The 127,957-nt window shown below is 40.9% G+C and overlaps 7 protein-coding genes across 20 annotated transcripts in view; 5 read left to right on the plus strand and 2 right to left on the minus strand.

Annotated features, from left to right (window-relative positions):
- Window positions 1–604: 604 nt before the first annotated feature.
- Window positions 605–43,874, minus strand: wtip (WT1 interacting protein). Its single transcript, XM_010896590.4, has 8 exons — window positions 42,093–43,874; window positions 19,188–19,289; window positions 8,081–8,148; window positions 6,685–6,747; window positions 6,385–6,515; window positions 6,186–6,237; window positions 5,999–6,067; window positions 605–3,218 (listed from the first exon to the last, which is right to left on the minus strand). The coding sequence occupies exons 1-8, from the start codon at window positions 43,609–43,611 to the stop codon at window positions 3,066–3,068; spliced, it is 2,157 nt and encodes a 718-aa protein (XP_010894892.1). The 5' UTR covers window positions 43,612–43,874; the 3' UTR covers window positions 605–3,065.
- Window positions 43,875–44,645: 771 nt separating this feature from the next.
- On the minus strand, window positions 44,646–58,073 carry sdr42e1 (short chain dehydrogenase/reductase family 42E, member 1). Of its 2 annotated transcripts, none has more exons than XM_010896589.3 (3): window positions 57,997–58,073; window positions 46,498–46,563; window positions 44,646–46,074 (listed from the first exon to the last, which is right to left on the minus strand). In XM_010896589.3, the coding sequence occupies exons 2-3, from the start codon at window positions 46,557–46,559 to the stop codon at window positions 44,976–44,978; spliced, it is 1,161 nt and encodes a 386-aa protein (XP_010894891.1). In that variant the 5' UTR covers window positions 46,560–46,563; window positions 57,997–58,073; the 3' UTR covers window positions 44,646–44,975. The 2 variants fall into 2 exon arrangements, with proteins under 2 accessions (XP_010894891.1, XP_019895890.1); XM_020040331.3 differs by lacking the exon at window positions 57,997–58,073 and adding an exon at window positions 55,153–55,220.
- Window positions 57,499–61,583, plus strand: LOC105025705 (arylamine N-acetyltransferase, pineal gland isozyme NAT-10). 8 transcript variants are annotated; one of them, XM_020040358.2, is made up of 3 exons: window positions 57,499–57,519; window positions 58,979–59,085; window positions 59,313–61,583. In XM_020040358.2, exon 3 carries the CDS (start codon window positions 59,319–59,321, stop codon window positions 60,189–60,191), a length of 873 nt encoding a protein of 290 aa, XP_019895917.1. In that variant the 5' UTR covers window positions 57,499–57,519; window positions 58,979–59,085; window positions 59,313–59,318; the 3' UTR covers window positions 60,192–61,583. The 8 variants fall into 8 exon arrangements, with proteins under 8 accessions (XP_019895917.1, XP_010894887.1, XP_019895904.1 ...); XM_010896585.4 differs by lacking the exon at window positions 57,499–57,519 and adding an exon at window positions 58,049–58,135; XM_020040345.3 differs by lacking the exon at window positions 57,499–57,519 and adding an exon at window positions 58,057–58,131.
- Window positions 61,584–66,185: 4,602 nt separating this feature from the next.
- Window positions 66,186–71,784, plus strand: cnep1r1 (CTD nuclear envelope phosphatase 1 regulatory subunit 1). Of its 2 annotated transcripts, none has more exons than XM_010896582.4 (6): window positions 66,186–66,462; window positions 68,561–68,632; window positions 68,850–68,923; window positions 70,629–70,738; window positions 71,123–71,177; window positions 71,344–71,784. In XM_010896582.4, exons 1-6 carry the CDS (start codon window positions 66,360–66,362, stop codon window positions 71,383–71,385), a joined length of 456 nt encoding a protein of 151 aa, XP_010894884.1. In that variant the 5' UTR covers window positions 66,186–66,359; the 3' UTR covers window positions 71,386–71,784.
- Window positions 71,785–79,485: 7,701 nt separating this feature from the next.
- heatr3 (HEAT repeat containing 3) lies at window positions 79,486–89,402 on the plus strand. Its single transcript, XM_010896581.4, has 15 exons — window positions 79,486–79,765; window positions 80,145–80,317; window positions 83,751–83,838; window positions 84,208–84,311; window positions 84,454–84,563; window positions 84,673–84,813; window positions 84,967–85,265; window positions 85,938–86,028; window positions 86,227–86,381; window positions 86,529–86,611; window positions 86,860–86,996; window positions 87,096–87,184; window positions 87,313–87,456; window positions 88,470–88,646; window positions 88,754–89,402. Exons 1-15 carry the CDS (start codon window positions 79,622–79,624, stop codon window positions 88,865–88,867), a joined length of 2,049 nt encoding a protein of 682 aa, XP_010894883.1. The 5' UTR covers window positions 79,486–79,621; the 3' UTR covers window positions 88,868–89,402.
- Window positions 89,403–92,916: 3,514 nt separating this feature from the next.
- On the plus strand, window positions 92,917–117,384 carry tent4b (terminal nucleotidyltransferase 4B). 3 transcript variants are annotated; one of them, XM_010896579.5, is made up of 12 exons: window positions 92,917–93,734; window positions 109,018–109,141; window positions 111,192–111,238; window positions 111,683–111,803; window positions 111,888–111,995; window positions 112,280–112,408; window positions 112,521–112,731; window positions 112,976–113,102; window positions 114,619–114,722; window positions 114,811–114,992; window positions 115,126–115,272; window positions 115,901–117,384. In XM_010896579.5, the coding sequence occupies exons 1-12, from the start codon at window positions 93,232–93,234 to the stop codon at window positions 116,054–116,056; spliced, it is 1,959 nt and encodes a 652-aa protein (XP_010894881.1). In that variant the 5' UTR covers window positions 92,917–93,231; the 3' UTR covers window positions 116,057–117,384. The 3 variants fall into 3 exon arrangements, with proteins under 3 accessions (XP_010894881.1, XP_010894882.1, XP_034153520.1); XM_010896580.5 differs by having other exon boundaries at window positions 93,232–93,734; window positions 114,949–114,992; XM_034297629.1 differs by lacking the exon at window positions 92,917–93,734 and adding an exon at window positions 105,478–105,654.
- A 2,842-nt stretch (window positions 117,385–120,226) lies between these two features.
- adcy7 (adenylate cyclase 7) overlaps window positions 120,227–127,957 on the plus strand; it is a 65,914-nt gene continuing 58,183 nt past the window's right edge. For 2 of the 3 annotated variants that reach the window (XM_034288218.1, XM_020053930.3), the window contains exon 1: window positions 120,227–120,377. The gene's annotated coding sequence lies outside the window, so the exon portion shown is untranslated. The remainder of the gene's footprint in view (window positions 120,378–127,957) is intronic. The other variant, XM_020053935.3, reaches the window with a different exon arrangement.

Below are 127,957 nucleotides of genomic sequence, written 5' to 3' on the forward strand. Positions count from 1 at the left end.
CTGATCCTAGATCAGCACTCCAAGTCTCAGATGCTTGATATGTTTCAGTGATGGACTATTTACATCCCAAGACCACAATACTACAGTGATGTCTCTGTCAGGAACACAGCTATCATTCTGAACATCAGGGCACAGCGATTATAGTGGAGTCTGCTCTGAGAGATCCTCAATCACATGACTAGCTGTAGAAACTTGTGTGCAGGGATTTAATTACACACCACAATTACACCAGCTCTGATCGGGGATGAAATCATTCTAGAACAAACATTTCTGAGTACACATCTATATTAGGAAGCCCTCAACAACAAGATATGACTTCCATCCAGAGACCAGTGCTGACATTTTTCTTCCTGTGTGAGCATCCTACCTCTATACGGTAAAATAAGACACCGCCATGAAAAGCATGTGGCCTACTGTATATTACTCCCAAATATAGGATACATAATTTACTGTATGTAATTGTTTTGATGTCCAATGGCAACATTTTACAGCATGGAATACAATGGTAATAACATTGTAAATGTAGATTTTATAGCGCACAACCTAGAATCCCAAATTGGATAAAGAAAATTATCCAATTATCAAATAAAATAAAAACACATTTGGTTTAAGTTAGCTACAAAACCACTTTATTGAAAAAGCAGATTATATCATCTACAGTTAAATGATACGTCCCGATTTTTAATACATTAAATAACTTTAGACTTTTTCATGTTTAGATAAATAATCTAGTTTCCTTTTTTATGAACCATCTAGATAATTAAACACTTAGCGATACAAAAGTGATGCGACAGGTGTCATATGTGCTTATTGAAAACTACTGGTAGGAGAGAAAATGCATCACTTTCAGGGAGATTTCTGAAAGAGGATGAAAAAAGCTAGCCTCTTTATGTACAGACATGGGGAAAGTAACAGGGCTATTCAATAGAAATTACATTTGTTTTTTTTAAAAGAGATTAAGACATCCTTAATAGGGATCAACTCCCTGTTAAGGAGTTAATAAAAAATAATTTGAGATTGATATGAATGAGGAGGTCTTACTGTGCTATTCAAACTACAGTTCAGATAATGCCATTGCCTCATTCCTCAAGTAGATTACACATTCCTTGACTAGGAGTCTCTTCATGCTATGCTGAGATTAAATTGATCTACCATCAAAGGGATTTTCCCAGCAAATATATGTACTCTAGGCATACATAGTCATTTTTGCTTTTGCAAATGCACAACTGGGAGCAGAGAAATTTAATTTGACAAACATACACTAATAATTTCTGTGCATTCAAAAGAATCTCATCAACGATTACAACAGAAAGCACATGATCCCTGTGTTGGCCCCTTCTCTCTGTAATCTCTAATATCAGCACCCTTCTCTGTAAGATTCAGTAGTATGAGAGGTAATCTCTCTGACTGGGCTACCATGAGTAGGTACTGGAAAAGCCAGAGCCCTTCCTTTCTGTTGGAGAGAGAGAAAGTAAGAGTTGTTTTGTGGAGATGGATGGTTGTTGTCCTGCTCACTCAACAAGGTGAATGCAACATGGCCCGGCTACTGGAGCACAAGCATTCTCACACACACCTCTACACACACACATTTCTACATATAAGTATATACTGTGTGTGTGAGTGTGTGTGTACATTTATAACACACAGCTGCACAGCCAATGAGGAATAATAGGGGGGTTGGATTCCCTTAAGACACGGGTAGAACCAGCAACTCCGGGTTATCAGGGATCTCCTCCCATAACCAACCAGACAATCTGATTGACCAGCATGACACACTAACCTGGCATAATGAGGTCATGTGGCGCTCGAGGGTCACACACTCATTCACTCAGTGCTAACAAATGTGACAAATACCCAGTGTGTGAAACTGTACATGTTAATTAAGACCAAGTGTCACCAATAGGTATGTGGATCGTATGACCCAGCATACAGACAACATAGAGGCCTGTAAGAACTGTGTCCTTGAGGAGAAATGAAACAGCGGACCAATACCCCTCAGAGGATCATTAAGACGGTCACAGCTTGACTAGCCTCCGATTCCATTTGATAACGATAATGCAGCAACAACAAAAAAAAAAAGAGACTACACTTCTAGAATCTTATGTGGAAAATGTCTGCAAAATATATACTCATACAATGTATAAAAGACAACCTATGTGCTTCTAACTTTTCTTCTTGTTATATAATAATGAAGACACTGCTTGAGAATCTCTCCCAAGGTTCTAGAACTAAGTGGAATGAGTGTTAGCCCAGGCTAGTGCTGTGGCTACTGACGTCGTAGGTGGTGCCACTGTACCAAGAAGCACTGAAGCAAAGGAATGGTACAGGGAAGTGTGTGTATGTGTCACATAGGGCACTCGGTCGCTGTCAACACAGCCGAAAGGAGCCGTAGGTAGCTGGACCGTGGCCCTTTCAATGGCAGCGTGTGGAGAGGTTCCTCTGTGGCAGGTCACTCTGAAGGCACAGCATGTCTCGTCCTCGCACACCAGCAGACATTCTGGAATGTTACGACCAGCCTTCTGGAATACATGATGTGCAGCTCTCCCTCTCTGACAGGGGAGCAGTAAATCCATCATGGCCCACGGCTTTCTGCATAAAGAAATGACAGAAAGACGGAGAGAAGGATAGCCAGTCCCGGCCAATCCAGGCCCCACTCTGTGATGAATGTGCAGGGGTCACGGGGCTGACGTCAGCCAGGGCCTCTGGGTGGGCTGGGGCCTTGGCCCGCTTTACTGTTCACAGACCAAAGGGAAGAAAAAGGGAGAAAAAAAATGATGGAAGGGATGTGGACTTTTTCCCAGAACAGTCCTGGGACTTATAATGGGCTTGTGGTTGGGAGCTGTCATGTATGAAGTCCACCGCCTTGTTTCAATCTCATCTCCCCAGGGCAGGGCAAGCCAGCAGAGGTCTCCCAAGGTCTCCCTGTTCTGTTGTGCAAACATAGATTCTGGATTCCATGGGTGGGGATTCCTTCGCTCTTCTGCTGTGTTGTCTCAGGTCACCTGGGTGGCAGGTCATTGGTGGGTTGGGTTTGGTCGGGGCTGGTTCTTCGCCTGCCCTCCCTCTCACAGCTCGGTGACGTGTAGAGGGTAGCTGGGAGGTGGGTGGGTGGCCACTGGGACCTGGAGCCTGCGGATGTGGCAGCCATGACAGAGCAAGTGGCCCTCTAGGGGGTAACAGCGGTGACCCTCCTCATCATTCAGCTGGAGACCACAGTCCTAAAACACAGAGGACCAGAAATAGACTCAGTGAGACGGCATAGAGACTGAACATTGGTTGAGAAAAAAAGACTCATTTTGAATGTCTTTGTGCAGGTGGCTGATGTCACAACTTGGCATACTTATCTATTCCAACAAGGACCTTTCAATACACACCAGCAATTAAGACATTTCCTATACTTCTACCATTCATACCTTAAAGCCCTTAATGTAATGCATTTTCATCCCCTGCCATCTACCCCAAAGACCATGCTGAATGATTACCTATAGTTGAGCTACCATCTTAATCCCTCTGTGGAATATGAGCTATATTTTGGAATGTGTGTTAAAATAAGTCAACCAGCTTATCAACATTAAACATGAAAAAAAGTGTCTACCTTAAACATACCCACATCTTTAAGCCCTGGTTGAAATGACTCACGTTTGGCCCTGCAATCATTTAAATGTTTTGCATGGTCAGAAATTCAAATTTGGCTGACTGATTACAGTGTGGATCAGAGGATGTGGTGTGATTTCCTCAGTCCCTAAGTAAGTGGTCTTAGTGGTATACCAGAGAGCCTGATGTCCAGCTGGCTCCAGGGCTCTCAGCCCAGCCCTCTGTTCTCATACCTCCCAGAGCTCAAAATTGGAATGTAGCTAGTCAGTGAGTCACCACATCAGGTTACCCCTCACCAAGGTTTAGTTTGGGTTTGTCATGAACACATAAATGAAGGTACAGACACACACATCCACATTGCCACAGCATTCACAATTACATTGCTGAATTACCAAAATAAATGTGCTGGCAAGATTTAGTAAATTCAGTAGTTAATGAAATCTACACACACCTCGCACAATATTCAAATTTTTCTGGCTTGAAGTAAATGCCCAGTTCTTTAGTTTCCTACAAAATAAAATATATTTTGTGATATACTTATGATTTTCTACATTTGAGTTAAAAGCTTCACTTCCTGTGAAATCTAAAATATATGTACTTTAAACTAAAAGCTTGGGAGTGTTAGAATGGACCATGCATACCCCAAGAGAATGGTATGGGTGTATACCAATCATTACATATATGAATACAAGTAAAATGCTGATTTGGCATCTTGCCTCCCTATATACCTATGATTAGCTTTTCAAGAAGCACATTTGAATACGCTTTTATGTTTAACTGGTGTATCCACCACAAATGTGCTCCACCACATGCAAACGTATACCTCATCTACATGATACATTTAAATCTGTCAACCCACCCGCAACAGATGCCAGTCTGTTGGGGGATGGCAAAATGGGAGGAGGAGATGGGCACTGAAATATACACTGCTCCAGTGATATCAATCTGTCCAGTTAGGAAACATAAGCGATTGTGAATCAATGTCACCTGTTATGATGCAAATGAAATTGACAAAAGGGGCACCGGAGAGGCATCAGCTAAACAACCCCCAAAAAGGGAAAGGTTTTGCATGTGGTGGCCAGAGACAATTCCTGTCATAATTGTCCTTGTCACTACAGGTAGCATGAGGCAGTACCTGCTCATTCAGGTTGCACAGGGAGTCCACCTCCTCCAGGATTGCACATCCATATGGTTTGCTGTGACTCCCAGTACAGTTTCAAGAGTATGGAAGAGATACCAGAAGACATTTCATGAGGAGAGCTCGACAGGGCAGTAGAAGGGCATTAACCCAGCAGCAGGACCAGTGTCTGCTCCTTTGTGTGAGGAGGAACAGGAGGAGCACTGCCAGAGACTTACAAAATGACCTCCAGCAGGCAACTGTGTGCCTGTTTCTAACCAAACTGTCAAAAACAGACTCCATGAGGGTGGCAAGAGGGCCTGACGTCCTCTAGTGGGACCTGTGCTCACAGCCCAGCACCATGCAGCTCCATTGGCATGCCTCCCCAGACCATCATTGACCCCACGCCAAACCGGTCATGCTGGATGATGCAGGCAGCATAATGTTCACCACGCCGTCTCCACAGTCATTCACATCTGTCACATGTGCTCAGCGTGAATCTGCTCTCATCTGTGAAGAGAAATGGGCGCCAATGGTGGACCTGCCAATTCTGGCCTTCTCTGGCGATGCCAATCGAGCTGCATGGTGCTGAGCGGACAGCACTGGTCCCACTAGTGGACACTAGCAAAACTAGAGAAGAATCAGTCAGGAAGCATAAGGAGAGAGCAATTGCCTGTGGCCACCACCTGCAAAACCATTCCCTTTTTGGGGATTGTCTTGTTGTTGCCTCTCCATTGCACCTGTTGTCACGTTCATTTGCACCAAAACAGGTGACACTGATTAACAATCGCTTATGCTTCCTAAATGGACAGATTGATATCCCAGAATTTTGATTAACTTGGTGTTATAATGTGATGATTACATGGTCCCTTCATTATTTTCAGCAGTGTACATATGAGATTGAGAGGATAGCTTGGAGTACTGTACATACACAACTGTACAATAAATCATCAGAAATATCGAACAGGTTGCCAAACAACCATCAAAACATCATTTCTTAAAATGTTGTTCTTAGTTTTTTTTTGGTCATGATTGTTATTTATTTCCTCTGTTTATATTGTAATTTATAAATAAACACACAGTTAGAATATCCTTAGATTTCTTGCATTGTTCTTGAACCATATAAAATGGTGAGCAGACGGGTACAGACTAAGAAAACATATATTTGAATCCCTCTTTAGATTAAATATTAAGACTACGCTACGTGAAGCCTGTGAAAGATGTGTAGACCGTAATCAAACAAGACACAGACCCCCCCCCCCCCTCCCCCCGGTGGAACAGTCCCACCTCGCAGTGATAACACTCCACATGGTAGTCCTTGTCCATGGACACCACCCGGATGGTTTCCTCAGAACCCTGCCAAGAGACACACACAGTCGGTCACACTCTGCAGCCTCCACTGCTCCCACTGGCTAACAACCACATTAGTGCCGGGAGATAAGAGGATAACAAGCACTGAGGGTCTGACCATTACCTGGGCAGGGAGGATAGGCTGGTTACACGAGGCACATTTTGGGGCAAAGACCCTGCGGGGAAAACACAGTTACACCTTGGCACATGCTGTATAATTAACGCCCGTTTCAGCAAACAACACGATCGAAATGGTTCTGTGGATTTACGAATCTCTGGCATGTTGTAATATGTTGACCTATTGGATAGACCCATGTACTTACGTGTGATAGTCCTTGACACAGTAGATGTTGTTATCCACATCCACAGTGAAAGGCACTCCATCTAGACCCTCTTTACAGACAACACAGCGGAAGCAACCAGGGTGGTAAGACTTGCCCAGGGCCTGCAGAATCTACACACACACACACACAGTAATGAGAGTGAATTACACTACTCAGGAGTTTATCACACCAGCGCATTGGCATCCAGATACAGAAAAACAACAGTAAAGATTTTCTTGAGCCTGTGTGCTCATCGACAAAACATCTGATCTCAATACCATCTGTTCCCAAAAGTATTACCATTTCCATGATGAGGTGACCACACACAAAGCACTTCTCTGCCGTCTGCTGAAAGCCAGAGTACTGTAGGAGATACATAAGAGATTTATCACAGAGTTTATGTTTCTCACAAGGAGTATTCAACTATTTCCAACATTCACATCTACAGTATTTATAGGAGAGCACTTTTGGTAGTGTAAATAATAATAGTAAACACTATGGCCCAGATGTATAGAGACAGATTACATTAATGACATGGCTGACATTTCAATAGTCTCCCCAAGCACTGTCTATAGAGGGTGCTGCTGCTCTCTTTTTGTTGATGTGAAATGAGACAGTAGCTTTTCCTTTGTCTCCTTTTGGCTGAGATTTATGAGCAACCTGTGTCATCTAATGTGACAATTCCTGTCATAAAACTCTTTTATCAGAGTACTCTGATAGTAGAAGGAATACACAAAACAACCTCAGTTCTCTACTCATTGAGGTCTCTTAAACTCTAGACCTGGGTCATATTAACAAAAGATGAGGTACCCCAACTTGAGGTAAGGCATGTCTAACATCACATTGAAGTAATTGATGGATTTAAATTTGAGTTACGCATGCATTATTTCTTTGTCAATAGTGACCATTTGCAAAGCATGCTGCTAAAGGGTCATGACCTGATGAGAGGTGGGTAATGGATGGAGCTGGGGCAGAGTGGAGCACTGCAGGACAGGGTGAGTCCAGGCTTCCCCTTTAACCCCCCAGACAGACCATCTGGCAATCTTCCCTTCCCCCTTTTCCCTGATGACAGGGCATGGCTTGTGGTCAATACACAGAGGAAGCTAGCTTTGTCAGATCCAGTATGAGGAAACTCATTTCACTCCTCTGAGTCAAATACATTTTGGGGGTCAATGTCATAGTGTCTATGTATATGCATTAAGTTATTAACATTGAGAAAGTAAATGGCAATTGGTTACTTTATTAACTGAATCTAGCTGTAAGAAAAAATATGAATGTCTATAACAACTTCTATAAAACACCTGCTTCCAATCTGTTTTTCATTGGATTTACTGAGATTGACTGGAGATCAATACATGGTACTGGTGTCGGTTTTCCATTGCGTCCAACCTGGGCAGATGCACACATTATACAGGGGCCGGCAGCTGCCCAAAGACACCCTTCCCTCTCTAATAATAAGGGCTTGAAAGTAATTGGACGGGTGTCGTGGGGAAATTGTTTTCCTTGGGGAAATTTGGAGGGAAATGGGGTGCTGCTTTACTTTAATTGCAGCACCAGAACGTCTGTTTTCTCTGGAGGGTTTTTCAGCGTGCAACCCCTTAACCTCTGAACGTACACATCAAAGAGCATTTACACATTTAACCTCAACATCACTTGCATCAGGACGTTTGAAGAAACAACTGATCTTGGAACTCACAAGGAAATCTTCTTCGCAGTAAACCTTCCCGTTGACATTGTAGAAAGCTTTTCCTCTTAGTCTCCTCCCTGAAAGAGAATAAAATAGGTGTGAGGTGGAAATGAATTCCTTATGGCATTTCAAAAATGACTCGAATTTAATAATAATAGTAATGGCTTTTATATGGAGCATTTCATTAAAAGTGTAATTTCAAAGTGGCTACAAAAAATTATTTAAAAAGAATGGAAGAGATCTGGCAGATCTTATGCGCGGGTCTTCCACAGCTTCAAACAAAGTTCTAAAAAATTATAGTGGAGGGAGCACTGACGGTACAGCCAGGGAGGGAGATCAGACATACAGGCCACAGAGTTCTTCTGGAGGCACCCTGTCATCTTCAACATTCACATCTCTTCCACAGGTAGGCTGGATGTTCTTCTACCAAACGCATACCGGCCACCTGAGTGATACTGCTATGACGATCAAAGCGGCAGTAACACCACCGCCCTTCGGCTGTAGTCTGGGCTACCTGACGAGCTCTGGTGATCGCTCACACTGCTAATGGGGGCAGGCCAAAAAGCTGCCAAATTAGCTACGCATGCAAAATATAAACTGACTCGCAATTACGTAGGTTACGACCAGATGTTTTTGTTGTAAAGAACAAGTTGATTTAAACATTTCAAAACAGAAATTGTATGCCCGAAGGATTCTACTGATAATATTATGCATTGGACACAAATATTTTGCTATTCTGTTGAGGATAAACAAGTACCATGGGACTTCATTGCCCACACCCATTTTTTTCATGGCCCTCTATTCCATTAATGCCATACCAACAACAGACATCAACAGGAAATACCAGTGACAGGAGCAGATGGTAGGACGCAGCAGAATGTAGGTTTCACATTTTATGGCCATAGCACTGTTTAAATACTGGCCACTTATTGTTCCACACAAGACTCATTACACTCACAACAAGTTAACAACTTGCCTGTCAACTCATACAGAGGTCTTCCACTGCTCTATCATTCACTACAAATCTCTCATAACTGAAAGTTGGTTGTGGTGAAAAAGACGAAATTGCCGCTTCACCCAACCCATTGGTTTCGGGTACAAATCTGAAAATCTGAATGTTTTCACAGGGAATTTTGTTGGGAAATAGTAAGAAGAAACAAGCATTTCTGGGCGTGGCATTTGGCCAAAGCAATGCGTCTGGGTAACCAGGCAAGCAAACAATCAATACAGCCCTATCATCCAGTCCAAGCCCACAGTGCTTTACAAAGTCCCCCTCCTCTCACCCCTGTGGGCTCCCCTGCCATTGTGTACAGCTCACACTCACTCACACACAACCCAACAATAAGAGCCTGAGCAGAGGATGTTCGTATATCTGGTAACGCTGCAGCCATGCTAACAGGACCTTTGTCCCCAAGGTTACCATTTTGGGGAACACAGGACAACTACATTCCACAGATTCTCTCATTGGTCAGGGAGTCTTGAGTACTATTTCAGAATGGACCGCACTCCATTCCTCCAACCCCTGGCCTTTGCACCCCCCGTGATGCTTTCCTTAATGTGTGCCCATTGAAATTCACTTAATGGCAGCAGTAGTTTGTTCTCTCTCTGGCAGTGCAGTGACTTCACCCCAGCCCAACCAAGCCTGGCAGACGGAGCACATGGAGCTCATAAATCTGTAGGATTAGTCAGATTTAATTGCCATCCTGAGTTGCCACTGATTTTATCGGTGTCCAGGCATGGGAAAAGCATGTCCCCCCTTTTCCCCAAAATTGATGGAATCACTGTATTTCACACAGTACGTGCCACAATGCTGGCAGATAGCATTACATTAACGGCCACATAAATGGCTGCAGCAACCAAAGAATCTTCTCAGACGTTTAAGACTTAGAACATGAAACAAATAACATCTAGACATGCATGTGTTACTTCAACTCCTGAGCCTTCTTCGGGGAAGCTCTTAGCACGAGACGTTCCCATCTCAAATGTGAACAGGAAAGTGTATCTACATATCACTTACACTTTAGAACCGTTGTGTTGATAATTCTCGTTAATGTGAATAGGCCCTTAGTTAGAGGGAGAGAGAGAGAAACGACTTCCTGTTGACTGGGGACTAGGGTATGAGACCCTCCTAATTCAGAGTGACTAAACTTGTAAAACCATTACATTCAAATCAACAACACAAGAGTGAGCTAGGGCTGGGGCATGTTGCTGTGTGTTTGTCTGGCGGCCTTTGCTCTGGCGAGTGGGTCTGGAAGGTGAAACACAAAGCCCTCTGCGCTCACTGACTGTGGTGCGCTGCTAAGGGAGCGGGCCGCCTGAGCAAACGGGGACATTCTTTCTGCCTGAGGTCACTAGCTGGTCCCATTCACCCCCCCCACCCCCCCACCACACACACACACACACACACACACTCCCCTCATTCCCTCATAGTGAGGGGAGAGTTCCCCTCCTCCTTCTCCAGTCTTTGTCACAGGAGAGGAGGGCGCTGGGTCAGTTGCAGTGGGCTAGGGCTCGGGACTCCTCTCCTCCTAAACTTCCTGCCCATGAGCATGGTGGGAGGTGGCATTTTTCATGGTGTTCATTACCAAATGGCTCCCAGATTAGGATTTTACAATCAATAAACCACTAATCAGTTTTTAAAGCACAAACATGTGTTTCCTATGCCTTAGTGTTTTTATAGACACTGATTACACAGATACACACATGAAGGGATCTGCTTCTTCAATCCCTCAGCTGGATATTCAAACGTTCAGAAATCACAATAAACTGCAGAGCCGAGGTCACATATAAAAATTATTTGAGGAAAAATATAACTTTTAGTGAGTCATTCTGCAACAATCAACATCTGGGGATCAGTGTGTGTTTGACTACAGACCAGCCATGGATGCTGGGTAGAGGTATCATAGCATGGCTAATGGTCCTCCTGTTGCCAACCAGCCCCAGTATGAGGGCATGCCATTGGATCGGTGTCATCTCCCCAACCCCTTTGAAATACAAACCTCCCAAGACAATGGCCTGACGTTACAGACAGTTAGTGATTACATCCTTCACTGATCTTACATTACTTCAGCAGCAACAATGTGATGCAGACTGGGTTTAGTTTGGTCTCAGATAAGGGGCTCCGATTCTTATGGGTCGCTCTTCCATTTAAACGATATGTCATTGTGCCCTATGAGGTGCAGAGTCTGCAGACGGACACAGGTCATGTTATCAAATCAGAGTTTTATTAGTCTTGAACAGTTTACAGCAGCAGCATGGTGACACTTCTGAGACTCTCTGCCTTAAGAACCAGCTGCTAGATTGAGAGCGGTTAAAGTAAAGCCAGCCACTGTAGTGCAATATAAGGTAATTAGCTGACAAGCTTATAATAAACCCCTACGATGACTTTCAGTCACCTGGTTTTAAGATCACATTAGGAACTAGAAAAACATTCTATATATAAACAATCTCCCTCTCTAAATATTCAGTGTCCACATATTTCTCCAGTAGAGGGGACACATCAAGCATGTTGCATTCTCAGGTTCCACCCCACCCACTCTCCCCTCCAAACCACTCTCCTCCCAACACCACACATCGCAAAACAAGTGGGTCTTTATCACCTGCAGGCAGGCAGTCTGGTGGGAATCTGAGGGGGAGCTAAAGAGAGATAGAGGCAGAGTGGGGGAGGCAGAGAGGGGGAGGGACTGGGCATTGCTGTGGGGTGGGACTCAGAGGGGGAGGCGGATGGATGGCCTGACCACAATTAGGGAAGGATGGTGACTATAAACACTTAGACATTGTCTTTGTGGGATTAGTCTGAAGAAGGCCATTTTAGGCCAAAATGTTACATTGAATACAAAAACTGAATTAGAATGTGCTCAGATAAGTTCAATGGCAGTAAAGACAGCAGAGACACATGTAAGCAAACTTAAGACACATGCAAGCAGACCTGCATACACACATCTGAGACATGTGCATGCCTGCATACAGAGACAAACAGCAGCAGCCGGCACACTCCCAACCAACAACCCAACCACTAAAAGGTGGAGAACAAAAGTACAAATAGAGCTGGGTGACAACATGCCCTTACTCACAAGTGGGAAGGAACAGGGACATATTGTGAAATCATGGAGCGAGAATGTTCACAGACCTGCAGACAACAGACAGACAGACAGCGTTCGAGGTTCCCAGTTTCCACTCATTCACGAATGCGCATAAAGAGCAAACAGGCACAACAATAAGTACAGAGAGGAAAACTCTGCAGTTGCAGGAAATAAGACAAGTAATATGCAAGGAAAAGCACTGAAAGGCCAAGTTGGGACTCATGAGAAAGCAATTAGAATCTGAGGCAGGTAGGTGATTGGCCAATCATCGGCCAGGCAACCGTATGAATAGAGCATCATCGTCATCAACCAACAATCAAGTCAAATTGAAACACAAACAGGCTTAACAGCATACCAGTTGACAATAAACTGCACGCTACATACTGTGGGTTTGGTGGGCACTATCCATTTGACAATACTCACCGCCAGGCAGGGAAGAAAATATTTGGACGTAGTATCTGGCGTAGTATTAATGTCACAGCTTTTTATTAATCTGTGACATCATAGTATTGGTGCACAGTATAGCAGTTCAACTTTTAAACTGAGTTTGTTAAAAATTGTTATGCCACCAATGTTGAAAAGTCAACACTGTTCTTGTCACCCAAAATATTGTGCAATATCTACAACCCTGGTACGCTAGAGTACAATGTACTGTGACAAAGGGCAAAACTCAATTTACCCACTGGAATGTGCTGTGCAGATCTCTCGCTACCCAGAACAGCTCCATCAGCATGACATGGTGCAATGTGTGTGTCCAGTTTACACATCTGGAAATCCATTTTTATTATCCTTTTTTTGCATGTACTTTGACTGATTAATTCATCTTAGCTACCCAAACATCAAACACATAAATTTGTCCAAAGTAATACAATTATGTAGTAAAACAAAGATTTTGCACCCACTACTGAAATTGTTGTAACAATGACATAAAATCTTCCTGTCAACATTTTTGCTGGATTCCCATGGGAACTGTGCATTCCTTTTTACAAGCCAATGCCTTGTGGGTGGCCTGGCAAAAGAAGTTCTGGAGAAGTTCCTAGGTTTCCCCGAAATCTCAGCAAAGCAGTGAGTTCATTTTTGGAAATATGGGAATTTCCTGAAAGTTAATAACAGTTCGGCTTTGAGGCAATTTTTCTCCTGTATTTTTATGTACAGTAAACTTGAAATAAACTTGAAACTATCAAGTTCCAATAAAATTTAATTTTTAAGTAATTACTTACTTAAGAAAATGAAGTTAGTTGACTTAAATATTTTGATGTAATCAGTTTCCACAAAGGTTTTGAGTATTCTGAACTTATTGGGTTTTACAGTGCACCCGCTACATAACTGGATAGGTATACATTTGGGACGGACATGGTTAGCCGAATAACCAAAATTTTGTATTGGAGTAATTGTGTGTATTCATTTTTGCCCCCTTTAAAAACTATCTTGCATTGATGTATTTTTGTTGAAATAAATTAATAAAAATAAAAAATCTTAGCAAACTAGTTTCTCTAGACCAGGGGTGTCCAAACCATTCCACGGAGGGCCGAGTGTCTGCAGGTTTTTGGTTTTTCCTATAAATTGGTTCCCAGTTCACACCTAAACAACCAGCTGAGGGTAGAAACTAACCTAATTAGTCAATCAAGTACAAGGAGAGAGCGAAAACCTGCAGACATACGGCCCTCCATGGAATAGTTTGGACACCCCTGCTCTAGACTTACCCATCCAATAAACTAAATATTAGGTGTTAATAAACTCTGGCTTCAGGTCTGTAGCCGAGTTTTGCGAGTGTACAACACTGCTTCCTCTACACGTGAGCTCTCTCATTTCATACAAAACCAGCCACTGAGCCGATGACAGATGAGAACGACATCCACTTCACGCATTACGTAAATATTCGAGTATATCTTTTCATGTGACAACACTGAAGAAATGACACTTTGTAAAGTAGTGAGTGTACAGCTTGTATTACAGTGTAAATTTGCTGTCCCCTCATAATAACTCAACACTTAGAGTACTGCCCTAAGTGAAAATGTCCAAATTGGGTCCAATTAGCAATTTTTTCCTCCCCGGGGTCATGTGACTCGTTAGTGTTACAAGGTCTCAGGTGTGAATGGGGAGGAGGTGTGTTAAATTTGGTGTTATCGCTGTCACACTCCCTCATACTGGTCACTGCAAGTTCAACATGGCACCTCATGGCAAAGAACTCTCTGAGGATCTGAAAAAAAGAATTGTTGCTCTACATAAATATGGCATAGGCTATTATGCACCTTTCCCAGATGCTTTCTAGCAAACTCAAGCTGTGATTTAATATGAGTAATTTTCTTTTGGACAATCTCCCATAAAGCCAGTTTTGAGGGGCAACCGCTATTGTTGCAGATTTGCTTTAAATGTTCCTTTGTCTTCATTATGTCGTTTTGGAAGGAATTGTACAAACCATTTGTGGATCCTTCCAGAAACAGAAGTACTTAACCCAAAACAGGTAGATTCCATTCAACTAATTACGTGACTTCAAAAACAATTGATTGCACCACAGGTGACTTAGCAAAGGGGGTGAATATATGTGTAGTCAATTATTTGTGGTTTTGTATTAGTAATTAATTTAGAACAATATGCAGATGTTAGTTTTCACTTTGACATTATGGATGTTTTTATGTTGATCAGTAGTAAAAACTCCCAATTAAATACATTTTGTTTTCATTTTGTAACACAACAATCTCTTCTAAAGTCCAAGGCGGGATTTTCCTCCAAGGACCTGATACAAACAGCTGTTTGCCTATATACTGAGACGGAACACCATGTATGAATCCTAGCAGGCATTCTGTTGTAGAACATATTACAGACAGTCATTCAAACATATTATTCAATTGGACAGATCACTCAATAAATTTGGAGTTTAGTTAGGCTGTGATTATTTTAAGCAGCAATAAACAATTAATTGCATTCAATATTGAACGATGCATCAAATTATACAAGGTTGTGTAAACAAATACCTTATGGAAACCTCGCAATGAAAGCTCATTATAACAAACAGGGCTGGATTTATTAATTCTATGTACATATTTTTGTTGATAAATCAGTGGAATAAAGGCCAATAGACAATAATTCTGTTAAACACTCAGGAGATTTAGTGCTTTTAATACTCATTCATTTTGTCAGGCTTACAGAACTTGCAGCGTTTTAAAAAGTAACTAATATTGGTAGAGCAAACAATACTAATTTTTCTGTAGTAGTAGCTAGAGCTTTCTAGCTTGGCAGGAATATGAGACAACCTGTGAGCACACCACATGGAAACTAGGTTGCCTAGCAACCCCAAATGTCTGTAAAGTGTATGTCTTATGACTGTATTTCTGGGACCAGTAAAGTAATTCTGTTTGTGTCTGTATTGTTCTTTATTTGACAGCATTGTACACTGATCAGCCAAAACTTTATGACCATCTGCCTAATATTGTGTAGATTACCCCTTTTGCCACCAAAACAGCCCTGACCCGTCGAGGCATGGACTCCACTAGACCTTTGAAGGTGTGCTGTGGTATCTGGCACCAAGACGTTAGCAGCAGATCCTTTAAGTCCTGTAAGTTGCGAGGTGGGTCCTCCATGGATGGGACCTGTTTGTCCAGCATATCCCACAGAGGCTCGATTGGATTGAGATCTGGGGAATTTGGAGGCCAGGGCAACACCTTGAACTCGTTGTGTTCCTCAAACCATTCCTGAACCATTTTTGCTTTGTGGCAGGGTGCATTATCCTGCTGAAAGAGGCCAATGTCATCAGGGAATACCATTGCCATGAAAGGGTGCACATGGTTTGCAACAATGTTTAGGTAGGTGGTACGTGTCAAAGTAAGTTGACATGAATGGCAGGACCCAAGGTTTCCCAGCAGAACATTACCCAAAGCATCACACTTCCTCCACCGGCTTGCCTTCTTCCCATAGTGCATCCTGATGCCATGTGTTCTCCAGGTAAGCAATGCATACGCACCCAGCCATCCACATGATGTAAAAGGAAACGTGATTCATCAGACCAGGCCACCTTCTTCCATTGTTCCGTGGTCCCGTTCTGATGCTCACATGCCCATTGTAGACACCTTCAGCAGTGGACAGGAGTCAGCATGGACATCCTGACTGGTCTGTGTCCTGACACCTTTCTATCAGTACCAGCATTCACTTTTTAAGGACAGCTTTTTCTTCCTTGGACCACTTTTGATAGGTACTGACCACTGCAGACCGGGAACACCCCACAAGGGCTACAGTTTTGGAGATGACCCAGTCGTCTAGCCATCACAATTTGGCCCTTGTCAAAGTCGCTCAGATCCTTATGCTTGCCCATCTTTCCTTCTTAACACATCAATTTGAGGACAGAATGCTCACTTGCTGCCTAATATATCCCACCCACTGACAGGTACCATGATAACGAGATTATCAGTGTTATTCACTTCACTTGTCAGTAGTCATAATGTTATGGCTGATCGGTGAACAACCCTGTTTCCAAAAAAGTTGGGATGCTTTATCAAATGTAAAGAAAAACAATGCAATGAAGTAAAAATCATTATAAACCCTATATTCAATAGAAAACAGTACAAAAACAACATATCCAATTTTGAAATTGAGAAATGTTGTCCACTTTAAATTTGATGGCAGCAACACATAAAAAAAAAAAAAAAGCTGGGACACGGCCAATAAAAGACTGCTAGAAAAATACCTGGTGGAACATCTCAGAACTCATTTTTTTTTATTTGCATTTGCTGCAGCATTTTGGAAGCGAGATCGTAGATGGTACATTGGAATGTGTGGGCTGTAATGGACGTTGAATCTGCAATCAACCTGTGAAGTGTATTGTGACAGTTCCACCACAGGGCGGAACGTAAGACCCAGCAGCAGCCCCGTCTGATGTGCGAGTGAGAGGCTTTCAGACTTGACCAGGGAACACCTATGGTGGTAATCAGTTATCCCCGTCCCCTAAACAACAGGAGCCAAACTCCATTTCGGGGAGGACGACCAAACACAAGTGCATACCTGACACGTTACAAAACCGCAGTGAACGAGGTAGGACATTACGCGCGAGCTGCAGCAAAAGTCCCTTAGCAGTCTTTGGTCAGCTGGACGGGAGTGTTTGTCTTCTCCTACCTGATAGGCTTGTCTATGCTATTCTTGTGTTCTGATCCTCCCACAGAGTATCCACTGTCATAAATCCAAAAGACAGTGTTGTCTCTGTCATTGTGACACAAGTGAAATAATTTTTGGAGATGGTTATCTGTTTTCTATTTTGTGTGAATTATGGATGAAATGTGACTGTTTTAAGTTACATGTGTTAAAAAAATTTTATACCAGATATAGACTACAAACCTTTGACATTTTCCTCAGACTTTTCTTTTTCCACCTCTTCCACAAAAAGGTTGAGCAGTAAACTGAACCTTTCAGTGTGTGTGTAAGTATTGTGTGTGTGTGTGTGTGTGTGTTTGTGTGAAATATTCCTTAACATCTTGGAGTCAGAGGAGTCTGGTTTGATGTTGACGATAATGTTTTCTTCTTCTTTCTTCCTAATAAGCCCAATGTTGTTCTAAGTGGAGACCAGACGGGAGTGCTGATTTTGGAAAAAGATGCCCTTTCGACTGTTAGAGCAGACTTCATGACAAGTTCCTTAAATACCAGAGACTTACATGACACCTGCAGACTTACTGTATGTGGCCTTGTATTTGCAGACCTACCCAAGACCACAGCCAGACTGATGGCTAGGTATTGGTCTTTCCTGTATCTGTGTGCTTGTCTGTTTTTTGTTGTGTTGTGTTGTGTGTGTGTGTGCGCGTTCGCTCGCTCGCTCGCTCAGAGCCCACGCGAGGCCTGCCCCCTCTGATAAGCAGGCCTGGTACACTTTGTGACTGTCTGATTGAGGTCCTCATGGGAAGGCTGGCTGAAGTGGAGGGGGGTAGGTTGCATTCCTGGCCATTTCATGAAAAAAGGGTGCAACCATGGGAGTAAGCCAAGAGGAGGGCTCAATTATGCATGGTTAAACAAAGCCCAAGGCTACCAGCGAGCAATGTCTCAGTGAACTGAACTCTATTTTGCTCTCTCTCTGCTATGGAACTCCTGACTCTCACCGAATAATGGTAAATTTGGCGCATTTTAGTCCAAACGTTTAAAAGACAAAACAAACAGTTTTGCTGGCAACCAGTAACCTAGTCTTAAAAAAAGAATTGGTTGTGTTATGACATTTGCAGGCACTTTCAAAGTAAACTCCTCAATGGGTTAGAAAACACTCAGCTTCTAAAAGCAAACATTCTTATTCATTAGAAACTAACAATTCATCATAGACTTTACATTAGAAAGAAAGCCTTTAATAGCCAATATGGTCTTACCAACCCAAAAAGACTGAAGAACAGGCAAGGGAACTTAGATTTGACCAAATGTTAAGATTTTACCAGAGGGGAATAACGTTTAGAGCGAATGAAATGTAATTTTCCAGCTACTTAAGTAAAGTTTGTAATGTCTGACCAATAGAATCAGACTTACAGAACACTTCTCAGGTCTGCTTTTCAAAGCATGTCCAAGGAAATCGGTACAGAAACTTCAGGATTAGGGACACTGCCCCTCATTCTTCAACCAAACAATGCAGCTGAAATTATGTGTCTTCAATTACACATAAATTCTATACATTTCCTCCGCAGCTAAGGGATCAGTAACCATGTACATCACAAACATGAATGAATGCAACCTTGCTCCAACCTCTCTCACTTCAACCTCTTGTCTCCACTTGAAACAAGAGAGCAGAATTGGAGACAGCACTGCCCCCACAAACACCCACACAAGCGCACACAAACACAAGGTGGTTTATCACAGTTTCAAAATATTTATAACCCAGTCTTTTAATGTATTATTCACAGCCCTGTCTTGTCAAACAGAGACGAACGGAGAACTCTGCAGACAACTACAGGACACTCCGGCAACCAGCATCAATGTTTGGTTTCAGACATCTGAGATGTTGTGTTGTAGGCCATGCTCCAGACGAGCATGACTGAGTAGGAGTAGTGGACTGAGGGCTATATATACACACTTACCACAGGAGCAGCAGGTGAAACAGTTGGTGTGGTACAGGTTCCCCATGGCCTGACAGGCTTGGCTGGCTCCATACACACCCTTCCCACACTTGATGCAGATACCTGGAGAAGGTGACACTAGATTAAGACACAATAATAATTGGCGTCATCATTACTGACATCATCATCATCATTAGCCCTAGTTTAAGTTTCATGATGTACATCAGAAAGCACAAGTGTCATTAACCGCACTACAGTCCACAGTTTTAAAGTGAGTAAGGTCATGCTGTTTGGGAGGAAAAAGCAGGCGTTCTGGAAATGTGTTTATTGGATATGGTGGGATCTTTTTATGCCTTTAAAATAATATTACGTTGTTCTTCCATTCCCCTTTGAAAAGCAAGAAGGTAATTAAAGGGGTAATCCACCCCAACCACATGATCTACAATGAACAAAATTATAAACGCAACACTTTTGTTTTGCCCCTATTTATCATGAGCTGAACTCAAAGATCTAAGACTTTCTCTATGTACACAAAAGGCCCATTTCTCTCAAATATTGTTCACAAATCTGTCTAAATCTGTGTTAGTGAGCACTTCTCCTTTGCCGAGATAATCCACCCACCTCACAGGTGTAGCATATCAAGATGCTGATTAGATGGCATGATTATTGCACAGGTGTGCCTTATGATGGCCACAATAAAAGGCCACTCTAAAATGTGCAGTTTCACTGTATTGGGGGGTCCGGGGGTGTCCGTGGGGGTCCAAAAACCAGTCAGTATCTGGTGTGACCACCATTTGCCTCATGCAGTGCAACACTCTCCTTCACATAGAGTTGATCAGGTTGTTGATTGTGGCCTGTGGAATAGCCAGATTGTGACGTTCTTTAGCTAGCAGCATTGTCAAAACACACTGTGGATGTCAGCTTGGTGCTACAAAAGAGTGTCTTATTTCGAGTTGCTACTTGGGAAGCCCACCCCATGGAATGTCTTGCTATAATATAGTATTTCTAGTCATTTCAGCTCAAAGTCAATAAAAAGTAATTACTACAAAAATATTTACATGGTTTAAGTCACATAAAAAATTTTTTTTTTTACTTATTTTGATTATTTGATTGTTGCATGCACATTGGATGATTGATCGATTAATTCATCTTATGCTACACAAAGATAAATAAAACATTTTCTAAAATAATCCAATAATTTACTTTAGAAACGGTTCATGTTTTGTTAAGCAGAGCTGACCCAGAAGAGCGAATGTCTCTTACTGAGTGAGTGAGTGGCTGACTGAGTGACTGCCCCCTTAAATAGCGTAGTGGTTAGAGACGGGGACTGCCATGGCAAGGGATCTGTGCTTGAGCCTCGTCACAGTCAAAACAATTATGCATTAGGATTTCAGGATAGACAAAAACTTTGCTGGCTACCATCTTCACTAGCTTAGTAAAAGTAAGCCTAAAATAAAACTATTTACAGTTATATTGTGAAGATTTCAGGTGGATTTTTTAAGTATGCATCTGTGCATGCTTTTTGGGGTAATACAGCCCCTTGGACAGTAAATAAGGAGGAGTTTACACGATTCTCATCTTTTCACCTGATGAAAAAGTCAGTTATCGTCATCTATATTGATAATTATTGTATCAATGTCATTCATGAATGAAAGAAAAATGAGCGTTGTTGTGCCATGAAATGAAATAGCTTTGGCAGTGTTCATCTTCAGTCTCGCTAGCAATTGCTCAATTCTTATGACTATTCCAAGTAGAAAGAGATCTAAAACAAGTAGAGATCTAAAACAAGTAGAGATCTAAAACATGTAGGGCATGGGGGCGTCCAGGAGCAGGGTTGAGAAACACTGGTATAGAGTAATAGCAGCACATAAGGTTTAAAGCATTGGTATTCAAATTTGGCCCTCCAAGCCAGTTACACATAATTTATGATGAGGTAAAACAGAAGGCTAAGCTTATTTGTACAATAAAACAGACGACTAAATAGTGCTTGATATTGCCTGTTCTGCCAGTGACACTCTCCGCTTGTCTCTCGGTACTTACCAATGTAAATAGAAATGTTATGACTAGGTTAAATAAGGCACATTTCTTTCATGTTTACACCCTCACTCATCGTCTAAAAAGTCCTTGAGGCTAGACTTATTTTACTTCTTCAATTAACTTTCCTGCACTCAACTCGACTGTATTGTTCTGTGCTGCTCAAACAAGTAAATTTTCAATGTCTGAAAAATATGTATTCTAGGTGTCTTTTCAACAGCATTTAGCTTAGTGGGTATATCATTGACATGGGGATGATTGTCAGATTAAACCGAACACAAATGTCACAATGATACCCATCCACCTCAATTTCAATTTATAGTTAGCACATGGCATTAACTACAATACCTACAATATTGACAAATATATTGACAAATATGCTTCAAATACAGCTCTCCCTTTTTATTGTTCAAAGTATGTTAATGGATACTCACATAAATAATAGTATGATTTTTTACAAACTTGCAGAACCAGAGTACATGGATGACCTCTACAATAAGATGCACATTTCTATCCTGAAATGAAATACAGCTGCCAAGAGATATTGAATAATAAGCAGAGCGACAAACAGGCCCTGAGACAATAACCACTGGTGTCCCTATATGTGCAAGTGAGGGGCATTCAATAAAAAAAAAAATATATTGGTCTCTCTAAAATAAAATCAGTGTCATCTTGTCATGAAAAATATAAAGCTCCTTCCAAATGTCTTGACAGTTCCCTTTACCATTCATTTGTTATTTAACACAACAGTTGTAGTTTATCCAGACAGTTTAAACTGCAAATCAAACTAAAAAGTTCGATGAAAAAGTATGTAAAGAAGTACTTTTTATGTGCACTGTCATCTCTCACTTGTTTTCTTAAAAAACGGATGTTTGGTTGAAGCACACTATTGGTCTAAATGAATAATTGGCTGCATCGGTAATGATAACAAATAAGCTATAAAAATCTTTGTTGTTTAATCAGATTGATCTGACACTGAATATAAGAGTGTAACCTTAAGATGAGGGGGGAAAAAAATTGTTAAAAAAATATTCAATATCAACAAATGCATGTCACAATTATGGTTGTAATCTAATAGAAGTATCTTCCATCTTATATATATATACAGTGGGGAGAACAAGTATTTGATACACTGCCGATTCTTTTGGTTTTCCTACTTACAAGGTCTGTATTTTTATCATAGGTACACTTGAACTGTGAGAGACGGAACAAAAAAAAAATCCAGAAAATCACATTCTACGATTTTTTTATTATTAATTTGCATTTTATTGCATGTCATAAGTATTTGATCACCTACCAACCAGTATTCCGGCTCTCACAGACCTGTTAGTTTTTCTTTAAGAAGCCCTCCTGTTCTCCACTCATTACTTGTATTAACTGCCCCTGTTTGAACTCGTTACCTGTATAAAAGACACCTGTCCACACACTCAATCAAACAGACTCCAACCTCTCCACAATGGCCAAGACCAGAGAGCTGTGTAAGGACATCAGGGATAAAATTGTAGACCTGCACAAGGCTAGGATGGGCTACAGGACAATAGGCAAGCAGCTTGGTGAGAAGGCAACAACTGTTGGCGCAATTATTAGAAAATGGAAAAAGTTCAAGATGACGGTCAATCTCCCTCGGTCTGGGGCAACATGCAAGATCTCACCTCGTGGGGCATCAATGATCATGAGGAAGGCTAGGGATCAGCCCAGAACTACATGGCAGGACCTGGTCAATGACCTGAAGAGAGCTGGGACCACAGTCTCAAAGAAAACCATTAGTAACACACTATGCCGTCATGGATAAAAATCCTGCAGCGCACGCAAAGTCCCCCTGCTCAAGCCAGCGCATGTCCTGGCCCATCTGAAGTTTGCCAATGACCATCTGGATGATCCAGAGGAGGAATGGGAGAAGGTCATGTGGTCTGATGAGACAAAAATAGAGCTTTTTGGTCTAAACCCCACTTGTCGTGTTTGGAGGAAGTAGAAGGATGAGTACATCCCCAAGAACACCATCCCAACCGTGAAGCATGGAGGTGGAAACATCATTCTTTGGGGATGCTTTTCTGCAAAGGGGACAGGACGACTGCACCGTATTGAGGGGAGGTTGGATGGGGGGAGGATGGATGATTACAGACTTCTACATGCTTGGTAAGTGGGAAAACCTGCAAAATCAGCGGTGAATCAAATACATGTTCTCCCCACTGTATTAGGGCAACAACTGCAACAACTAATCACAAAAAATCAATAACGTTGATTGTAGTAAAAATTGTTGGCAATGAATGTCACTGTCAATAAGTTGTGTCTACACTAGGGATGGGGGAAAAATAGATACAGTGTAGTATAGAAATATTATTTTTGACAATCTTGAAATCGATTCTCTGACTTGGAGAATACATTTTTGGTTTAGATTTTCAACCACTCAAAGTGGCTATATGATTTTTATTTGGATAAAATAACAATGCTATAATTACTCCAATCCTATAAATGGTGCAATGGTCTTTTTGGCAGAATAAATGCAGAATTTTAGAAAGCTATATCAGTTTTAGAAAGTTATTTCAGTTACAAAACACTGTCAATGCCAACGCCATTCGAGCTTCGCACTATTCAATCAAAGGTATGGGATCACTTTGGATTCAACTGCAGGGAGGAAAGATCTAGCTATGTCTCATGCTGCATGTAAATCATGCAACACCAAAATCAAGTAGGCCTACTTGGATAATACCATCAACTTGAGGGCTCGTCTCACCTGACATCATTCGGAGTTGAACGTTGCGACAGCAGAGAAAACAAAACGACGAACCCTGGGTAGTCTTCAAACACATTTATATAATTGCTTTTTTTCAACTGGGGTATGAATATGAGGTGACAAACAGCTAGGTGAATGTTGTTCTTCATAAATTAGGCAATGACTACATGCATGACAATTTCCATGGGATTGGGTTAACCACTATTATAGCAATAATTAAGAACTTAAATCAACTGAGGCTGTGATGAACCTGCCTAGAGTAAGACCCAAGTGTAATTTACCCCCATGTACATTGAAGAGGATGGTTGGATAGGTAAAACATAAAATCGCAGAAGAAGAATTCAAGAAGTTTGTTGAATTCTGTGTCACCCAAAACTACAATTAAACTTTGCCTTACTGCCAATAAGATAGTCGGAAGTCTCCACTTGAAACATGTTATCTAATTAGAGAACCTGGTTCCAAAGTTCTAATCAGGCAAAACACATTCTCTTCAGCAAAAGTCATAGGTCTATGCAACATTCACAGATGAAATAATTTCTTCCTGCAGATAACCACAGGAGGGTTTGAGAGGAAATTTTAAATTGAAAAATTGCAACACCATGGTTGTTGGTTCCATTCCCACAGGAGACCAGGATGAAAAAAGTTTGAAAATGTATGCACCCACTACTGTATGTAGCTCTGGATAACAGTGTTTGCAAAAACAGAAACATTATTTTTGGTTCATTTTAGTTCAATATTAAGCCTTACTAAGGACAGTGAAGGAAAGAACCCAGTCACTGAAAATTATCTGGACATAGCATTGGACTAATGATTTCCCTGTTATCCTCTCACGCACAAGATGGCCTCCGCCAGGGTCACATTCCAGAGCGAGTGCAGGGTCAAAGCCTGGGTGGGGTGAGCCCAGGGTCACCACGCCTACAGGACAACATCCCAAGTGGGACCGACTTACCCTACCACCCCCATAATGATAGTAATCTGAAAGACTGTCATCTCTTTGGACAGAGGACCTAGTCATATTCCTAACAATATATTTTGATAGTATTTCTAGGCAATGATCCTAGGTTTTGCAAGCCAGACCAATTTACAATTTATAAGTGCTAAACATTTTGCACATGCAGTTTTCATACATTAGGTAAATAATTCTTATTGACAGTTATTAACTGACGTGTGACAATGTAAAGCAAATATTTTTCCTTTCATCAACAGTTATTCGTAAATTAAGTCTAGCTAAACCAAAGTCAAAATTAAGCAAAATTAGGAATAATGTTAATTACCTTTACTAGGCCAAAATAAATTCCTTTCAAATATAGCTTTCACCAAGAAAAGTATAAATAAATGAGAGCCCAGTTGACTAGATTCCCAATTCCTGTGTTACCTTTACATTATCTCATTTGAAGGAGAGGCTCTGTAAAACATCTTAATGTTTTGAAATTACGCCTTAAGAGATTAGAATCAGAGTAGAATCTCAATATACATCAGAGGGTGTTGCAGACTGCACCTCAACAATATTTCCACCAAATAAAACAAACTACAGCAGGCGTTCCTAAAATTGGGGAATGCGTCCCCAAAATGAGGCCCCTGAGCTTCCTAGATTGGCCCTGGGCTACCTGATTTAAGGGGTATAATAAGGATATACACTCACCTAAAGGATTATTAGGAACACCTGTTCAATTTCTCATTAATGCAATTATCTAATCAACCAATCACGTGGCAGTTGCTTCAATGCATTTAGGGGTGTGGTCCTGGTCATCTCCTGAACTCCAAACTGAATGTCAGAATGGGAAAGAAAGGTGATTTAAGCAATTTTGAGCGTGGCATGGTTGTTGGTGCCAGACGGGCCGGTCTCAGTATTTCACAATCTGCTCAGTTACTGGGATTTTCACACACAACCCTTTCTAGGGTTTACAAAGAATGGTGTGAAAAGGGAAAAACATCCAGTATGCGGCAGTCCTGTGGGAGAAAATGCCTTGTTGATGCTAGAGGTCAGAGGAGAATGGGCCGACTGATTCAAGCTGATAGAAGAGCAACTTGGACTGAAATAACCACTCGTTACAACCGAGGTATGCAGCAAAGCATTTGTGAAGCCACAACACGCACAACCTTGAGGCAGATGGGCTACAACAGCAGAAGACCCCACCGGGTACCACTCATCTCCACTACAAATAGGAAAAAGAGGCTACAATTTGCACAAGCTCACCAAAATTGGACAGTTGAAGACTGGAACAATGTTGCCTGGTCTGATGAGTCTCGATTGAGACATTCAGATGGTAGAGTCATAATTTGGCATAAACAGAAAGAGAACATGGATCAATCATGCCTTGTTACCACTGTGTAGGCTGGTGGTGGTGGTGTAATGGTGTGGGGGATGTTTTCTTGGCACACTTTAGGCCCCTTAGTGTCAATTGGGCATCGTTTAAATGCCACAGCCTACCTGAGCATTGTTTCTGACCATGTCCATCCCTTTATGACCACCATGTACCCATCCTCTGATGGCTACTTCCAGCAGGATAATGCACCATGTCACAAAGCTTGAATCATTTCAAATTGGTTTCTTGAACATGACAATGAGTTCACTGTACTGAAATGGCCCCAGATCTCAACCCAATAGAGAATCTTTGGGATGTGGTGGAACGGGAGCTTTGTGCCCTGGATGTGCATCCCACAAATCTCCATCAACTGCAAGATGCTATCCTATCAATATGGGCCAACATTTCTAAAGAATGCTTTCAGCACCTTGTTGAATCAATGCCACATAGAATTAAGGCAGTTCTAAAGGCGAAAGGGGGTCAAACACAATATTTGTATGGTGTTCCTAATAATCTTTTAGGTGAGTGTGTGTATATATATATATATATATATATATATATATATATATACATACATACACATATATACATACATACATACATACATACATATATATACATACAGGCATTTACTAAAATGAATTTACACATATATTATGTATACTTGATGGAGTCCAGGGCCTGTGGAAGAAAAACACCCCCACAACAAAAAGATCCACCACCACATTCACAGTGGGAATTAGGTACTTTTCTGGATGGCTATCTTTCGGTCTATGCCAAACCCATAATAACCATCATGATAGTGGAAACCGTTGAGCTATTTTCATTTTGTCAATTCCTGATTTGTGCAGCTCAACTGGAGTTGGTGAGGTTACCCTATTAGATCAGGAAACCAAGTAGAAGTAGGTTCCTCCTACGAAACAGGGTTGCACAATTTGGATAACATTTTGAATCTTAATATTTTGGCCAACTACTGCAATCACATTTATGTATTGTGATTTTCAAACCCTTTGGGGTAAACAGCATACATAACCCCACTCCAAAAATAAGATAATAGAAATCAAAGTCTACCTAATGTGCTAATGGAATAAAATAAAAAAAATATAGAAGACTTTGTGATTTCAAGGTACTAAGGTTTGGTGTCAAGGTGTCTAAGGATTGTAGTCATAAATAGTAATTCAATGCAATGGTGTTTGCGCCTTTGTCTGTAGTTAGGGAAATGTAATAATAACTGTTAATAATTACACTGTTGTGTATGTGTAACAATATCTTGATGGCACTCACTAGCTTAAAACAGTTGCAGTTTGAACTCAAACTAACATTGAAAAACAATCAGGCACTTGTACAAAACAATGTAAATAGCCAAGAAACAAAGACTAAGTTCCACTTAAGGAAATATACAGGATTTAATACTGAGAAGAATCCTACATAAGCCCATTTTCCAGTGTCCTATCTTGTGCGGTTTGTGGCAGCTGGTTCTGTGCATTGTTGTGTACAAGATAGATCTGTTTACATTGCTTTGTTTCAAGGGGGGGCATAATTGTGTAAGTATCATCCACTAACTCTGTAAGTTAGTGAGTGAGACATAGTTTAAAAGCTAACAATAAATTAAAGGGTGTATCTTAGGGTAACCTCCCGAAAACAAATAAATCATATATTGTAGTGTAAATAGGCCCTAGAGCTGGGAGAGGTGAAGAGAGACTGTTACAGTAAGCTGGGAGTAGTGCCCTCCACAAATCAAACAGTAATTTCCACCGCTTTCATGTTGTAAACATATACAATTTTCCATAAAATGTATAAGTTTTCAGTGGGGCTTTCTAGTGAAAGCAATCACTATTACATGTGAATCCGACTCATTACTCCACATACTAAATATGTCAACTTCGCTTCTGGTCTATGAAAAGGGCACCTAGCTCATGCCTGGAAGGCAACCCGGCTCATAAGGTAATGTAGTCAACTTTCACCTAGTGCAAAACACTTCTATAAAAAGCCCCCAGGTCAGATCAAATAACAACAATTGCAGTCATTCATATTCAAACTTTGTTCACAAAATTATTATTACAAAAAACTAGGTGGTGTTTCAACTTATATACAACTGTACTTGTTGTGTGGGAGGGAAATTAGAATATACTTTTTGTGAGGGTTTTTTAACATAGTAACAAGACAATATACAATGTCAGATTTTCTTTATATGAAAATAATGTTATTAACTGGCAAATGTCTTAAGTTTTCCAGTCACTGAGGTAGTCAACAACTCCACAGTGGCAAAGCTCTGGGGATTGACGAGATCCGTCCAGAAATGTTGAAAGCTTTGGGTGTGGAGGGGATGTCTTGGATGACACGCCTCTTCAACATTGCGTGGGAGTCAGGGACAGTGACAAAGGAGTGGCGGACCGGGGTGGTGGTTCCCCTGTTCAAAAAGGGGGACCAGAGGGTGTGTGCCAATTACAGGAGTATCACACTTCTCAGCCTCCCTGGGAAAGTCTACTCAAAGGTACTGGAAAGGAGGGTTCGGCAGATAGTCGAACCTCAGATTGAAGAGGAACAATGCAGATTCCGTCCTGGTCGCGGAACAACCGACCATCTCTTTACTCTTGCAAGGATCCTGGAGGGGGCCTGGGAATATGCCCATCCAGTCTACATGTGTTTTGTGGATTTGGAGAAGGCGTATGACCGGGTCCCCCGGGAGATACTGTGGGAAGTGCTGCGGGAGTATGGGGTGAGGAGGTCCCTTCTGAGGGCTATCCAATCTCTGTACGTGAGAGCTTTGTTCGGGTTCTCTGTAGTAAGTCGGACTCGTTCCAGGTGGGGGTTGGCCTCCGCCAGGGCTGCGCTTTGTCACCAATCCTGTTTGTAACTTTCATGGACAGGATTTCGAGGCGTAGACAGGGTGGGGAGGGGTTGCAGTTCGGTGGGCTGGGGATCTCATCGCTGCTTTTTGCGGATGATGTGGTCCTGATGGCATCATCGGTCTGTGACCTTCAGCACTCACTGGACCGGTTTGCAGCCGAATGTGAAGCGGTTGGGATGTGGATTAGCACCTCTAAATCTGAGGCCATGGTTCTCAGCAGGAAACTGATGGAGTGCCTCCTCCGGGTAAGGAATGAGGCGTCACCCCAAGTAAAGGAGTTCAAGTATCTCGGGGTCTTGTTTGCGAGTGAGGGGACAATGGAACGGGAGATTGGCCGGAGAATCGGAGCAGCGGGGGCGGTACTGCATTTGCTTTACCGCACCGTTGTGACGAAAAGAGAACTGAACCGGAAGGCAAAGCTCTCGATATACTGGTCAATTTTCATTCCTACCCTCACCTATGGTCATGAAGGCTGGGTCATGAAAGAACTAGATCGCGAGTACAAGCGGCTGAAATGGGTTTTCTCAGAAGGGTGGCTGGCTTCTCTCTTAGAGATAGGGTGAGAAGCTCAGTCATCTGTGAGGAACTCGGAGTAGAGCCACTGCTCCTTTGCATCAAAAGGTGCCAGTTGAGGTGGTTCGGGCATCTGGTTGCCTCCGGGACGTCTCCCTAGGGAGGTGTTCCAGGCACGTCCAGCTGGGAGGAGACCTCGGGTAGGCCCAGGTCTAGGTGGAGAAATTATATTTCGACACTGGCCTGGGAACACCTCGGGATCCCCCAGTCAGAGCTGGCAAATGTGGCTCAGGAAAGGGAAGTTTGGGGTCCCCTGCTGGAGCTGTTGCCCCCGCGACCCGATACCGGATAAGCGGATGAAGATGAGATGTCTTAAGTTTTATGTTAGCTGTTTTGTTTTTATGTTTCTAATGCGTTTCAGGGAATATCCGGCAATGGTTCTTTTCATAAGAAAAATGTTCCAGCTTCCTAAAGTCCTAGATTACCTGAGAATTTGTTTTAAGCTATTCATTTGTACATTACAAGTTTATTTGCTTGTGAAAACCCTATTTAACGAAAGGAAACAATAAATATGAATATAATAAAAAGTAAAGGGTATGTTTTTATGGGAAAGTAATTGATATTTTAAGAATCTTAAAATAATCTTATAATCTTGTTTTAAAAACTAGGCAAGATACCAAACACAGAAGAAGCCCCGAAAACCTGTCTCCATCTAATGAACAGTACATATAAATCAAATTTTATATAAGGAAACCAGGTAAGTGCTTGTTCAGCTGATGGCATAGTCATCCAGAATCAAGGTAAAATGCTTCGACCATGGTAAGAAGTCTTACGATTGTAGACCTTGCTACCACTTGGCACTCGTCCAACATCCGATCACTTACTCACCTCATGCTTTTGTTGACTACCCACGCCTAGCATCTCACGCTTAGTGGTTCATCTTGTTAAATCACTGGTCGCTAGACACAAGCTCTGAGCCAATCAGAAAATAGAGAGAATAAATCACTATTAAAAGTCAACGAGAGAAACAACAGGATATTTCTTGAGCATGCGCAAAACTGAATGTATACACAACGTTCCCTGCTGAGATGAAATCAGTGTGAATGAGACAATCGTTTATTGGAATGTGCTGCTAATTATAAATATAATAATAAATATTTGAGCGCAAACCAAGCGTCTATAAGTGCCTGACCTTTTAGATCCCAGACCTCAACATAATTGAAGCCTTGTTGGATCACTTGGTTAAAGAAAATAACTAAAAGTTGACAAAGTCAAAACACATGTTATTGAAAATCATGAAAGAAGCTTAGATGAATTTACCAGTCTACTTGCAAAAATTATCCAACAGCCCACCAAAGCCGCATTCGGTTTTGCATTCTAAGGGACCCCACACATCTTGTTTTAAAATCACAAGATGTTTCTGTTACTTTTCACTGTATTACTGTATTTGTGTATTTCAATGTTATATTGTAACAATATGATGTCATTGAAAATGATAAATATTGTAAAAATTGACAACTTAATTGTTCTTATAGCAAAAACAAATATAAACGCTGTGCTTTCATTTGACACAAAATATTGTGCTCCAATGAACATCACAATTTGGAGGTCACAGGACCGTTATTATCGGCAATGATCTTCAAATGTTACTTCACTGTTGCTAAACTTCCAGGATGAGCGGATCCGCTTATCCGGATATCCCAATACCGGATAAGCGGATGAAGATGAGATGTTTCATTTCTTCATGAATAGTTTGTGGACAAACTGTTGCCTGCCATACAATTTTAAATACATTACTCAACACTGATAATGGAATGTCCTGAAAATGCTATGACATGTTGATTAGCCTATATGGTACCATCAGTGCTACATTTGCACTGCTTTGAAAAGGCGACTGTTCCTTGTAAATGAAGGCTTGAGAAATGTGAAGCTACTGATAGCCTCCAGAGGGCTTGCAAGGCAAAGGGTTGCTACTGAGTAGAGAATCGGTGTGTGTTATAGCTGGGTGAGGATGGGGCTGGCTCGGAGTCTACCCTCCAGGGCGGTTGATATTTTGATGGATGTAGACTCCCACCACTTGAAGATATATCTGCAAAGCAGGTCATTATCATGACCTCCACCCCCTCACAAGAAGTATATTGTGCATTCTTCAGACAAATGTCTCCTCCAGCTATCTCCATTACATTCTGCTGCATTCCAGACATACGCACTTGCCTGAAGTTTTCCCTGTCTACTACGTTATCTGACTTCAAGACAGATAGCGGTGCTAAGATGTTTGTCGAAGAGTATGCTGACAATGACAAGTGGTAGAGCAGCATTCTTTAGTATTGTTGAAGATATATATATACATATATATATACACAGTACAAGTGAATGTGTCCAAACTATTGGTACTGTGTGTGTATGTATATATGTATGTATATATATATTAGTGCTGTCAAACGATTAAAATAATTTGTGATTAATCGCATAATCCTTTGTAATGAATCAAGATTAATTACAAAATAATTCAAATTTTGCCTTTCATACAAATGTTTCTGTTTAAAAAGCAGTGCATTATGATAAAGACATACTATGTTTTATTGCAAACTAAGAAATTGCTTGACTTGGAATTAAATAAATGCAAGTTGTCACAGCCCTTATGTAAGTCCATATTTTACTACATTAACTGGCCCCAACTAAATGTAGCCCATGTAAATCTAAATGGAAGGTAGGTGGTTTATGATACCATAGTTGTACCTCTCATATTGTTCTCTTGATTACTGCAACAACGACAATAACTTACATTTGGCTACTGTATAAAACACATATCAGCCCCTCTTTTCTGGAGAGCTGCAGGCATTTAACCCACTGAATCACACATAAACATGTCAAGGTAATGTCCTTTAATGTTTAGGCTGAGAAATTGATAGAATGGAGTTCAGGTGGGGCCTGTAAACATTCGATATCCTGAAACAAGGTTAGCCACAACCAAATAGTTACATCTCTATTAAATGCTTCCCAAAATTACCGAAATGCATATACGCTAGGCTGAATAGGCAATGGCGTAAGGTAGTCATGGTGGCTAGAGATGTTATCTACAAACATTAATCAGGGGACATCGGTAATTCACACAGAGCACAGATGTTGTTTGTTAATGCCACTATTAGAATATGCTTTGGTGGAAACATTAATGCTTAGCTTAGGAAAAATATTCAATAGTGACAATTTACCATGTTACAAGTAAAGTTTTAGCAAGTGGATACAGTTACCAGTAAACTAAGTGTGTGTGTGAGTAGCGCGATCCTGACAGCTCCCGCTAAAGTGAATATTGAGCTTGTCAGTGTCTCTATAGGATGGCAAGGAAAGGTCATATAAAAGGGGAAACCCCACGACCGCTATACTTAGCTTTTCCTCCATTTGGTAGCAGAAAGTTTCACATGGAACAAATATTTCCCAGGTGCTGTTGCTGTACAATGAAAGACTCACAAGGAAAACTCGCCCTTGTTTATGAACTACTCCACTTCCATTGGATAAACGCCTCACGTCTGCTGGATTCATCTGCATAATATTGACCAACTGTTCCCAACTTCTTGACCGTTCTTTACGCACCGGAACAGCTCATACATCCGTGCCGCCTTCCTGAGATGCTTCACATCTTTCTGAGATGCCTTGACGCTATCCATAGCAAGTGAATTGTATCTGTCTGAGGCGGCAGGCGGGCTGGAACACTGGACATGCAGCATTGTGGTGGATGTCCACTGGTCCAGGCCGCCCGCCGCCTAGGATGGATACAATAAATTTTCTATGAACAGCGTCAAGGCGTTGTTGACGGTTGCGCAAAGAGTCTCTGGAAGGCAGCGCGGCCGTTTGAGCTCTCTGTAAGCAGCCACCTGGGGCAAGGCGGCGCGTTTGCAGGGGAATTTGGGCCGGAACAGTGGACGTGCACCGTTAGCATTATAAAATAATCACACAGGTTAACTTTGACAATCCTAATTGATATATATTTTTTATTATAACTAAATGTGCAAAAGTCTTAGGCACCTGTATGTATGTATGTATGTATATACATACACACAGATCTGGAAACAAGAAACCAGGCAAGCCTAGTTCAGCCGGCCCGCAATAGCAAGTTCTGCCATCTCAAGATTCGAACCCGGGTCGCCCATGTGAAAGGCTGTTTTATTAACCACTACACCACGGAGCTGCACATTTGCAGGGTGTCTGTATAGCCTCTTTTGCCACTGGCCGTTTTAATAGTTTATTGGTCATTTGTGAATTACATTGATACAGTTAAACTGACTAATGTTTCTTACTAAGATTACCTCCACCACAAATAGCGTCTACGTATGGCGAACTGTACTGCTTTTGCCACTGGCTGTTTTAACAGCTTATTAGCAAGGAATAGGCTTACTAGTATCTAATAACATCCTAGGAATAACCATAAAAATTTTGCAATTGCTAGCGAGACTGAAGACTTTATAACCGTATACAGTTTGCTAGCGAGAAACAGCAAAATGTGTTTGTCCATCCTGACCCAAAACGCATGCATGGATGCATACTTCGAAAATCCACCAGAAACAGTCGCAATATAACAGAAAACTGTTTTATTTCAGGCTTACTATAATGTAGATACTAACAGTTTTAGCCAGCAAAGTTTTAATCTATACGGAATAATTCATAATGCGTACTTCGCTTCGCCTGCAAAGAGATACGAACATGGGACCTATAGTTCACAAGTCCACTTCTCTAACCACTACGCTATTTAACAAGGGGCAGACAGTCAGTGACTCACTCACTCAGTAAGAGACATTCACTCTTCTTGGCTGGCTCCGCTTAAGCGGTCGGGAAAAATGTATATTCATTCATTTGCAGTAGTCTCTTAATTTTAAACCTTCTGCTCCTCACTCAAAACGTTCCTTTTGACTTTTTTGGAAAGGAAAGAAAAAGGTGCAGTGGTCTCAATTTGTTCCAAAGCTGTATATATCTAAATCAAATAAAAATGTCCTGGCTATTTATGCCCCAATGTTGTTCTCTCTCTTTGTTGTTGTTCATATTTTACAATAGTTAATTTACACTCTGATCAAGATGATGGTTACTGCCTTTCGTATAGAAGTCTAGTTGGAGCTTCAATCAGAACTGTTAACAAAACACCTGGCCATGTCCATGTGCCCACCAACACGACGTGCACGTTAACGTCTAAGTGGAGGCCATACCCAAGGAAGGAAAGTTTGACAGGAAAAACTGAACAGAACATTCGAAAACTAGTTGATTACATCTCAAGATAGTTTACTTAACTGAATGCAGGGATTCTAAATGTGATTTACTGCTGCTCATTACAAAAAAAACAAGATTTCTATCTAGGAGGCATGGTTTGATTGGGACGTTTCTGATCTCTCTCCCCTGTGAGACAAAATAGGGAGTCCGCATCACTTTCTTAAAAAAGACAGGAAGTAATCCAAGACAACTTTTCAATACAGTTACATGTTATGAAGATTTTGGAAAATGTTGGTGCAATCCTAAAAGTTCCTCTCACACGGATGTGGTCAGTGTTTTATATAACTGAAGTGACTAGGGAGAGAAGGTTAGGAGTGGGAAAGGGGTTGAGCAAGAATTTATTTTCCTAATTTAAACAAGTCCCTGTTGCCTCCATTATAAGTTCATCATGTCCAGTATGATTGACGCAGGACCAAACCACTGAACACATGCTGGAGAAGAAAATAAGGCCCTTCATCAGTAGCACACTCATTGATGCTACCCATGACTCAGTGCGGTCTATACCCCTGGGATATCACTCTGTCTATATGTGAACTACAGAATAACAAGCCATTAGGCTAAATGAGCAGGCACGGAATAAAAAAGAAAGTGATAATCAAATCCTTGTTGTGTTTTAAATCATTAGGTGAATGTATAGCTCAACACTGCTTACAATGTTTGCCCAAACCCTGGCTGTTTAAGAAATTCCAAGAAACACAAACTGAGCCAGACAATCACTCTCACAATATGTAGAAGATTATGTCGTTCCATTGTTCATTCAGGCATGGCAAGAGACAGTGTGTTTACTCTAGTCAGAGTTTATTCTTGCAAGGGTAATAGCAGCACTTAAAATATTTCCTGTTTGTGATAAGACGCATTAAAGAGACTCATACTTGACAAATGAGAGTGGGTTTGTGACTAAGCTAACGCATCATCAACTTGTATCATTGATCTGTTTGTGTATGAAGTTACACATTTCATACACATGAGTGCAACAGCTGGCAATCTCAAGCATTTTGATGGCGGCCTGTGTCTTGTGTACTTAAGTGTATTTTTCTCACATCTAGCGCATTGGACTCTCAACAGAGGCTGCACTCGGAGTTGAGTGTTCTGGCATCTGGCAGCAACCAAAACAGAACTTACAAACCAAACCTAAAGTCTCTCTGTGTCAACCAAGCAGCATTACTATACTGTCATTATTATTCCAAGCAGGTGATCAGACTTGACCCCCACCAGCCATGTCTGGCCCGCGAGCCAAAATCGTGTGCCAAGTGTCTGGTGCTGCCCGACTCCCCACTGGCTGGTTAATGAAGGGCTTTGCGGGGGGATCTGGCGGGGGTGGGGCGGGTCCACTCCCGAAGCTTCAATGCTGCCCTGTCCCAGGCCAGCTGTTGATTCACAGCTCCTTTGCCACCACAACAAACAGAGGCCACACAGGGGCTTGCAGTGAGGCAGAGCAGAGCAATGCTGTGTGATAGCACAGGCGTTCAATTTCTCCACTGTCGCCAAGGAAACAGCGCTGTGTGTATATGTCTGTCTCTCAGCCCAACTCAATTTGAGGGGCTTCTGTCTGCTGCATTTTACATCTCCAATCTCACCTGCTTCTCTGTCACAAATTAACTAGCATCTCAGTGTCACTCTGAAACTGCCAGCGCACTGGGGAAAAACTAAATCAAACCAGGATTTGTCTTTCAGACCACAGCCATTTGTCCATTTGCACATTCCTGAAGGTGGATACAATCTCCCTTTTCCTCAGGGAGGAAGAGTTTGCCCACTTCATAAGCAATGATTACAACTCTCAGGGAGGGAACATTTTGAAAAAAAAAATCCAACTCAAAGCACACATGGAGAAAAAAGCCTAGAAAGAAAACTTTCTAGTTCAGCATAGCTAATAGCGTCAGAGATAAGTCTTCCAGAGGTTGCCTGTTGCAGTGGCCGACTGGCCGGGCTTTTCACAAAGCGGCAAGACCACTGAAGGGTATCTGCTCCCTGAGATAGAACAGAAGGTTCCATTCAGCCCACTCAGCGCTGGGTAAACGTTAGCTCTGCCAAAACAGAAATTAGTATTTCCATCCAAAAGCCACTCTTATCTGCCACAGAGGGAGTTGTTGTTGGCATTATAGAATACACATGTTAGTTGTTAAGGTTGCAACCAGCATCTAGATGAGACGACAAAGCTCACGGACTGAAGCTTGGCTCTAGTCCTGATTAAGCCTGAAAGTACTCCAGTATATTTTGTATACATATTTTGTGAGGGGCTTTTATTTGATAAGACATTCACTGACAATTCAAAGGTCATTACTAAAAACTTGTCGTCCTACACACTGAGGGACCTTTTTAAATACAACTGTCTGAAAATACTTTTTTTAAGACTTTGGGCACAATTTCAAATTACCAGAAGCAATAAAAAAAAAAGATCTTAGAAGCAGTAGTGCTATAGGTTTCAAAAGGTGTCCAAATGTCAACTTTTGTCAAGGAGAATTAAATAAATGATGGCCTAAAGACAGTGAACAATTCTAAATGAAATAAAACAACTTGTTTCAAATAGGCTATTTTAATACCATTACATTGCACTGTGTTAATGCACATCCAGTGTTTACTGCACTGGCTGTCCCCAACTAAACAAATCATTGTTGACCGATAGTCGACAATTCTTTTGACTAATTGATTGGGGAAAATATATAAAAAGGACCCATAAAATCGTGCAGGTGGTTGTTGTTTTGAGAAATATATGTCCACAGTGAGTCCCTGAATGGCCCAATAGTAAAGTCACTGCCTAGCAGTGATGTCAGTTAGATATCACCACAAGACCATGGTTTAAATGCTACCCATGGATTATCCCAGGGGTCCCGCAGAGTGTGGTGCAATTGACCACCACCATCCAGGGGGTTTAGTAATTGAATAGTTAGTATTCAATTAGTTAGTATTCAAAAGTGTTTTGAACACTAAGCATTGAATTACTATTTAACCCCCCAAACTGCAGGGAGGTGGTTAATTGCACTGCCTTCGTTGCACTATAGACACTCCCTTAGGCACACCTGTGAGCCCCAGAGAAAGGTCAGAGAGTGTGTTCCTTCTGGTGTGTGATAAGAACCAGAACAATGTGCTTCAGAAGACGTATCTCAAAACCAATCCCATTGCCTTTAATCACAAATTGGATATCACAAAAGCAGGGAGAAATACAGGTTGAAAGTAAAAAATAATAATAACATTTGTAGATTCTAAACCTGTATTTTAAAGGTCTATTATAAAGACCTAATGGTCCTTTTCAGCCAACACTGGTAACATATGATACAAATGCATTGTGGTATAGATGTGCACCTGTTTTTGCAGGCCAAAACTGATGCCTGGTCAAGATTAGGGGTGTAGCAATGCATCAATACGTATTGATGCACTGATTCACAAGACAATGATTCATTTGTATCAATGCAAAGTTAACAAATCAATTAATATTCTGGGTTTGTTGTGAAAGTAGAGAGTGAAATAAGAATGGGACTAGGGAACGCACAAGTTAGGTTTGAATGAAAATGTGCATACCATTTCTTATGAACAAGGGTTGAGAATAGGTAATCAAATTAAAACCTGCCACCTGTATGGTGAGTAAATTTAACTACCTTACCTAATCTTACCCACCACTTTGGTGGGTTGCCAACCAGCATACAGGAACACTTTTTGATCCATAAAAAACACTGACAAATCTATTGAGAGACACCAACGTCAACGAACAACTCATATTTTGACACTTGTCCTCTAATCTCACCCCTCAACCAGGCTTGATTTGAACATGTAAGATTTAAAAGAATAAAACCACAAGCTGAAGTAGAGTACATTTTAAGGTAGAACACTTAGCATTAGATTCAACCACAGTGGAAGAACAACACATCTTCACTCAATCCACTGGGCCAGTAACACCTAACATTGGGCCAGAAGACAAAGACAATCACTGACCGATATGGGCCAGTGCTCAATTTCTCCATTTAAATTCATAGCATCATATTAAAATGTTTGCAGGTCATCTTTGTCACTCTCCCACTTCAATTTTCACTTGTTCTTGCATTAAAATGTGTCCGCCATATATATACCATAAATATATTTACTCAACTACTTTATTTTCATGCTTTTATGTCACATCAATAATATTTATGTAAACAGCAATTGCTTGTATCAGCCCTCATATCTCACACCACATGTAAATCTGTGGTATAAATCAATATTCTGATTATATGATATTTCATACTATATATCTGTACAGTACAGTACCAAATCACAGGTAGGTCTTTGGATAAACTCTTTATAACAGCGTGAAGTTAAATCCCATGTATAATAATGAATAGAGGGGTATCAGGGACAGTTATTATGTTTCTTCTTTGGTGGGGTAAAGTTGAACAGAAAATTCCTTAATTATCACTCTTGTGTAGCATACTGTACTGTATCGCAGCAACATTAAGGAAAAAGCAATACGTTGAATCGCTGCCCAAAGTATCAATACGGTATTGTGTGGCTGTCATGCCTAAGGCTTACACCCATATTCAAGGCGCACAACTTCTTGGTTCTATAAGAACACATAGACCAAATATATAAGTAGCCTATATAAAGCTATATTCAGTATAACATTTGTAATCACTGCTCAAAACTGTCACTCGGCTCTTCCACTGTCACCAGCCAAGAGTGATAAGATAGACTTACAGACCCGTGGCTTCCACAATGGGTAAGTCCACTGAGACATGCGAGAATCTGACAGGTGTCTTGGACCAGCATATATAATTATGACTGCTTATATTAAAGAAACCTCAGTGTACCAAGAGCAAAAAAACACAACCAGTTGACTAAGCTATATTGCTACTATATTGCTCCCAAATATGTTACTAACATTTTGGAACTACACAGATTGTATTCACACTTCACTCTCAGTGAATAATTCCAATACAGTTGCAATGAAATTAGACAGAAACAAATAAAGAGTCATGTATAATGTAGGCCTGATTTTTTACTTTAACCATATGCCAAAGTTGAAACAAAACAGACTGCCATCAAGAAGACTACAGCTTTCCATAATCTTCCCATAACTACTACTAGACAATCTCCGCCAATTGAATACGTTCAGCTCCATCTTTTAGTGGATCACTGATGATTTGACAAACAGGATACAACACTTCAAGATGGATATTAACCTTTCTGCCTTTTCAACCATTAGCAAAGGAGCACCGCAAGGATACTCATTCTACACCAACCCACAATACATCTGCCAAGTTACTCAAGTTCACAGATGTCACCATCCTGGTGGTCTTATCGCCAACAGAGATGAGTCCATGTATCATGGAGAGGTCGATTGGCTGGTGGTCTTGTGAAATCAAAATAACCTGGAATGTAACAGTCGAGGTGGTGGTTGACTTCCGGAAATGGCGCAACTCAACTGTTTCTCTGGCTGAATCATAGAAATTCCTAGGGATCCATTCCTAGGTATTTCCCTTATGTGAGATGACAACATCACAGCAATACATCAAATGCACCCCTTGCAGCAGCTAATGTAGTAGATTGTATTGTGTGAACACTCACCAAAAGGATTATTAGGAACACCATACTAATACTGTGTTTGACCCCCTTTCGCTTTCAGAACTGCCTTAATTCTACGTGGCATTGATTCAACAAGGTGCTGAAAGCATTCTTTAGAAATGTTGGCCCATATTGATAGGATAGCATCTTGCAGTTGATGGAGATTTGTGGGATGCACATCCAGGACATGAAGCTCCCGTTCAACCACATCCCAAAGATGCTCTATTGGGTTGAGATCTGGTGACTGTGGGGGCCATTTCAGTACAGTGAACTCATTGTCATGTTCAAGAAACCAATTTGAAATGATTTGAGCTTTGTGACATGGTGCATTATCCTGCTGGAAGTAGCCATCAGAGGATGGGTACATGGTGGTCATAAAGGGATGGACATGGTCAGAAACAATGCTCAGGTAGGCCGTGGCATTTAAACGATGCCCAATTGGCACTAAGGGGCCTAAAGTGTGCCAAGAAAACATCCCCCACACCATTGCACCACCACCACCAGCCTGCACAGTGGTAACAAGGCATGATGGATCCATGTTCTCATTCTGTTTACGCCAAATTCTGACTCTACCATCTGAATGTCTCAACAGAAATCGAGACTAATCAGACCAGGCAACATTCTTCCAGTCTTCAACTGTCCAATTTTGGTGAGCTTCTGCAAATTGTAGCCTCTTTTTCCTATTTGTAGTGGAGATGAGTGGTACCCGGTGCTGTTGTAGCCCATCCACCTCAAGGTTGTGCGTGTTGTGGCTTCACAAATGCTTTGCTGCATACCTCGGTTGTAACGAGTGGTTATTTCAGTCAAAGTTGCTCTTCTATCAGCTTGAATCAGTCAGCCCATTCTCCTCTGACCTCTAGCATCAACAAGGCATTTTCGCCCACAGGACTGCCGCATACTGGATGTTTTTCCCTTTTCACACCATTCTTTGTAAACCCCCGTCTGGCACCAACAACCATGCCACGCTCATAATTGCTTAAATCACCTTTCCTTCCCATTCTGACATTCAGTTTGGAGTTCAGGAGATTGTCTTGACCAGGACCACACCCCTAAATGCATTGAAGCAACTGCCATGTGATTGGTTGATTAGATAATTGCATTAATGAGAAATTGAACAGGTGTTCCTAATAATCCTTTAGGTGAGTGTATATGTGTGTGTGTGTGTGTGTCTGCGCAAGCATATCCCATATTGTCAATACTAAAGGGTACCTGCCAAAAAGTGGACCAATGCAAATAGTCTGGTGGCTATTTGATAACAATCTGTCTTTAACAGTCTTAGAAAATCAATGTCTGATTTGTTATTAACCATTTACCAATGACCATCCTTTATAAGGTGTTCAATCTGCTCTCTGGCTTATGTAACTGAATATGACCTTTAAATTCAATACACAACTACATAAACTTACAGATTACCTTATTTATTAATTTGTTAACATAAAATATATATGTATATTCATGTTGACATTATAGAATATTTTGTAGAACTCAAAAACACAATGAGGTTATTTTCATGTCAATTTGTCAAGATTTCTTTGTTATATGGCATGAGCAAAGAAGCATTGAAATGCATGGTATCATGTCTTTTTCTACACTCACGTCTTTCTTTATTCCCATAATGCTTCATTACTTACACATTATTTAATAAGGTAGTATATTGACTGACAGTTCTAGAACAAATATTTTGTAAGAATAACACTTACCAAAGTATTCTTTTTTCATGTGCATCTCTAACTCCTTCTCAAGCTCCAAGGTTAGTGCCTCCAGTCTCTTTTCAGCTTGGCTTGGGCCACTTTCCCGGCATGGGGTCACCTGGTAAGGAAGCTTAAACCTCTGTCCAGAAGCTGACGTTTTCGTGGGGAGCCCATAACATACAGATGGTGGTGATCCAGCAGTCATCTCTGCATTTACACCTGGCTGGGATGACTGTAGTTGCGCATGCTGTGGCTGGGGCTCTGGCATTCCCGAGAGCGCCTGGAGATGAATACGGTTTTGGACACCATTGGTATCTCCAAAGTCTTGATTTAGTATGTCCTCTTGTAAACCAGTCCCCAGCATTGAGGACCTGGGTGAAGGCAGTTGAAGATCCGGGTAAGTGCTCATCGATCCCCTGGAGCTTCGGGAACTTCTGGAGCTGTGGCTGGAGATGCTGGACCGGGGACTAACAACGCAGTTAGCCGTCGTCCCGGCTCTTGCGCACCCGTCCTGGCTGCAGATGCTTGACCGGGGACTTGCCACCGGCATGCCATGCAAAACTGCCCCGTCCAGATCATGGGTTCCCATCGGCATGTAACGCGAATCCGAGTAGCTAGAGCGTGGGCTGGTGGTACAAGAATTCTGGCTCGCTGTGCTGGACCTGGGGCTGATATGCCTTTGATCATATCCCATACTGATGCCGCTGGTACGGTTACTGCTTGGCTTACTACAACAGTCATAGCTGTTCAGACTGGCCCGTGGGCTGGAATGTTTGCTGGTGTCGCTGGTTGTGCTTGCATAGCTGGACCGAGGGCTAAGGACACTGCTCCCTTCACAGTGAACCAGACTAGACCTGGGACTTGTGTACTTGTCTTGGCCAGGTACCACTAGACTAGTACGCGGGCTACTGATGCTCGACCTCGGGCTTGCGTGTTTGCTCTGCTCCTGGGAGGAGAGCGAGAATGCTGAACTGGACCGCGGACTGGTTGCATTGTATCTACCGTCGTGGTTGGTAGTAACACATATACTGTTGCATCTGTTACCAGGTGAGGGTATTGGCTTGTTCAAAACCACTCCATCGTACGCGCTACCAGTGCTGTACCTGTACCCCTGAACCTCCAAGGAGTACCTCCTGTGCCGCTCGGAAGCGCCGCTATAACAAGGCAAAGCAACTTCGGATTTGGTGCAATAGCTATCTTCATTAGGATAAACTATGTCTCTTTGCGGAGTGCAATAATCCACAGGAACTGCTCTATTACCATTCACGGGTCGCACGGGAGCTGCAGTGTACACTTTATTCCCAGACATGTAATTCTCAACCGTGTGTAGCTGTTGATGAGGCGCTGAGTTGCCATTCATTGTCTTACTTTTCTGCTCCGGTATCGTTGGAGCCGAAAAATCCAAATCAGGGTTGATAACCATGTCCCTCCTTGAACTGTACATCCCATCTTTGTAAGCTTCATATAAGGAAAGATCCTCCATTAATTGACTCGCTCGGAGTCCCAAATCTTCTTCATAGTGATCCATGGCTTGCTCCAGAGGTGTGGAACAAGTTCAGAGAGAGAGCCAGCCGACTACCGAGTGAGATAGCAGTAATTGCATTTCACATGGAAATCATAACAAAACGCAGGCACAATCCAGACAGCCTGTTTGCTGAACGCGCAGTGTCCACGCAATTCTCTGCGCAGTGCATGATCATCTTAAAAAATATAGCGAACTCCCCACAAAGTTTCAACGACAGGATACGTTTGTCAACTTCAGTTTTTGTTAAGTCGAAAGGTCTTTTTTACAGTCAATGGCGCGCTGCGCGGAGGAATTTTCCCTTGTTAGTTTCTATCCAGTTTTCCAAAATTGTCTAAAATTCGAATTTTTTGTCGACAAAAATGTTGAATGCAACATTAACACCTATATCTCACATATGAAAATACACACTCACGACAAAACAAGTGTAAACCACAATTTAGCGCAAGGGACTCGTTTGTGGCGAAGGAATGCGAGGAAGTAGACGGGGTGCGCTCCGCCTCTGGAATGTGGTTAATGTTGGAACGAAACAATGATTGCTACCAACTCAGCAAGGGGGTGCCGGAGTTTGAAAAAGAATAGTCCAGCGAGGGTACGTCTGCATTCATCTTAGCCTTCAAATATTACACAAAGGACGTGTCTCACCTGGCCCAACTTGCCTTAGTATGTTTCAGGACAGACACTATTTCAATTAATTAATTTAGAATGGATTGTTTCAAGAGCATTCCTAACGCGAAGTATAAACGTTTATATTATGAATACAATGTAACACGCACGCACACACTGAAGGCTACTTTCCTTTTTATCACAGGAGGCATATAAAAGACATCATTGCCAAAATACCATAGTACACATTAATCTAGACAGTTTTTAATCCACTAAAACTTTTAGTTACTGGTAAGATATAATTTTGTACATCACAAACAACATGATCATTAATCATTCATGTAATTTTCATGTATTTTTTATTCCAAAACCTTACACACAAAAAGTAATTCAAATATTCCAACAATACATAAACACTTAAATTATGATTTGGTCACAAAACAACCAGAATGTTTAGGAAAGCCAAAAATATGGATATCATCGGTCATGATAACGTTTTTTTATAGATTATCTTTTAAATATAAAGTAATTCACATAACACCATCTTCATTTAAGATGCAAACATTAATTCTGGCTTTCAACACCTGCCAAAATCCTAAATATGTTGTGTAAAACAGATTCATAATATTATGTTATTACATCATATTATGTGTTATTAAAAATGACCGACTGTGTAATCAATGAAAGGAAAAAAAATCCATAACTACAAGTACACTACAAGTTTCAACATTTAAATGTGCTATCACATTACTTCTCCCTGCAGATTAACTGCCAACCACAGGGAGGTATGAGAGGACAAGAGCAGCTAGAGCTGCTAGTATAAGAACATCAATCATCCATCGCTGTAGACACAAACCATTAGCTTTTCTTCCATGACCTCTACTCTTGAACCACTCCACAACCTCCTCTAAGTTGTACTCCTGGGGCTCATAACCAAGTTCTGCCTTGGCTTTTGCCATGCTGAAGTAATGTGTCACACCGGTCTTATACACCTCTGTGCGTGTGAGCAGAGGCTGGAAGTTATACACTGGGCCGATGAGATGGTGAATCATCTCAGTGATGAATGCCACAAAATAAATGAGAGAGACAGGCAGACGTAGTTTGGGGAAAGAGTAACCCAAACCCTCCACCAGAGGTCTAAAGAACTCAAAGTTGTTGACAGGTCTTCCATCTGAGATGAAGTATGCCTGTCCAGCAGAGCGGTGCTGATGCTCTGACATCAGAGCATCAGCAGCCAGTTCATGTGCCAAGACCAGGTTATCTACATGTACAAACTCCACTAAACTTCTTGGATCTCCATACACAAACCTGAAATACCCCTTCTCTATGTACCCAACTATCCTAGGCAGGTGCCTCTTCTCACCAGGTCCATAAATACCCGCTGGACGGAGAGCACAGGTCTTTAACCCACCTGTCCCATTCATCAGCTCTGTACCACTTGCTTCAATCACAGCCATCTCAGCTATCGACTTGGTCCTGGAGTAGTGATCAGGGTGGAGATGCAGTGGTAGGTAGGGTAGGCTTTCGTCACCACCCTCAATAACTTGGCCTCCAAACACTACATTAAAGGTGCTGGTGTAGACAAGCCTGGAGACACCAGCCTCGACACAGGCCCTGACGACATGCTTTGTGCCCTGGATATTCACCTCTTCAATAATCTTCCTGTTCAGCTGCTCCCTGCCAGACATGCCAAAGGAGGCACTGTGGAAAACACAGTCTACGCCTGTGACTGCCTTTACCACCTGAGCATATTCACAAATATCTCCCTTTATGAACACAATGCCCTCTGGAACAACTAGGCTGGGATGTCTCATGTCAAACAGGATGACTTTAGCTCCTTTTTTATGTAGGGAGCAGGCAAGGCTGTGAGAAAGGAAGAATACAGTTATTCCGTAAATCTGGAATCGGCAAAAGGGAAACGTTGCACATGCACTGAGTGATAATTAAGGAATTTTCTGTTCAACTTTACCCCACCAAAGAAGAAACATAATAATATTTTTAATGAGGCTACATACAATGCTAGAATTAGTAGTCAAAGTGACAAAAAAAAAGGTTGTAGGCAGGCAGCAGGCATTATATTTAAGGGGTGGTAAGGATCCACCACTTCAGCATAGAACAGAATGAATAGCATCACCTCATTACAAAATCTGGTATAATAACTCCCCCTAGTGGACCTTAGAACTTCAGCTAGGCCACCTAATCATGTTGTACTTTTACTGTAACCTACAAAATGATGAGATTACAGTGTGTATAGTTAGGTAATACTGTGAAATGTTTTTGTCTTACCGGAAACCGAAGTATCCACTGCCACCAGTAATCAGAAATGTGCATACTCGAACATTTTCCATTTTACTGAAAAGAAAACGTGAATGTCAATGTGCTTAAACATACCAGGATGACTAAACAGTTGTAGAGAAGTAATTAGTTAATACATTGAACATATAAAATACACACATACTGAAAGAAAAGAAAAAAAGTGTTATGAATTAATTTATAATTTAGATGACCTACAGCATAGCTAAGAAAGTAGGGATGCACCGATAAGACAATGATTGTTCGATACCGATTGCCGATGTTCATATAACATATTTGGCCAATTTCAAGACCGATGTTAACACTTCTGTAATTTCTTTCTGCCCTGTTATAGATTAAATTCAAATGTTTCCTCTAATTTCAGCTCATTTTAAGTTATTTTTCCATATATTTTAATAAGAATAGACTAATATCCCATTCAGACATAGGATAAAAGGCCACCGATTTGACATATGGTGTATTTTCTTTAGAAATGAAAGGTACGCAGAGGGAAACCCGTCAACAAGGCTGATTAAACTCACGTTAGCTACGTGCATTGAGTGCCTTTCAGATGGTAGACATGAACACAGTCACCTTGCCAGCTAAGGAACACTACAATACACTCCACTGCAAGCTTCTCTCATTGACTCAAATTCAGCTGCAAAAGCTGGTTGATGTTACTGTAGCTTGCTAGCAAACCTCAGATAACCACTAGCTAACTTAAAGAGTGACCTGCAAATCATAGTTTTCCCCAGGATGGAGGGTGTCATGTGTCCCCCAGGATTTCCACCTATGCTGGAGTCCGGTTGGTGGGAGGAGCAGCAGCATTAGCTGCAAATTGTTGTTTGTAGAAACTTGTCAGGCTTCTTTGTGTCTTGCTTTTAGATGCTGTATTGATTTCAAAAAAAAAAATTTGTGCAAATGTATTGACTGTGAGATAGCTCTCACCTTATATACTGTGCAACTAAGCTGCCTGGCACTATATAACCGGTCATTAACACTTGACTGGATAAACATTAGTCTATTATAGAATTAAGTAAGCATGATGCCTTTTCAGACACCACAATCGGTCGCAGGTAATCGGCCATTTTAAAGCAGTCGGCCAATACCGATTATTAAAAATCGTCGGTTGGTGAGTGCTGGCCGATTAATCAGTGCATCCCTATAAGAAAGTTAATGTTTCCAACATTTTCAGAATACTTAACTACTAATTTAAAATGATCATCAGAAATGAAACAAGGTTAATGAAGTGTCATTTTAACAATTAATTTGCATATTCTTCCACCTATTCTTCCGCCACAACAACTAAAGATACCCAAAACTATTTGGTCAAATCAACGTAATGGTTAGCTTATGTGGGTGCCCAAAGTACTCATGTGTGTGTGAACCTAAACTGCTACCAAAGTTAGGACCTGTTTGATTTTTACAAATTTAAGTGAATAAATCTTGGGAAAGTGAGAACTGCTTATGCCGGTCCTCACTAAAAAATTTAATTTTCTAAGCTGAGGGGTTGAGGTAGAGTTAGGATTAGAATTAGACTTATGGTTAAATTTAGACATTAAGGGCTGGTTGTCACAGACACAAAATAAGCCTAGCGAAGAATCATCATTAAGCTACATTTCTTTCGTCCAGGACTAAATTCAATCTGGGTCTAGGTTTAGGGATTAGGTTAAATTTAGGAATCTCACTACTTCTTTTTTCTTTTCCCATTTGTTTTGGTTTTTATCTTCACTCCCCACTCATAACGGAGATAAAAACAAAGGCAACTACCCAACTATTCATAGACACATACAGTTGACAGAATACACTGACAGGTAGACATTGCGCAGTAAATGCAGTGAACAGGTTACATTTATACACAACCTTCTTTGACAAATGTAGCTGTCCAAAATGTTTAACCAAAGCCCCCTGCTGTCCAAAGACCAAGCCTTCTTTTCATACATTTTTCAAAAGTATGATTTTCTTTTGAAATCAAACTCTCCTTTTTCTTGGCCATCTGTAACCTTTACTCTGATATTACCTTAAAAAAATACTTGACATGGTATAATAATATTTCCTTTCGACTGACTATGAGTTCTCAAGTCTGCCAATATAACAGATATCAAATCAATCTGAAAACCAAAATTATGTCAAAGCAATCATTCCGGCACCTGACACCATAATCTAATGTGCAATACCAGAAGAGGTGAGCTATTGTTTCAGTGTATTGGTGGAAGTACCTGCACAAGTCAGACACTTCCATGCCCTTTGTATAATAATTTCATATAACTTAAATTGTAATGTCAGTATTGATGTGTCAATTGCTGTTTTATATTTTACATCACAGACTTGTGATGCCATGGTATTGGAGTTTCAAATATCTGTTCCCAGATTATGCAACAGAGCACACCATTCCCATACACTCACCTAAAGGATTATTAGGAACACCTGTTCAATTTCTCATTAATGCAATTATCTAATCAACCAATCACATGGCAGTTGCGTCAAAGCATTTAGGGGTTTGGTCCTGGTCAAGACAATCTCCTGAACTCCAAACTGAATGTCAGAATGGGAAGGAAAGGTAATTTAAGCAATTTTGAGCGTGGCATGGTTGTTGGTGCCAGACGGGCTGGTCTGAGTATTTCACAATCTGCTCAGTTACTGGGATTTTCACGCACAACCATTTCTAGGGTTTACAAAGAATGGTGTGAAAAGGGAAAAACATCCAGTATGCGGCAGTCCTGTGGGCGAAAATGCCTTGTTGATGCTAGAGGTCAGAGGAGAATGGGCCGACTGATTCAAGCTGATAGAAGAGCAACTTTGACTGAAATAACCACTCGTTACAACCGAGGTATGCAGCAAAGCATTTGTGAAGCCACAACACGCACAACCTTGAGGTGGATGGGCTACAACAGCACCGGGTACCACTCATCTCCACTACAAATAGGAAAAAAAAAAGAGGCTACAATTTGCACAAGCTCACCAAAATTGGACAGTTGAAGACTGGAAGAATGTTGCCTGGTCTGCATCCCACAAATCTCCATCAACTGCAATATGCTATCCTATCAATATGGGCCAACATTTCTAAAGAATGCTTTCAGCACCTTGTTGAATCAATGCCACGTAGAATTAAGGCAGTTCTGAAGGCGAAAGGGGGTCAAACACAGTATTAGTATGGTGTTCCTAATAATCCTTTAGGTGAGTGTATACGTTTGTGAGTTACTCTGAGTGACACATTTTTCATCATTACTTACAATGTCCTTTAGAAATGTAATATAACTTTCATACATTTACTCCCTAAATATTTTTTCCCCCTCTATTGGTACAAGGAGTGAACTTTTCTTAATCTACTGGAAAACAAGTCTGAATGTTACTAGAACATTATATAAGTGAGGCTCTTTTAGAGAAATGTATGGTGCCAATATTTAATAATTTCTGTCCCCCAAACTTATATTCATGATACAAAAAGGAACTTTCGCCTTTATTCAGTTTATAATTCCAGGTGAAAGCAAATATCTTTGCTCATATTTATTAAAAACCAAGTAATCTGGTTAGGCAGCGCAATACATGTTACCTGTGATACAATGAATGTGTTAATCAAGCTAAGCGTTTTAGTTAGTGTTACTTTTTAGATATAGGGACTAAGAAATAAGAACACATTGAAGTGTGCAACATTTCCAGTCCTAACTGACAGCAATTCTGGGTATGCGTGATTCAGGTCTATGTATGTATGTGAGCAGATGTCCCCACGTAGATAGTAAAACCTGACAAATCAGTAGCCACATGATTGTTTGGCTTGTTTCCTGTAAAACATACAATTTGGCGTTATAATTGACCAGTTATAATTGACCATACGTTTAGGTTTAGGCATTACGGGTTACGACTGTGTTTAGAGTTAGTGGATAGGAAACAAATATTTCTGGGTTTCCAGGTCTCACAAGGTGTGCACACATGCACAGTGAAAATAAAGATATACATCACCCTAACGTTACTTAGGAAATACCCTCTTCCTCACACACTTTTGGGTTTTGTTGTCCGAACTGAGGATAACATTAAAGGGATATTTAACCGTTTTTTTCTGAAAGACAACAGGGATGGAAACTCTAACCTATTGAAGCCTATAATTAGTTTGTTGTCATATTTTCCACTAGAGCTGTTTGTTTGTTTCCTGTGCATAATAAAAGTTGCTAATGTTAGCTATAGCAACATAACTAATTTCTGTAGGGCTAGCTAAGCTACATTTCCATGTTCATGTTCTTATGTTCTTTCTCAACTACGCACAAGAATATTCCAAGGCATCCACAAGTCCTTGCACAAGGTAGTTAACCTGCTTTAATTATTTTTGGTCATTCCCAGGTCAGAGCTTGTCGTCCTACCCTAACCCTACATTCCAATCGCAAGGTAGATGGCCCCTGAACCTGCAGCCTTTAAATGTTTTACATCATCACATCTGAGTGTACTTGCAAATGCACTTGCTCAAGCAAGAGAAAGCTGGAATCCCAATCCAACCCAATCCAACACTTGCACCTATATAGGACCTGTGAGAGAAGAGATAGAATCAAGGCAAAGCATGAGATTCCCTTGCAAAATTCAGAGATCTCGGGCAGCTGCACCGAGAACCGAATGAACAAGGGATGAAGGAGACATGTCCAGTAAATAGAAACGCACGAACACCAAGGCGACAACCACGACGCCGCAGCGCAAATGTCATCCTCCCTGACCGGTAGAAAAGGGCAGAGGAGGCAGAAACACCCTGCGTGGAGTTTGCACAGAGACCCTCCGGAACGAGTGAGCCAGATGCCCCCTAGGGGCAAAGTGATGCAGTCACAAAAGCCAGTGGGAGAGAAGCTGTTTAGAAAGCGGACGACCCACCCGGGAATCCGAATAGCAAATAAACAGCTTGAACAGTCAGTCTGATAGACCTGGTGTGCTCTACATAAAGGGCGGGCGCCACCAGGACGACCCAATGCCCTTCCACCTTGATCCGAGCCAGCAGACGCGCTATTCAGCGCTGCGGGGAAACGCGTAAAGGAGGCCCCGAGGCCAAGGGTGGTGCGCGAAAGCGTCCACCCCCAGATGGGGGCGATCCGTCTGGGACAGGATGAACCACAGGCGACAGTGTGTGTTCTGTCTGGACGCAAATAGGTCCACCTTGGCTTCCCCAAACCTAACCAGATGAGGGAGAAGATGTCTGGGTGGAGACGCCACACCGAGACATCAGGTCTGCGCCCACATTCAGACGGCCCTGAATGTGAGTCACAGTCAGGGAGCGGAGGTGGGCATGCACCCATAGCTAAAGATGTGTCACCAACCGGTGGAGAGCAGGAGACCTGATCCCCCCTTGGCGATTGATGTAAGCGACCGTGGCCCTGTTGTCTGAGCGAGTCCGGACATTGCGGCCCATGACTAGGTCAGAGAAGTGCGTCAGCACCAATAAGACTGTGTCCAGTTCCAGCATGTGGAGAGGGCCGGGACATAATGGCCCGAATCGGGCGCCTGCAGGGCTGTCGGCACAGGTTGAGGGCAGATAGCAGATTGAGAGCCTGCGTGTCTGAAATGGGCGCTCTCATTGCGCTCGTGTCCATGACCAGACCCAGGTATGAAACCAGCTGGGCTGGCCTCTGCAAGCTCTTCTTCCAATTCACAGCAAGTGCTAATCACGTGAGAAGGGACCCCACTTGGAAAGTGTGTATCCTGGTCAATTCCAGGGACGATGCTAGAATCAGGTGGTCGTCCAGATAGGCTAAAATCCAGATGCCTTCCATGCGTAGGGGCTCCAGTGCCGCCTCCAGACATTTGGAGAAGCGTAGAAGAACGGAATCCACCTATACCATGAAAGGCAAACCAGAAAATCTTCCTGTATCTGTGAACGATTGGGACATGGAAGTAAGCATCCTTGAGGTCTCTGCTCGAACAGAATCTCCCAGAAGGAAGGCTAGCAGGCGACTGGTGGTGAGCATACAGAACGGTCGTTTGGCTACGTGCACATTCAGATTGCGCAAATCCAAGATAGGCCTCACTCCTCCCGTTCTCTTGGGAACCAGGAAGTAACAGGAGTAAAAAACGTCCTCCGGGACCTTGGAGATCACTCCTTTGCTCAACAATTTTGTCACCTCTGACAGCAGAGCAGACGCTCTGTCGGGTGATAACATCATAGTCTCCAATTCCAGGGACGATGCTAGAATCAGGTGGTCGTCCAGATAGGCTAAAATCCAGATGCCTTCCATGCGTAGGGGCTCCAGTGCCGCCTCCAGACATTTGGAGAAGCGTAGAAGAACGGAATCCACCTATACCATGAAAGGCAAACCAGAAAATCTTCCTGTATCTGTGAACGATTGGGACATGGAAGTAAGCATCCTTGAGGTCTCTGCTCGAACAGAATCTCCCAGAAGGAAGGCTAGCAGGCGACTGGTGGTGAGCATACAGAACGGTCGTTTGGCTACGTGCACATTCAGATTGCGCAAATCCAAGATAGGCCTCACTCCTCCCGTTCTCTTGGGAACCAGGAAGTAACAGGAGTAAAAAACGTCCTCCGGGACCTTGGAGATCACTCCTTTGCTCAACAATTTTGTCACCTCTGACAGCAGAGCAGACGCTCTGTCGGGTGATAACATCATAGTCTCCACTATCCCGGAGAAGGGGGTGGAGCTGAGCGAAACTGAATTAGATAACCCAGTCTGATCGTTCGATCGAGCCAGGCTGACATGGTACAGTGATGACGCCACTCCCAGTAACGCTCTGAGAGAGTAACGCTCTGAGAGAGGAAGAGCATGAAGTTGGAGGGTGTTGGTCAGGAAACGTTCAAATTCCCTCTCTGCCCTTACCGCGGCCAAACTCGACCAGAGAGGAAGAGACACGGCCCAAGGAGGGCAGGAAGAGAAAGAGATGAGAAAAAATTGAAGCCGCACCGAGAGGCGAAACCAGGTTTAAATAACGAGAACCAAGCGCACTAACCACTGAGCCATTACACTGTACAACAGCAATCGCGCTCTCACTGTTAGGAACCTGAGTGAGGGGCTGCTTATCAATTCCAAGTACGCTAAGAACGTACTTGTATCATTGAGAAGAACGTTCTTGCCAAGCGTCCTTGAGAGTATGGTCTTGCAAGAACGCGAGGACAGAGAACGCGTCTATCTGGATTGAGATGGATGTGTACTTGGCTATTGCGCAATACTCTGAGGGCTGTAACTTCCTCAGTAGTCGCTGAAAAAAATATTAATGTGAAGATGAAGGACAGAAGGTTGTATGGAGACTATAGCCACAATCATATGATATATGAAATTTTTTTGAAAGTGAAAATAAACTGCAAAAGCTGTCCCTCTCAACCGGTACTGTAATTACTTAACTCAGCTAACGTTAACTAGCCTCTCCACTGCACTGAATAACGTGAGCTTGCTGATCGAAAAGTCGGAGCAAATTTATAAATTAGCCGTTTCTTAAATAAAATAATCAAATATTCAGCGACTACAATGTCCATTTCTCGTCTCATTTTTTGTCAGATGCTGATTTACAGGTACCGTTACCTGAAATAAGAAAAGTTAAAACTTATTATATAGTTGTGGAGTTTTTCTCCTGACATCTTGCAATGACTTCTGTGATATCAGATGCGTTCTCTGTGAACAAGTCACCAACCCATGAATCCTCAATAAAAGGGCCGGATCAAGTACACATCCAGGTATTTTAGGCGTACTTGGTAAATTGCGTTCTTTGGATTGGAACGGTACTTGGCCATGAAAGATGACGTCAAACGACGGAACGGGTAGCGAGACGGAGGCGTTACCTGGCGTCATAGCGAGGGGGTTGAGAATCCACCACGGTTAAGTCTGTAACACCAAGTGAACTCTCTGGACGCTCGGTAGCCCACAAACGGCGGGAGAGAGGAGCCCGGCATTTGCATAAGCGAACGTTTCACTGAAGGCTAGTGAATGTAAACACGGTCGTGCCGGTCAGAACTCTGAGAACGAACACGCTCAGGACTGGCAGGCAGCGGAATAAGAGACGCATCTGAACCCGCTAGCCGGCGCTTATGTCTTTTGGAGGTGGCGGGTAGAGAGAGTAGTTATACGTATAACTCCCTGAGATCACTGCTCTGAACATAGCTAACATAGCTCTTACTATTACACTGAATAGGGAAAGGAATAGAGTGTGCACAAGCAAAAACATTAGGAGACCTGCAGGTTGCAGGGCGAGAATGAGGGAAAAGCCGTTCATTCGCGCCACTGCTCATATCCAACGGGGCAGACGTAGAGACAGAGAGCATTCGCTGAGTCTCTAAGGCAAACTAAGGCATGCAAAAGGTACAAGTGACTTAACAGGCTCAGACACCGCCTGAATCTGCACAAAAGCACAACTTACACCCAAACAACGTTTAGCTTGTTTATTGAAAGGAAAAGAGACTCGGCCCTTACAATGCATACACACTATTCGCGAAATGTCGGATAGCCAACACTAGCATTGCCCAGTGTGCTTCGCATGTAGCATAATTGTGGGTGTGTCTGTGGGCGAACTAGCGTCATAACACTAGGTAAACTGTGTATTAAGGTTTGAGAATAGCACGTTTGTATGAAGGTACGTCGGATTATTACAATGGTTAAAATTGGAATAGATACGTATTTTAATTCATTGAAATGAATTGAGACATCGCTCCCATCGTGAATTGTGTGAATGTACCGTCATTCTGCTGATGGAGGAAGGGGCAGGGGCCGTGAGGGCAACGTTGCCACTCGCAGCCCGCTCCACGCCTAGTCAGGACGGTCTGGGTTTCTAAGACGGCCACGGAGTATCCAGTCTGGAGGCGGGCTGCCAGCGTCGCACGGGAGGAAGAGCAGGAGCCGCGGAAGTAGGAGGATGAGGCGCCGAGGCAGCAGCAGAGACTTGGCGGCGCTGGCGTCGTTTAGCAGAGGAGCCCGGGCGATGAGCAGAGGATCGTGAGGCCAAATGGGTAGAGCGGCTAGCCAGGGGGATGAAACGAGATAACTCGTTCTGTCCCTCGTATGTCTTCTTGAAGGAAGCTATGGCAGTGTGAACGGAGTCACCGAATAAGCCCTCCTGGGATAAAGGTGCGTTCAGGAGGGGTGTGCGATCGGCATCGCGTAAGGAGGACAGAGACAGCCACAGGTGACGGTGTCCAACCACGGAAGAAGCCACTGTGCGTCCGGCGCAAACCGTCTGAGCTTGGTTAAGGTGGAGGATAGCCTTTAGATTACCCGCTACCTCTTCAATGTCACGTGACGACGGAGTAGGTGAACGGTCTAAAATATGGGAGGCCGCCGACGCTAGGAGAGCAACGTTGTTCGCAGCGGCCAGGGCCTGTGATCCCAGGACGTACACTTTATCCCATAGCTGTCCCGTGTAGCGGTCTTGGGTGGATGGCAAGGCAGGCTTCTTCCCCGACCAGCCCAAGGAAGGCAGGAAATGCGCGGCCAACTCGGACTCTAAAGGAGGGATGGCCGAGCTGATGGGAGTCTGCCTACCGTTGACATTGGTGAAGGTGGCGTAGGGTTTCACGGGAGCTCTGGCGGAAGCTGGGGCGGACCAGGAATCCTCGGCGAAGGCTTTAAAACCACGGACCTCAGGCGCAGGGGAGTCCACTGGTTTGACACGTTCCGCCCAGGAGCCGAAGGACATGTCGGAAGGTTCCTTCGGCATCGGCAGGGGAGGCAGTGGCAGCTGAATGCGTAGTGCAGCTCTCCCAATCATTCCGGAAAACACCACACGGAGAGGGGGCGAGCGGAGAGAAGCAGCAGAAGAGAGGTCGTCATCTAGTTCTCCCCGGAGAGAGGGAGAAGCGCGAGACCCGCCACCACAACCCACTTGGGAAGGGAGCGGGTCTGTCTGAGTCAGGGGAGTCGGGTCATGCGTAGGAGAGTCCTCCTCAGACATCTCATTGTCGTCGCTGCTGGAATCCAACACGGCGGAGACATCCACTTCCTGTTCGAAAAAGTTTGCCCTCTCTACACGTGTACAGAGGGACAAAGCAGCACAGGAGGAGCAAGCCGGGGGGTCGATGAGACCCTCGCGAGCGTGAGCCGGTCCCAGGCAGGAAACACACGAACGGTGAGGATCCTGAACCGGTGACAAGTCGGCACAACGGCATACGGCGGTGAAAAATCTCTTCATAATGAGACGTCAAACTAAAGAATGCCGACGACAAAAAACCTCAGGCTGAAGCAAAAGAAACAAGTAATCAGTAGGACTCAGCAAGCGGTTGCTGAATAAAACGGGAGTGCGTTCTCTGGGCTCACGGATCCTATATAGGGGAAAGCGTGCCCTGATTGGCTGTCGCATATTGCATAATGAGTTTTCAGTATGACTGCGGACTCGACCAGGGTAAACCACTAGGAGTTAAAGCCCCTCTAGGGGGCAGCGCTCCATGACATAACTGTGAGGATGATTTCCACTCAGTGGGTAGGGGTTTAATAAACACATCAACTTCATAACACACTTATGACTTCTTGGTCTACTTTTAATTAAGATAAAATATGAATGTACAAATTATTCCACGCATTGAATATTCCGCACAGGTCATGTTCTATTTTGCATAAGTGTCAAGTTTTGAAATCAGTCATGAACAAATGCATATCCTATAATTAAACAAATCCTTTCTTTTGTGTGAAATTGCAGATGCTAACAAATTACACGGTGGCTTATATGATTCCACTTTGCTAGCAGAGGCTGTATGTTTCACGCTTGCTGGAAGGGACCACTGAAGGGTCAACATTATCTATAAAGAGAATCATCACACCTTAGTTTGCCATTAAATTCGAAGTTTGTACAGCAAATATGACATTGTACACAATGTTTAGGGTCCTTTTTACTTCGACAGAGCAACTTTTATATCCAGTGGGTAAAAATGACTGAATTACTTTTTATGGCAATCAAAACCGCATCAGTCGCCCTAGCCCAGGGAAAAGGGCTAGGGCGAGTGATTAGGAGCTGTCTATCTCGCGAATGGAGTCCAGCCTAAACAGACAAGTAGCAACCTTGTGCACCCATTTTACATATCAAGATTTGCAGAACAGTCGTCAGTAGACACCGGTAATTCTCAGTCCTGTCCTTTTTATTTATTTCACTGGTTACGGACGGAGGAATAGAGAGACTTATGCTATGTTATCTCTCCATCGCCCTTAAAAATAAATCACAATTCTTTTTTTACTAGCGTTATGTTGCTGTTGCTAGTTTGACACGAGTAGTGAGACGGAATAAATGAGCTAAGAATGTTTTGTAAAGATCACTGAACTGACAGAATTAATCCAATCTTCACTCACTCCCTTTGCGACATACGTCATCAAGTTGTTGTCCGTACAACCTCACCCACGTTGAGTCGACCGTGGGCTCTCCAGCGACGTAACGAACACGCCATTAGAAAACTTGCAAGTTTGGATGGAAACGAGCTAAATTACTAATGTGTAAATGTAGTAGACTTATGTATAATAAACTATTTGATATGTTCTATTGTTCTGCTCTGTATCGAGGCAAATAGTTACATTTTAAACAGTTTAATTTTAAACTTACCCGGAATAATCAAGCTGCTTCGGCGTGATAGGTTCTGTATTTTATAAACGATTCATTGGACGGAACTAGAGCAATTCTTGAAAGGAACTACGTACTGTTTCATACGCAAACTTCCTACATTATACTTTTGACGTGGTAGGTAAGTATTCCTCTTGATTGACAAGGTTGGCTAGAGGATCCAAACAGTATTGTATAGTGGGTACATGCCTGATATATAATAACGAGTATTCAGTAAGTCGTCAGTAGCCTCCGGTCGTTTTGATTCTCTTGGGTACGCCGCTTTAATTGTCATTTAAGCGTCTCCTAGACTCCAAAGGTGCACGAGACTGCACTTGTGCCTAGGTTAAGTATTATGCGTTCATGTGATTAAGCAACTTTGTCTGAGTATTATTATCACCGTTATCTACATTACGCTGGCTACAGCAAGGCGTTTAGCTCAGTGAAATAATACCGTCTTGATTCAAACGGACTGGATTTCAAACTCTCCCTTTATTGTTCGTCATGCAATGGCAAAAATACGGTTTGTCATGGCTATATATATATATATTGTCTTACATGGGAAAGGTGCCGTGCACCTGAATATCTACTGAACTAAACAGATGTGCCTGTATACACCACAAGACTACAGTGTTTTACATGGAAGATCCCTTATGCAAGGCTAGTTTCTGCTTTCCAGTTCATGAGTCAAAGTCTAAGGAATGAAGGGTCAATCTGCAGATACTTCATCCATTTTGGGCGGTAGAACTGAAGATGTACCCATTGTTTTTTTTTTTAATGAATGTACTATATAGTTTTTCTCCAATGTTACTAAACAAAATGGAGTTATAGCCTGTCTAGCCTCAAAACCAGATTGAAACAACACTTTTGATAAAACTGATGTGCATACCTTTCATACAGCGTTGTCTGTGAATTGTATACTTGAGGAAGCTTTATAGTTTCAGTTAAAGATTGTCCCTTTAAATTGTTTCTTTTTTGTTAACAGGAGCTTCCCTTTTTAATGCTTAACTTTACTGATTTCCCTTTGACACACTAACGACTCTGAACACCAACCTTTATTTTGAGGAGCTGGGGTTTTCACAGATTTTGAAAGTAAGTATCTTAAAGGAAAATAAAAACATGTTGAGTAGTTGTTTGGTGCCTATTTGTATTTAATATTTGTATCACAGTTGTTTTTAAAATCAACTATTTAACCCTATTTCCTTTCAAAAAGGAAAAAGCTTACATGTGAAAAAGCAAATTTTAAATGAGACATTAGCAGATTTCAGTTTTCTATTTTGTCTGAAGTTTATGTAATTTCTTGTATGTTTCTGACTTAGGAAAAAATGAATCTGGAAGAGTATTTCAAGAGGATTGGTTTCCTTGGAGAATTTTCTAAACCAGACCTTGAAACACTAAACCAGGTCCATAAACACCATGTGATGTCAGTTCCATTTGAAAACCTCAGCATTCACTGTGGTGAGAAGATCACTATGGATCTTGAAGTCATTTTCAATAAGATTGTGAGGAGCAACCGTGGAGGTTGGTGTTGTGAGAATAATCTCCTCTTTTCCTGGGTGCTAAAAGAGATGGGTTATAGTCCAGTGATGTTGGGTTCAAGAGTCTACAACAACACCACAAACCAGTTTAATCCCATGGACTCTCACCTCATCAACAAGGTAATCATTAATGGGACAGCTTACATTGCAGATGTGAGCTTTGGCGTATCCTCCCAAATATGGTACCCTCTTGAGCTTGTCTCGGGGAAGGACCAGCCACAATCCCCGGGTGTCTTCCGTCTGATACAAGATGGAGAACTGTGGACTTTGGAGAAGACAGCTCGAAAGCCTCTGGTTCTCAATAATGCTTTTGCCAACTCACCTCTGGTAAACAAGTGCCTAAAGAAGAAGATCTATGGCTTCACCTTACATCCACGTGGGGTTGATCATTTCCTAGAGACTTCCCATTGCCTTCAGACAGATCCAAATTCTCTGTTCACCAACAAGTCCATCTGCTCATTGCAGACGGCTATAGGATTCAGAGCCCTAATTGGCTGGACCTTCATTGAGGCCACCTACAACGACCAGGATGGTGTTGATGTTCTGGATCTGAAAAACATACCTGATGACGATGTGGATAAAGTGCTGAAAGAAATCTTTAACTTGTCGTTGGCAAACAAGCTGGTTACTAAAAACAACAAAGCTGATTACACTGTTTAAGAACTTGTAACGTTTCTTATTTTACTTAATTGTAGTGTAGCCTCTGAAGTGTTTTTTCTTAATGCAAACTGCAGAGCATACAATATTTCCTGATTTCAAGATTGTGTCAAAAAAGGCAATCAAAATGTGTCAAAAAAGGCAGTGTCAAAAAAGGCAATCAAAATGATTTAAAGATTGCTTTACGAGTGAGACAATAAAATGCTACATAGACTAATCTTAATAATAATAATAACTATTTGTATAGCACTTCTAGTACAGTTACACAAAGTGCTTTACACACAATAATAGAAATGCATCAAAATAACAATTTATATAAAACATATTTTTAAAAAGTAAAAGAAAAAAGATGTATAAAATCACAATGATAAAATGTTTGTAAAAGCCATCTTATAAAAAATTGTTTTTAGTTAAGATTTAAAAGAATGCACTGATGTAGAATCTCTGACATTCTGTGGTAGGCTGTTCCAGAGTCTAGGGGCCCTTATGGCAAAGGCCCGGTTCCCTTTAGTTTTAGTTTTCAGTCTAGACTGGGCGAGATGAAATGAGAGCATGTATAATTTTCTCAGTGTCCTCATATTGTAAAACCAATCTTATTTTGGCAATGTTTCTATGTGGATAAAAGTATGTCTGTACCAGTTTTTGTGTTATTCAAATTGTAAGTCTGGATAAAAGAACACCCAAATGTCTGGCCATAGGCACAATATTTTTTGCTAGCGATCCTAGAGCCAACTGAACTTCATCTGAAATAGATGGGGGGCCAATAATTAAAACTTTGGTTTCATCAGAAAATTATTGTCAATCCAGTTTGTAACATCTTCCAGGCAATTATGCAGAACACAACTTGCTTACGTCATTTGGCTTAACCGACAAATACAACTGTATATCATCTGCATAATAATGAAAATATATGTAATGCTGCCGAATTATACTACATAATGGATCATTAATCATACTAATCATACATACTAATCATTAATCATAATCAATCATAGTCATACTATCTAATGGATCTTAGTTTGCATAATCATTATCATGGCGTTTGACTGTACACCGTCATGTTTGAGACCGGGGGGGGGCTTGATTGACAGTATGGCGTATGCTAGCTCAAAAAGTGGCATCTCGAGCTATCATATCTGCAAGTTTACACAGAAATATCTGCAAGTTTAAAACAAAATAATCTAGTCTAAATTCTCATGTCTTTTTGGATATGCCTCAGAAAATGTCACGTAATGTAAATAAGCCCTTGGTTTCTGGACAACAAATATTATAGTGCCTATAAGACAATTATTGATTGATTGAAATTGAATTTCTGTGGATGTGTGTATTACATATGTTGATTGTGTTTTTAATGTTGTGATACAGCGGTCAGCTTTGAATAAAACTTGGATCTCAGTTGATTTCTTTGTATAAATATAGGTGAAGTGAAGTATACAGTGCCTTGCTAAAGTATTCAGACCCTTTGGATATCTTTACAGTTTATTGTATCACAAAGTGACATTACAATGTTTTGAATTATAAATTATGTCAACAATATGCAATAAATTATCTTTGATTTCAAAGTCCAGTATGCTTTTTTAAGATCAATATATATTAAATAACTAAAATATAGTTACATAAGTATTTATATCCTTCATTTTCACATGATGTTTTATGTAAGACCTAATTAAAAACATGGGGAGCATTTCACAGACACAGACCCGTTGTTTGGAGACGCTTCAATTAAATGGAAAGTAAAACAACAATAATTTTTTTCACAGGTGTAAAGAAATATATATCAAGCTGTACACAGCATTAGAGAAGGAAATAACGTTTGTAATCAATGATTGGATACGTGGTGCTAAAATCATTGACTGAATTGCAATTCCTTTAATTGTAATTGTATGTTATCTAGAATTAAATCATACTCTGGCCTCTGATCGGAAAACTCAAGGATACATTGTGTGGTGGTGCTGCTGTATATTGTATGTGCTAACTATGTGCTCATCACTCTTGCATCAATTAAACAAACACAGTTCACAATCTTAGTCAAGAGATTCAGCAACTTGGCTTTTAATATCTTGTAGGCAGTCTGTAACCAGGCGGACTAAAGGACTCAGCGGGAGCTCCACCAAGGAGAATATGGCTAATTAACTGCTTATAAAAGTTTTACAGGTGCAAAAAGTTTCGACACAGAATACTAGTGATGGCCATACGAGGCTTCATTACCGTTCTTCTAGCAGCAGGGTATTATGCTAGCAGCGCTAACTGAGAATTTATTTTTCTAATTAAGCAATCATTGAAATATATAAGACAAATATAGTTAGAAATCTAGTCTGTACATTTTATGTTTAATGTCAAACTAACACCTGTTGGACAGAGAGTAGGCTACTGAGCTGGAAGCCAGCGGTCGGGGTAGAACTCCGCTGGCAGCCGTTCAAATGAATGAAACAACCATTCAATTGAACGATAAAACTGACAATAATTTTTTTAATTAGGCAAAGTTTATTATTATTGGGGTCCTCGGTGACCCCAGTCAAAAGCACCCAACTCCGCCAATGCAGATTTTATAAATGGAACTATTTATTCAGTTCATGTTTCCCATAGGTCAATGTTTAAAGTATCACACTATTATGGGGGTAAGGACACTGATGCCAGTCATTTTGAAGGAGACACATAGATGCAGCAGACAGATTTCCTACCATCAGGCAGGCAGTACAGGTTTCTCTGTTTCCGCATCAGCAGGCTCAGGAACAGTTTCTTTCTAGCTACTGTAACCCTGTTGAACTCTGAGACCCAGCACTAACCATACCCACCTGCACACTGCTTAGTACTGCCTCTCAGGGACCTTGTTGCACTATTCTCTTTGTACTACTGGACTGACATTGCTTTGCCAAGTCTGATTAGGACGTTTTCCGTTGGTGCATGTACATGTCTACCTTGGGAACCTCATTGCTGCTATCCCTGTATTTCAGTTGCACATACAACCTTGCACCTTCAGTTTGCCTTCATTGCACATTTAGAATTGCCATTTGTACTTGCATTTGCCTTCATTGCACATTTATACATCCCACTTATAAAATACATTGGTCTTAATTGTTTCACTTGTAAATATTTTGCACTTCTTTTTGCACTTCTGGTTAGATGCTAACTGCATTTTGTTGTGCTGTACTTGTACATGTTCACTGACAAAGTTGAATCTAATCTAGATTCAGTGTGTGCAAGCCTGATCAAAAACTACAGGAAACATATTATCTCTGTAATTGCAAACAAAGGTTTCTGTACCAAATATTAAGTTCTGCATTTCTGATGTATCAAATACTTATGTCATGCAATAAAATGCAAATTAATTATTTAAAAATCATACAATGTGATTTTCTGGATTTTTGTTTTAGATTCCATCTCTCACAGCTGAAGTGTACCTATGATAAAAATTACAGACCTCTAAATGTTTTGTAAGTAGGAAACACTGCCAGTTTTGCAGGTTATCAAATACTTGTTCTCCCCACTGTAAATGTAATACAAATAATATCTTCTTGAAATTATTGAAAACGAAATGATACCAGAATCAAAGGATGGTAAATAAGATTTTAAGTACTAATATGGATTGTACTATGTACAAAAGCTGCAATTTGTATTAAAGAAAAGTATATATTTTCGTTTTACACTATATGCAAATTAACTAACTTTCCTAAAATAATAATAATACGTTTTTTTTTCAGATAACATTTATTACATAATTAATAATGTTTTAAGACAAAATAAGTTTACATTTTGCTTTGATGGTTGTTTATTACAGTAGTTTATTCTTGGGGTCCCCAAGGACCCCAATTGGTAGTTATTGTATGTTAAATATGTTGAAACAAACTATTTTGAAGAAAAAAATTAATCTATGCACATTACAATAAAATTACAATATTATGTATTACAGAATTACTCCTGGATTCTTATCGGTTCTGAATAAATATCTCTGACAGTTGCATACTACAACAATTCACTGGAAATAGTAGACAATCCTGGCACTTTTGGTGCACTATTTATAACACATATTAAGCTATTTCCAACACATTCTGACACTATTTCGGACATATTAAGCTGACACACTACATTTTTTATCCTTTCCAGTTACTGGTTTACAGCAGAGATTTTTATGGCTATATCTGGGATTTGTTTTAAATTAAAGGTGCACTCTTGTCACATGATCACCCCATTGAAAGTACCAAGCTCCTTCAAGAACACTGTTCTAAAAAGTGGTCTCATCAAATCACGACCATTCATATTCACAATCCAAATGAGGTTCAGGCAGTGATGGCAATACGAGGCTTCATTACCGTTCTTCTAGCAGCAGGATATTATGCTAGAAGCCTAACTCAAATTTTCTTTTTCAAAATAAAAGCCATCACTGAAATATATAAGGCAATATAGATCCATTGCCCTATATACAGTATTATATACAGATACAATACATTTTATGTTTAATATCCTTTCCAATACTGTTCTTGTTTGTTCTTTTTATAGACTAGATTATTTACTATATTGCCTTATAAAGTTCAATGATGGCTTTTATTATGATAAAAAAAATCTGAGTGCTGCCAACATGATATCTTGCTGCTAAAATAACGCTAATGAGGCCTCGTTTGGCCATCACAGGTGTGCAGCAGTTGTTTGGGGAGTGGGGTGCACTGCTCTCTGTTTTAATAGACAAAGTCGTTAACAGTCTTATTTTATCTTCTTAACCAATGATTGGTTTGCATGGTGATACTTTTTAAGTGAAAAGTATGGAGTTAAATATCTGCCAAAAGGTTAAACGTATGTATTGTTGGTATTGTAAGAAAATCCATCCATAAATTGGTATGATCGTAAAAAGTAATACGCAAAACATGAAACATACGTGTGAAATTAGATCTGTGAACGTACAAACACCCTGTTGTGATGACAGACATTTTTTGCGAATCTAGTTTTATAATTCTAAAATACAGCATCACAATCTGGAGTTTTGGCAGTTTCATCTCATCCTCCTAAAAAACGTAACCGAAATTTCCGGGATGAGTGCTAATATAAAAAGCAGAGGCAGTATGACCAACATGAAATCAGGGAAACTGCAAAATGGGTACCCTGCAAGATTTCAATTTAAAAGTCTCTTCTGTCTTCATGCATGCATAGTGAATGCATAACTTCTCTTTGTATATAGGTTTCATGTGTAATAAAATCACTCAAACTTATAGAAATGTTATTATTGTGTAGGCCTACACACTTGTTGTGGCCCCAAATAATCAAACAGCGTTGCTTTATGGGTCTTCGTTTTTCCCCCCTGGGTTGTTGCTGTAAAATGAGAATTTGTTAAAATACTGAATAACTAAAACAAAATGTTAAGCAATTACTACAGAAGTTCCAGGCCACATACAGACATCATAAATAGTATGACCAGAACAATTAAATAGCACTAATATTTAAAGAATATCTTGACCTAAATCACTTCATTATATTTTGCAGCTCAGAAAGATATTGTGTGCAATGGTATACTGTGTCCTTGTCATGTTCACACAAGTATTTTTACCTAACGCCTGAATGCTTGATAGCCTACTGGTGTAATGTTGTTAAGCAGCCTTAAAAAACAGCTATGGACTTTTATTTTGAACATGATATCCGGAATGGCAACGCAATGGTTGAACATTGGGCTAGCTGTCCAATTTATTGTTGCTAGCTTTACAGTTTCGAAGAGCTACGTTTGGGTCTTATCTTTGCAGATGTAAAAGGGTGTTTGTACGTTCACAGATTGTTTACGTCTGTCATTTTTTATGATCGTAGCAATTCACGAATGTATTTTTTTACGATCCTAACAATACGTACACTTAACTTTTTGGCAGATATCTAACCCCTTAGAAAAGAGGCACCAGATGAATGATCATGTAATGGGAGTGCATCTTAAACCTATCCATCTCTGCCTACACGCCAGTGCAGTAGGTGGCGGTAATTAACTTTCAAAGTTGGATATCAATAGCCAATAAATCCTACCAAAGAAGTTGTCTCATCCGGGGTGTTTGGGGATTCCCCCGAGTGAATTTCGTGAGAGAAGTAGCTAGCTGCAATTCACTTGGACTATTGTAATTGAGCAGAATGTTGAACTAATGATAGTTGTCTGTTTAAATCAATCACGGTACAGTTTTCGAAATCGGCTAATTGTCGACGTTGATGTTTTCGCCCGGTACCGATGGCCAACAAGGCGTACTAGGGCAACCAACAGTAACAGCCAGAGCAATGAATTCCTTGGAACAGGCCGAAGGTAGTCAACATGGCAAGCAAATTTATTTATTATAACCTAATTGTGTAATGCATGTTATTCTAAATGACTTTTCATTATGAAAACGCATGATGACCAACGTGCCTTTGCAACTAATCGTTTACTAGACACGTTTGATTAGCCAGCCATGGTGACGTAGCTAGCTAGATCATGTACTGATCTTTTTATTCGACCACATTATTCATTGGTAAAACATTTTTCTTGCTAAACTCAACCTAATTACCCATGTTTGCCGATGTCCCTCATCTGCAGTTCCACATTAAATTGTGCACAAAGTTTTCGATTTTGTTTTGTTAACCACTTCTTACTGTTAGAGAACACTATCATATTACCGTGTTGATGTTAGTGTTATGAACGACAAACAGATTCTACCCCCAAGTACAATATTCTGAAAACAAGGTTTCGTGTCCTAATTACACGTCACTACACTTTGGGGCGTTTGAAATGAACGAGTACTTTAAAAGTTTCTTGCTAGGAATACGAACTAGCCCTTCCACAGCATCTGAATTCAAGGCTGCTGTTGTGACAGGTGACAATGTTAGCATCTGTGATGAAAGCTGAGACCCCCGTTTCACTGCTTAATGACTACATGTCTTTCGCGGGGGAAAAACGCATTAATCATGCCTCTATGCTTTGGCATGTCTCCTTATAAAAGTATAAAAGTCAAGGAGCAACACCTGTGTTATGGATCGGTTTGGGTTTTGCTTGTGAAAACGAACCCGTACGTATCCAAGTAACACTGTTGGACATGTTGGACACTAACAAACACTGATTGTAGAACCAGGTTGAAAAGAATGACCAGAAACCGCTGTGGTTATCAATTTTCTGAGAACTGATGTGACTAATCTATACATGTGACTTCAGTGCACAAAAATCTCTTCATAAATAAACGAACTATAGGCAAGCCAGCTAGCTACATGCATCATAAGATGGCATGTAAGAGGATCATGTGCGTTGCTTGAACAGACAAGGTCCAAACACAACAATCAACGAAAGCGGTGTATACATTAGACTTAGGAGGGGGATTGTTGCTTTAATCCATCAGTTACATGTCTTTTTTTCGGTGCAGATATCCCAGAGATTGAGAGAGTGATGCCTGGCCAGCCTACATGTACAGGAGGCAGAAGGGTCGGCAACATATGTAGCTTACCTTAATTATGATACATAATGCATCTGTTACATATTATTGTTACTACTGTTAACAAGTATATCCTGTAAAATTTTGAAATGCAGTGATATTGAAGTTGTGACCCAAATGGCATTACATAGTTGTTGGATGTTGCCTAACCGTGTAGTTTATAGTCTGACGTTTCAAATGTAATTATAATTTTTCATGAAGGAGTAAGGATGCAGTAAACGATTTAATTAACTTTAGTTAACTAATGTTTTTCTAAAGGTAGCTTTATTTGCACTTCTGCAAGTGTGAAGTAATAGTTGACTTGGTGAACTCTTTAAAAGGAAGGGAAAGGGAATTCCTTTTTTGCACTCAAGGTTGAACTGTGGTTTGTCTTTTGTTTAAGTCAGTCCCCCTTAAGTGGATGGGGGTGCACCCGTGGAGGCATGTAGGTTTACCTAACTGCCTTGCTCAGGGAACTAGTGTAACCATGGATTTATTTTCACCTTGATATTCAGGGGTTCAATCTAGCAAACTTCCTGGTTACTGCTCTGCCACCAATTTCCCAAACAATGTTTTAAGAGGTCACTTAACTTTGCGGTTTGGTTTGGAATCATCTAGAGCGACAAAACAGTTTAATGAATTTGCCACTTTTATAGGGTTTGCAGCTGTGTGATTTACCCTGGCATTGCGGATTTGGCACTTTATTGATTCGAAACAGATCACACACGCATTATCTGTTTCTCTACACCAGTGTTTCTCAAACATGCCCCTGGATGCCCCCCCCTGCCCTGCATGTTTTGGATCTCTCCCTGCCCTAAAATACCTGATGTAGCTCATGAAGGACTTGATTATGAGCCAGTCATTTGAATCAGGTGTGATGGAGCAGGGAGAGATCTAAAACATGCAAGACAGAGGGTGCCCAGGAGCATATTTGCCAAAGTGTTAAATGCCCTGACATGCTCCTTGTTTTTGCAGACCTAAAAGCCTTTGAGAGAAGGTTGACAGAATATGTCTCCTGTTTGCAGCCTGCAACTGGGAGGTGGCGAAGTAAGTATCTGCAGATGGGACACTGCCTCACAGTAATTTTAAACCAGTATTGAAACATTCAATGGCTAAAATACAAACGTGAAACCATAATAAATAACATTTAAGGAATGAATGGACTCCCAGCAGGAGTATTTTATATTTTAGGAACTGATTTAAGCAGTTATTTTTCTGCCATATGATTTGGAGTATATAATTAGTTTTCTCACATTCTGTTCAGTGATTCTAATAGTGGTGTCTGTCTGCACGGCGACTGGGGCCTGGAACTGGTTGATAGACCCGGACACACAGAAGGTCAGTATTTTTCTGGTTGCAGTGTGGTTGAGTCTAAAATGGAGGAAGGTATGTCTGAAATCTGCTGTTGTAACATAATGTGTACTAATCATATGACTACTTACACTCACCTAAAGGATTATTAGGAACTCCTGTTCAATTTCTGATTAATGCAATTATCTAATCAACCAATCACATGGCAGTTGCTTCAATGCATTTAGGGGTGTGGTCCTGGTCAAGACAATCTCCTGAACTCCAAACTGAATGTCAGAATGGGAAAGAAAGGTGATTTAAGCAATTTTGAGCGTGGCATGGTTGTTGGTGCCAGACGGGCTGGTCTGAGTATTTCACAATCTGCTCAGTTACTGGGATTTTCACGCACAACCATTTCTAGGGTTTACAAAGAATGGCGTGAAAAGGGAAAAACATCCAGTATGCGGCAGTCCTGTGGGCGAAAATGCCTTGTTGATGCTAGAGGTCAGAGGAGAATGGGCCGACTGATTCAAGCTGATAGAAGAGCAACTTAGACTGAAATAACCACTTGTTTCAACCGAGGTATGCAGCAAAGCATTTGTGAAGCCACAACACGCACAACCTTGAAGCGGATGGGCTACAACAGCAGAAAACCCCACCGGGTACCACTCATCTCCACTACAAATAGGAAAAAGAGGCTACAATTTGCACGAGCTCACCAAAATTGGACAGTTGAAGACTGGAAGAATGTTGCCTGGTCTGATTAGTCTCGATTTCTGTTGAGACATTCAGATGGTAGTCAGAATTTGGTGTAAACAGAATGAGAACATGGATCCATCATGCCTTGTTACCACTGTGGAGGCTGGTGGTGGTGGTGCAATGGTGTGGGGGATGTTGTCTTGGCACACTTTAGGCCCCTTAGTGCCAATTGGGCATCGTTTAAATGCCACGGCCTACCTGAACATTGTTTCTGACCATGTCCATCCCTTTATGACCACCATGTACCCATCCTCTGATGGCTACTTCCAGCAGGATAATGCCCCATGTCACAAAGCTCGAATCATTTCAAATTGGTTTCTTGAACATGACAATGAGTTCACTGTACTGAAATGGCCCCCACAGTCACCAGATCTCAACCCAATAGAGCATCTTTGGGATGTGGTGGAACGGGAGCTTGGTACCCTGGATGTGCATCCCACAAATCTCCATCAACTGCAAGATGCTATCCTGTCAATATGGGCCAACATTTCTAAAGAATGCTTTCAGCACCTTGTTAAATCAATGCCATGTAGAATTAAGGCAGTTCTGAAGGCGAAAGGGGGTCAAACACAGTATTACTATGGTGTTCCTAATAATCCTTTAGGTGAGTGTACAATGTAATTTTTAGTACGCATGCTGTAAGCAACAAAGTGTCAGCATACCTATCCATACTGAGAATGTCTTTTGATCCTATGCAGTCATGCCTGTCCCCTGCCATTTAAGTACTATTTTCACTTTTTTGCATTTTGGATTCAGCTGCTGTCTAATACCTATGGTGGATTATTTTCCTCAATAGTGTGCTGAGAATTCAGCTAGAAGAAAATATGAAATGACTATGACATCTGAACATTTTAAGTATAGCTGAAATGTTGTGTAATACAAACAAAAAATTGCATACCCAACAGCCTACTCTACTATAAACAAACGTATTGGTGCCACAGCCTGTGTGTTATTGGTTTTAGCCTGGTTACAATCTGGTCATTTTCTTTCTCAGGTGTCTTTCTTCTCATCATTGTGGAACCATCCATTCTTCACCATCAGCTGCATCACTTTGATTGCTCTGTTCTTTGCTGGTATTCACAAACGAGTAGTTGCACCGTCAATGTATCCTTCTTGCTTGAAGATCCACATTTCGGTGGTCTCGTTATCTGGACGCTGCTTCTGATGCATTGTGGGCTTGGTCCTTTCCCCCTCTTTCTTTCCTCTACAAGTAAAGTGTTATTGGCTGGTTTGTGGACAATGATTAAGTCAAGTCCCTTGATTTACAAAAAGAAAGATCAATGCACAATCTCCATTGAGCTTCATTATTATTTTTTTGACAAGGGCTAATCTTACTCTGTTTCTGTGGAACCACCCTAAAATCTTCTAAAAGATGTGTCTAAGTTATTTGTAATTTGCTCAGTAATTGTCTTTATGCAGTCAGATTACAAAGTATATATATTTGTCATGTACAATCCAGTGTCTCACAACCTTAACTTGGTCTTTCAGTATTGCAGCTCGCTGCCGGACAGTTTTAGCAGAATACAACATGTCTTGTGATGATGTAAGAAGCCTACATTTCTTTACACAAATCTTTTGTGATGTTTAGTTACTTAAATCCCTAATCAATTCAGTCATGTTTTTTTTTGTAAATTAATTATTTCAAAAGTATATTATTTGGAGTTTACTTCAGTGTGTATTGTTACATAAAAATTTTTTCTTGTTTACAGACTGGGAAATTAATTCTCAAACCACGGCCACACATCCAATAACCGCAAACCTATTTGAAGAGAATCGGGGTGAAGCAAAAAGTGTTCTTTATAATTATGTTGCTTGCCGCTGAATGAACAACAGATACAAGGACCCAACTCTTGTTTGTGGGATTTGAAATACCCTAACAGAGGTTTTGGATGACAGAGGGGAAACACTGAGGTGGCAATCATTTTGTTGGGATCCATTACGTATGTATGAAGAACTGTAAGGGAAGAGGACAGCAAGCAACTTTTTAACAGCATCTCAGTGTTAGTCTCCATTAAAGCTGCTTTTGGGCTCACAAACCCTTTGTTTTACTCATTTGTCATGAGAACAGATGTTTATTTCTATGACTCTATGATGTATTTGTTTTAGATAAAGGTCCTTTTTTAAATAAATTGTTATACACCTAAGAAATACTTTAGTGTGAAGACATCTTTCTTTTGATTTTCTGTAGTGTTTGATTACAACATATAGACTGGGCAATGCTGTCACTATAGATAAGGTTTTGCATATACATGTTTTAAACTTTCTGGACTTAAATCTCGTTAGATTGATGCTTTGCTTGGTTGTCCCCTTATCGGCAGACCTAGCATTTTCCTTTGTTGTATTCTTGTTATTGTTGACAAAGCTGCTAGAATGAGAAAATGTATGCCTAGGTGTTTCTGCAGCAAAATTGAATTGTTGATGCCCTAGGTAAAAGTATACAGAAAAGGCTGTGAAAAATGTTAGATTATAGGGTCAGAGACCCATTTTTGTGTGGTTTTGGAGGTATACTTAGGATTATTGTTTTACAGGAAGCTCCAGCTGTGACTCCGTTTTAGCCTCCTGGCAGAGGCAGAGGTTTTCTAAAATTTGGTACTTGTTGCCATGTATCTTAAGATGGTTCCCAGGGCCATTGGAAGTAAAACAGCCCCATGGAAGGCTTCATTTTTGTCTCATCAGCTAATAGAATCTTTTTTCCATCAAAGGTCCAATGGCAAACTCAAGGTGCTTATGTTAGTGGTTTGGTGACAACAGATTCTCAAACTAGTAAAGGAGCTTGTAACAGCAGAGATGGGGCTGATGTATGAATTATTACAATAATGTTTTAAAATCTTGATTGGCTGTCTAATGATGACAAAGTAATAGTATGCTTATTTTAAAACTTTAAAAATAAGATATGACAACACTTGTCAGCGGACAATCAAATCAAGATGAAAAATGCTGCGCAACATTGCGGGTCATACAGTGAGGTCCATGGGTTTTTATACAGTGACAGACGTTTTTTTGCTTTGTCTCTGTACTCCGGTATAAAATAAGGTACAGACTGGCCGCTTTAATTTGGGGGTATTTTTATCCATATCAGATGAACCATTTTGGAATAACATGTTTTGTGCATATGTAATGGTCCTACTCAGACTTGGGTCCTTGGGTGTAGGAGGTGCAGTAGCAAGGAGGCTGAAACCCATAGGTCCTAGCGTCTTTCGCTAGTGTGCTTAAGGTGTCAAGCAGTGAGTTTATACACTCATTGCAAAGCATTGTACTCACTGGCCTCTACAAGATGTAAAAATACTAAATTTAGTAAGGATTCAAAAGATGTCCTAACATATTCAGAAAAGATCAGAGTTCTGGAAAAAGTTTCTGTGGATAGATGAGAGAAATACATTGCTTACATTTTTTTATTAATCACGCAATCATCACACCAAGTCGACCTTCAGGGATATTAATCTGTTCAGTTAGGAAGCATAAGCGATTGTGAATCAACGTCACCAGTTTTGATGCAAATGAAAGTGACAGGTGCACTGGAGAGGCAACAGCAAGACAACCCCCAAAAAGGGAATGGTTTTGCAAGTGGTGGCCACTGACAATTGCTCTCTCCTTGAGGGTGGCATTAGGGCCCGATGTACTCTAGTGGAACATGTGCTCACATCCCACCATTGGGCAGCTTGATTGGCATTCGCCAGAGAACACCAGAATTGGCAGGTCTGCCCTTGGCACCTCATGCTCTCCACAGATTAGAGCAGGTTCACACGTGACAGCACATGTGACAGACTTGAAAGTCTGGAGATGCCGTGGTGAACGTTATGCTGTCTGTAACATCATCCAGCCTGACTGGTTTAGCGGTGGGTCAGTGATGGTCTGGGGAGGCATATCCTTGGTGGGTCACACAGACCACCACATGCTAGCCAACGGTACCCTGACTGCTGTTAGGTACCGGGATGAAATCCTCAGACCCATCATCAGACCTTACACTAGTGCAATTGGCACTGGGTTCCTCCTGGTGCAGGACAACGCCCGGCCTCATGTGGCCAGAGTGTGTAGGCAGTTCCTGGATGACAAAGGCATTGATGCCACTGACTGGCCCTCACGTTCCCCAGACCTGATTCCAATTGAGCACCTCAGGGACATTACGTATCGGTGCATACGAAACCGCCAAGTAGAACCCCAGGCTGTCCAGGAGCTCACTGATACCCTGATCCTGGTCTGGGCGGAGATCCCCCAGGACACCATCCACCATCTCATCAGGCGCATACCCAGACGTTGTCAGGAGTGCATACGTGAGGGCCATACGCACTACTGAGTCACATTATGAGTTGCCGTGATGAAATACACATAAGATGGAACCGCCTGTGATTTAACTTGTTTACTTTGATATTCGGTGTGAGTTTGAAACCAGCCCTCAATTGGATGGTGACTTTGGGTTTCATTTCCAGCGACCGTTATTACGTCATTTTGTTCTCAACGAATTACACAATGAACAGTAAAGATTTTGATCTTTAATATATTTCCTTCGTTGAGATCCAATGTGATTTAAGTGTTCCCTTAATTCCCTTAATTCCAGATACATCTTGTCTGTTCAGGTCCAACCAACTGTCTGAAAAAGTTATTGGACAGCACTTCATCTTGCATTAGAACATACTACTAAAGTAAAGTTTTTCAGGATGAAAGGCTGAATGTGCTTGTCAATGAACTAACTTGAATTAAATTAAGTAGGAGTTTCACTTCATGCTGAAGACATGGCTATAGACAAAATCCCCCCAAACAAACTGAAGATGGCTGCAGTACAGGCCTGGCAGGGCATCGCCATGGAATATACCCAGTGTCTGGTGATGTCTATGGGTTGCAGACTTCTGGCAGTCATTGAATTCAACCAAGAACTAAAAATGACAAATTTTTTAAAGATTGTCTTAATTTTTTAATTTCCTTTGAGAGACTGGACTGGGAAGTAACTGAATGAGTCTTTCACTAGTGATTCAGTTCTGACAATTATTCTTAGATTTTTATGCTTAGGTGTGGCTCTTGATCCAAAGTCTTTTACTTGTCAGTATCCTATCTTGTTGTTTCTCACCGGCTCAGCAGATTTCTTCTCCAATGTCAATCAATCAAAATTTATTTATAAAGCGCTTTTTACAACAGCAGTTGTCACAAAGTGCTTTACAGAGACACCCGGCCTTAAACCCCAAGGAGCAAACAACAGTAGTGTTGAATTTCAGTGGCTAGGAAAAACTCCCTAAGAAGGTCGAATTTTAGGAAGAAACCTAGAGAGGACCCAGGCTCAGAGGGGTGACCAGTCCTCTTCTGGCTGTGCCGGGTGAGATATTAAGAGTACAATTGGAATAATAAATAAATTTCTCTTGGCTAAATCCAGAGTATATTTGATTTTAGACTAGGTCAGAAGTATGACCAGGTGGACAAGGACAGGAACAGCAACGGTCCCCCCAAACCAGGTAATCCGCAGGTGTGGACCAGGACCTCATCTCCTTCTAAAATTTAAAATTGGAGGAAACTGAGAAAAGTTAGTAGTACATCCCTCATGTCCCCCAGCACAATAATATAGCAGCGTAACACCTTGGAAACTGAGACGGGGGGGTCCGGTGACACTGTGGCCCTACCCGGGGGAGGCCCCGGACAGGGCCCAACAGGCAGGAAATCAATCCAACCACATTGCCAGGCATCAACCAAAGGGACACCCACCAACCGCAACCCCCCTGAATGAGGGCCGAGTATTGCTAGTAGCGTACAGCCCAACTGCACAAGTGCGCAATAGAGAATCAACAACAAGCCAGTGACTCTTCCCCCGAAGGGCATTGGAGGGAGGGCATCCCAGTGGCGACGAGAGCCCACCTGGCAAGACAGCAAGGGTGGACAGTATCAAGCCTACTGGTCACCTTCACGCCCCCGGGCCAGGCTACACCTAATTATAAACCGTGCTGTAGAGATGAGTTTTTAGTAGACACTTGAAAGTTTGCACTGAGTTTGCATTTCTAACCTTAATTGGCAGATCATTCCACAGGAGTGGAGCTCTATGAGAAAAGGCCCTGCCGCCAATTGTTTGTTTAGAAATTCTAGGTACAATTAAAAGGCCTGCGTCTTGCGATCTAAGGTTACGTGTAGGTATATATGGCTGGATCATTTCAGCAAGGTAAGTAGGAGCAAGTCCATGTATTGATTTATAGGTTAAGAGTAAAACCTTAAAATCAGCCCTAACCCTAACAGGCAGCCAATGTAAGCATGCCAGGACAGGAGTAATGTGTTCAAATTTTTTTGTTCTAGTTAGGATTCTAGCAGCTGTGTGCAGCACTAATTGAAGTTTATTTATTAATTTGTCTGGATAACCAGAGATAAGAGCATTGCAGTAATCTAATCTAGAAGTAACGAAAGCATGGATTAATTTTTCTGCATCAGTTTTTGATAGGAAGTTTCTAATTTTTGCGATGTTTCGAAGATGAAAATAAGCAACTCTTGAGACATATTTTATATGTTCTTCAAAGGAGAGGTCAGGGTCAAGGGTAACGCCAAGGTTTTTTACAGTTTTTTGGGATACGACCATGCAGCCGTCGAGGTTCACAGTGAGATCTGCTAACAACGCTATTTGTTTTTTGGGTCCTAAAAGGAGCATTTCTGTTTTATTTGAGTTTAAGAGCAAGAAATTCTCTGTCATCCACTTCCTAATATCTGAAACGCATGCTTCCAAAATAGCTAATTTAGGGGCTTCTCCATGCTTCATTGAAATATATAACTGTGTGTCATCAGCATAACAGTGAAAGTTAATATTGTGATTTCGGATTACATCGCCCAGAGGGAGCATGTATAGTGAGAAAAGTAATGGGCCCAGAACCGAGCCTTGAGGAACTCCAAAGCATACCTTTGACTTGTCAGAGGATATGCCATCCACACTAACGAACTGATATCTTTCAGATAAATAAGATTTAAACCAGGCTAGAACATGTCCACGTAGCCCAATATTGGTTTCCAGTCTCTCTAAGAGAAGGGAGTGATCAATAGTGTCAAAAGCAGCACTAAGATCAAGAAGCAACAGGACGGATGCGGAACCTTTGTCTGAGGCCATTAGAAGGTCATTTGTTACCTTCACGAGTGCAGTCTCAGTACTATGATGGGATCTAAAACCAGACTGGAATATTTCATAAATGTTTTTTGTCTTTAGGAAGGCATTCAGTTGTTGGGAAACACATTTTTCTAAGATTTTTGAGAGGAACGGGAGGTTCGATATTGGCCTATAATTGTTTAATATGTCGGGATCTAGATTAGATTTTTTTAGAAGAGGCTTAATTTCCGCAATTTTTAGTGAGTTTGGTACGCATCCGGAGGAAAGGGAGCAATTTATTATGTTCAGCATTGGCTGACCTAGCACAGGAAATAACTCCTTAAGTAATTTTGTAGGAATCGGGTCTAGCTGAGAGTTTGTGGGTTTAGAACTCATTACAAATTTTGTAAATGTGTCGAGCGATACGGTATCAAAAAACTCAAGTGTCCCCATTGACACCTGATCAGGGAGGCTCCGGAAATTTTCCGGACAACCGAGATTTTTAGGACCATAACTATTTAGGGATTCAGTTATTTGTTTTCTAATGGTGACGATCTTTTCATCAAAGTAGTTCATGTATTCATTACAACTAAAGTGAAGACCCACTTCACATGCTAAGCTTTGCTTTTTTGTTAACTTTGCAACTGTATCAAAGAGAAATTTTGGATTGTTTTTGTTCGCCTCAATCAGGTTGGAGAAATAAGCTGATCGAGCAGACGTGAGTGATTTTCGGTATTGTAGTGTACTGTCTATCCAGGCTAGTCTGAATACTTCCAACTTGGTGGAGCGCCACTTTCGCTCCAATTTTCTGGAGGCTTGCTTAAGTGCTCTAGTATTGTCGGTGTACCAAGGAGCAAGTTTCTTGTTGCGTATTTCTTTAGTTTTTAGTGGTGCAACTATGTCTAATGTATTTCGCAGTATTGAGTTTAGATCCTCGATTTGATCGTTTACAGATTTATTTACTCTGTCATTTAAGAGCGAACTAGTAAGAATATCAAGGAATTTATTTGTAATCCGAGAATTTATAGTACGGCTTTTGAAACTCATTGTTTGGGGGGCAAGTGAATTTCTTGTTTTAACGGTAAATGTAATAAGACAGTGATCCGATAATCCAGGATTTTGGGGGTAAATTATTAGATCTACAATATCTATTTCTCGTGACAGGACTAAATCTAAGGTATGATTGTGGCAATGTGTTGGACCTGAGACATGTTGGATGAAACCCATTGAGTCGATTATGGCTTGAAAGGCTTTTTGAAGAGGATCATGGGGGTTTTCCATATGGATATTGAAATCGCCCAAAATTAGAATACTATCTGCCATGACTACAAGGTTAGACAAGAATTCTGGAAACTCATTGAGGAACAATGTGTATGGCCCGGGGGGCCTATAAATAGTAGCTATGTAAAATGATTTATCGGCCTGGTTAACTTTCATGAGTAAAACTTCGAAAGAATGAAACTCTGTGATATGTTTGAGAGTAAGTTTATATTTACTGTCATAAATATTTGCGACACCCCCTCCTTTTCGGGATGCACGAGGGATATGATCACTAGTATAGCCAGGAGGAGAGGCCTCATTTAAGGCAGTGAATTCTTTAGGCTTTAGCCACGTTTCACATAAACCAATAGCATCTAGTTTATGATCAGAGATTAATTCATTTACCGCAACTGCCTTTGGAGCAAGAGATCTAATATTTAGGAGTCCCATTTTGAGATGCGAAGTGATACAATTATTTTTATTTTTGACCGAGGTGGAGGAAGGCTTTATCTTAATAAGGTTGTTTTTGTTAGCACTACCTTGTTTAACTTTTCTCAGCCTGGAACGAGTCACAGTGGCAATAGGTAAAGCTGTACTAACTACTCTGGCTATGCTATTGACAGACTCCACTATGCTAGCAGGCATGTGTGACTTAAAGTGTATTCATTGTTCCTTCAAAGTCTGATATACAGAGGTTAATATAACAATAGCCGTCTTAAAGTCCACTGCGTGTGTGATGCACAATTTCAGCTGACCCACATGGTCACTGTGGTTTAGGGTTTCGACCTCTAGCACAGAAGAATATGGAACACCTATTGAGTGGTGGGGAGAGGATTAAGTAACTGACAGTAGGTCAGAAGGCAAGACAATTGTGATTTAACTGAGCGTCAGTTTAAAACACGAGCCTACAGCAAAAGGTTGCATTAGCCTATACATTAACATTTATGATGTATAGACTTCATGATAATAACCATTCCACTTAGATGATTAACGCCTATTTACTGCTTGTGTATTCCATTCTGATCTGTATACGTGCCAGCATTCTCTCGGTAGTCACCAACAACACCAACAAAAGCATTGCAGTTATTTTTTCAGAGTGGTTGGGATACCTGTCCTACATAAATCAGTAAATTCAGAAGTGAAATATTATGAAACTTCTATTCCTTTAAATAAGCCTCAAGTAGCAAATTAATCCTATATTTGTAGCGCACATACAATTTAACTTTTTGACCTTAAAAGCGTTTTCTCAATACATTAACTGGGCTTGAAAAAATATTTTGTTTTCTTATCAAATCCCATTGGACAAGAAAACCAGAGGTACGTCTCCTTTTGAGGAGGCGAGGGAAGGAGAGGAGGAGAGAGGAGCAAGGAGAAAAGGCAAAAGTGTATCATACTTTTAAATAGTTTGACAGGAGTATTCACACATACTCGAATATGTGCTTTCCATGTGTGTTAGGTCACTCCGTATTATTTTCAAGGTAGGATATCACATTGAAAGTGAAACTTTCTCTTTGCGACATAATACGACACAGTTTCTTCTTTCCGAGGGTAAACCCCTTTTACGGCACATGACGATTCTCCACCGTTCTCCACATGAGTTCATTTGAAACGTGAGCTAGTGTGAAAACATTAACTACATGATAGATCAATATCATATCTCTCTGATTCGCACTAACTCTATATAAATTATGGGTAAAAGTAAGAATAACCGATTTAGACGTCCACAGTTCAACGCAGAGGGACTGTCTGTGAATGCTGTAAAGGAAGTCGAAGTGGACCACGATGAAGTCTGTGATGGAATCGACTCTCCAGCTGGGGAGTTACTGGAGAAAGTAAGAACCCCAGGTTCTGCCTACTGTAGTGTCAAAAAATTATCATCAATCATAGCTTGCTGTGATTTCTGCTATTTATCGGCTCGTCAATCAATTTTGTTTACCAATGTTTCCATTCTAGCAAGGACCTTGCGCCAGATGTATTGTGGTAGCTACGTATAGTTGTAAAGTAACAGGCAGTTTTTTCCCTACATATTTCTATAATAGTGTACAAATGTATACCACACCGCCATGTTTACATACAAATTATAGAAATCCGTGGTTAAGTGTATTTAAGTGCCACACATTTCCCCCCACACATATAGCTACAACATAAAGATTAAAAATAGGTAGCGTGAAAAGGTAATCCAATGAATCCTTTGTGTATGTATGCGTTTAGTTGCAGAATCCCAGTGCAGATATGCGGGAGTTTGCGTGTGCCAGCATATCACGCGTGGTGCAACAGAGCCAGACCATCCCAGCCTTCCTCCAGCGAGATGCGGTGAGGCGCCTGGGGCCCTTACTGCTGGATCGCAGTCTGGCTGTTAGGGAGACTGCCACAGGGGCACTTAGGTGAGCCAAGAATGTCCTTTGCCCTGGGCTGGCCGACCAACAGCCACCCTGAGAGATTTGAGGGATAGTGTGAAGCCTAGACCGAGGATCAAGCATTTAAGATTGTATGTGTCGAATGTTGGTTGGAGTGCAGCTCATTACGTGCTGCAAGTCTGAGGTAAATGATTGGGTCCTGAAGAGGCTCTGTGGTCCGAGCCACTGCATTGAAGAAAAGCTGCAGATTGGCTCAGCACTGTCTAGAGATGTTTGATGTTGGACAGGATTGGATGGTCTTGTCATGCTCAAGGTCAGCGGTATTCCACTAGTCCTAGAGGGGCGAAAACACATCTGTTATTTGCTTTTACCTCACCTGGGGCTCATTTATCAAGCATACAGATGCAGAAATCTGTGTGTGTATACCTTGCATGCTTTTATTTTTACTGAAAGTGTGAGATTTATCGACTGAAACGTTTGCGTGAGAATGTTCGTAAATGTAAGCACAGCCATGACCAGGTGTACACACAGTGAAAAGTGCTGAAATAAGGGAACAGCTTATGAAGCGTGGACTAACTTTAGTGTGGAATTTTATTTTGTTGAAATAATTACATATATATTTTTAGAAATAATGTTTAATAATTAAACAAATGTAATAATTTGATTGTTTTTCCATTGCACTTGTAATGCAACTTTTAACATGCTACGATATTTAATATGATTGGGCCACGTCAGTTAGTTTGCAATGATTATACATATAAATTAGCCATTTGTGAAAGTATAGTAGCCTCATATAAATCCATTGTTGAATTATTATTACAGAATGATATTGTTTTGACATCAAAATAAGATAATAAATGCCATTCCAGTGTGTATCCAACTGCCATCTTGGGTTTTGTGCAACAGACAATTTCCATTAAATCCTGGTCAGTCTGGCATCTCACCCAGAATGAGTCACTGATAAAAGCAGACAAAACAGAACAGTTTCATACCATTGCTCAGCATCTCAGAGTCAATAGTTTTCATTTTATTTCCCAAAACAATCTGAGAAATAGACACAGTCAGATTGACAAATAAAGCATCATCCCAAAAATAGTATGTGAAAACAACATCCTTCCACTTAATTTGCAGTCAATATGTGTACAGATTATGCTAAATGTAAAGGTGGCAGTTAGAAGGCATCACTGGTTCATTCTGCAGAATAACAATGATGACATTTGTATAGTCTGCATGAAGGAGCTGTTGAGGATGGTAGGCCTATTGGTGATTGTGGAACACTCATTTAAAGAACAGCATTTCCCAATGCTTAAGATGCTTACATTGTCCTAACTGTCCTCTTTTTTAAAAATGTGTATTACTGGTCAAGTCAACAAGAATAAAGCGAGCTGAAATAATCATAGCAAGCATTCAACTTGTTTCATAATAGCACCTAAATTATCCTTTAATCAAAAATTGTTTCTTTGGGGTTTGTTGTTGCATTTTATACTTTGGAATTGTGTTTCCCACAGGCTTAAAGGAATGATTTGACCATGTAGAATGGATATAAAAAGTCTACACACCCCTGTTAAAATGCCAGGTTTTTGTGATGTAAAGAATGAGACAAAGTTAAATCATGTCAGACCTTTTTCCACTTTTAATGTGACCTATAATGTGAACAATTCAGTTGAAAAACTAACTGAAATCTTTGAGGGGGAAAAATGAAAAATAAGAACCTTACAATAACCTGGTTGCATAAGTGTGCACACCCTCTTATAACTGGGGATGTGGCTGTGTTCAGAATTAACCAATCACATTCAAACTCTTGGGAAATTTTTTAAATAGAAGTCATTACACACCTGCCATCATTTAAATTGACTCTGATTAATCACAAATAAATATTTGCTGTTCTAGTAGGATTTTTCTTAGTTGCATCTCAGAGCAAAAGCCATGGTCCGCTGAGAGCTTCCAAAGCATCAGAGGGATCTTATTGTTGAAAGATATCAGTCAGGAGAAGGGTACAAAATAATTTCCAAAGCATTAGATATACCATGGAACACAGTGAAGACAGTCATCATCAAGTGGAGAAAATATGGCACAACAGAGACGTTACCAAGAACTGGGCATCCCTCCAAAATTGATGAAAAGACAAGAAGAAAACTGGTCAGGGAGGATTCCAAGAGGCCTACAGCAACATTAAAGGAACTGCAGGAATTTCTGGCAATTACTGGCGGTGTGTTACGTGACAACAATCTCCCTTATTTTTCATATGAATGGGCTATGGGGTAGGGTGGCAAGATGGAAGCCTTTTCTTACAAAGAAAAACATCCAAGCCCAGCTGATGTTTGCAAAAACAAACATCAAATCCCCCAAAAGCATGTGGGAAAATGTGTTATGGTCTGATGAAACCAAGGTTGAACCGTTTGGCCATAATTCCAAAAGGTATGTTTGGTGCAAAAACAACACTGCACATCACCCAAAGAACACCATACCCACAGTGAAGCATGGTGGTGGCAGCATCATGCTTTGGGGCTGTTTTTCTTCAGCTGGAACCAGGGTCTTAGTCAGGGTGGAGAAAAGTATTTACACTTCCAAATACCAGGCAATTTTGGCACAAAACCTTCAGGCGTCTGTTAGAAAGCTGAAGATGAAGAGGAAGTTCCCCTTTCAGCACGACAATGACCCAAAACACACATCCAGATCCACAAAAGCATGGCTTCACCAAAAGAAAATTAACGTTTTGGAATGGCCCAGACCTGAATCCAATTGAACATCTGTGGGGTGATCAGAAGAGGGCTGTGCACAGATGATGATGTCAAGATGTGCCATGCTAATAGACTCCTACCCAAAAAGACAGAGTGCTGTAATCAAATCTAAAGGTGCTTCAACAAAGTATAAGTCTAAGGGTGTGCACACTTATGCAACCAGGTTATTGTGAGTTTTTAATTTTCCCCCTCAAAGATTTCAGCTTGTTTTTCAATTTAATTGTTCACGTTATAGTTCATATTAAAGGTGGAAGAAGTTCTGACCTGATTTATCTTTTTCTCATTCTTTTACATCACAAGAACCTGGCGTTTTAACAGGGGTGTGTAGACTTTTTATATCCATTGTATTGTAATAACCAGTGTTTTGAATTGCAAACAGACATGGTTGGGCACTGAGTCTGAGATCAAGGGATATTTATCAAGGATAACTTCCTACCGCCGTGGAACTTATGATAAATGGGGCCCCGGATGTCTCTGGTTTGAAGAAGCCCTTTATTAGAATATGCATCGCACCTTTCCAAACCTGCCTGGTACAGTAGTTCATGCCTTGAGGCAAGGACTTAGTTGTGAGTTGGAAATCATGAGATTGGGAGGGGAGTAAAACATATTTTATAAATCGACTGATGCCTTGATTTGCAAACACAACAGAGTCCTCTGGACTTAGATCTGATGTAAAAGTTATCATCTAAAGAATGATTGATGTGTTCTTCTCATGTCAGGAACTTAAGTGCTTGTGGAGGTCATGAGGTGTGTGAGGATATGGTGAAACAGGATGTCATGACTCCTCTGACTGCTCTTCTTCGAGAGGTGAGACCTTCCCTTGTAAATCATTTCCATTATAAGCAGTTTGCTACCTTTTGCTTTATTTGAACTGAAATAAGTCTGGTACTCATTTTATTTGTCAATAGTATTCATGTTTAGCTGCTGAAACAGACAATAAATAGAAGATACCATTACACACTGATTTTCTCCTGCCCAAGTCAAGCCCTGGTGCTACCTGAAAGTTTATTTCTGGTTGTGGTCCCCCTCCATAAAACATGTACACACTTATTAATACTGTTATAATTATTATTATAGTATGCATGTCGGTAAAGGGAAGTTCCTATATACTTCCATTCCTTGATGATTAGTCATAAAAATAGGGTTGTGTATTCATAGTGTCTGAATTCTCCGCAGTGCTGTGCTGGGTTTGAGACCAATCCTACCCTATCATTAAAAGAGCAGAAAAACCCAGTGGAGGATGTAGCCAATGAAGCAGTTAACTTGCTGTGGAATCTCTGGTAAGAAAAAATTATGTGAAATGTTAGCAGTAACACCAATGTCAGGTGTTCAACCTGTGTCTCAGTAGCTTCCCCATAGAGATCCTTTACTTAAGTGTTTCTGTGGTCAGATACTATCCTATTGTATCCCCCTTTCTGTCAGTGAGAGCAGTAGCCAGGCACTTTGTGTGTTCAACAAAGCAGGCCTTCTGGATGTGATTCTCCAGTGTCTGGAGCGACATACTAACAACATCCAGCTGGCTCTGTCTGCAGGTTAGTCTTATTATCAAACTCTTGAATTAGCTTTTTCATCAATTATTATGTTAACTGCATACTTGACTATGTATTTGGTACTAAGTCTCTGCTCGTACTTTCTTTTAAGCCCACTGTTTGCATACAGTGACTGAGGACAACGCAGAGTTGTTATGCAGTATGAACAACGCTGTTTTAGGAAGTCTGGAGAGTGTGCTGCTGTCCTCAGAGACTGCCATGGCACACATACTGCTCAAGACGCTGGCTGCAGGTATGGCTACGCCATGTTTGTTGTCCCACTATTTTCAGATAATGTGTGGATTTATATAATGTATGGTCATCTGAGGCACAACTGACACTCTGCATTAATTCTCAGAAATGAGTTGAGCGTTGCTGAAACGTCATCTGTGCTTTGTACTTACAGGGTCACTGTGGAACCTGAAGAGTAGCCTGCCCACGGCCCGCCAGGCCCAGACCCTGAACGCCTTAGTAGCCACCCTGTCCCAGTGCTTGGAGCTGGACGCAGGCACGTTGATCCCACAACTCCACCAGGCTGAGGTGTCCTGCAGTGCCCCTTCCTCAGAGGCTGGAGAGATGGACGACCACCAGGCAGTTGCAGAGGATATGGGTGTCGAGGAGATGGAGGACGAGGAAGGGGGGGGTCAGGCAAGGAGAGATGAAAAGGCAACCAAGATGGATAAAGATTTCTCGGACCTGCTGCCTGTAAGTCCTGTCCCTTTTTCAGTCGAAAGGAAACCTATCAAGCCTTTTTGATTGTGATTGGTGATCTCTCTGACACAGGGTGAGGTCACTTTTAGACAAGGTGTGCAGTCTCTGCCCTACACGCCGTCTCCGTCCTACCCTGAGCCCCTAAATTACATTTAACATTTTGTCTTCCATGTGTACTTGCCCAAACGAGTGATGATTGGGACTTGGGTAGCGTCAAAGCAAATCTTTTGAAAAATGTGATGAGATTGATTACACCTGACACTTTGCCACTGACTTTACACATGTTTTTACAGTTTGCATTGAATTGTAGGTGATATCAATCCAGCGAGTGAACCAAGTTGTTCAGTCCTCCATTTAAGCTAAATTTTCAGGGAGGCCGGACCAGCGCAGATGGCAATAAAAATGCATCTGGTGTCCACAGGGTTTCCCTAAAGGGAAAGTGGCTAGGGCGAGGGCTTAAGGGGTGACAACTTAGTAATTGGACAGCAGCCAAGGTGAGAACTTTTTTAAAAATGGTGTGTTTCGGGACAGAGTATTAGAGAATGTATTCACAGCTGGAGTGACCAGCAGGGAAAGAGGAAGGGAGGGAGTGAGGAGCGCAGCAGCAGGGTTCACTCAGGGTTGTGTCCCTACTGCTGTGTTATTAGTCTGCTTATTTTTCTCCAGAGAGGCAAGGAGGAGCTGAGGGAGGCAACAGCTTTGCTGACAGCCCAGCAGACGTCCTTGGAGATCATTGTCAACATGTGTTGCTCTGATGGTGAGTGCTAAGGGCAGCAGAGTGTGGGCAGCAGAGCCGTGCTGACCCGGGGGTGGCTCTGCCTAGGACATGTTCATAGATGAGATGACAGCATTTTCTTCCAAAGAGTAGTGCTCATTGAATATTTCAAATGGGCTTTTGTTCTTTTAAGGAAAGTGTTTTTCAGCTGTCTGGCTATCTGTCTGGCTGTCTGTGTAGATCCTTCAGACGATGAGTGGGAGGAGGCTTCGAGCAGTGATGAGAGTGAGATGTGTCCTGACGGCCTCTCTGAGGGGAACACCAGTCTACTGTCCCCACTGTGTCTGTCTGCCGAGGTCCATGGGGCCTTGATCAACCACAACATCCCGGAGAAGGTGTGGGAGGTTTTCCTCTCCGTGTGTAATTGTGTCACTATTCTTTTGTTTCTGTTGGTTTTATGATAAATATACAAGTTGTTAGGTTCCTACAGACTGTTATACACACTAGTGCATGTGGTGTAACTATGTTTCCTTATATTCAAGGTTCTCCGGAAGACCCAGTTCCCCAGCACTGAAGCCATGGATGTATGTCGTCAAAATCCCACTTGGAAAATCTTAATGAAAAAGTAATTATTGCAGTAATTATAAGCATGATGGAATCTTTTAGAATTAAACAATGGATTTATTTAGCAGTTAAACTGAGTTGTTCATTGTCCTAGCAACAGAAATCCAATTGGTGTCAATATACCATTTCATTGAGTTGTTTTGCATTTCTGGCTTATGCTAGTGTTACTGGTGTATTCTGTTTACCACACTGTGACCTGCAATTTGAATACATGCCTCTAGGAGTTGACCAAACTTAATTTCCCCCCAGGATGCATCGGGTACAATATCGGGCCCTGACATGCCTTCATAACATGCTTTCTACCATGGATGCGGAGTCCCTGGGAGGGGCAGCAGCGCTACAGGCTGTTGCCCAACACCTGTCCACACTGGTCTTCAGTGCCTCAGGTTAGATTCATGTGCCATACCAATTCTATATTAATTGGATGAAGGTTACTGTCCATCATGGAATTAGCTGAAGTTTGGTAAATGTTATTGCTACATTAGATATCCCTAAGGAGGAGGAATTCCTAGAGGCCGTCACCAGTGCCATGCGATCCCTTTTACAGATCATAGCCTCCATGAAAATTCCCCAGGTAAGATGGCTGACTCAAGCAAATAAAAGGCAGAGGACAATGTACCTATCCTTGTCACGTTAGTTAATATAATACCTCAGCATTTTCTTTTTTTGTCCGTCTTGAATGACTTGTGTATGTGCTTGCAGTGTTTTACTCCCCAGCAGCTGATAACCTTAAGTGAGGCAGCGACCCGTTGTGACGTGGTCAGTGTGCGGGTGAATGCTGTTGCCATACTAGGTATCACCGGCAGCACACTGGCCAAAGAAAAGGGGACTTCTGAAACCCTGCAGGTACTATGAGTTATCATCCCTTATTTCACACCCTTTAATGTGTGGTGCTAAATGTTGTGAAATTTGATCCCCATGATGTGGACACTCTAATTTTGTCTCTAGATACTGCAGTTTGTCCGACGAAGCTCAGTTGTTTTAGATGCTGTACTGACTCTGGGCATAACAAGGCAGTTTTTACTTCAATACATTTTTTATTGAAAATGGGTTTTAGGCTATTGGCTAGTTGGCGCCAGCTTTGTTTTATGAATTGACTGACTTAGGCTAGACTGGGTGTAATCGAAGTGTGGCTGGTGAAGCCTCCGAAATACTGCTTAATTTTTTTGCCACACTTAAAGATTTCATTAAAAGAAATCAAAAGCTGTCATCGGATGATACAGTCACTCTTTAAAGGCCAACTTGGAATGATTATTGTTCATAGTTAATACAATATAATCATAGTTAATTAAAAAAATGTAGTACAGTGCCGTAAAACCAAAACCTACCCTTGGATAAACGGACCCTGAGTGAAAGGATTGCAATATATTAATACAAATGTGTTTTTTTGTTTTGTTATTTGACCACTGTTACAGCTAACTTTCTTAGACGCAACAACTGGTGAGACCATGGTAGGGATTTTTTAGGTTTAATTGCAGAAGAGAGATTAAAGCCAACATGGCATATCTGAAAGACAGTGAGATAAAATTGCAACAGACTTGCTTCTGTAAAACCAGCAAACTGTGCTTCCCGTAAAGTATTAGTTCTGTGCACTGTTATTTAACCAAGGCATTGACTGGATTTTCAATAAGGGAATATAGGCTTTTGATTTCCCCTGTATCTGAAAGGCAACATCAATCAGATTTATATAATATATATTGTTATTAACACTTAAACTAATATCGGCATAGGTTAAAACCAAATCATGTAAACATACTGTTATGAACACCTGTAGATTTTTTAAAATAAACTGACAAAACAGGACAATGTGCTTTGTTGACCCTATCTCTTCCAGTAATACAATTGACATCTCATTGCAGATGATTGGCAATGCCTTACTTCAGGTTGCCACAAAGGATGCCAACCTTGTGGTATGTGGAGAGGCTCTGGATGCTCTTTTTGATGTTTTTGCTGATGGAGATGAAGCAGAGAAAGCTGCTAAAAACATCAGCTTACTGTCTGCACTAAAGGCACTTCAACCTGTCTTCAAGGCAAAGGTACCCCAGCTGTAGCTTCTCAAAATATAATTCCCAACCAAATAACATTGACGTTCACAGTGATATTGCAATTTGTTTAATTACTGCTTATGTCATTTTTCAAACAGATTCGCAAAGAAGGGAAAGGAAAGTACAGCCCTGAGCAGATGTGTGTGCTGGACAACATTAAAGTCAACCTAAGGCGGTTTATTGGCTACCTGGAGATTGTGGTTAAAAAATGATAAATTGATTGCCCAACACTATAGTACAAACTCTGACTGGCTGATATGAAATGTCTCAAAATACGCATTTCAATTGACACGACATTGTCCAGAATCCTGGGACGGAAGAAGGAATGAGATTAAGTGGGAACTCTTCATTAAAGGGACAGTTGACTCAAATTTGTTTATTTAGAGTTGAAATGTCCCTTATGAAATATGGCAGATGTTGATGTTTTCTTTCTTTATTTTTAACCATGAAATCCTTTACAATTTACTTTTTTTCCACTGAGGGTTTAAATGGTTTGTGCAAAAAATGTATCTGTTCCATACAAAAGTTTAAATCAACAAAATATTGATATAAACTTTGGTTTATTTTATATATATTTATCAACCAACTCACAAAATACACTTTTCATTGCTTTTCAATGTTAGTATGGACCGTTATTAATGGTTTACTTCTAACCCAATCTGTTTACTGACCAGATCTAGTTTAATTATGCTCATGTGGAATAAAACTTCTGTTGGACAGGCCCTGTTGGACAGTCCCCAATTCCAATTGCTTTGGTAGTTCCATAATGTCCACATTTTATGGAAATCTGATGCATCTCTGTTGATAACATGAACGATGCAAATTACTGTCAAATTTCACATGGGTGCTCCCTGCTTTGGCACAATGAAGACGGACCATAGCCATGTGTACCCTGGACCAGATGGCTTTTTTCATATGGCTATAGTCAGGGGTTAATTTGGGATTTGGGAAGTGGGGGAGCCCTACTTTCTACTTTCCAGTTCAATCTAAAATGTAAAACTGCTGGCCAGAGGAAGTGTAGGAGCTCAGCTCCCGCCCAATTTAACCCCTGGCAGTACAACCAAGGACAGGCTTTCAACATAGAAAATTTTTTGTAGGGATATTTCTATTTTTTCCCAGTTGTCAACTTATTGAATCAGGATGCATACTCCTGGCGAATACGCAGTTGGAATGTGTCCAATAATGTATGCTGGAATACATTTATTCAAAAGTGTAATGCCAGATTCATATCATTGCACAGTCCACTTCATCTGGCCTTATATTAGGCTACACAACCATCCACCAAAACTGACAGGCTGTTATGAATCTCTGATAAACAAAATGATGCCATCCACTTAATACTACCTAACGCTAATACTGGAGATACAGTGGGGAGAATAAGTACCTGATACACTGCCGATTTTGCAGGTTTTCCTAATTACAAAGCATGTTGAGGTCTGTAATTTTTATCATGGGTACACTTCAACTGTGAGAAACGGAATCGGAAGAATCCAGAAAATCACATTGTATGATTTTTAAATAATTAATTAGCATTTTATTGCATGACATAAGTATTTGATCACCTAGGAAGAATTCCGGCTCTCACAGACCTGTTCGTTTTTCTTTAAAAAGCCCTCTTGTTCTCCACTCATTACATGTATTAACTGCACCTGTTTGAACTTGTTACCTGTATAAAAGACACCTGTCCACACACTCAATCAAACAAACTCCAAACTCTCCACAATGGCCAAGACCAGAGACATCAGTGATAAAATTGTAGACCTGCACAAGGCTGGGATGGGCTACAGGACAATAGGCAAGCAGCTTGGTGAGAAGGCAACAACTGTTAGACAATTATTGGAAGAAGTTCAAGATGATGGTCAATCTCCTTCGGTCTGGGGCTCCGTGTAAGATCTCACCTTGTGGGGCATCAATGATCATGAGGAAGTTGAGGGATCAGCCCAGAACTACCCGGCACGACCTGGTCAATGACCTGAAGAGAGCTGGGACCACAGTCTCAAAGAAAACCATTAGTAACACTACACCGTCATGGATTTAAATCCTGCAGCGCACGCAAGGTCTCTCTGCTCAAGCCAGCGCATGTCCTGGCCTGTCTAAAGTTTGCCAATGACCATCTGGATGATCCAGAGGAGGAATGGGAGAAGGTCATGTGGTCTGATGAGACAAAAATAGAGCTTTTTGGTCTAAACCCCACTCGCAGTGTTTGGAGGAAGAAGAAGGTTGAGTACAACCCCAAGAACACCATCCCAACCGTGAAGCATGGAGGTGGAAACATCATATTATTTGAGGATGCTTTTCTGCAAAAGGGACAGGACGACTGCACTGTATTGAGGGGAGGATGGATGGGGCCATGTATCACCAGATCTTTGCCAACAACCTCTTTCCCTCAGTAAGAGCATTGAAGATGGGTCGTGGCTGGGTCTTCCAGCATGACAACGACCCGGAACACACAGCCAGGGCAACTAAGGAGTGGCTCCGTCAGAAGCATCTCAAGGTCCTGGAGTGGCCTAGCCAGTCTCCAGACCTGAACCCAATAGAAAATCTTTGGAGGGTGCTGAAAGTCTGTATTGCCCAGCGACAGCCCCGAAACCTGAAGGATCTGGAGAAGGTCTGTATAGAGGAGTGGGCCAAAATCCCGGCTGGAGTGTGTGCAAACCTGGTCAGGAACTACAGGAAACATGATTTCTGTAATTGCAAACAAAGGTTTCTGTACCAAATATTAAGTTCTGCTTTTCTGATGTATCAAATACTTATGTCATGCAATAAAATGCAAATTAATTACTTAAAAATCATACAATGAAATTTTCTGGATTTTTGTTTGAGATTCCCTCTCTCACTGTCGAAAAATGATAAAAATGACAGACTTCTACATGCTTTGTAGGTGGGAAAACTTGCGAAATCGGCAGTGTATCAAATACTTGTTCTCCCCACTGTACTTCAGATTCACTGCCATTTCAGACATTGACATTTATTATTTAAGTAGTAAGGCACGAGAGGAATTGTGGCATGCGGCTAATATCCCAGAGTTTATATCGGTTCTTAAGCGAGGCGCATCGCGGAGTGCCTGGACTCTCTCTTGTATTTCATGGCTGTCGAACAATCAGGATTCAAACCGTCCGGTTTTGTAGTAAACCATACACTATGTACTGTACTATTTTAGGATACATTTGTCTCAACCCAGGCTGAAGTCACGCAGCGCGAAAGCAACTTGTTTATTTTATTGACAGGTTTTGTCACCTATAGACGTTCTTGAAATCAAGGAAATGCCAGTTATAGAATTATTTGAAAATCATGTCCTTGGCCGTTTTTCAAATTGTACTTAATTCTTTGTGCCTTATCTTTTGGAAGCAAGTTGAAAGGTGTGTAAACATCGAAAACATGCACTCAGGACATTTGGCCGCTCATCACTTACAGAAGGAGCTTTTTCTGACATGGGCGGGATTACATTTAGGGTTAGAAATAGACTGAGATAAAAGGTTAGGCAAAAAAAATTGCATTAAGGGTAAGGTTAAGAATGTTTGGTTAGGTTTGACGTTAAGTTTAGTTTTAGGTTTTAAATAGTTATTTTAATGGTATTAAATTGCCGGTCCCTGTCTTGATAAAAATAAACTGTGTGTGGGAGAGAGGGGATGTGCATGCGAGGCACGGGTGTGTCACGTTATCTGAAAACAGGTTAGCTGAAATTAAATTGTAAACCTGGTTTTGAATATTTTTCTTTGGGGGGAGGGGGGGTTCTACTGCCTTAGTGTTGTTCTAAGGCAGAACACCTAACTATGCACGGTGCCTGGATGTTATATATGAAACTATATACCACAGGTATGACAAAAATGTTTGCTGCTCTAATTGTGTTTAGATGGTTTATAAAAGCAATAAGGCATCTCTGGGATTTGTGATGTATTGCCAATATAACATGGTTAAGCGCTGAGTCCAGGCACTCGCGATGCAGAGGGCCTAACAGCTCTTAGCAATAGTAAATTGGCCATATGCCACACCCCCTTGCGTTATTACTTATATATACCGTTGCTCTCAGCCAATACCCTTTCGAACCACCGTACTTATAGGTATAGACTTCGAAATCAGGGACCCTAAAAAGATTCAGTCCTGTTATTTATTTTAGTGTATGTGTAGCCTATATATTGTATCTTTATCCGAAAGTTATTTAATCGGTTACTGTTACGTAACAAAAAATCATGCTGTGCTATTGCGTAATAACTATCTCCGCCCTTTTCGTATCCCCTTTCAAGCTGTGCGAATCTACGACTGCGCAGTGTCCGCCATTCAGGACCCACAATCTGGAGGAAAGGGAGTCGCTGTACATCTATAGGAAACGGTTGCACGTTTCCTTCATTCTTGAATCCAAACTTTGCAAACACCCTATTTTTAAACACTTTCTGGATGTTTTTAATTTTAATTGGTAGACGTAAGATTAAAATATTGTATCGCAATTTGAAGTAACCTTGCTAGAAGGTAGTCCGAAGCTACGCTTACGAGTGTGGTTAGCTTGCTAGGTACCTGGCTAGCTTTAGCTACACGAACTGAGCCTTGCTCGGGGGCAGAGTGCCTGCAGTGTCGTTTGATGGATCCACGAATTGCTTGGTTTCAACCAGAACAACGTGGACCAGCTAACAGCCTGTGGATGCGGATTTGGGAAACCACTCAAGGACTGGGGAATCTGTATTTTAATAACAACTGTAGTACTAGTACATCAAGCTTCAGTCTGAAATCTAACGTAAACGTTGCATTAGAGAACGCAATCTCTAGTAAGAACGGAGGTATCTACAACCACGAGCCCAGGATTCAGGGAATGTCTAACTCAACTAAAGACAGAGATGTAGTCGAACAGCGAGACTTTATACCTTTGGAAGCTAATAACAACCACAACCACCGTTCATCGTTGGGGAGAGGCGGCGGGGGGTTTCAAGCGTGTACCCGGGTTTCTGGGATCGCAGGGCACCCCAACAAGAGGAAGAGAGACAACAAGGCTAGTACTTATGGATTCAATAGTAGTAGCCTCGATGTCAGCGGCTGTGATTACAAGGGAACACCATGGAAAGTCAAGAACTATGAAGGAATTCTGGGGTAAGGAATAAACGATTTTTTTATTATATAACTTTATAACCTATATTTTATTACCCGATAATGAGCAGCTAAGAGTGCGAACAAATGCTGTAGATTATCTGCTGCACAGTGAATATAGCTATTTAACATTGCGTCGTCCTGTTTTAGATTTAATTTGTATATTTACAGTAGGTTTATAGTGTTGGACGACACTATGTTAGCAGTGCCACACAAACTAAGCTGGTCAAGTTATATTAGATTCATAACTAACGTCAAAGTTGACTGTCACATTCCTTGTGACTGACGTTAGCGCGTTGAAGGAACGTCACGGTAAAATTACCCAAAAGTATGACCGTATATTGGCACGCCAAATATGGCGATGATGATGCCTAACCATTTATTGCTTGCTACCTATATTAGTTTAAGGTTTATGACCTTGATAACCAGCTAGCTATCTCGTGGTTACTCACATCTGCATGTGTTCGCTGTAAACACATTAGTTCAGAGTTGAGCAGAAATTCCAAGTATCTGCTATTGACATTACAGCACGAGCTACGTGAGCAGTGAATAGGACAGTAGCTAATTCTGGAATTTATTTTAAGTTTTAGAAGGTGGATCTGTATATATATGATATTTCTTCCTAAGCTACATGACATCAGAGCAAGTTTGGTTGTCAATATAAGGCACATTTGGTTTTGTAAAACCCAAGGTCGAAATACTTAACAAACCTGTCAGGATTTTTGTTTTCAGATCTTTCCCAGTTTGTTTTCGTTTGATTTTAAGATGTACACAGTAGTTGCAAATTTAAAGGGAAACTGCTGTGTGAATGATTCAAAAGTAAATAACAGCTACTTAAAATTACTATACAAAAATATAAACCCAACATAAAACAATTGATACTATTTCATGTAATGTAATCAGTCAATTTAAATAAATTAATTAGTCTGTAATCTGTGTAACAAATAGGAATTAGCTGTCTATGCATATGAAACATTTCTGTGATTTCAGCGCATGAAACATGGGACCATTGTGTTAATAGTTTTCTTCAGTTACATGCTTAGTTTACCACAGGTCAAATGCTAAGTTACATGCTCTTTTCCCAAAATGCCAAACCCTAAATAAAAATGACGCACAAGCGCACACTCACACACAGTGTGATATGAATAATGAGCAATAAATACAAAATATATACATTTCTAGATGTCTGTTTACAGAGTTTACCAGTATGTCAGTGAGTGCATGGTATAAAGTGATTTAGGTTTGTGTACATTTAGATAGGGCTAACAGCTGATGGATAAGATACAGTAGCAGCAGCAACATAGCTGGGTAGCCATTTGATAATTTGGCAGTCTTTTTAACAGTTTTGTAGCTTGCACATGGAAGCTGTGTAATGTCTTGCCGGGTAAAGACTTGAGGCACCGGTAGAGCATGCTTTACATTCAGGTAGTATAGAGAAATGTCTGGCTTGGGTGGCTGGGGTCATTGACTCTTTTTATGGCCTTCCTCTGACACAGCCTGGTGTAGAGATTTTGGATGGTGCTGAACTTGGCTGTTTGCACCAACATCTTGCAATCCAGAGCAATGCAGTCACCATGCCAAGTGGGGATGCAGCATGTCACTATGCTCTTGGTGGTGCAGCTGTAGAATTTCGTGAGCCTCCTGAGGGGAAAGAGGCGCTGACATGCTTTCTTCACAACTTTCTGGGTGTGTGTGGACAAGACATGTATTCGAGTCACTGAATATTGAGTTCCAAGTTCCCTTTGCTGGAGTCTAGTCACATGTCTCTGTTGCCAAATTCTTATGACAGAGTCAGAAGGCTCTATGGCCAAAGTCTGATTTCTGTTGTTGAAGTCCTGGTTCTCAAATCCTGGTCCTGGTGCTCAAGTGTGAGAGTCAAATATAGTTTCATTTGATGGTACATTTACAATTTAAAATGGTTTGCTATGCATTTGACTTTTTCTGTACCCCTTAATACTTGTGTATGTGTGTGTGTGTGTGTGTGTGTATATGTGTGTGTACTAGTAGCTACCACATTCTGTGCTATAGAGTTATAAATTTAGGTTGGCTATGAAAACAATGGATACACTATGCTCTTTTAGTTGTTGAATTTCAATGGAGAATTTTCACGAGTTGGCCCCCTAAGGTGCACTGCGACCTTGGTGCATCTTCTAGCCACTAGGTGTAAATAGGATCTATGACCAGGTGTAGTCATTTAAGTGCTTGCACCTAGCTAGTGCAACTGGTATGAATGTATCATCCAGCGTTGAGCGCATTTGATGTTAGATGCAGAGTTATGACCTACAGTACCTGTCAGATGGTTTGGACACCTACTAATTCAATTATATTTGTTTATTTAAAAAAATGGTAGAATGGTAGACATCAAAACTATGAAATAACATGGTTGCTACCTCATGAATCTGTTTGAGAGAATGCCAAGAGTATGCAAAGCTGTCATCAAGACAAAGGGTGGCTACATTTGAAAATGTAAAATATAAATGCATTATGATCTGTTTAATACTTTTTTGGTTTCAATCTGATGTGTTATAGTTTTGATGCCTTCAGTATTTTACATTCTGTAAAATAGTAAAAATAAACAAATGCCCTTTAATAACCATCCTTTTGACTGGTACTGTATAATGTTTCCCCTACCTTTTTCCCTCAACAGTGGGGATGGGGATACCACCGATATGCTGGTATCAACGACACAAAAGGCTTCATGCGTGAAATGCTAAAATGTCCTCCCTGTTGCTTGTCAACTTTTTCTTAAAATTATTTTACAATACTGGCTTAACATCATTCTCTAATATTAACCTAAGTACTCACTCTCAATGAAGCATTCTCCAAAACTGTTCATGAATCGCCTTCCAGACGTTTAATAAAAGCCACTAGCTACTTACTAATGAGGCAATATGAATTACATGTACAGTGTAGTGTTGCATTGGGGGTTAAAGAGGGGGTAGAATATATGATTTTGCTGGATGTAACATACAGTGCCCCTGATTCACATTATATTTGTAACTTTATAAACTCCTGAGTAGGGCTGCCCGATAAATCGTATCAGCATCGACATTGCGATGTACGAATTCCCAATAGTCACATAGCACAATGTGCAATTTAGTAAGGTAAACATACCAGTCTGCAATATATATTTCTTTCAAATGGAAAACTAGCGTTATATCTGTCTGATATAACGTAATATACTCTGATTTGTGGGTTATTGGATACACAGCGTTTATTACTATTATTATTTTAAACACTGACTTCGTTGCTGCACGTGGTTGACATGCAGGCTCTGCTGGCGCGTGACGAAATGATGAGCGAGGAACAGGCAAAAAAGACCGAAATGGAGAATGTGGTTGCAAAAAGAAATGCATCGTCAATTATATGGAAATATTTCTGCTACAGACTGGATGATGTTGACCAAAAACATGCACATTGTCGAGAGTACCGTGCAATTGTTGCCGCAATATGAGGCAACATGACCAATTTGTTTGATCATTTAAGGCGGGACCACAAATCTGTGTATGACGAGTGCAAAGCATCTCAATGCTGTCTAAAGTAAAAATCTATTTTGGATGCCTTTGCCAGTATTACACCATACGAGAACGGTTCCAAACGGCAGAGAGAAATCACAGATTCAATAACATTTCACGTCGCCAAAGACATGGAACCAATTAATACGGTTACCAAAGAGGGTTTTAAAAACATGATCCGGCCGCTTGCCATCCCTGAGCTGTACGAGAAATGCAAGGCACAAGTTGAAACAGAGCTGTCACAAGTGGAATATCATACAGCAACAACAGACTTGTGGGCCAGCTGGACAATGGAGCCCAATTGGGGCCTAGATGAGAGTCGTCTAGGCTGTATAACAACAGACAATGAACATGGTGAAGGCTGCCACCCCTGAACAAGTGGACCAGATCGCAGTGCTTTGGCCAAAGACTGCATCTATGCAGTTGGTAAGTCTATTTTACTACTATTGCTAAACTATTACTGTTACAGATTATGACCTAGCAACCTGTTCTGAAATATAACAATTTTCACAAGTTTCATAAATTTTTATTGTAGAGGATGGGGCTGGGTAGAATGACTGGTACAGACTGTCAGGTTGATAGTCAAAGCTCTGAATGCCAGGGCTGATAACCTATGGCATTAATGTTTCATATTTATACATCTCTTATCTTTTTTATGTTTAAATGTTGCATTTGTTTACAAAAACAAACAATGGAAGTAAATGCACCTATATTTTGGGTTATCATTAAGTGAAATAGTTTGTGCTAAACTCATGAGGTATAAGTTATATTGGAATTCATGTGTTTTATTATAGGTCTTTAAAACAAAGAAAGCATGCAGAAACTATAAATTGCATCATTTGCAAAACAGTTTTATGAGCAACTTATTTTTAAAATCATTTATTAATGTAAATGTATTAAATGGGTATAATAAGTATTTAGAAAATGCAGTGAGAAAATATGGACGCATTGTCTGCAAGAAGCTGGTGGGTCACTTCTCTCACAGCCGGAAGGCCAGAAGTGCTCTTGAAAGAGCCCAGAAGGAACTCAATCTACCTTCACATTCCCTCATATCAGAATGCTTAACAAGATGGGGTTCCAGACAGAAGATGATCAGCAGGATACTAGAGCAGCAGATGGCTTTAACTCAGGTCCTGTCTGAGGACAGGAAGACACGGCATCTAATTCCAATCTGACAAGATATGGATGTCCTGGAATCTGTCAGTAAGTCACTGGGCCCACTACTGGACTTCACAGATGCACTCTCAGGAGAAGACTACTTCAGTGTCTCATATGTGAAGCCAGTTCTTCAACACTTCAATGCTGCTAAGAGGGAGACAGACTTGACCAAGACCTTGAAAACTGAGAAATATAAAGATGAAGCTACTCAAAAGCTGCTAGATGCGGCATCTTGTTTGGACCCCCGGTTCAAGATGGACTTCATCAGTGAAGACAACAAGCCCCAAGTCAAGGCCAGAGTGGCATCAGAAATGATGGAATGCCAGGAGGAGATGTCAAACAGCGTCACTGAAGTGGAACCTGAAGTTGCTGATACGTCCCAGGCAAAGAAAGCCAAGAAGTCCTTGGGAAGTTTCTTTAAACAGAGTGGAGCTACAGCAAAAGGGTGATTCCTCTCTGACCCACAAGGAGGCTGTGGAAGCAGAATTAAACGACTACCTACTAACTCCTTCCATAGACAAAGAGGAAGATCCACTTACATTGTGGAAAACAGAGTAAGCTTTCCACATCTCGCCAAGCTTGCCCGCAAGTATCTATCCATTCCCGCTACAAGTTCCCCCTCAGAGAGGCTTTTCGGTACAAGTGGCAACGTTGTCACTTGCCAACGGTCATGTCTCAAGCCTGTAGTGGTGAATAGGCTAGTATTCTTGGCCAAAAACCTTCAAGTTTGAGTGAGCAATGTATACATGCTTATGGTCAAGTTATAATATTTGAATATTTAGATTTACTATATTTACTATATTATACTCTTCAAACCAGGACCTTCAGCATGCGCTGGGACGGTTTGCAGCCGAGTGTGAAGCGGTGGGGATGAGAATCAGTACCTCCAAATCTGAGGCCATGGTCCTCAGTCGGAAAAGGGTGGCTTGCTCACTTCAGGTTGGTGGAGAGTGCCTGCCTCAAGTGGAGGAGTTTAAGTATCTAGGGGTCTTGTTCACGAGTGAGGGAAGGATGGAACGGGAGATTGACAGACGGATCGGTGCAGCTTCTGCAGTAATGCGGTCGATGTATCGGTCTGTCGTGGTGAAGAAAGAGCTGAGCCGCAAGGCGAAGCTCTCGATTTACCGGTCAATCTACGTTCCTACTCTCACCTATGGTCATGAGCTTTGGGTCATGACCGAAAGGACAAGATCCCGGATACAGGCGGCCGAAATGAGCTTTCTCCGCAGGGTGGCTGGGCGTTCCCTTAGAGATAGGGTGAGAAGCTCGGTCACCCGGGAGGAGCTCGGAGTAGAGCCGCTGCTCCTCCACATCGAGAGGGGTCAGCTGAGGTGGCTTGGGCATCTGTTTCGGATGCCTCCGGAACGCCTTCCAGGGAAGGTGTTCCGGTCCCGTCCCACCGGGAGGAGACCCCGGGGAAGACCTAGGACACGCTGGAGGGACTATGTCTCCCGGCTGGCCTGGGAACGCCTCGGTGTCCCCCCGGAAGAGCTGCAGGAAGTGTCTGGGGAGAGGGAAGTCTGGGCATCCCTGCTTAGACTGCTGCCCCCGCGACCCGGCCCCGGATGAAGCGGAAGAAGATGATGATGATGATGATGATGTATTTTAGCACTCAGGATTGTTCTATAGCTGCTCTTTTTCATTTTCCAAATGGTTTAAATTAAAAGATTTTCATTTCTATTTTCAAAAAGGAGGTTTGTAATTTTATTTGTAATGTAATAAAATGTTGAAGGACTTTTTGATTTTGTCATTCACATTAATTCCATATTGTGATAATGAAACTTCCTCTGTGGAGAATGCTCTGTTTTAAACCTGGTTGGAGTACAGAGATAAAGCCTCCTGTAATCTCCTGGACCCCTTATAGACACCACACCTCTTCATTTACAAATGCCCCTTTATTGTAGGGTAAGCAACATGCATTATTAATATCATAGCATGTTAGTTCATTGACTTTAGCCTGAATTGATAGAATAGTATTACATGAATACAATGGAACCATGGTGAATTAAACAGTTTATTAATTGATATAATAAATTAAACTATCCAAAACTAGTCAAATTCCAATATCGTGCAACACTACTCCTGAGTATTTCATACAGTACATTCACTGCGGCACTGAATATTTCTTCCGCAAGAGTCCCTTGTACATTACAGTGGGGGGATGGAAAATATAGTGCGGTTGGAAATATAACACAATCCCTCTCCAAAGCTAATGAACCACAATAATGACATCAAAATGGTATTTTTTGTATGTTCTCTAAATAACTTACCTAAACTCTAACCATTTCTCAGTGTGTTCCACCTTATAATATTCTTTAACTTATGTAAAGTATTATTTAAATAGTAATTATGACGCTAATCTATTGTTGCTGATTGTAGCTGTTGAGTTGTGACAGTTGGTTAGCTAGCTTGCTGCTTACCTTTGGTTGTCGTTCAGACGATGGCTACCTTCTATATGTCAATGTCACCGCCACTTACTGACAGTTCAACACAAACGTGCCTGTGCACAGACACAGCCAGTTACGTTGTTTGGAAAAATGTGTTAATTGTTTCCAATCTGGTGACGACATAGTTTATATTAAACCTAAAAGTTGACTCATCTAGCTCCTCCGCTGTGAGATCAGCCGCTTGTGACTGAGAGGTGGTCCATATGACCCAGACTAGCATCTAGCCCAGTTGTTGCTGGTATCTCACCATCCCTGTGTGTGGCTGTTTCACTCCCAATCAGCTGGCTGCCTTGCGTAACAAAACATGGCCCCTTTTTTCCTTTTTTTGCATCTAATCATTCAGCCTTTGTATTTCTCTTTGTCTCACTTTTGCTTATAGACATTGTGAACAGGCTATGCAACTAGGTAGTCTGGACAGGGCCTAAAGAACACCAAAAGGTCCAATTGGGTATGACAGTTCCTGGTGACAATCACAAATCACCATTTTCAAATAAATGTTAGAGAAAATAAAATTCACCAGTTTTTTTTCTGTGGTGGTGCATCACATTTTAGCAGAGGTGGGCCGCCGCTGTCATTACAATAACAGGGAAACACTGGTATATACCACCAAATGGTGCAAACGGCCCCTGGGGTGTAATTATTTTGCCAAACATAACGTTTTAGTTGCAAAACCTTTCATCAATTTGAACAAAACTGGAAAGGACACGGGACAACTTAAATTTGCCCAATAGAAACACTATTTGGCAAACGTAATCAAAAAACATTAACAAATGTTCTCTGGACCCGGTTATAATAAGAAGGTGTTGCTTAAGCAAATTATTTTTGTTCATGTCAGCAAATGGGGTATAGGGCATTTCCATAGGAGAAAGTAGTGCACTTTTCTATTTCCCTCAAAATCCACACTGGTATTCCCTTTGATTGTACGATGTGTATGATCAAAGCTGGAGCGAAGGCTATGTCTGCCCATACGCCCCCACAGCTCAAAAGCTGATGTGGGCTTTGTGGTGTGAATCCCACTGCAAACAACTGCTCTGAGCACCCATGACACAAAAATGGTATCTCCTTATCATAAACTACCCATTCAAAGTAAAAGTTCTCTAAAAGTAATTCATGCGAATACGTTTAAATCATAAAATGGTCAAGCCCACGTCGAGGCATGAGTGCTAAAAATCAGGACTTGTCTGAGTCCTTGACACAAGTACTGCAAGACTTTCTCAAAGTATCTATTTTGCTGTGCATTATTAGGGGACCGCAGCGAATTGTCTGAGTGTGTACTGTACTTTGTAAGTCACAGAAAATGTAGCTAGCGACTTGCCGCACAGGACATTAAAAAATAAGTGCACCTAATGGCAAAAGCACAACATTTTGTAAAAACATTTTGTTTTTGCTTAAAGAGCTTGTTGGGAATCAACTAGGACTGTATTTCAAAATCAGCTATTTGGTGATCACTGCTTTTATGCTATATAATTGTAGAACCTCAAAAATAATTCAAAAGTTACATGCCCAAACATCAAGCTGTACTGGCTGCATTAGCCTAGTGAAGATGAGTTGGTATAATTTTTTGACTTTTAGTAGACTTTCATTTTAGTAGATTATAAACAGATAGCAGCATACTGCTAGTATTGTGTTTATAATACTAGCAATATTGGAAGTCCGTGACCTCTGGGAATACCGTTGCCTTGAAAGGGTGCACATGGTCTGCAACAATGCTTAGGTAAGTGGTACGTGTCAAAGTAACATCCACATGAATGGAAGGATCCCAGGTTTCCCAGCAGAACATTGCCCCAAGCATCACACTGCCTCCACCGGCTTGCCTTTTTCGTGATTCATCAGACCAGGCTAACCTTCTTCCATTACTCCGTGGTCCAGTTCTGATGCTCACGTGCCCATTGTAGACACTTTCAGCAGTGGACAGAGGTCAGCATGGGCCACTTTTGATTGGTACTGACCACTGCAGACCAGGAACACCCCACAAGTGCTGCAGTTTTGGAGATGCTCTGACCCAGTCATCTTGCCATCATAATTTGGCAAAGTCGCTCAGATCCTTATGTTTGCCCATTTTTCCTGCTTCTAATACATCATGAATGTTCACTTGCCCCCACTGACAGGTGCCATGAAAACGAGATTATCAGTGTTATTCACTTCACCTGTCAGTGGTCATAATGTTATGGCAGATCGGTGTATATATTTACATAGATTACCAGTGTTATTCACTTCACCTGTCAGTGGTCATAATGTTACGGCTGATCGCTGTATATATTTATATAGATTATCAGTGTTATTCACTTCACCTGTCAGTGGTCATAATGTTATGGCGGATCGCTGTATATATTTATATAGATTATCAGTGTTATTCACTTCACCTGTCAGTGGTCATAATGTTATGGCGGATCGGTGTATGTGCCGTTTGAATGTACAGTATCAATTTATGTAGTCTACTGCTTGAAGTTGTGACTTGTCATTTGCCAGAGCGTTGCGCCAGAATGAACTATTATGCTTAAACCTTCTTTCCATTAATTTTGTCTTTAGTCTTAGCACACCACATATGAACATGGATTTTGAACAGAAAATTTGCAGCACAGTAGAAAACTTTGATTGTAAACATTGTTTCCAATTTAGTTTAAACATTAACAGTTCTTGCTCGCAATTGGGCAGCATGCTACTTCAGACAGGAACAGTTGAACACTGTAATTTGAGATTCATGTTTGTTTAGAATTTTGGAGAGCATCAAATAATTGCCTTTCATTCTTTCTCGGGAGCTGCTTGTAAAAAAAGAAGCAGTGTAATAAACTCTGTCTTAGTTCTAGGTTGGCTATTATAGCTTAGTTTCAGCATGGCAGGTATTTTTCTTCTTCTACGTGACAAGCATAGGCTAGCAGCAAGCAGGAGCCCAGAGCAAAGTTGTAGCTGGGCTGATCTTCATTTATAGTCATTGAAGAAGCGTACTGTTTGCACAAGGACATTCCTTAGTGATTACTCTAGTACTCCATTATAATATACAGCTTTGATCACAGTCACAACCAGCCACCCTTTAACAATTCTGGTACTTAATTGGTTTAAAATCCTTAGTCACAGGGTTTGCCTGGTGACCAGATATTTCATGGTGTGATTGTAAATCCTAATCACTTTTCAACAGGAATTGTTGTTTCTGAATCGTTTTCCATGTGTCACGGTGTCACTGTTCATGGTCACAGTGTGGTTATGTTTGGACTGCATGGTTAAGCCCAGAAGGTCTAGTGTTCCTGTAAAAGCGGGGCTTTGTTTACAAGCGGAGTACGCTGAGCTATCCCAAAACAAACCCTCCTGGTCTCTGCAGGAGAGAACCCAGTGCGTTCTGTTGAATTGTATGTATGCTAGGTTTTTTTAACAGTTGGTGTTTTTTTTTGAGTAACCTTTTTTAATTGCTAACTAATGATTTGGTCAACGGGCAAAATGATTCATTCTTGTGCTGATATCTAATCTTCTGCATATTGTCTACATTCTGAATGAGAGGTTTGTATCTAGAATCATGAAATTAGTTTTCAGTCAATTTGTTTCAGTTATGCAGTGTCAATTGGTAAATTAGGTTAATACAAATTAGTTTAACCAAGCTTTATTGATCTATATTTAGCTTTTCTGTTTAATGTGGTTCCATTGTAGGTTTAATTTCCACCTGCAGTGTGGTTAAATTATTTTAGATAGTTGTTTTTGACCATTTATTTAGCTTCTCATTCCTTTTTGATTTGGCGATGTTTTGTGTTCTCATTAGGTCTCATTTCAGTTATCTCCTTTGCAATAAAGGTATTTAAATTGTGTAGTAATAATAATAATGACATGAAGTATTGTCCTGGTGATTTAGCACAGACCTGCAGGAGGCATATTCATAAACTTTAATAATGTGTTCATACTCAAATTGTAACCTGTGAGTAATGTCCAGTAGTCTACAAATGATCAATCAGCGGTTGAAAGTCAGTATTTAAATGGTTCAGGTTTTTCAGACTTTAGCATGTTAACAGACAAATGACGAAATAGAATAGTTTCAAAACGCATGCAGCATTAATGTGTGTCTTAGGACCCGGCCCTTATTGCCCATTACATTCCTAGTCACAATGACCGTTTCATCAGCATTCAGAAATGGTGCGTGCATATTCGTGCGGACGCATGTTGGTGCATACATTTGCCTGGCAATGATGAACTTTCAGGGAGGTTTATGATTTTTCCTGGAGGAGATCTCCAGTGAGGGAGCGCTCAATGTGAGTATACCACCCGAGCCTAATGTGAGGCCTTGGTCTGTCTAGAGAACACAAGACTGTACAGCATAGAGCAAAAGGGGAGAGACTGGAGCATTGTTGCTTAGGTATGAATAGGTGTGTAAAGTTACCCTCTATCTAACTATATCAGTTTTCATCAAGGAGTAGGCCACTCACATCCTATGTCTGATGGCGTTTTGACTGACTTGAGTCTGCTGGGACTGCTGCAGTTCATTCGTTATCTGTATAGATTGGGCCCATTAGCCCCACCTGGGTCAAGGTCCTTTAGTAGGAGTCTTGTTGTTAAGGAGGATCAGGGGAAACATACTGTGCACTCCAGGGAAGATGGTGTTAGCCTAAATAGAACCCAGAAAACCAGTGCTCCACAGAGCACCATCGTTGTGACAGGCTGTGTAGTGTTTCTCCCCGCTGAGCCGTCTTACATAAGCTTGGCTAAAGCCAGAAGTATGCCTATCGGTTTCCATTGAATTCTTCCTAATCGCAGCGTGTCCTTATAGTTGGTTTGTTTTGGTTTTCTTTCCAGGTGTTTGTGCATGCTATATTTTTCCTTGAGGTAAGTGAATGTGTGCTAACTGAAGTCCACGCCCTTTTGTCAGTGATTGGTCAACTTTGGCAGTAATGTGAGGAGTAACGTCATATGTGGCTAATCGCCTTTTACTGTCTCAGAGTTCTATTGTTGCTCTCTCTCTCTTAGTTTTTTGAGTGAATGCTGTTTGAGAGAGTATACTAGCAAACACGTAGGTTTTCTTTTGTTCAAAAGCACATTAGCAACCAAAATGGAAAAGTATACTTCTTGTTTATGTGTCTTAGTTCTTAATGGCTGAAGTAGATTGCTGATCCCTTCCTGTGCGTGTGAACAAAGACCTAGTAATGGGGCTGGCAGGGCAGATTCAGTCACTGAGTCAGTCAGTTACACTCCTCAACGGGACGGGGCTGTTACCTCGGTTCAGCCACACTCCTCAACGGGACGGGGCTGTTACCTCGGTTCAGTCACACTCCTCAACGGGACGGGGCTGTTACCTCGGTTCAGTCACACTCCTCAACGGGACGGGGCTGTTACCTCGGTTCAGCCACACTCCTCAACGGGACGGGGCTGTTACCTCGGTTCAGTTACACTCCTCAACGGGACGGGGCTGTTACCTCGGTTCAGCCACACTCCTCAACGGGACGGGGCTGTTACCTCGGTTCAGCCACACTCCTCAACGGGACGGGGCTGTTACCTCGGTTCAGCCACACTCCTGCCTTGGTCAGCTAGTCACAGACCTTGTGTTGTCTGCCAAGCTATTTGACAGCCTCCCCATTCTGTGGCCACACCAAAGTCACAGGAGCCAGGACATGCCAAAGCCAGCCAGTAGAGTTTGGAACAACAGGGACACGTGTTGTTTGGCTCAAAGGTTGGGGTGGCAGCTGGCTTTGCCACAGGAAGCACCACGTGTGTGTTTGTGTGTCCCATGTAAACGTTACTTTTATTGGCCTAGTGTCTGGGTCATGTGGGCTGTTGTTGTGGTATGTGCAGGGGGGTGTGCGTGTACATACACATGGGATGTCCTCGTTCAGGTATTCTGGTTTACACATCACAATGTTATAAATGACGTGTGTTTTCACGCCAAGGCTGGTCCTAGACAAAACGCCAGGTAAATGATGTTGATAACCTCATGGACCACAGAGTGACTGGCAGAAATAACCTAGTCGGTCAGTTAGAATTGTGGTCCAGGCATTCATTGTCTGGTCTCTGTGCCATTGTGTAATATATCTGAGAGTTGGCACAGTCCCTGGTCTCACCCAAATCAAACCCAGCCTTGGCATTTGTTTGCATCCGAGCTGCCCTGCCAAAGGCCGAGTCGGCTTGACTGACTCGAGGCCAAAGTGATGGGAAGTGACCCATTTTTATTTCAAGGACGGCAACATGTATTTATTTTCATTTCCCTACAAAACAATTTAATTTAGCCTCGTGCACATGAAATGACATCTAACAGTTGTGGTACTAGGGGAGAAGAGATGACCCTTATCACAAACCACACAGGGAATATGACCTGGGATTTGGATCAAAGGTGTATGTTTATTGTGTTACTGTGGCTTTGGGATCTGTGCGCTCTTTTGTCACAAATGTAAGCATGTCTGTCTTAACCCTTTATTATTTCATGGTAGCAGTCTTCAGCAGGTATTTGATTACAGTTGGCAGTCAGCCTAACTAGTGTCAGGTGTAAATCTTTAGCAACAACACGCCTCAGGTGAAGAAGACTGTTTATATAATTATATCACTGCTATTCTATGTTATTAACCTATTGTCCCTGGGGGATCTTGGGGATTTTTTCTTAAGTCATGTCATTGTATTTTCAGTATTGTAAAATACTTATTGCAGCTAGTTACAAACTTGTATTGAACCTTCATGCCAATTCCTTGTATTGCAGTGTGACTGGTCTGATGTTAGCTAAGAGGAAAAACACAGCTGGTCAAATAATTAGACTAGAGACAAGGAAATAGTTTTACTGTGTGTTTAAAAACAGTGGTTGGTTTTTGATTCACAGACAGAAACCAGGAGAACTGGGAAGAATGATGAGAAAAAAATATTCTGTTCATGGGCCATGTAAAATATAAAGATGGGCAAGAAACAAGTGGCTATTTCCAGACTACCCTGATGAAGTTTGTTTCTGGCCAACTTGCCCTAGGTTTTGAGGGTCGAATCAGAACACTGAAACACACAATGACTAAACAAAACCAAGTATTTTCCTTATCTCCGGTGTTTATTATTTAATACAAGTTTGTACCGATATACAGAAGGTGTCCAAATAAAGGATTGCAAAGAAAAGTGCGTAGTATGCACAGTAATATAAAGTGATAGAAACAACCCAACCCCTCCTACTGTTCCTCCTTTTCATGCCTTCAACTTTCACAAGATTCTGCTAGGCTATGACGTAACCCCATGACCTTGGGTGCTTCCTCACTCCTAGGCTATGGTGTAACCCTGTGACCTTGGGTGCTTCATCAGTCCTAGGGAGCTGGGCCTCTGTCTCTGAGAAACTGGCAAAAGTGAAGTCTACCAAACTCCAACAATGTCTGTGTTTTTCCATTCATGTTCATTTATCATGTGTCGACCTAGCTTGCTACTTCTCCACAACCTAATATATTTCCACTCATGCACCCAGTTGGTTACTTTGCTTATCTCCTTCAGATATATGCAGTGTGTGTCCCGTTTATTATTTATTATATTAATTCCGTCATACTACATTACACTATTCTGTACATGGAATTCTCATTGCCTCATGAGTTAGTAGCTAGTGTCTGAGAGGTGATTCATGTACAGTTTTAGAGAATGGTTATTATTATTAGAGAATGATGTTAAGACAATAGTCAAATAATGTTAAGAAAATGAAGTTGAGAAGCAAGAGAGTGGTGTACAGGGAGGCCATTTTAGCGTTTCACGCGGCAAACCTTTTGTGGTGTTGATGCGGGCGTGTCGACATCAGCGCTTTAGTTTTTAATGGAGCCTGACTTGTGCTTTCTGTGGACCTGATCACAGCATGCACAGAAAGTGGAGGTATACTCAGATGTGAAGGAGAGAAATACCGATATTTAATCCTGCCCTTTGCCCCTCGTAATGATTTGCGTGGGTTCATTACTGCGTCTAGCCCAGGGGCCCCAGGCCAGGATAAAACAGTCCTGTCAGTGAGCTGCTAATACAAGTTGTTGACAAATTGCGAAGTGGGTGAAATGACAAAACATGTAAATGTAGACCTGCTGTTTAGCATTCTGTCTTTTGTTAAAATATATTCTGCTTTAATTATTTTCCTGTGTCTTTTGATCTATTTTAGACTCCCACTATCCCGCTGATTCCATTTCCCTTTTGTTTTTACTCTCTTTCTTGCTCTGCCTCCCTCACTCCTTGACCATACTGTTCTCTGTCTGTGTCCTGCAGGCTCCATGAGGAGATCAATGACTTCTACAAGTATATGTCTCCTCGGGCAGAGGAGGAGAGAATGAGGATGGAGGTGGTCGACAGGATCGAGAGGGTCATCAAAGACCTGTGGCCCACCGCTGTTGTAAGAGCTCACTCAGTTTATTTAGCAGATTCCAGAGCCGCTTACTGATTGCACCCATTTGAGTAACTTGAGGTCTGTAATGACCAGAATTGGTGGAGCGAAGAACTGTGTATGAATGAGTCAAGTCTCATTCAAAAGACATAGAATCCTCACCGCTTCCTGGTCCCAGATCAGTTTGTCAGGTTTTGATGTATATGTTCTTGTTTTATTGGACCTAGGCTAATACAGGATATTGTTCTCATAAACATTTCAACCATACAGAGTTCTTTCTTTTACTCAAATCAACACGGATGCCTAGAGCTTATTGGCATAGCCGAGGCTCTGTAGCGGTCTGAAGCGATTGGCCACTCTGTAAGAGAGAGTGATGATTCTGTTTTTATAGGCTAAGCTCTAATGACGGTGATAGAATACGTTGCCTAGCGTGTAAGTTGAAGCCTTTTGATCTGCTGTTATCTCCTTGCTGTGCGTAAGGTGTTATTTGGGTCAGTGATCAACAGTGCTTCAGCTGTCCTCATTCCCACTGGCTTTGAGCCTGCTGATAGAGGTGTGTCTGTGTACTGGCTGGTACCTTAACGTGATAGATAGGAAAACCACTTCTGAGCCTGCTACTGCTCATATTTCTTACACTTTCCGCTTAGGCTGGAGAGGACAGCACTTTAGGCAACTAGCTCACTGTCCACTATAACGTACCACAGAACTAATCCTACACTATCTAACCTCTTACACACACCCTCACCATGACACCTACTTTGTGTGTCTATGACGGGCTGAGCTGAAGATCCGTGGACTCACCAGATAGCCGACTAATCTGTCTAGGTCAATTAGTCTAGGAGGAGGTAATGTCTCTAGCTTCACCCTGTCTCTCCTCGTTAATGTAAATGATGACTGCAATGCCTTTTAAAAGTGCAGAGCCGTGACATGTCTCAGTTCACCTTGGATCTGTCCGGCTGTGGTGTTCCCCTCACTGGACTTGAAATGTATTTTTTGAAAGTGGCAACCCTTTTGACAACTTAAGTGTTCCTCTTTTCTATCGTTTGCTCCGTACTTTCTTGTGGAGAAAACTGTGTGTGGGTGCGGTGTTTGGTGGAGTGATGAGTTTGGGTAGCCAGCCAAATCGGCCCTCATTTCCATCCACATCCCAATCACCTCATAGGGGATAATACGCCACTGCTAAGTAGATTGAAGCCCTTACTTTTCGCCTGTGGTCTGTTGCAAAAAAAACCAGTTCTGTAGGACGATTTAAGGGAATAGACACAGGTTTAATGCTTTTCAAAGGCTATTTCTGAGACCTTAGAACCGGTAAGATTGTGCACAAAACTCTGATGAATAGGATTTTTGGATGGAATTTGGATGCATATATTTTTTGTCGTTTTTAGTTAGAATCATGTCAATTTTTTGGGAGCAGACGAGGAAGGCCCAGTTCTGCGCCATGGGCTGGAGGCAAAACTTTACTGAATCATTTTATATGTAGCCTACCAGTGAATAACTGTGTCATGAATTCCAAGTCATAGTGCATCAGCATTACATAATAGTGTCCACTACATTAATGAGAATGTACAGTTAAATGATTGGGACATAAGTGTCCACTACATTAATGAGAATGTACAGTTAAATGATTGGGACATAATAGTGTGTCCATTACATTAATGAGAATGTACAGTTAAATGACTGGGACATTAGTGTCCATTACATTAATGAGAATGTACAGTTAAATGATTGGGACATAATAGTGTGTCCATTACATTAATGAGAATGTACAGTTAAATGATTGGGACATTAGTGTGACCACTACGTTACCAAGAATGCAGAGTTAAATTAATGTGACAGGAAGTGATATTGAAGACCCAAGCATTACATATTTGTCGGATGGTGCCTTACAGGTACCTTCTCTGCCTAAAAAATCTTTATAGTGGGATCGCATTTGTACCAAACAAGCTATTATTACAATTAGTCTTAATCTCTATTGAAATATTTGCAAAGAAATTCTTCATTTTTAATACTGTCTATTTGATGACTAAGTCTGTTTTACGGTTCTGGTGTTGTTTTCCAGGTTGAAGTGTTTGGAAGCTTCAGCACAGGCCTCTATCTGCCAACCAGGTGAGCAGTTTGATTCAGATATCTTGGGCACTTAATGGCCTTTGTACCTGCTTATAGTGTGTAAGTGTAAACACTTAACAGTTGAAAAGCTTTTAGTGAGGGGTTATATGGAGAGAGTGGCGTCATGGCTGACCATGATGGAATTATTGGCCTTTTCTGTGTGGATTAAGGTTGTGTTTAATGTAGCACTCCTAATCCAGACCCTTTAACCCTGTTTCTGTAGAGCCAGACTGTCATTCTCACACACATACATACTCACACACTCACTCTCTATGTCTACCCACTTATGTAGACTGTAGAGACACGTCACCCGGATTACTGGTTTCTGGTATTAACTGGGGACTGTGGATTAGTGACATTAAGATGTATGTGTGAAAGTGAACTAAAAGCATCTGTTCAAAACAAATGGGGTGTTTTCTTGACCTGTACTACGCCACTTCCTAGTGACATTGATCTGGTGGTGTTTGGGAACTGGGAAAACCTGCCCCTTTGGACCCTGGAAGAAGCTTTGCGGCGGAAAAACGTGACTGACGAGAACTCCATCAAAGTGCTGGACAAGGCCACAGTATGTTGCACGTGTGTCATAGCCTTGAGTGACAGTGTGTCTAAGCCCTTCCTCATCACCATTGTGTACGTTCCATCGTTCCAGGTACCCATTATCAAACTGACAGACCACCGCACAGAAGTAAAGGTGGACATCAGCTTCAATGTAAAGAATGGCGTCAAAGCTGCCCTTCTCATCAAAGACTACAAAAAGGTGAGTGGTGCATCTTTAGGTCAGTGTCGTTCTGTCCAATGATACAGGCTTGACAGCGGGTATGTTATTGTAAGTTTGTGTGTAGTGCTAACTCCAATACACCCCTAGCAGTCTAGTCACAAGTCCAGAAAACTGGGACTAGAGTTTGAGTCTTGGACTTGAGGACTACCACTATGGCTATTACACTGAACAACTTCCAATTTTCTCCACATCCCATCAGTTCAGCCATACCCAATGCCCTACTTACCCCTCTAGAGGGCACTATAACCATATTCTTGTTGCAGAAATACCCACTGCTTCCAAAGTTGGTTCTGGTGCTGAAACAGTTCCTGCTCCAGAGGGATCTGAATGAGGTGTTCACTGGAGGGATTGGCTCCTATAGCCTCTTCCTTATGGCTGTGAGCTTCATGCAGGTAAAATACCTCTTAACATGCAACCCAGGATAGATTAACCTTTGACTAATTAACTGAAATCGTGGCTTGCTTTTCTATTAAATTCACCTTATCGCTTGTCCGCCTATTTCAGCTTCATTACAGAGAAGATGCATGCAGCCCCAATGCCAACTTGGGCGTTCTTCTCATAGAATTCTTTGAGCTCTACGGACGCAACTTCAACTACATGAAGACAGGCATTCGGATCAAAGATGGAGGGAGTTATGTGGCCAAAGAAGAATTTCAGAAGAGCAATGACCTCTACAGGCCCTCCATGCTCTTCATCGAGGACCCGCTAGCACCAGGTAGCATGGCTTTCTCCTCAGCACTGGTGCACTGGCGCATATCATTCCTTGTTTTAGCACTGTCACTTATGAACTTGAAAATAACTAAACATTTCATTTTAACTCTGAGACTGTCACTCTTGTTTAGGCTCTGAATAAGACATTTGGAGAAGCAGAATATATGAAATATCAGAAATAATTGCCCGAAATCTGTCAGTTTCTTGGCAAAACGAAACGATCTAAGCATGCCTCTTGCCTCCTGCAGAGAACGATGTTGGCCGCAGCTCATATGGTGTATTGCAGGTGAGGCAGGCCTTTGACTATGCCTACGTAGTCCTCAACCACGCCGTTTCGCCCCTCGCCAAGTACTACCCCAACAACAAGGTGGAGAGGTGAGAAGTCTTAAAATCTATAGTGTTGCGTGTTAAATACATGCTGAATATTTAAACCCATGCTAGTGCTGTACTAATACAACGATTTGAAAAAAAATCCCGATTCTTTTTTCCCACAATATTGTGTCAATATTCTGATGTCTAGAATGGATGTTCATTTATTATGCTGTCGACAGCATTCATTTAAATTACTGTAACGGTCGCTGAACGGGCGTGTTTCTTTAATAATAATAGTTATGTATATATTAAAAAATCTACCTGATAAAATCCTGTTACTGTATTCCCATGGATGTTGTCATTAATAAGAAACCAGAAAAGGGTATGCTGTCATTTTTTATTAATAGCCTTACTTAAAATGCTAGCGCCAAAGCGGCCACGTTAAAAAAGATCGTTTCTGTGTTGTTTGGTAACGAGGTGAGAAACGTCCTTGCTTTTTGAAAGCGATAATGATGTCGAGGTGAGTACGATATAAACTGTGGCTATAAGTTTTGTGTTGTCCATATTTTATGCTGTGAAATGTTGGTAATATATTTTCGATGACAACAGCAACTCTGTCGTGATAACCTGAGAGACAAGCACATCAGCTGTGGAGCTCGAATGGTTGCTTGCTCAGTCTAGTAATGGAAATCGTTGCAGTAGTTGTGTAACCAGCTGACTAGTTTGTTGTTTTTTTGTGTTTCTTCCGATTTCATTCAAATATGTAAAATGCCATTGCTAACTAGACAACTAATTGTCCGGTTTGTTTCGTCTGTTGTACTAAAAGAAATGTCTGCCCGCAAATGTTTAGCTTGTGTAGCAACAAGCTGTCACTATTGCTAGCTAGCCAAGAAGCATTACTGATGTTGTGCTTTGTTGACGACGTTGTCACTTCATCGCGATGATGTCCTGCATCTGCCAATTTAAAAACTCAAATGTCTTGAGATTTGCCTTGTGCTTATCACACTATGATCAGCTATACGGACCTAATTTGACTGCTGGCTCAATCTCTTCAATATATCGTTTTATGCAAATTTAGACGTTCGTTTCTTTCTATTGATTGTTATTGGAGAAAACGAATTGTTTTATTCCGAGTTACATTAATGTGTTGTCAAATTAAAGAAAAGTATGTGCTCTTTAAAACAAAGTTAGCTTGTAATTGTAATTTGGTTTTGGTTTTTGTACTATGTATATTTGTTTGAAATGTGAGAAAATTATTATTTAATTATTATACATTTTCAGTAATCAACAGCAGCATTCTAGAATTCTATTGGGGTCTAAAGGGGTTTAAATGTAAAAGGTAGGAGTTTGTTAGTAGTTGCTAATGGGGATTAGCTAAAGATTGTCCTTTTCAAGTGTATAGCCTAATATTATTTGAGGTTTTCTTTAGCACTTCCAATAAGTATTGTGATTTAGTTATGATATCGTAATTAATCGTGATTTATTGAATCATAACATGTATCGTATCACAAGGTACTTGCCAATACCCACCCCTAATGCTAACAGGTTCTATTCTAACCAAGCCTCTTACTTCCAACAGTATACTTGGAAGGATAATCCGGGTGACCCAGGAAGTGGCTGAATACAGGGACTGGATCACCAAGGTCTGGGGACCACAGTCTCAGAACGAACCTGCCCTCAATGGTGTGTCCTAAGACTAGTGTTGTGCTGGTTGGTCAGTCTGAAACACGCCCTTTGTCTGACCACTTCTGTTCATGTGCTGCTGTGGTAGGACATGATGTAGCCCTGCTGGTGGAGCCTCAGTTGGATGAGTGCAATAATAATGTGACAGAGGACGTGACTGCACCTGCGTCCGTCAGCCAGAGCTGCTTCCACTCTTCCTCACCATCCTCTCCCTCTTCTTCACCAGTGTCATCACCATCCTCATCCACGGTATCCAGTTCCAGCGATGCTGTAAGTTCTGTTACTCCAACAGACTACATATACACGCGCGCACACACACATACATGCAGACTAATACCTAAGGTATTCCATTCAGAATACCAAATTTTTCCTGATTTACTGAGTTGGGATTGGTTGTCCTCAGGATTCTGATGGGACGCCTTGTAAGACCGTGAAGCAGCAGCTTAGGCAAGGCTCCAGCATCAACTCAGAATCCTCAGCATTCTTGAACATTCAAAGAGTACAGAGCCACTCCACCAGCACTCCTTCTGGCAAAAACAAGGGGGGCAAGGTAGGATCAGTTTGCCAAAAGCCACTTATTTACTGTACCTACAAATACTAAACAAACTTCAATGAGTTAAATGTTACAACACCCTGTGTATATATAAACAACTAGAAGTTCACTCTGACTTATTTAGTCAAAAGAAAAGGCCCGTTTATTCACAAAACATCAACTCTCCACACCCGAAAATGATAGAAAACGATTGGCATTGCCTGATTCAGCCGAAATATCTATATGCAATCAGTATCGGCCTCAAAAAAGCAGATTGTAGTATCCCTAGCATAATGGAAATTGGAGTTTGTTTATCCCTATCTTGAGTGATGAGAAATTATTGTGAGGATGTGTAACACGCTATTTCAGGCTGACCACTTTGTCATGTGACCATTTTAATGTAACCACTCATAGGAAATTATCACGTAACTGACAGGAGTTTTATGTCCCAGAACTTAAAATTAGGTGTAGTTTGTTAAATAGGGAGTATCTTCAGTAACATGGCATTTAATTTCAAAATACAGACTTGTTTGACAACCATATTCATTTTAACATGTAGCCACTTATATAGACCTACCGGTGAAATGCTTACTTACATTAATTAGTCTACTGATCTAATCAAGTATATGCCGGTCTTGTTTTCCAGGCCAGGTCGTTTCGCCCTTCCAGTAAAAACACGCACCAAGGCCAGCAGAACTCCTCATTCAGCAAGAGTCTTCAGGGCAGCAAGCCACACCACCAAGGCAATGGCAAGAAGAGGAAACCTCAGCAACGCTCAGAGTCTCAGGACCTCTGCAGATAGGGCCGTCTTGGCCTACTCTGCCACTGACTGACTGACTGTCAAACTTCCGCTGCCAGACACCACTTTGATTGGGAAGTAGTATTGAGGCTCTTTCTTATCAAGTTCTCGAGGGACTTTTTTTCTTTTCATTTTTTACAGTTGTAAAAGAACATAAAAAAAAAGAGATAATAGGAAGTGCGGGGCCTTTGTTCCCTGGACTTAAACAGAAAATCATGAAGGATATGCTTGTTTGCCTACTTAATATAAAAATGTTCTACAGTGGAGCTACACCCCACATCCAGTACCTACATGTCTTGCCTTTTACCATAGCGCCATCTGCTGTTATGGAGTAACACCAGGGAAGTGTCTGGAAACTTGTGGATTTTGAAGAGCAATACCTGGAACTCTGCTGGCGAATAAACTTCAGCAAGAAAAGTATATAAAAAAAGAGAACAAAAGACACAAATTACAAAAAAATGTTATATTGGATAATCTTACATTCTGTAAGAGTGGAGACAATAACTTCTGCATGAGTTTTTTGTTAACGGGTGTTTTTTTGGTTTTGTTATGTGTAAGCAGATTATATAAAGATTTGTACATTAAAAGACAAATGTGCAAAAAAAAAAAAATCTGATAACAGAAAATTGTTTCTTATGACTTTTTACAGGATAATACTCAAGCCATGTAAATCTGCACCTTTTCAAGCTAATTGACTGCTAATCGGAGTAGTGACAGGTTTGGGTTCCAATATAAACAAATCATCAGCATCTATTTCTATTTGGTTGCTTTCTATGATTGGGTGACACAGGCTTTGTCCCAAGTGGCTCTCTATCACTACACAGAAAATTGGATGTCATTTTGGAAACACCACCAGTATTAGATGTGGACTTTAGGTATAATGCACACAGGCCTACAGATCACTGCCTGGGGACAAGTCACTCACACGATGTACACAGCTCTGTACCACAACATCAACATTTTAAGAGGCTCTCTTATTCATAGGTGGAAATGCAGTTATAGAGTACATCATGATTTTAGGAAACTCCTACACTTGAAGCATGTCAAAGAACCACAAGTTTGGGTGGTTGTCTTTACCCTTTGGTTATTCATTTATTAAGTCATTTGTATTTGTTAATGTATTTTTTTATTAATATATATATATATATAATATTATATGATATTAACACTAGAGCCCATATTATTGTAACTATAACTTGTCAGGTACAGTACCAATGTCACTTTTTTTTTTTCTTTTTTTTTTTGCCTTTCCGTGATAGTTGAGTGACCAAGTTCCTTAAAAAAAATGAGACCATTTTATGAGTCATAAATGACATTTTATTTTAATGTGATTGGTTTTTGATTGGATATATCACTTTTTTTATTTTTTTATAATGGAAACAATCAACTCTGGTAATGTGTCAACACCCCTTGTTGCAGTGTTTGGTATGTCAAACTTCATTCCTCCACAACTTACCTGGGGATGGTGCCATTACTCAAGCCTACGGTTTTCACAGGACTGGCACATGTGTACTGCATTGGGACATATTCTTCAGCGTCTAGACAGATGAGCCAATAGCAAATAGACACATTAGAAAGTCGCATCTGAGTTGCAAGTGCTATTTTAGCAAATGTGCTAAACTCCCATTTCTAGCTTTTTAGATAAATGTTTAAGAAGTTTGTTGTGCAAGTAGATTTTGGACCTTAATGCAGTATATATGTGCTAATCTATACAAACAACAACAAAACCGTAAAGGAACCCTCAGTGAATGAGACATCTGTGCCATCATAATCTGTAATAATCTTTTCTCTCTGTACTTCCAACACAGCTGTATTGAACCTCATCCAAAGTGTAGTTTCTGCAGCTATTCCGATTCATGCAATAAAATTCACTGTACAATTTAAAACTCCTGCTTAATATATCTATTTGTAATAAACAAGATTTGACAAGATCATGTTTATTGGAATATACTATACATTGGTAGGCAAAACAAACGTGTCAAGACTGCATCTCCCCAATTCTTTATTCTTGTTTCGATAACCGAGAAAGAAACCAAAAGTGGTCATCACAGGTGTAAAAGTACATGGCTTTGTTTACCAAGAGAGTTCATTTAGATCTTAATTAGGAACTTCCCTCACCTGGTAAACACAGCCAAGTACTGGTAAACACGGGGGAAGTCATTTTTACTTCGGACATCTCTGCTGGTCATCATGCTCATAGACAGAGTACTCCATTTGCCAAAGAAAGCCTACACTACTCTGTTGCATTGAGCCTTGACTTTCAGCGGGTGATACGCATCTCCTGACTTCACTCCTCAACTTACGTCAGCAATAGGTGACTACAGCATTAGACCGCAAGACCGCCTATCTAGGCCACGGAATGGATATTTTAAGCATGGCTGGCCGTAGAACCAAGCATTGGGATAGGCATTTGATTTTGACTTTCACAGGGGCACTTTTGTTAATGGGCTGTGTGACTGTGTTTAATGGGTACAACCTCAAATATGTAATTTAACTATAAAAAAGGTTTAATTTGGCAAGAACAGGACAGACCTAGAAACACATGGTGCCCAAATTGCTTATGTATGTTGTGCAGTCAGATGGAGAGGAATTACTCTTAAGTCAGTTGTCAAGAATTGAGTCTTTTAAAGTATCATTTTAAAAATAATAATGTAAAACTGAAATAAAAAATCATCTTTCCTCATTTATGTAATTCTACTGTGGTAATATAAAGTACCCTACAGTGCACACAGATCGAATGGACAGTTTTAGTTAGTAAATTATGTAACCTATAAATGGTTTTAGGCTACTTAATAGTTTGAATAATCAACACATTTTATACATTTGAAACTAAATTGAAACCCCTGACCAGTGCTCTCATATTATTGAATAACAAATGGTACAATTAAGTTTCGTTCACTGAAACTCTAAATCAGTTTATGTTTTAAAAATACAATTTAAAACTTAAAACAATACGATTTCTACGTATCTTTCTATGTAGAATTGGTCAGGGGCCTGAATACTTTTCCAAGCCAATATATAGTTCTGAAATTGGGACTGGAAAAAATTATCTCATAACAATATATATTTGTCAGACAGAACCTTATGGTCTCAAGGCTTTATTCCTGTAATTTATTCCTTTTCTCATTTGCAATAATGAGATTCGTAAAACAGTTTGAAATTAAATCTCATACAAAATGTATATGACACGTAAAAAAAGAATGAGGATCAGACTTTAGGAAGGTAAATGGGGTTGTCTTTATTCAATCGTTAAATGTCTCAGGTGCACATGTAATGCTACAGCATAGTTTTGCATATGGCATTGTGCTCTATATTTCGGACTTGCTTGTGAAATGATGCATAACAAAGCCTGAAGAATATATTGCAAAAAATAAGTGGCGTATTGGTCAATGCCTTGTAATTTTTTCAATCTATATGTGGTTGAGATAACAGTTGCAGGGTCAGCCCTGACTGTTTGGGGGCCCTAGGCATGATTTGGTTGGGGGGCCCTTCACCCCAAGGCCAAACATTTTAGTGGCTTGCCTTGATGGCAAAGAGATTTTTTTGGTGGCTGCATGGATATGTTTAGTTTTAAGCAAATGTCACGTAATTATAGAACTTCTACCATTACGTGTGCCAGGTTAATATGACTTCTGAGTAAGAATGACTAACCAAATGAATGAGGGTCTCTGTGGAGGTCAGGGCACCTGGGCATGTGTCCTGTGTGTCCAGTCTCTCTTCTGCAATGATCAATACAAGTTTAACATGTGAAATCTACTCACATATAGTCAATAATGATAAAAAAATTACTTATTGTTCATGTATGGCCATGTTAGAAGCCTTTTCCTGACATTTTTGTCTGAAATATATAATTGCATACTGGTAAGAAAGCAGAAGGCCTAATTATATATGCAACTTTAGCAAATGTGTTTCAATTGATCATCTCCAGCACTCTTCCTATATTTGTCATTATGTAAGGAATATAACATTATGGGTGCCAATCATAAACCATTATGATTTTAAACTACAGCTGAAAACCAGTCTGAAAACTATTTGTAGATTAAACTGAGTGATTTGGGGTGCAGGTGCTCCCTTCAGGCACTATGGCCTTGCGTATTTGTTGTATGTGGCACTGCATGATAGGCTTCATGAGGAACATCTTTTCCGCATTCAAAAGCCAGTCCTTCAAAGTGCGCGCGCCAAACGCGCACTATTTCGCTCGCGGTGAAATTAAAACCGATCTGCCCAGTGGATGAAAATAATTTGTACAACACGAAGTCGAATCTACAAGAAGTGCATTATATTTTTTAGATACTATCGGTTTACATGTACCTAAAAGCAACAGGTAAGACTAATTCTTAATCTGTGTTTGCTTAAGTGTTTATACGAGGTTGTGTAGGCTACTTACAGGAATTTTCGCTTGTGTGGTAGGCTACACCAGCGTAAAAAGTTCAGTCATCGTTTCTTAACAATGTGAGCAAACGTTTACGTCGTTCGGCCGTTTTTATTCTAGCATATTCTTTGTAAATGGTCTATTAAGATGTTTCTGGTGCATCATAAATTCGTGTTCCCTTCCCATCATACACATTTTTTCTGGAGAAAAAAAACTAAAAACAAAAGAAGACGCGGAGGCTCACCTTTTCTTTACATCAGTAGAGACGCATCGCTCCATACTGTATCAAGCTGGACAGCAACTTCACGTTCTGTTTTGTTGTACCACCATATTCGTTCACTATGAAATACAGAAATCTACAAATCTATAGTTTTTTTTTATTTGTATTGTAGTATATTTAAAAAATCGTAATCTAAGGCTAGATCTGTGTCCGTGACGACATAAAAACGTCCATCTAAAAAACTACTTCATTAAGGAGGAATAAGTGTTTATAAAATGTTTTTATATACGCATTAATATAATTATCTTCTAAAAAATTAATAATAGGGTACACCCTGATACTTCTCATCTTTTCACCTCATTAGATCTCCTTTGTTTGTCAATTACTTTATAAGAGATTAGCAAGATTCTTCTAGCCCGATTTCTTTCAAAAATATGGAATCTGATCAGGAAGTCCAATCATAATTCCATATTACAATTCGAACAGTGAGTGTCGTGCATCGATTTACCCAAAGTACGCCCAATCCGAAGCATAATTAGAAATACATATATATATATATATTGTGTATAATCGAGACATTTCTGTGCCAGTTTCTAATCTGAGTTTCTATCTTATCAACTCTTTTTAGAAACTGGGCAATGTATTGCTTTGTTTAGCCTCTGGTTTATGAGTTCTAATGAAATGTCATTGCTTCAGTCAGACCACTAGGGTATAGCTTTAAGTTTTCAAGGCAACTTTGGTCAACAGTGAGTCCCAGGGATAACAAGTAATTCGAAAGTGACTCACCTTTTCTCCAGGTACATTTCCATGCCAAATAATCCTTCAGAACCTACTTATTCTGGGGCAGGTCATTTCACATTAACATTTTCCTGCCTGAAGCTGCAAGCTGACTCTCTCATAAAGATGACATCCCTTTCACCTGAAGAAGACAACTTATTTAATATTTAATGTTGGAAAATAGTCATAAAACAACTGGCACACACCCAGAAAGTTGGTAGAAATGCAAATGACTATTTGATAATGAAATGTCGGATACTCATGTCTTTACAGCCCAGGCATTAATTCACTATATACATTTTCACATATTACCCATTGCCTCATTATTCTCCACACACGTCTCTGTAATAATTCATTATATCATCCATTCGTAAGTTACCAACATTTGTAACTGCAGAAAAGATGCCTTATTTTGAAGTGGCAGAAAACTTCAACACATTTCCATGTATCAGCCTGAACAACTACTTAAACACAGCTCCACACCTGATACGTCAGTAAGCAATAAGAAAGGGTTCAGTCATGTTAATACGGTTTACGGCATTCATTTAATTTGCATTTAATTATAGATTTGTCTCATTATTTCCATTTCATTTAATCTTTGTTGCATGTAATGTTTTAATACGACTAATGGATAGCAGTCATAAAATATCATATAACAAAACACCTGTTTAAAGAATATTTAGTAATGACAAGAAACATTTGAATAATTTCGCCTTAAAGAGTTTGGTAAATGGTGTTTATACAGTGACATTCATACCAATTAACACTGAACATGGTATTAAGAATGCTGGGACTTCAAAGAGCCTGTTTTACATCTTGCTGAATTTGGAAGATTTTATTTAGGGAAAAATAATAATGTAAAAATAATGACAAATAATAATAACTGTCCCATGGATTGTCATTACAGCATGTCTCAGGGCAAGGTTTAGCTTTCGATTACCGCACTTGTGAGTTCTTATCAACCAACATTTCCTAGTACAGATTAAGCCTGAGCTAAAATGTAAAGCTAAGATCAAAACAAATATTATTTTCTAGAAGGGTTTTACACTTTTCTGAGGAATACATATTGGCCTGACCTTGAGAGTAGTGCTATCACAGGTAGAGAAAAAAGGTATACAAAAAAAAACTATATTTCCCACTGCACTGTATCCTCTTCAAAACCCATAATATCAACATGCATGCTGCTATCATCATGCAATCAATGCAAATCTAATTTGGCAAACAAACAGCACTGATGTCATCTTATCCCTATGTAATTTGATTGGATAATGAGTCTTTTCAGATCTAGGCTTATCTTCAGAGACTCAGTTAGCACATGCACTTCATGCTGAGTCTTCATATTTGAGTAACAGATACAAGCAAATGTTTCGTGGCTGTATTGGATTAATATTAATAAAAAAAAGTAGAAAACATTTTAGAAAAGGTCAGCATGTAATTGTTACATTATGGTAATGTTTACTAGCGGTATAAAATGTAAAAAGTGTTCACCATTACTTGACTGTTCCTAATTAAGACCTAAATGAACCTTTTACCTTGTTATTTAGGTCTTAAGAAGTTTCTTAATAATATTTCTCACCTGTTGAACACAGCTATGTACTTTTGCTTTGTACGTCTACACCTCTGGTATTGACCATACGTTCAGTAATATTGGTGGGGCTGATATCTCCAAACTCTGATCATGGTTTTTTATTTTCATAAAACATTTGTTTCTTTGTCATCGGGACTAGTACGCTTTGGCTAGTTCTATTGCACATAGCTGTGTAACAGCTGGCTACTTTCGAGTGAAGTCAGTGCCTTCAGATTTGGTTAGGATGCTAGGGAAATCATTACAGATCCAATGTAGTATTCATCATTAGTTCATGACTTGATAGGGCGTTGTGGAGGAGGATTGTCAGGAAACTTTACAGTTTACTTGTTTCTGATTTAACACTGTTCCTAACCTTAACAATCTTAACAAGTATTAAATAATGTCTACGTCAAATATTGAAGTCAGACTGTTAAACAATATTAATTATTGCAGCATTTGGTGCACATGGTGTGCCCCTAAAAAATATAATGACATTTTACAGTTTTAAGAATGCCAAGTTTGTGATGTTGACATGCAAGAGATCGGTCATTCATTCATTGCCATAATCATTAAACTACTGTAGAAGCTGCTAAATCCATTGTTTTTCTGCTCCCACAAGTCTGGAAATAGTGTTAAAGTTACAGCGTTGTTAACTAGCAAGCTAATTATGTAAAATGACTGAACAAGGTGTAAACATATGGTTAACAATGACAATGATTTGTACAGTTAATAAAATGTGGTGACGGCAATCTGCTATAGGAAGATTTGGTTGTAATATGCTAGAAACTTGATGTTCCTGCTGAAATAATGTTGCATCAATAACATTAACAAATGCCGTTTGGATTTTTTCTCCAGGCCACTTGAAACAACAGTACAACAAAGTAATTGTTGTAATGTCAAAGCTATCTGGGCATTTTTTCCTAAATACTTAAATGCACCTGCAACCAAATTAATGGCACATAGGATCCCTCTAAAGGTAATAATCTAGTGTGTTGTAAATTATATAGAATGTTAGTGTGCTTGTAGGTTAGTAAGCCAAATGTACAGTGTGGATGCCATTTTAATGTATTTTATTTCACAGACAGCTCACTCCGAGCTGGCAAAGAAGGAATATCTGCATACTCACTGAAATTAACATGCAACAGTTTCAAAAATTCTATTGAATTCAGAAAGACATTAATTACAGTACATAATCTATGGATTTCCCATGAGAGAAATAAGCCTTCTGAGAGTCCCAATTTCTGTACATCTGTATGTATGTGTGTGTGTGTGTGTGTGTGTATATATATGTATGTGTGTGTATGTTTTGTGTGTATATGTGTATATGTATATATGTGTATATATGTGTGTGTGTGTGTGTGTGTGTATATATACACACACACACACACACATACATATGTGTGTGTATATGTGTGTATGTGTGTGTGTATATATATATATATATATAGGTTGTGCATGTTGTGGCTTCACAAATGCTTTGCTGCATACCTCGGTTGTAACGAGTGGTTATTTCAGTCTAAGTTGCTCTTCTATCAACTTGAATCAGTCGGCCCATTCTCCTCTGACCTCTAGCATCAACAAGGCATTTTCGCCCACAGGACTGCCGCATACTGGATGTTTTTCCCTTTTCACACCATTCTTTGTAAACCCTAGAAACGGTTGTGCGTGAAAATCCCAGTAACTGAGCAGATTGTGAAATACTGAGACCGGCCCGTCTGGCACCAACAACCATGCCACGCTCAAAATTGCTTAAATCACCTTTCTTTCCCATTCTGACATTCAGTTTGGAGTTCAGGAGATTGTCTTGACCAGGACCACACCCCTAAATGCATTGAAGCAACTGCCATGTGATTGGTTGATTTGATAATTGCAATAATGAGAAATTGAACAGGTGTTCCTAATAATCCTTTAGGTGAGTGTATATATATATGTATATGTGTGTGTGTGTGTGTGTATGTGTATGTTCTGTAGATGGTCTATAGATAGTAATACTATCAACAAACAATTGCTAAACAATTGCTAGCTAAAGTTAGGGTTTAGGTTTAGAATAAGGTTAGGGTTAGGATATAGGTAAAGGTTAGGGTTAGTAGATAGACAATCTGTAGAGCATCTACAGGCGCACTTTTGGGACTCAAAATATAGTGCATATGGAAATGTCTGGGATCTTTAATTTCAGCTCATAAAAAATGGGACCAACACTTGTTGCGTTTGATATTTTTGTAAAATACAGATGTCAGCAGTGCCAACCTTGGTCTATGTATAGGCTATGCCTATTCTGTGAGTGATTACATCACTAATCCGTTGTCTTTTTGACTGTACGTACTTACCAGTGCCAGCACTTAATACATACAGACGCACACTGAAGCAGAGGCTTGCTACTCATGGATCAGTGAGTCACTGCAATGTCACAGTGTTATAGTGTTCTCATCATAGAGAACAGTCATCCAAGTCTAAACAGTGAGAAGTGTTTTGGCATTTCCCATTGATGTTGTAATTATCTATTGTGTTCTCTATAATGTGACGTCTACTGCTCCGAGGTAGTTATGGGACGGTTGGTAATTTGATAGATTTTACAGATTGTTGAGTCAGGACAGGAGAGCTCTGTTGTGAGATGGGGCACTGAGAGTAGGCATCAGTTTGCCACACTGGGGATGGAAAAAGTCTACGTTGACTGGATGGATTCATGGTTCTCTAGTCTACTGTATCCTCAATTACGTAAAAAAAAATCATTGTTTTGCCCAAGTTGCTTTTCCTTTCTCATGGGATGTTCTGTGTGACAGACTAACAGCATTTGGTTATGAAATATAATGTTGCAACACACAACTGACATGTGTATACAGCTCTGTTTCTCAATCGGCATACATCACACACACGGTTGAGAAAAACACTGTGCCATGCTGCAGTGTAGCGCCCCTGGATGAACTGTATGATATGGGGTTAAGGGCCTTGCTCAGTGAGTCCAATGGTAACTGGGGAATGTCTTCAGGATGTGAACCCAGCAGCCCTCCAGTTGCCAGATCCAGCGCTCTGCCCTGGAAGTGAAGCAGACACATTTTGGCCCCAACTCCTTAGTTGCTTGGTGACCTAGCTTTTTGATTCCACTGGATGGGATGAAGGAGTTTTAAGCTCAATTGGTTATAACTTACCTTGGTTACAATGTATCGTGAACATATTGGTTAGGAAGACAATATGGGACACTGTATGCGGAGTATAAACAGTAATAGATTTGCAGTGAAAGTTTCCATTGTAGGATCTCTTGAGAAATGGGATTGAAACTTTCTGAAAGCCACCCTGTGTTTTAAACACATACAACCACACACTCCTCAGCTTCTGTCTAATCAGAAAAGGGCAATATTAGTGTTAATGTACAGACAGGTGGCAAATAACAGGGAGAAATCTGAATAAATGAGAGGATGAACATAACGAATGCAGATTAATTCACTGCATGTAATAATGTATTTAATTTGATAGATTGGTGTTTTGTCAATTCATGCCCATCCCTGGCCATCTCAGTTCTCTGTTCAGCAGTGATTTTTGTCTCCTCTTCATAGAGCCTGTGCATAATTATTCACCTGCTGCTTACATACATCAAATGTTGCACAAAGCATTAAGGAATTGACTTTGTGTGTTACAATTTCTGAATCAATCAGCCTGACCAGATACTCACATGATGATGATCTGGCTGTCGAGATCCTCTCCTATCGCTGTGTGTTGGGAGGAGCCCTCACAAACTTACCACTGGTGCTAAATACTACTTTCCTTTTTGTTGAGGAATAATTTAACCCACCTACCCACTTCTCATAGCTGGAGTGCTGCTTATGCAGACCAATATACAGACACACACATACACCACCTCTTCATCTCACAATCCCTATCACTGTCGGCCTCACTCTTACTCTCTTACCACACTCCCTCCCCCCTCTTCCCTTAGAAAAAAGCTACAGTGTGGACAATGTGCTAATCCCTGAGAACACACACTGAGGACTAATTTGACTTATTAACTATGACTCTAGGGCCTCTGGCCAAGGCCCTCACTAATCCTGCTGATCCACAGTCCCGACCCCAACCACTCAGCCATCATGACCATACGATACCGATGCAACACACGGACTGACAGGATCTTATGTACTTTCAATGAGTTATGAACATTTAATAAAATCAGTGTCCAAGTGAGTAATGGGAATGGAGCTTTTAACAGAATTACCTTTCCAGCTTTGTTTATTCTCAAAGAGATAATCGACGTACTTGTAAAAAACTATTGGATTTTGAGATGTAAGTTTTTCCATATAGAATTTGTCACCTATGTAGAATATGGGTGAATTACATAAATAAATTACGCAAAATATAAAACCAGAATGACTTTTTTAAACTTTTGTAATTCAGTAATATAAAAGATTTGATCAGGGGTCGCTAGACCCCAACTCTGAGCCAATCAGAAAATAGGAGAAGAAATCTCTAGTATAAGTCAATGAGAGCGAGAAGAAAAGGATAGTTCCCTGCTTAGACCTAATCAATGTGACAGTTGCTAATCAATACTAGATGGGAATTGCTGTAGTATTTGAGCACAAGCCAGGCGCCAAACCAGGCATGTTTGACCTCTATACCTATTTTCTGCAACATGGCTGTGAGTTCAGTGGGTCATTGGGTGGAAGATATTACCTTTTGGGAATGCTGTCACTCCCAGGATATCCCCCAGTATTGTGTTCTGTAAGCATAGGAAGTTGCCCCCTGAAAAATGAAGGGCATAGGAAGGACATTATTGAGAGCAAGGGTCCTCTGAAGCAGTTAGAACAGATCATTTGGCTGTAATGGAAGACCCAGCTTGACAATCCAGGTCACTGTTGACCAGTGGACGTTTGGTTAACATTAAGTATATCGATAATAATCTGATAATTTATCCAAATACACATTATATTAAAATGTATACATATTAGTAAAGCTAAATGGTCATATACTATATTATCAAAA

This window comes from Esox lucius, chromosome 2, assembly GCF_011004845.1.
Source record: "Esox lucius isolate fEsoLuc1 chromosome 2, fEsoLuc1.pri, whole genome shotgun sequence".
Classification (NCBI taxonomy): domain Eukaryota; kingdom Metazoa; phylum Chordata; class Actinopteri; order Esociformes; family Esocidae; genus Esox; species Esox lucius.

Coding starts and splice junctions, on each gene's coding strand:
- wtip (XM_010896590.4), bottom strand. CDS start 43,611: ATGGATCACTATGAAGAAGATTTGGGACTCCGAGCGAGTCAATTAATG. Junction 6,516..6,684: donor GTCACCTCATCATGGAAATG/GTAATACTTTTG, acceptor GTGTGTGTGTAG/ATTCTGCAGGCCCTGGGCAA. Junction 6,238..6,384: donor TGTGTCAAGGACTATCACAC/GTAAGTACATGG, acceptor TTTTCCCCGCAG/GGTCTTTGCCCCAAAATGTG.
- sdr42e1 (XM_010896589.3), bottom strand. CDS start 46,559: ATGGAAAATGTTCGAGTATGCACATTTCTGATTACTGGTGGCAGTGGA. Junction 46,075..46,497: donor AGTGGATACTTCGGTTTCCG/GTAAGACAAAAA, acceptor CCTTTCTCACAG/CCTTGCCTGCTCCCTACATA.
- LOC105025705 (XM_020040358.2), top strand. CDS start 59,319: ATGAATCTGGAAGAGTATTTCAAGAGGATTGGTTTCCTTGGAGAATTT.
- cnep1r1 (XM_010896582.4), top strand. CDS start 66,360: ATGTTTTCGCCCGGTACCGATGGCCAACAAGGCGTACTAGGGCAACCA. Junction 68,633..68,849: donor TGCAACTGGGAGGTGGCGAA/GTAAGTATCTGC, acceptor CATTCTGTTCAG/TGATTCTAATAGTGGTGTCT. Junction 68,924..70,628: donor TAGACCCGGACACACAGAAG/GTCAGTATTTTT, acceptor TTTCTTTCTCAG/GTGTCTTTCTTCTCATCATT.
- heatr3 (XM_010896581.4), top strand. CDS start 79,622: ATGGGTAAAAGTAAGAATAACCGATTTAGACGTCCACAGTTCAACGCA. Junction 84,564..84,672: donor CCAGCTGGCTCTGTCTGCAG/GTTAGTCTTATT, acceptor CTTTCTTTTAAG/CCCACTGTTTGCATACAGTG. Junction 84,814..84,966: donor GCTCAAGACGCTGGCTGCAG/GTATGGCTACGC, acceptor TTGTACTTACAG/GGTCACTGTGGAACCTGAAG.
- tent4b (XM_010896579.5), top strand. CDS start 93,232: ATGGATCCACGAATTGCTTGGTTTCAACCAGAACAACGTGGACCAGCT. Junction 109,142..111,191: donor ACCTGTGGCCCACCGCTGTT/GTAAGAGCTCAC, acceptor GTTGTTTTCCAG/GTTGAAGTGTTTGGAAGCTT. Junction 114,993..115,125: donor TATCCAGTTCCAGCGATGCT/GTAAGTTCTGTT, acceptor GGTTGTCCTCAG/GATTCTGATGGGACGCCTTG.